This window comes from Lissotriton helveticus, chromosome 4_1 (genome assembly GCF_964261635.1).
Source record: "Lissotriton helveticus chromosome 4_1, aLisHel1.1, whole genome shotgun sequence".
Classification (NCBI taxonomy): Eukaryota; Metazoa; Chordata; class Amphibia; order Caudata; family Salamandridae; genus Lissotriton; species Lissotriton helveticus.
In genome coordinates, this window is record NC_136063.1 from 2452070 (window position 1) to 2596248 (window position 144179).

The 144179-nt window shown below is 51.0% G+C and overlaps 1 protein-coding gene across 4 annotated transcripts; it reads left to right on the plus strand.

Annotated features, from left to right (window-relative positions):
• Positions 1 to 41740: 41740 nt before the first annotated feature.
• Positions 41741 to 104478, plus strand: LOC144828267 (uncharacterized). 4 transcript variants are annotated; one of them, XR_013610408.1, is made up of 7 exons: positions 41741 to 41879; positions 42328 to 42543; positions 80550 to 80612; positions 86442 to 86513; positions 87295 to 87319; positions 100767 to 102882; positions 103155 to 104478. XR_013610408.1 is itself a non-coding variant. In XM_078686344.1 (6 exons), the coding sequence occupies exons 4-6, from the start codon at positions 86456 to 86458 to the stop codon at positions 101743 to 101745; spliced, it is 1062 nt and encodes a 353-aa protein (XP_078542470.1). In that variant the 5' UTR covers positions 41741 to 41879; positions 42328 to 42543; positions 80550 to 80612; positions 86442 to 86455; the 3' UTR covers positions 101746 to 104478. The 4 variants fall into 4 exon arrangements, 3 of the variants coding, with proteins under 3 accessions (XP_078542470.1, XP_078542469.1, XP_078542471.1); XM_078686344.1 differs by having other exon boundaries at positions 100767 to 104478; XM_078686343.1 differs by lacking the exon at positions 80550 to 80612 and having other exon boundaries at positions 100767 to 104478.
• The last annotated feature ends 39701 nt before the right edge of the window (positions 104479 to 144179 follow it).

Sequence of the window (144179 nt, forward strand, 5' to 3'; positions counted from 1 at the left end):
CTGGCCCCAAGAAGAGAAATACAGAGCCCTTGTATACACATTGAGGAGGCCTGGCCTCAAGAAGAGAGATACAGAGCGCTCGTATACACATCGAGGAGGCCTGGCCCCAACAGGAGAGAGATACAGAGCCCTCGTATACACACTGAGGAGGCCTGGCCCCACGGAGAGAGATACAGAGCCCTCGTATACACATTGAGGAGGTCTGGCCCCAAGAAGAGAGATACAGAGCTCATGTATACACATTGAAGAGGACTGGCCTCAAGAAGAGAGATACAGAGCCCTCGTATACACATTGAGGAGGACTGGCCTCAAGAAGAGAGATACAGAGCTCATGTATACACATTGAGGAGGACTGGCCTCAAGAAGAGAGATACAGAGCCCTTGTATACACATTGAGGAGGCCTGGCCTCAAGAAGAGAGATACAGAGCCCTCGTATACACATTGAGGAGGACTGGTCCCAAGAAGAGAGATACAGAGCTCATGTATACACATTGAGGAGGCCTGGCCTTGTTAAAAATAGGAATATGTATGTACATAAGCGGCGTTCATTTATGTTCACAGTACCCCTTGGTGTAAACAGAATGGATATCGTTAAAACTCTGACTGTGTTGTCCCACTAGCATAGACCCATGCACACACGTACACGACAGCCACTTTGAGCACGATGGTCTCTCAGTTTGCGGTCGATCGCCAGCGCCCCTTCCCTGACCCTGCAAGCTTCCCCCATGCACCCTGGCTGCCCCTCTCCCACATGCGCGAGTCATGAGCCCACCCCTCCCGCATGACTCTGTCCCTAAGAATCGCACCCCGCGCCTGACCAACACCTCCTGTCCCTCCATGAATACCCCTCCTTTTGATGACCTCTTCCTCTGAGCCTGAAGGATTGCACGAACCACTGGTCATCCCTTAGCCTGAGGATACAGTTTATTGCCCATTTCTGTATGCACTCGCCTCTCCTGAAAGAGGCCACTATTGATCATGGCCACCCCACCCCCTGAGACTCGATCAGGCACACACATTCCAATGGAATCAGCAGAACACTCAGCTGCATGACAGCCCCCTCCTATTGCATGGAGGATAAGGGCCCTACTGTAGCCACGTGTTGGAATACCTCCATACTATACAAAGTGTTGATTGTAATAAAAGATGCCTGTGTGCCACAAACCTGTGTATAAAAGACGAAGCCTCAGAGAAACTTGTTAGAGCACCTCCCTGAGGTAACGGGTTTTTAGGAACCCGCTGGTGTCAGGGGATAACACCTGAAGACCTCTGAGTTCCCTTGTTCCGGACCACAGAAACACGTAGTCTTCTAGTCGCAGTCAAAGATCAAGTTTTATTGGTAGCTACCAAGTAACACGTGTCCCAGAAGTACACCACACAGAGAGTAGGTTCTTGGGAGACTGTTCGTTTTTACAGAACCAGCCGTCTCCTTATATATCAAATATATGGCTTCAAGCAAGAATTCTTGAGTTTATGGTATGGCAACACACATATTTCTACAACAATACAAAGAGCGAAGTCATGTAAGCAAGCCCATATTTTAGATGTCCAGTTTGCTGATAGATTACCCAGTTGGATCGGGAACTCCCATCAGATATAGATGAACCACCAATAAAGGAAGGTACAACCCAGCCATAAAAAGGGCCATAAACAAGATACGGGGACAGGTGCGTGTTTGAAGGAAACATGGGCTGTATGTAGTGAATGGTTCGTGGAATGTTATGCGTAGATGCTATTGTATTCGGCCACTGGGCGAGGAACTGCCTAAACAGGTTTGGCCGAAGACAGTGGAGTCAGTTGGGACAGGTCAGGGGAAAGTCACGAAAGGTGGACGTGTCTATTTGGATCAAGCTCGACCTTTAATTGACTTATCATGAGGGCAAGATGCAAGATGGATGCCGTTCACAAAATGGAGTTTAAGGGATGGGACGGAAACTGTGATTTAGGGGTGTTGGCAACCCTCGATTGTAACGCAAATACATAGGAATGATGTCCTAATCATTATCGGTCCGTAGACACCAAAATCGTCTCGGTACGTTGAGGTTTCGTGACACGGGTATTGGACCTCGATATCGGGAAAACCACAGGGTCTGGATTTTGGGAACCACAGACCCTCCTTTTGCCCTCATATAAGGCAATAACTCATGCTAATCTGAGTCCAAATCGGTATGAAGAAATTCGTGGAGATGTTGCTGGAGCATCATTCTGCTACTCAGCTCGTCCTGTGACACGGGCTTCCGCACACACGAGGTAGCACAGAGGCCACATAGTGCAGGAGCACACTGTATACACAAGCAAAACATGAACAGAAGTGCCAAGATCATCCCGATGAAAATCAAAGTTTTCCATCCCCAGTCAGTGATCAGTTCCCAGAACCACCCCAGCAGGGACCAATCCCCTTTCTCAATGTGAAGGGAACCAGATATTTCGTGTAGTTTGGAGATGGCCTGGTATACTGTTGGTGCGTTATCAGGGATGAAAATGCAGCAACTGGATTGGATGACTCTACACACACCACCACGATCGGCGAGTATAATGTCTAAGGCAATTCGGTTCTGAAGGGTCATAAGTCGATCCGACTGAAGCTCTGTTGTCAAATTGCCAAGTGCTCCGGCCGTTGTGGTCACGGCGGATTCAACTATCCTCGCTAACTGGCGAATATTCCTGCTGTTCACCATAGGCCCCCAAAATGGCAGAAAACCCTTTGCAAAGTCAGCGAATTCCTGACCCGCGGTGTCGTCTTTACTCACGACACCTCTAGCTGTCCTTGTCCGGTGGTAATCTGCTCGGGCCGTGTAGGTAGGAGGCAGCAGAAATGAAATGAAACATATACCTGAGAAATCAGGGGGCAACCACGTGTAGGCTTGGTCGTGGCAAACGAAATACGTGCCTTTAGCTGCCAAGAGTATCGGGGAAGTTCGGGAAGCAAATACATATGTTTCCGTGCAAATGCTCTTTCCTAACTGTGCTGTGGGGTTCCTACCAATACCCTGTAAGCATAAGTGACCTCGGTGGGGAACTATCCAAACTGGGCGAGATTTCTGTGCTGCCTGGCTCTTGACCAGGTAAACCCCATGTTTGGTCACGTTCCAACGGGTGTAGGGACTCAGTTCATCTTTGGGGATTGTCAGCTAGGTGTCGATATCCCTACTCATGTTCCTTATCCCTGCAATTAGTGCCTTGTTACTGGAGTCGCTCGCAGCGGAACGGGTCGGGTATGGTTCTAGGGCGAATAGGATCATGGTCTGGAAAGCCCACAGAGAACCATAGTAGCTAAATGGCAAAACGAAGTATGGGATACCCTTATCGGTTGTGTGTGGCATAAGTCCGCATATCCAACAGTTTGACGTGTTCATTATGGACTGGTGTTGGTGTAGAAGCTGGATGAAAGAGTTGTTTACAAATTCGAGTCTTCGGGTAGACTCGTGTTCAGGTAAAGGGTGAAAGTAGTGTGGAGAAATAGTGGGAGGAGGTGGTGTCTGGGTGTCATTCGAAAAGGTAACTTTAAATACGAACAAGGTATAACCAATAAAAAACACAAGTATGCTACATAACATTAAAACACATAATATCAGGAATCTTCTTCTGGACAGTATCGTGCATAACTGTTTTTCGAAGTTCGTGAGTCTGACAGGTCTCTCTACCCTTGGAAACTCCATCCTCTAGTTGCTGCCCGCGGTGGTTGATTGATTCTCCCAGGGAGCGCGCTCTGCTCAGTCCGGGGTAACTCCCATGGACCAATCAGAACCGTGGACCTAGAACTTCCCAGTTGCACTCCCCAGACTTCAACCGCGACCCTAGCAGCAGAACCGGATGGCGGTTCGAAAAATCAAAAATGAGCTAGATCCCTTGGGACGAGAGAGCTGAAAATTCAAAAATAGTTCTTAGGGGAGAAGAGGAAATTACATTAGATCAAGCTTTTATTAGTTCTTTTGTCTAGACCGCAGGTTGTATCGTCGTTTCCCAGGTACGGTGTGATCTTCAAACAGCGTTTCAGGGTCAGTAGTGTCCAATTGCATAGATGGCGACACAAGTCCTTGCAAAATATGATCACTCTTCTTTTCGGTGTTAGTTTCTTTCAAACGGGCATCGCTGAAAGGGATGAAGCGAGGTACGGATTCTGTCTCAGAGTCAGCAAGTCCTTTGTTGACCCACTGGTCGTATGGAAGGGGTAGAGGGACCCGTTTGCAGTGGGTCCCATGTACCCAGTTCTTCTTGCCTTCAACCCGAACAGCAGATCTTGCTGAAAGTAGTACCAGGTGCGGTCCGGTCCACCTCGGTTGTCCGTTGTTGGTGCGCTGAAAATTCCGCAACAAAACCCACAAACCGGGTTCGATGAGGTGACCTGGATCGTCAGAGGCTGGTGGAGAAGAACTGTGAACCTGTTGGTGTAAAACACGCAATTTAGTTGTCAATTCGCACAAATAGTCAAGCAGTACGGGGTGCTCTATCTCGCTCAGTTTCTTGGGTCTTGGCACGCCCCAGACGTTGGCTGGGCGGCCAAACACGATTTCATGGGGGCTAAGTCCTAACCTGGAGTGGACAGTCGTCCTGGTTGACAAAAGTGCTAGAGGCAAGGCATCAGGCCATTTAAGACCTGTACTGGCTTGGATTTTGGCTAGTTTGAGTTTCAGAGTGCCATTGTAGCATTCTACTAATCCAGCCGATTGGGGATGATTCGCAGAGTCGAATTTTTGGTGTATGCCTAGACACTCACACACTCTCTTCATCACGCATCCTACGAATTCACTTCCGTTATCACTCCAGACAATTCTAGGCATACCGAATCTAGGGAAGAACTCTTTGACAAGGGCTTTGGCAGTCGATAAGGCGGTGTTGTCCTTAAGGGGGTACGCTTCCACCCACCTTGAAAAGGCGCAAACAACAACGAGAATGTATTTCAGGTTGTTGCACCTCTCCATGTGGATGAAATCTAACTGCAAAACCTCGAACGGGTACGTTGGAGGCGCAAAATGACCAGCTGGAGTTGGCGTTCCCCTACCGGGATTGTACTTCAAACATACCATACACTTTCTGACCACGTTTTCTGCGTACTCTGGGATATTGCTATTCTGCCATACTGGGGCCAATAGTTTACATATTCCTCTCGAATTGATGTGTGCCATTCCGTGAGCCATCGTTACCACTGCAAGTACGTATGCATTAGGTAGTAACCATCGCTGGTGTTCCGATAGTTCGACCCAACAACCATTCGCATCCAATCTACCTGTGTTTTCTCTCCATTCATTCATCTCGTTCTCAGTGGCCTCGGCTTGTATTGATTTTACGCTTTCAATGGTGTCCTCACACATTCCTACATCAGCAGTCCATCTAGCGGGACCCATGACATACATCCGATTTATTGTGTTCCTTGCAGTTCCTTTCGCAACCTCATCTGCAAATGCATTTCCGCGGCCAACATCATCCTGAATCTTTCTGTGTGCACTACATTTTATAATGGCGACTTGTAGGGGCAAGGTGAGTGACTCAAGGAGCTCATTAACTAGCTGGCCATGTTGTATCTTTGCACCATGGGACGTAAGGAACCCACGTTCACGCCATAATCTCCCAAAACTGTGAGCCACACCAAAGGCATATTGGCTGTCAGTGTACACATTTACTCGCTTTCCTTTCGCCAGCACACATGCTCTAGTAAGCGCTATCAACTCTGCAGCTTGTGCAGAACTGTGGGGAATGCGTGCAGTCTCTACAATGGTGTGTAACGTTGTTACGGCATATGCTGTAGTCGTATCACCATTCGGCAACTTGAAACATGAACCATCAACCCATAGAGTATCATTGCATTCGGGAAGGGGAGTGTCCTGTAAGTCTACTCTCCCTTTTGTCTCTTCCTCTGTCCTGAAACAGCAGTCATGCTTGTCAATCTTGTCTGTCTCTGTCGGGATGGGTAATAACGTAGTGGGATTGAGTGTATCACACCTCTTTATATGGATGTGACTTGCTAGCAGGGTAAGTTCGTAACTGGATAGTCGAGCGCTAGTAAGGTGTTGTGTCTTTGTCCTATTTAGTAAAATGTCTACTGCATGCGGAACCATAACGATCAGAGTGTTATTCATGACTAATCCAGCAGACTGTCGAATGCAGACAGCTGCTGCGGCTGTTGCTCTTAGACAACTTGGCAGTGCCTTAGCCACTGGATCCAGAGTTGCCGAAAAATACGCGCATGGGCGCTGTTTGTCCCCAAAGAGTTGCATTAAGACTGATAATGCACAACCTTCTTTTTCGTGGACATACAATGTAAAAGGCTTACTGTAGTTGGGGTTTCCCAACACAGGAGCCGAACACAATGCATCGCGCAACTCGCGGAAACTCGTCTGACAATCTTCAGACCAAGGCATAGGTTTAGGCGTGTCTTTGCGGAGTAGTGACAGTAAGGGTTTGGCTAGTAGTGAGAAATTCGGTATCCATTGTCTACAGTACGATGTAATGCCCAAAAAAGCTCGGACACCTCTCAGTGTCCTTGGGGCACTTAGTTCTGTGATTGCCTGTATTCTTTCTGGTGTCAGTCTCCTTCCCTCCTTCGATAAGATGTGACCTAGGTAGGTTACTTCTTGTCGACAAAATTGCAGTTTTGAAAGGGAGACTTTGTGCTTCATGTCACATAGGTGACGTAATAGCGACAACGTAGCTTCCTTGCAAATCTCTTCAGTGTCTGCAGCGATCAGTAGACCCATCTGGCAGTACAATTGTGTCTAGTTGTGTTTTCAAAGCCTGACTGAATATTGATGGTCTTTCGCAGTAGCCTTGAGGAGCGCATTTGAAGCGGAAGCTTCGTCCTCCTAAATTGAAGCCGAAAAGGTCTCTACTTTCTTCGGCGATCGGGATGCTGAAGAAAGCGTTCTTCAGGTCAATCACCGAGAACCAAGCTGCTGAAGCTGGAACCATTGTCAATAAAGCAGTAATGTCGGGGACGACTGGAAACTGCGGTATAACTACCTTTGTTACTTCTCGGAGGTCAATCACAAACCTATACACAGGGGGCTGTGAAGGATCAGTACGTTTCAAGACCAGTAAAACTGGACTGTTACAAATGTTTCCTGTTGTTTCCTCGATAACATCTTTATCGACCAAATCATAAACGATCGTTAACAATGCCTGTTCGCAGTCGTTAGAAATTTTGTATTGGGGAATACGTGGCAATCTGACGTTTGCTTTCAAAGTTATGACATACGGTGCTATCTCTAAACGACCTACATCGTTGGAACCACTAGCCCATAGTATATCTGGAAGTGATGACAATTCGGTTGGGATATCTTCTTTTGACAAGTACATTGGAGAAATGACTTTTCTCCCTAAAGTAAGCTGTACTCCCGAGGGAGAACAGTACAAAGTCGCGTACAACCTCTTTAGCAAATCCAATCCTAACAAATTTTCACCGCAACCTGTTGTAAGAATGAGGGGTGCTTCTAATTCACAGGGGCCAACAGAAACGGAAATAGGACTAGAGATCGGGTTTCTAACAGGGGCGCCAGAGAAGCCTACTGAGACATTCATTTCGCCAGACAAAGGTGCGCCAGGAAGTTTTGAGTGCATAATAGAACTTTTTGTAGCACCAGTATCCAGCAGAAATGGCTCTGACACTCCTGAGGTAATTACCTCGACATAAGGTCCATCCTGATCTACTGGAACTGAAACAACTCCCTCTCTTTGTCCATGGCTGTCCTAGCGATCGTTACCCTCATTGTCGTGTTCGGTGTAATAGTCGTCAGCATAGTACTGAGCTGACTTGGACGATGAATTACCCTGTTGATCAAAGCTATTCATTGATTTCTGAGGTTGAAAAGAAGTTATATTCTGAGTGAAATTTCCACGGCCTCTACCTCTAGAGGCATGCTGAACACCTCTTTCCCTTACACCTTGTGCACCGTTTAAACGTCGTGCAAGAGCCGGACAATTATTCCTAAAATGGCCCTCTTCTTTGCAATACGCACATTGATTCGGGCCATACGTAGGACGCTGATGGGAAAGCTCGTTTCCTTGCGCGTCTCTAGAGTACTGCTGATTCTGTTGATAATTAGGCTGGCTAGCCATACGAGGCTGATAGGCCTGTTGGAGAAGAACTTTAGTTTTCAAATCTTTCGTCTTTTGTCTGCCTTGTCTAACTCGTCTTTACGCCTATTTTCATAGTACTGGGCTGTTGCTAGAATCTGCGCTGACGTAGAGACAGCCCAAGCACTTTCTGAGTCTTTTAGTTTAGCACACAATTCAGGAAGCAAATTGTGTACAAACTTGTCTACAAACAGTCTTTGGCCACCCTCGGTAGCCATATCCTGACCACTATGGTCAGTGAAGGTTTCTTCAAATCTCGTGAAGAAGTCAGACACATTCTCGTCTTTCTTCTGCTTGCACGAGGATAGCTTGTCCCAGTTTACACGTACTTCAGGCATAATTGTCTTCATGTATGCGATAATTCTACCAGGAAGTGCAGCTATTAACGGCTCAGGCTTGAAACCACCGATTTGTCTAGCATCTGTAGTCGCAATGTTTGCCCACGAGTCACCTAATTCTTGGTCATGATCCGTATGACGTATCTTACTCCATAAAGGATGTGGAACAATGTTCCCAAACAACATGTCTATATCCGCTAAATTCATTATACATGAGCTTGCAGTTTGGGACAACTCCTTATAATACCCAGTCGGGTTTTTACGGGGATCGGGTAGTGTCTGCTTGAGTGCTAGAACTTCGGATCTTTTCCAGGGGACGTGTACCCATACACGCTGGAAATGAGGCAGAACCGGTGGAACTGCAGTTGCGTCACCTTCCCTCCAGACCGGAGGAACCTCTCTCATGGGGTACTGTCTCGCTCTTTTCCTACTATACGTACCACTGTCAGAGGATGACCCAGAATTACCACCTGTACTTCGATGTGATAATAATATCTCTACTGCTCTTTCAACGTCGGGACCAACTATCATACCCTCCCCAAATTTAAATCGTAACCTACATAACTCCTGCAGGTTGCTCTTCTGACCATTATCTTCCAAATCCTCACACAGGAAAACACACATCTGCTCAAAGACGTATCTTTGCGTTGGTTCATCCCATTGACGGAAAACGTTCATGACAGACTCTACATCATATCTCGCTGTATCCATAGCCCAATTTCGTGCTAACTTATTCAATGTTTCCCTTTCCTGATAATCAGGCATTTGGCTTCGCAATTGTCTTCGTTCCGTGTTAGGGGTCGTTTTAGGCGACCGAAAAAGTGGTGAAGGAAAGTTAGTAACAATGCTGGCCGTTTTATGCCAGACGAAAGGTGAAAGTGGAGGAATAGCTGGTAGTAGAACAGAGTCACGCAAAGCAGAAACAGAAATGTTCGTAGAACGAGTATCAGAGAGACTAGAAGGTGCGCTAGGCGAAATTTTAGAAGGAACGGTAGGAGAAATAGATGTGATCGGTGAGCCTTGAGGAGGCTGTGCCAAAGAAACAGGAGCCAGCTGAAGAGTAGCTGGTGAGTGCGGTAAAGGAGCCTGTATTACAGCTACCAAAGGTGCAACGAAAGGTTGCGGAGGTGCTGTGGCATTTTGTGCATAGGGTGGCGGAGAATTTAATAGGTGGGACATCAATGGATCTTTCTCGGATCCTTCCTGTTGACCTTTTCCTCTATTTGGCAGCATTGGGTAACATTTATCTATCGCTAGTTTCTTGCTCCTAAGCATCTGTTCGCTCTCCTGCTCTTCCTCGTTATCTCTGTATGCAACGGCAGCTTGCACCATTGACATACCTCTTTTATTCTTTTTTGATAGTCTTATTTCTTTCTGTTTGGCTTCCTTGCGCCATAAGCGGAAAGAGTCAAACATTGCCGGCCGGGCTTTCTTCTTGAACAATTTAACCTCTAAGTTATCTAATATTTCTTGGTCGAAACTACCATATTGGGGCCATTTTAAAACACCATCCTTGCGGGTGTATTTTATCCATACCTCATTATATGTGATAGGACCTACGCCGTGCTTCACATAGAGTTCATACATTGGAGTTCCAATTGGAGGAACCGGACAAGAATCTTCCAACTGGGAGTCCTTACTACAACCAAGACAAAACAAGTTTCCAAGTTTGCTAAAACCAGGCATCTTCGCTCACTGGTCTAGCTTCAAACTTCAAAGGATTATCTGTTACGATATTTCTCGTGAATACACGAGTCCTTCGGCTTTGGGGCTTGCAAGTTCCAAATCAAGTCGTATCTCAAGGATACCAAAAACTAAGAACAAACTAAGGACTAGGAGACGCTCCACTTATACTTAACTGAAGTATTTGAAGATCGATGACGTCGCTAGAAGACTCGTCTATCGTTTCGCTCTACCAAGGATCACTGGGTCCAAAACAAGGCGATAGTCAGGGCAGCAGTCCTTCGTAGCCGTCGGGACGCGGGGAACCTCGCAGCAAAGACCTTCGGAACCACGTCGACATACAGGGGTCGCTGAAGTGGCTGGCCGTCCTCCGGAATTTTCACACGAAGCTCCTCACGAACATCTGGCTTGGACCGTCACCGCTTGATATCGCCCCGAGTTGGGCGCCAACTGAGGTAACGGGTTTTTAGGAACCCGCTGGTGTCAGGGGATAACACCCGAAGACCTCTGAGTTCCCTTGTTCCGGACCACAGAAACACGTAGTCTTCTAGTCGCAGTCAAAGATCAAGTTTTATTGGTAGCTACCAAGTAACACGTGTCCCAGAAGTACACCACACAGAGAGTAGGTTCTTGGGAGACTGTTCGTTTTTACAGAACCAGCCGTCTCCTTATATATCAAATATATGGCTTCAAGCAAGAATTCTTGAGTTTATGGTATGGCAATACACATATTTCTACAACAATACAAAGAGCGAAGTCATGTAAGCAAGCCCATATTTTAGATGTCCAGTTTGCTGATAGATTACCCAGTTGGATCGGGAACTCCCATCAGATATAGATGAACCACCAATAAAGGAAGGTACAACCCAGCCATAAAAAGGGCCATAAACAAGATACGGGGACAGGTGCGTGTTTGAAGGAAACATGGGCTGTATGTAGTGAATGGTTCGTGGAATGTTATGCGTAGATGCTATCGTATTCGGCCACTGGGCGAGGAGCTGCCTAAACAGGTTTGGCCGAAGACAGTGGAGTCAGTTGGGACAGGTCAGGGGAAAGTCACGAAAGGTGGACTTGTCTATTTGGATCAAGCTCGACCTTTAATTGACTTATCATGAGGGCAAGATGCAAGATGGATGCCGTTCACAAAATGGAGTTTAAGGGATGGGACGGAAACTGTGATTTAGGGGTGTTGGCAACCCTCGATTGTAACGCAAATACATAGGAATGATGTCCTAATCATTATCGGTTCGTAGACACCAAAATCGTCTCGGTACGTTGAGGTTTCGTGACACGGGTATTGGGCCTCGATATCGGGAAAACCACAGGGTCCGGATTTTGGGAACCACATCCCGAAGACACTATGCAAGTGTCCCAAAGGACAGGCTCTCCTCATGAGTAATAAACCCTGTTCTTGTTTTCCTACTTCCAGTGCCCGTCTCTTTATTTGGCAATTATTCAAGATGGAAACGAAGAGTCGCCTTGCGCCAGCAGCCTGGGCATCCGGGGCGTTATGGGCTGACTTTTCTACAATTGGCGTCCCAAACGCGGGGCCCATCAGCGACATAAGGTCCGGTAAGAGAGGTCCAGATGATGGGGTGAACATCTAAATGATTGGAGTATACCTGCCTTGAGAGGGCCCTCGTCCGGCTGCCGATTGAATGAACTTCACCGATTCCGAGCGGACCTCTCTCGAGTGACCTATTGTCCTGACTGGAATCCCACAGGAATGCTGCGGTAAAAACATGGAGAAAGAGAACGATCGGGCGCTGGAAAAAGGAAGGCGAAGAACTGCCCACATGGTCCGGTCTGGGTAAAGTCGTGACACACGACAAATTGCGAAAATTGATTGATTGATTGATTGATTGAAAATACTAGTATTACCTATTGATTGCTGCTGGGAGATTCTCTATTTGCAAACAAACACAGAAACGCCATACTCTGTTTAGTCTTTGCAGATAGTGAAGGGTAGGCAACGCAAAACTTTAACACGTCGTGCCTATTTTTCTCCCCATTGATTGATTGATTGAATCGAGCATTGAATTGTTCGAAGTTGGTTCTCTTAGGAATCTTCTCTGCCTGCAAACGGGGAAGAATAGGAATATTCTCTCTCCCTTTGCAGAAAGTGAAGGGTAGGTAACGCAAACCTTTAACACGTCGTACCTATTTCGTTCCTCATTGATTGATTGTTTGCCCGAACATTTACTGTTTGGGAATTGGTTCTTTTTGGAGGTACTCTCTATTTTGCAAACAAGCACAGAAGTCGCCATACTCTAGTCTTTGCAAATAGTGAAGGGTAGGTAATGCGGACCTTTGTCCCCCGTTGTAATCTGCCATGCCTATCTACTCCCCACTGACTGATACGCCAGTTTCACCCGGACCATTTACTAGAAGTAGGTCATCTGGCCCGACCAGAGAACACCCCTAGTGAAAAGGACACATACACTAATAACGAAGTGATCACTGTAACCTGTTAACAGAAAACTTTAGCACGAAACAACCTGGAAAGAAAAGAATAAGGAAAACAAAATCAGTAGGCCACTGATGAACATGAACTTTTATTAAATAACGAACAAAGAAACGATAGCAATACGTAATGATAAAACCTATTAAATACCTTAGAAACAAGAAACGTTAGAAATAAGAACGGTAAACTGGGGAAAATGCAAGTCAGCAGAACATCCGCCCCCATTCTGGAAACTTCCAAAGTGCAACAAGTTTACGGCTACGCCCAGCCGGAAACAACACATATAGGGCGGGTCCGGCTGCCAACAGTCGGCCAGGAGATCCTCACGCAGGGTGTAGCCGGAGGAGAGGCCGAGGCCAGCGGGACCCGGCCAGGGGATTACCTTGACAACACCGGAGAGTTGCAGGGGGGGGAATGTCTATGTCCTCGACCCTCCTCTCTCTCTCCCAGTCCGGCCGCGGTGGCCCTTGAGAGTTGCAGGTAGTCCCGCCACACTTTCTCCCGGCCCGGCCACCTACGGCCGGGGGCAGGGGCCGACGGGATCCGGCTGCAGCCGATGAGCCAAGGAACCCGTTTATGGGGCCAGAGCAAGGGGCGTCCGGCCGACTTCCACCGGAAGCCCGGCCCAAAGACGGACGGGACATTTTTTCCTTTTCTCCTTCGTAATGGCAGCGACAACACGCCAGGCGCCACTTCTTTCTTTTTTCTTCCGTAATGGCAGCAACAACACGCCAGGCGCCACTTCTTTCTTGAATAATGGCTGCGACAACCCTGGGGGGGGGGGGGATGCCTTGCACATGCCTCCGACCCCCCCCCTCGTCCTCATCGCCTGGTCCGGCCATAACAAATGTCAAGCGAGACGCCGTGGGGTGCACTGGGAGGGAGAGACGATGCGAACAGGCCTCTCCCGCCTCCCCAGGTGGAGGCTTCCCAGCTGCACCCTCAGCGCTCCAGGCGCCCGGAAAAGGGTTCTTCCACTGTGGCGATGCTGCAACACCTCGCCCGACAGGGTGGAGCCCGTCCGCTCCTTTGACCCCGCGATCACCGGTAGTTGCCGAACTTTCAAAATGGCGATCGACCTGGCAAGAGCGGGCCCAGCACGAAGGAATGGCCCGGTCACCAGTTGACTCCACCACCATAGTTCTCCACAACCTTGAAGATTCTAGAGGAGCCGCGGGAGTCCCCGACTCCCGCAAATACCCCCGATGGGGAATGACTGCCATGAGTGCCCTCGGAACGACGGTAATGTAGCCGCAGGACGTCGGCGCTCCCATGCTGTCGCCAGCCTCAGGTTGAATGACTAGAATCCTGCAGACTACAGTTCGGATCAGTTCCGGCGAAAGCACAGTATGACCCGGTAGAAAAAGATTGTTGCCTCCCTCCCCTTTTGACTGATGGTTCAAACCACCGATCCTTTCTTTTGCCCTTTAACGGAACTTTTGGACTACCAAGAGAAGCTCTGAGCCAACCACGAGTTAATAGACATTTAGACTATGCCTGGTTCTGCCTGACTGCACCCAAAATGGCGCCGATGCAAATGAAACTCTCACACTCCTTATTGTACCCCGATTGCTCAGCCTTGATGTCATAGGATATGTATTAAGCTTTTTAAACATATAGATTGATATAGAATGTGCACTGGTTATGAGTTCGGACAATGGATTGATATAGGATGTGTACTGTCAGTTCGGGAAATGAATTGATATGAGATGGGTACGGGTTATATGTTCGGACAGTGGATTGATATTGGATGGGTACTGATTATGTGTTCAGACAGTAAATTGACATCAGATAGGTATTGATTGAACATTCGGACAATGAATTGTTGTTTAAATTTTGCACATCATGATTATTGAAAGTTGGAAGCCCAACACTTATGACGCTCGCTCACACTGAAGCCTCGACATGATTTTATTGCGTTTTTCGCACCTTTATTGTGAAATAAACGACCACCGACTCCGCTCCAGCCTGCTCCGTGGCCGGTCCACGGGGTTGTAGGCCCGTATTTTTGCACGGACATTCTTATTAAAGATTTTTTGGAAAAAGCAAACGTAGTTGTCACGTGTGAATTAGTAAGTTTCGACTAAATGACCACTGTTTAAAGATTAAAAAGGTATAGTACGCAGAGATACTGCAAAAATGAATGGTACGGTTTTTGTTGTATGTACTTTGCACACTTTTGTACAGCTTAAAGCAACCGCTAAAAGATCCTGGAATTCAGTCTATACTTTATATGCTACCTGTATCAGAAAGATTGTACTAAAATGCCCCTAAGTCACTCCAAAGGAGTGCCATCTGGCCTCCCTACATACGATCTGTAATACCACACTTGGGTGACCTATGCTATCCACCGGCTTCCGGTAAACATCTCTCGCACACTAAAAGGTTCATTTGGGCTTAAATGCCGAATTGGCAAGAACTGCGTTCCGGGGAGATAGACCGCGTATGTAGTAAGTAAAAGCCTTTTCGGGTTTATGCGCGCTGTTGTATTCTTAAATGCTGCCCCCGCCCCTTCTTTTTCCCTCTTTCTGCAGGTCACCTTGGAACATCGATTAAGAATACAAAGAAGGAAAATGGTGATTTGGCGGACGAAGAAGACGGGAAAAAGGCGTTCGATTATGGTGCCCATGCACTCCGAATAATCCCACCAAAAATAACGTGCACACATGATTAATCACTCCACGCTTAACTAAATAGGGAAAAGTTTAGGGTATATTTCGAGGTAAGGTTTACACAAGTATCCTCCGCCGAGAGGACTAGGGATATTGCCAATATTTGAAAACCTCCTACCTCCTTTTCCGCATCCTCATAGGCACATAACTAAAAGCTGCCCCATTGCTCTCCAATTGACACCAACTGTTGTTTCAGCCTGGAAACGCACTTGCTAAGAATGACTCGAATAAACCTCCGTGAGCATTAGCCCGACCAGGTTAGTTCACGACCAGTTGCCAAAGGCGTAAGTGTGTACAATCAAAGCCACCAGTAAGAGGCAGCCAACGAATAAAAGATAAGAAAAAGGTAAAAAGAGCTTAGGATGATAAAAATGCACAGCATACAGAAAAGGGATAATTTTGGCCAATAACTGTTTTATGTTTTGTCTTGGATTTTTTTGTGCATAATACATGTACTGTCTTCCCCGTCTGAGTTTGTGTGTACGTGATGCATGAATTTACGTCATCCTTCTGCCTGTGTTTCCGTGCTACTTAACCCCTGTTGTTCTGTGTTGCACGCGCACTGAACGGTCCATTATTGCACACGTCTCTCTTTCTCTCCCCGTGTCATACGTGTACCGAATGGACCATGTAGGGTGCGGTCTCTCTCTCTCTCTCTCTCTCTCTCTTTCTCTCTCTCTCTCTTTTTTCTCTTTCCAAAAAACCCCGTTTTCTCCTTTCAAATATAAAGACGTTGTGCCCCTCCGGCACAAAACATTATTGGGTTTTCTCGAACGCAAAGATGTTCAGCAAAATTGACCAAAACCAAAGCGATTGTGACTTGCCATATTACTACCTCTCCTTTCTGCAAATGATAGAACCCGAGTTGGTAATGAAGGAAAGGACAGGTAAGACGACGAATATCCCCTAATCTGGCCTTTTATAAGGGAACTATAACGTCAATGGCCTTCTGTTTCTCAGTTCGTTAGAAATGCGATCCCCAAATGCCCCGATTGCCCCACCCCCTTGCACCTAAGTGCGGATGTCCAGAGTACCCCACTTCTCCCGATCGACCCCAGCTCCCTGTCCAAAAGCACCCACGCGCCCCCGATCAACCCTATGATAACGCCCCTGCTTGCAAGAATTAGCCAACCCCGAAGGGAGATGTGATATTGTCGATACCTGGGTTAAAGGGAAGAACGAGTCTCTCCATAAGGACTCGATTTTTTTTTTTGTTACGTAATACATTGTGTACAAAAGTTCAATTTCTCTTATCATATGTCGCGAATGAACGCCAAACAAGTCTATGAATTCAATATGCAAATAGTACAGACTCCCTAAATAACGACCTCTGACTGTGACCGATGAACCTATCCCCCACCTACTCAGGAATAGGGAAGGAATTGCGATGTATATCTGTTCTCCCGATCGACTTTTCTAAAAACTTGTTTTTCACCCATTTAAAGATACAATCACCAAAGGCGAGGAGCTGGACGTGACGCACAGCCTGGCCACAGATCATGGAGCACGTGTGACGACCAAAGGTGGAGCCGCAGAGCAACGAGACGCGGGACGAGGCACAACTTTCAAGTTCAGCTGATGAAGAAATAAGGGGCTGCCTTGAAGCCCTCGACTTGCTGACCCACTCGTGCCTGAAGTTCCCGTCCCTTTTTGAGTCCGACTGATGGGCCTGCCTGCTCATTGTCCTTTGCTCCCTTGGTCCCTTGGTGTGTTCGAAGATCTGGCCCCACTCCGCCCTCTCCTCCCTCGATTGTTCAACAAACTCTTTCATATAAAATTTGACTATGGACTGGGATTTTGTCACGCAAAAAGAAAGACACGCAGGTGCCCAGCATAAGGCACCCCTAAGAAATTGAGTTAGGAAACAGGACTGTGATCTAACAGCAGAGGACTGATCGCACCCTGCAACGTGTAAGGACGAATCCGAGCTGGACCTATAGCTCCACCGCCGGTGCTCAGCAGCGCCAACAAAAGAAGACGGACTCTGTTAAAAGACATTGCGACAAAGACCCTCCCCCTTTCCAGAACTTTCTATTCGCCCCTTGACTAAATTACTTGTATCGAATTGAATCCCTCCCTCAACCATTTTTGTATTGCCTTTTAAGAAATGTTTCATCGGTCACTCATGTGGTTAGTTTTCAAAGATCCCCTACAGTACTGACAAGCCGGAAGGTATCAGAGCGTTCTTTCTGTATATGATGCCACTAGAAAGAAAATGTGAACTTGATTTTTATGTATGGGAACATTTTTCTTGATTCTACACCGACTAAATATTATGCCGATTTCTAGGCTTGTATAAAGAACCCAGCAGATGTAAATTAACATGTATTGTATTCTGCCTATCACATCGACTGTGTAGAAATTGAACGTGCTTATGTAAAAAGCGGCGACTGTTAAAAATAGGAATATGTATGTACATAAGCGGCGTTCATTTATGTTCACAGTACCCCTTGGTGTAAACAGAATGGATATCGTTAAAACTCTGACTGTGTTGTCCCACTAGCATAGACCCATGCACACACGTACACGACAGCCACTTTGAGCACGATGGTCTCTCAGTTTGCGGTCGATCGCCAGCGCCCCTTCCCTGACCCTGCAAGCCTCCCCCATGCACCCTGGCTGCCCCTCTCCCACATGCGCGAGTCATGAGCCCACCCCTCCCGCATGACTCTGTCCCTAAGAATCGCACCCCGCGCCTGACCAACACCTCCTGTCCCTCCATGAATACCCCTCCTTTTGATTACCTCTTCCTCTGAGCCTGAAGGATTGCACTAACCACTGGTCATCCCTTAGCCTGAGGATACAGTTTATTGCCCATTTCTGTATGCACTCGCCTCTCCTGAAAGAGGCCACTATTGATCATGGCCACCCCACCCCCTGAGACTCGATCAGGCACACACATTCCAATGGAATCAGCAGAACACTCAGCTGCATGACAGCCCCCTCCTATTGCATGGAGGATAAGGGCCCTACTGTAGCCACGTGTTGGAATATCTTCGTACTTTACAAAGTGTTGATTGTAATAAAAGATGCCTGTGTGCCACAAACCTGTGTATAAAAGACACATTGATGAGGCCTGGCCCCAAGAAGAGAGATACAGAGCCCTCGTATACACATTGAGGAGGCCTGGCCCCAAGAAGAGAGATACAGAGCTCTCGTATACACATTGAGGAGGCCTGGCCTCAAGAAGAGAGATACAGAGCCCTCGTATACACATTGAGGAGGCCTGGCCCCACGAAGAGAGATACAGAGCCCTTGTATACACATCGAGGAGGCCTGGCCCCACGGAGAGAGATACAGAGCCCTCGTATACACATTGAGGAGGCCTGGCCCCAAGAAGAGAGATACAGAGCCCTCGTATACACATTGAGGAGGCCTGGCCCCAAGAAGAGAGATACAGAGCCCTCGTATACACATTGAGGAGGCCTGGCCTCAAGAAGAGAGATACAGAGCCCTTCTATACACATTGAGGAGGCCTGGCCTCAAGGAGAGAGATACAGAGCCCTCGTATACACATCGAGGAGGCCTGGCCCCTAGGAGAGAGATACAGAGCCCTTGTATACACATCGAGGAGGCCTGGCCCCAAGAAGAGAGATACAGAGCCCTCGTATACACATTGAGGAGGCCTGGCCCCAAGAAGAGAGATACAGAGCCCTCGTATACACATTGAGGAGGCCTGGCCCCAAGAGGAGAGATACAGAGCCCTCGTATACACATTGAGGAGGCCTGGCCTCAAGAAGAGAGATACAGAGCTCATGTATACACATTGAGGAGGACTGGCCCCAAGGAGAGAGATACAGAGCCCTCGTATACACATCGAGGAGGCCTAGCCCCAAGAAGAGAGATACAGAGCTCATGTATACACATTGTGGAGGCCTGGCCTCAAGAAGAGAGATACAGAGCCCTTGTATACACATTTTGGAGGCCTGGCCTCAAGAAGAGAGATACAGAGCCCTTGTATACACATTGAGGAGGCCTGGCCCCAAGAAGAGAGATACAGAGCCCTCGTATACATATTGAGGAAGCCTGGCCCCAAGAAGAGAGATACAGAGCCCCCGTATACATATTGAGGAAGCCTGGTCCCAAGAAGAGAGATACAGAGCCCCCGTATACACATCGAGGAGGCCTGGCCTCAAGAAGAGAGATACAGAGCCCTCGTATACACATTGAGGAGGCCTGGCCTCAAGAAGAGAGATACAGAGCCCTCGTATACACATTGAGGAGGCCTGGCCTCAAGAAGAGAGATACAGAGCCCTCGTATACACATTGAGGAGGCCTGGCCCCAAGGAGAGAGATACAGAGCCCTTGTATACACATTGAGGAGGCCTGGCCCCAAGGAGAGAGATACAGAGCCCTTGTATACACATTGAGGAGGCCTGGCCCCAAGAAGAGAGATACAGAGCCCTCGTATACACATTGAGGAGGCCTGGACCCAAGGAGAGAGATACAGAGCCCTCGTATACACATTGAGGAGGCCTGGCCCCAAGGAGAGAGATACAGAGCCCTCGTATACACATTGAGGAGGCCTGGCCCCAAGGAGAGAGATACAGAGCCCTCGTATACACATTGAGGAGGCCTGGCCCCAAGAAGAGAGATACAGAGCCCTCGTATACACATTGAGGAGGCATGGCCCCAAGAAGAGAGATACAGAGCCCACGTATACACATTGAGGAGGCCTGGCCCCAAGAAGAGAGATACTGAGCCCTCGTATACACATTGAGGAGGCCTGGCCCCAAGGAGAGTGATACAGAGCCCTCGTATACACATCGAGGAGGCCTGGCCCCAAGGAGAGTGATATAGAGCCCTCGTATACACATTGAGGAGGCCTGGCCCCAAGAAGAGAGATACAGAACCCCGTATACACATTGAGGAGGCCTGGCCCCAAGAAGAGAGATACAGAGCCCTCGTATACACATTGAGGAGGCCTGGCCCCAAGAAGAGAGATACAGAGCCCTGGTATACACATTGAGGAGGCCTGGCCCCAAGAAGAGAGATACAGAGTCCTCGTATACACATTGAGGAGGCCTGGCCCCAAGAAGAGAGATACAGAGCCCTTGTATACTCATTGAGGAGGCCTGGCCCCAAGAAGAGAGATACAGAGCCCACGTATACACATTGAGGAGGCCTGGCCCCAAGGAGAGTGATACAGAGCCCACGTATACACATTGAGGAGGCCTGGCCCCAAGAAGAGAGATACAGAGCCCTCGTATACACATTGAGGAGGCCTGGCCCCAAGAAGAGAGATACAGAGCCCTCGTATACACATTGAGCAGGCCTGGCCCCACGGAGAGAGATACAGAGCCCTCGTATACACATTGAGGAGGCCTGGCACCAAGGAGAGAGATACAGAGCTCTTGTATACACATTGAGGAGGCCTGGCCCCAAGGAGAGAGATACAGAGCCCTCGTATTCACATTGAGGAGGCCTGGACCCAAGGAGAGAGATACAGAGCCCTCGTATACACATTGAGGAGGCCTGGCCTCAAGAAGAGAGATACAGAGCCCTCGTATACACATTGAGTAGGCCTGGCCCCAAGGAGAGAGAGATACAGAGCCCTCGTATACACATTGAGGAGGCCTGGCCCCAAGAAGAGAGATACAGAGCCCTCGTATAAACATTGAGGAGACCTGGCCCCACGGAGAGAGATACAGAGCCCTTGTATACACATTGAGGAGGCCTGGCCCCAAGAAGAGAGATACAGAGCTCTTGTATACACATTGAGAAGGCCTGGCCGCAGGAGAGAGATACAGAGCCCTTGCATACACATTGAGGAGGCCTGGCCCCAAGGAGAGAGATACAGAGCCCTCGTATACACATTGTGGAGGCCTGGCCCCAAGAAGAGAGATACAGAGCCCTCGTATACACATTGAGGAGGCCTGGCCGCAGGAGAGAGATACAGAGCCCTTGTATGCACATTGAGGAGGCCTGGCCGCAGGAGAGAGATACAGAGCCCTCGTATACACATTGAGGAGGCCTGGCCCCAAGGATTGAGATACAGAGCCCTTGTATGCACATTGAGGAGGCCTGGCCGCAGGAGAGAGATACAGAACCCTCGTATACACATTGAGGAGGCCTGGCCCCAAGGAGAGAGATACAGAGCCCTCGTATACACATTGAGGAGGCCTGGCCCCAAGGATTGAGATACAGAGCCCTCGTATACACATTGTGGAGGCCTGGCCCCCACGAGAGAGATACAGAGCCCTCGTATACACATTGAGGAGGCCTGGCCCCAAGAAGAGAGATACAGAGCCCTGGTATACACATTGAGGAGGCCTGGCCCCAAGAAGATAGATACAGAGCCCTCGTATACACATTGAGGAGGCCTGGCCCCAGGGAGAGAGATACAGAGCCCTTGTATACACATTGAGGAAACCTGGGCCCAACAAGAAAGATACAGAGTTCTCGTATACACATTGTGGAGGCCTGGCCCCTAGGAGAGAGATACAGAGCCCTCGTATACACATTGAGGAGGCCTGGCCCCAAGGAGAGAGATACAGAGCCCTCGTATACACATTGAGGAGGCCTGGCCCCAAGGAGAGAGATACAGAGCCCTCGTATACACATTGAGGAGGCCTGGCCCCAAGGAGAGAGATACAGAGCCCTCGTATACACATTGAGGAGGCCTGGCCTCAAGAAGAGAGATACAGAGCCCTCGTATACACATTGAGGAGGCCTGGCCCCAAGAAGAGCCCCCTTGTGGTCCACAAGCTTTTATCATTCCCTTAACGTCACCTCCTCCTCCTCCATCCCTCATGGCAAACAACTAAAAATTTCCCCCTCTGCGCGTTTCGATGGCCACCTCACTATCTCACTCTATAACAACGGTACTATCTTGATACAAGGCAAAGACTCCTGTCTCTCGCTCTTTGACCACCTCTTCCCCTCCCTACTCCCCTCCTCTGTGACTGGGTTTTTTCCTAACTCCTCACCTAGCTACACCCACTACTCACTCTCTCCTCCCCTGACTCCCCTACACACCATTAGGATGCACCCTCGAGAATCTCAGACATGCCCCCTTCCCTCTACCCCCCTCCAATTCCTCCCCATTCACAGTTTTCCCCCTCATTCTTCACTTCAGCCTTACCTTTAACTAATACGCTCCTTGCCCAAGCTACACCTTCACGATTCCCCAATCTCCTCACCTCGCCCATATTCCTACCCGTCACCCCCCTTGTGAGTACACCTCTGCTCCAACCCTCTACCCAGGCTAACCCTCCCTACGCTCAGCTTATTCCTACATCCCCCCCTCTCCGCTTCCCCCTCCTCCCCACGGTTTTCGCCCCGATTTCCCCTCTTACCCATTGCATCTCTCTCCTCCCACCCTCTCCTCCAGCTATGCTGTGCTACCCCCTTTCCCCCTTTGGTATTCCTCTCCACTTCTCTCCCTTGGGCACAGCAGAACCACTCCCCTTCCTCAATTTCCCTTTCTCCCAACCCCCCCTCTAGGCCAGATGCCCGTTCCCCTACAGCCACCTCCTATCGATGACAGGACCCCTTTGACCACCTCCCCTCTTTTCCTCCCTAACCTCCCACATTCCCATAACTCCACTCAATCCCCCCGTCTCCTTCTACCATACCGCCCGGATCCGTACCGATCTTCTCCGAAATCGGTCCTTAATTCCTTTCCTTCCTGCAACTCCAACATAGACAACTCCCCCTCCGCCTCTGACACACCTACTCCGACTCTAAACCCCCACCTTCCCCCACTTTAGTACCCCACTCCAACTCTCAAGCTCCACCTTTCCCCACTTCTGAACCCTACACCCCTCCTCCCCTCCTCCACCGCAACCCCTCTGTGGAAAAGTAAATTTTGCCATGTTCTGTGTCCCTACGCGTCCTCCATCATATGTTATCTGTGCATGATTAATATGCATATGTATTCCCCATGTTCGATTAAAGACGCAATTATATTTGTGTCCATCTCTAGTATGCCAGTTTCCAGTTCTCGTGACTACTACGAATATCCGGCCTATGCAAAGCTACGTTGCCACGTTTCTCAGTGTGCACGTTATTTCATTGTAAAGTCCCCGTTTCTAGGCCTCAAAAGGGCCCGGACACTAGATTCAGCTCCTGTCTCCTGAGCCTCGCTGAGGAGCGATACAGCCCCCACCTGTATCCTCGACCCTTCACTTACTTCCTGCCTCACAGTGCCCGGTCCAGCCTGGCTCTGCCTCTGAGTCTGCCAAGAGTATGTTATGATTCCAGTCATCAGTCCAGCCCTCCTTCTCTGCATTCCTAAGCTACTGAATCGCATCAATAGTTTCCGTCATTGTCTAGCCTTTACGTCTCCATGTAAGAGAAATACTGCATTTAATGGTCATTTAATATTCTTCATCACGCACTACATGTAGAATAATGCATGCACCATTCTTAGAGTCTGTTAGCCTTTACCCCGATAACTTTTAGTTTATATCAACATGTTCTCTAAACATCAGATACTAGATACTGCTTAGGTACATGTCGCCCTGACTCTCCAGACTTCAGTCTCTGCTCCTAACACAGAGTTCGTAGCCCCCAGCTTCTCCTAGTAACACATCATTGCCAGTTTGCGCGCACCATTAGGTCAGAGGTCCCGGCTCCTTAGGTAGCCCCCTCCATGTTTCCGCCCCATTCATGACATATTCTGTTACGTTTGCATCACATGTCTATGTATACGCCTCTGTTACACCTACTTTCACCCTTATCTTTCGCGACTGCTATTGACCACACCCACTGCTCCGCCTATCGTATGTATTGTAATGCAACTGTTTTACTATATATGCTTATGTATTGTTATTAAATGTTACGCCAGTCCTTCCCCAGAGAGCGCGCTCATCCCAGATCCAGCCCCGGCAGCTGCCGGGCTCTGCTATCCTATTCCTGTGCAGGTTGTCCTGTTCCTGTCCTTTATGCTGTAATAAACCTGCAAACTCCTACTACCTCGAATCTTGACTCTTATTTATTGAGCTATCTGTTATTGCTATGCCTAGACAAAAATAGATCCGGTATTATTTATTTATATACCACATAATGGCGCCCGAATAGGGACTTGCCCTTTCCCCACGCGTCGGTGAAGCCACGCCGACCCCCTGACCCTCTGCAGTCGTGACGGAACTCTTCTGCGCACCGGCAGATATTTCTGCTTTAAGTATCCCTCAGGCCCACGGAGGAGACGGAGGAGGCGGTCCAGCATCCAGACGAGACGGTGGAGGAACGCGGCGAGTCCCGACCAGAGCCCAAGCCGAGAGTCCAAGGTCCGAGGTATCCGGAGGCCCACCCGTAACAGAAGTCCGAAGTTCGTCCGTCCGGCGTCGAAGCAGTCCAGTCCAGTCCGAGGCCTTCCATTCTTGCTGCCCGGTGAGTACCGTTGCTGGGGTAGTATCTAGACAGGGTCAATCTAAATTGTCTCTGGTCCGATGGGTCTGGGTACGCAGATCTGAAACGAAGTGTTCACCTAGGTGGATACGGGTCTTGATGCGTCCCTATATGGGACCGGTATGTTCCGTGCTGTTTCAGCAGCGCATCCAGTAATTCTAGTCTGTTCCGTTCTCGAGAAATTCATGTGTTTCTGTTCTCAGTGTTCCAGGTAGTATTCTGTCCGAACTGTTGCTTCATAATGTTATTCAATGTATTTTCAATGTCGTGGTATGCCTGAATTGTTTTCTCAATTGTTATTGTTCCTCGTGTATTGTATTGTGTTCAGATTCAAGTTTGCAATGTCCCTCTTTTCGAGATTACGTCAGTTAAAAACTAGAAAGGGTCTGCTAGAAGAAGCAGTTCCTGTCCCGCCTAGGGACAGTCCAGGTCATTTTATGTATCAAAAGCATGGCATAAGTGCCATACTATATCTAGATTTATGGGTAGAGTATACCAAACAGTTAGAAGAAAAGTATAGATGGCCCGTATCGGGTACATGGGATGCCGAGTGCATCATGAGGGTAGAAGAAGCATTATGGAAAAAGAAAGCCAGACAGTCACAGAAAGATGCCATCGAGTTATGGCGCAAAGAATCTCATAAAAGAACCGAAAAAGAAATCAGAAAGTCAGAACTAAGTAGAGAATCCTTAGAACGAGCCCAAGAAAGGGAATTAATCGAGATAGGTGAACGAGTTAAAACAGAACAGTCAGACAGACAGAGGCATGCCCTCATCAAGGGTATGTATCCTCTTCTTGCCGAGGGCTTGCCAAAAGCAACCCCGGAGGCATCCAGTAATTTTCCGCCACCATTAGTTCCGACCAAGCTACGTCACAAACCGACCGCAGCTGATATTTTCATTTCGTCCTATTTGGACGACACAGTCCCAGAATATGCAAATCCTGTTCCTGCTCCGCCAGTCCCTGTAAATCAGGCACTTCCCGCTCCTCCAGACACCGGAGTACCTGTTACGGTACCCCCGGTCCAGCCCGCCATACAAGTCCAGCCTGCATTTCCATTTCCCACTCTGCCAGGACGAAGAGCATCAGTAGACGACTCTAGTTTAGGGGCCGCAGGGGGAGGTCCTCCAGGAACCCCGCCGCCACACAAGCGTTTAACGTTAGCCGAATTACATGCACAAGCGTCACAGCGTACGCCCAGATATCAGTCTGTTGCAGAAATAAGAAAAGCCCTTACCGAATGTGGCTATGATCCAGTCCCAGGCGAGGATAATATGGTTTTATATTCATTACGCGTGAGAAAGGTGACCGAGTATCTAGTCACCCTACCAGATATGAAAGAAGATCTAGACAGAATATATCGTTTCATCCGTACAGGGGATGATCCAGAAAGTATTAGTGAAGTCATGTCTCAAAGGAAAGCTGAGATCCAGCTCATGTTATTAAAGTTTCTGATTAATTGTTTAATACGAGAACAAGATTATCCGACCAAAGATCGAGCCGAAATGAAAATCCTGACAAGGTGGAGTGATAATATAGCCGAGGGTAAGCATAAGACTATCAGTAGTATAGAGAGTATGTATAAGAAGATTCGTAAAGAAATAATAAGGATACATGAACAACGCAAAGAAGCACGAGTAAGCGAGAAAGAAAGTAACTCTGATACTGAAGAGGTAGAGGACGAGAATCCCGACAGAATAGCATATGTAGGAAAATCTAGATTTCCAGATCGCCATTTGCGCCTAGAACACAAGCCAGTTTTTCACCATCCAGCATCAGAACAAGGTTCTCTAGAACAAGTATTTCAAGCTACCGATCACATTCTGAAATCACGAATCGGTTATAGCGAGTTAAGTACTATGCATGAACAAGAACTAGTCCGATCAGCAGTCCGATGGATTACTGATTCTACCACTTTTCCAGACGAAATAGTGGCACAAATGTTTCTGAAATTGCCCCCAGCCGAGCAACGACTGGTGGGTATGTATATGATCCAGCACCTCATTACATTGTATGAGGGTCAACATTCTGATCCAGGTCCGTTACACGATGTCCTGAATGAGTTACTCCAGTATAAGAGGAAAGGTTTAGGTACTGATTTAATTAGTGTCATTCTAGAACAGCGCCACAAATACAGAACGTTTTTGAACCCACATTTTGTTCATGTCTCACCTCCAGAAAGTAAACCCTTTTACATAGACAGACAGAATCCGTTACGAGAAGTGCATCCAGTTAAGACAGAGGGTGGTGAAATGCAACGAGTGTTTGTTTACACTCCGATTACAAAGATGGAACTCTTAGAGATGAAAAAGTTAATTCCCTGTCATGATAAAGATCCAGCAGGGTTCCACCGAGAATTAAAAGACATGCTCCGTATGGGAGAATACACGTATCCAGATATTATTAAAATGTTAAAGGTCCTGTTGCCCGCAGGGGTATATGAGAAACTCAAGGAAAAAGAATGGGAGGTGGGAGAGAAAAAGATCGATTGGGCAGTTCTAGAAGCCGAAGATAAGGCACGAGTACCAGGTACCGGTCTTGGAGATAAATGTAAAGAATTACCAGAATTATTAATACAAGTTTTGCCTAGGTTATTGACAACTAGAAAAGAAGACTGGGATGCAATCTCAGCCTGTAAACAGAAACAAGATGAAGATATTAGTGATTATTATTCCAGATTTGAGAAATGTTTTACCATAAACAGTGGCCTCAAGACAAGTAGCGAATCATACCCTCATCTTTTTGTTACTAAATTAGTCGAGAATTCAAGTCCACAAATTAAAAACCGAGTTTTGAAAGTCGAAAGTACCTGGCAAGCTAATACCCCATCCCAGATGTTACAGATGCTTCAATATCACCAGAATAGAATCAGAGAAGAGCAAGATCACGAGAGAAAACGTATGAAAGACACGAAAATGAAAGTACTAGTTGCACAATCTGTTCCTCAAGACAGTCAGAAGAGGGGTCCGAATCAAGCCAGTCATCCTGCAGCTCCCGTTAAAGGGAACTGCAATTATTGTAAACAGCCAGGTCATTTTATAAACGAGTGTGCAGTTCTGAAACACAACATAGCTACCGGTAAGACTAAAGAAAGACCACGTCCGCCTAGACAAGAACAAGTTACACAGACTTCTCAGCCACAGAATGCACCACAGACAGTTACAGCACCGCAGCCTATCGCTGCAACACAGCATGTTACACAGCAGATGTACCAGTATGCACAGTCAGAATATCCAGAGTATCAACCGTATTCATGAAACAGCCTGGAGAGGGAGGTAGGCTTGCCTCTCATCGAGATACCTGTAGATCAAGAAGGTCCCTATGTTCATAGTCAAGTATTAGGGAAAGATAGAAAGTTTCTGATTGATACAGGGGCAAGTAGGACCACTATAAGTCACGCCGAAGTTCCAGGGGCTCCGCTCTCAGGCTCTAGAAATGTTTCCCTTGGATTTTCAGGAAAACCTATTGTAAATGAAATATCAAAGCCAGTTACTCTAGAAGTAGGTCCACTGTCCCGCACTACTGATCTGTTACTTACTAAGTCATGTCCAGAAAATCTATTAGGCATTAAGACACTGAAAGAGTTAGGTGCAGTTATATGCTGTTCCCCAGAGGGAATACGATTGTTCCTACGCGACTTCAAGGGTCACTATGTATTACGAGATTTTGATCCCAGATTGTCCAATGTTCCGCAGCATCTATGGGCGCAAGGTCCAACTGATGTTGGTTATATGCAAATCACACCCCATCGTTTGACTCTCAAGCCAGGTGTAGTGTTACCACGAATCAGGCAGTACAGATTGCCACCTGAGGCTGTAGCAGCCTTATCCAAAATTATTGACGAGCTCATCGCTCAAGGAGTAGTTGTAGAAACTGACTCCAATGTATGTAATTCTCCGATCATTCCTGTCATGAAACGTACTGATCCAAATGCACCCCCAGTATATCGATTAGTGATTGACCTTCGAGAACTTAATAAATGTATTATTCCCCAGTATCCAGTTGTCCCAGATATCTCTTCCCTATTGACAGCCATTGATTCCGAAGCCACATTTTTTACAGTCATAGACCTCAAGAATGCGTTTTTCAGTGTCCCCATTCATCCAGACAGCCAGTTTCTTTTCGGATTTTGTTTAAATGGAAGGAGCTATATGTTCACACGCGCTCCTCAAGGTTTCACAGAAAGTCCTAGTATTTACAGTCAAGCACTCAAGAGACAACTAGACAACATTCACATGCCAACTGACACTGCCCTGCTCCAGTATGTCGATGATCTACTGATCACAGCCCGTTCTGAATGTGCTTGCGAGCGAGCCTCACTTACAGTCCTGTATTTCCTAGCCGAGATGGGGCACAAGGTGTCCCCTTCGAAGCTTCAATTCTGTGTCCAGCAAGTGGTCTACTTAGGACACTTACTGTCCAAGAGGGGTAGGCAGTTGACACCCGACCGTATCCAGTTAATAGCGAGTCATCCTCAGCCAAGGACCCAGAAGGAGGTACGTGCTTTTATCGGCCTTACTTCTTATTGCAGACAATGGATTCCTCAGTATGCATTTCTAGCCAAGCCACTGATACAGTTAACAACACAGGAGGCAGCCGTATCGACTGTTCTCCCTTGGACATCTGAACATACACTTAGTTTCAATGAGTTAAAGAAAGCCCTATGCCAAGCTCCAGTTCTAACAACACCGAACTACAGTAAGTCTTTTACACTTTTCGTCACTGAACGTGAAGGTACAGCATTATCTGTCCTCACACAAGATCAAGCAGGACAATACAAGCCCTGTGCTTATTTTTTGAGCACATTAGATCCTGTAGCCCAGGCTCTGCCTGCGTGCCTTAAGTCAGTTGCAGCCACAGCACTTGCTATCAGACAAAGTGATTCCATAGTATTAGGACACTCCCTGACAGTACAAGTTCCACACTCCGTGGAAGTTCTTTTAAACCGAACACAAACTCAGCACTTGACAATTGCACGTTTAACAGGTTATGAACTGACACTGTTCCAGCCACACATAGAAATCAGACGCTGCAACGTTTTAAATCCTGCAACACTGTTACCGTCAGTTACTTCGAATTCTGCCACACACGACTGTGTGGAAGTAGTTAACATCATGACAAAGCCAAGACAAGATCTGACAGATATTCCATTACCAGATCCCGACCTGACACTTTATGTGGATGGTTCATGTATGAGAACAAGTACAGGAGAACTAGTAGCCGCGTATGCAGTGACTACTGACACTGAAGTTATTAAAACACACCGTATTGACACCCTGTCTGCTCAAGCAGCAGAGCTAGTTGCTCTGACTCAAGCCTGCATACACGCCAAGAACCTGAAAGTTAATGTTTACACCGATTCACGTTACGCATTTGGAGTCGTACACGACTTCGGAGTGCTCTGGCAGGAGAGAGGTTTCATGACTTCTCATGGAACCAAGATTCAGCATGGTCTCCTTATTCAGGCTCTGTTAGATGCCATACATTTACCGACATCCATTGCTATCATGAAGTGCAAAGCACATACGAAAGTTACTGACACTATTTCTCAAGGTAATGATCTAGCAGATCGCACAGCCAAGCTTACAGCTCAGACACCAGACATGCCAGTTAATAAGACACCGACACACACTCCAGATCCGACTACATGTATGACAGTTAAGGACCCTACTCAAGATGTCATAGATATCCAGTTACATGCTACTCCCGATGAAATCAAGAAATGGTCCGAACAAGGAGGGGTCCAGACAGATCAAGGATGGTTAACGAAGGGTAAAGCCACATGGTTTCTCCCCGACTCCATGGTTCAAGTCATTATCAATACCGCACATAGTCCAGCACATTTAGGAGAAAAAGCTATGTTAGACAGTATCCAGAATATTTGGTTCAACAAACATTTACGAGCTGCAGCCAAGCAGAAAGTCCGTACCTGTATGATATGTTGCCAGTTTAATCCAGGTAAAAGTGTCCCGGTGGAACAAGGTGGATTCCAACCTCCTGACCACCCTTTTGAAGTCCTCCAGATGGATTATATTCAGATGGAGCGATGTCGAGGTTTCAAGTATGTCCTTGTAGTTGTATGCGCTTTGTCCAGATGGACGGAGGCATATCCAGTTCCAGACTACACGGCCGCGACCACTGCCAAGCAGTTGGTTCGTGAGTTCTTCCCCCGTTATGGACTCCCTAGAGTCGTATATTCTGACAACGGCCAGCCATTCTCATCTGAACTCATGAAACACGTTTCCCTTTTGTTAGGGTACCAGTGGAAGTTCCATTGTGTACGCCATCCTGAAGCAGCCGGTCTCGTAGAGAGACATAATCAGACCCTGAAAATTCGAATTGCAAAGGTTTGTCAAGAGAAAGGTGTGGACTGGCTAATAGCTCTGCCAGTTGCCCTGTTCTATATGCGCATGGTCGCACATTCCAGATCAGGTCTGTCCCCGTATGAGGTCGTTTTCGGCCGCCCCCCTAACATGTGGGGTACTCCTAGACCCCGAAGTATTACCGATGTTTCAAGTAATATGCTGACAGATTACCTAGCTTCCTTGATGTCTGCCCTCAACTCTTGTCGTTCACAGGTTGCTGCCGCATTTCCAGACAATACCGAGGTGGCACCGCATGAAATCGTTCCCGGATCCATGGTCCTAGTGCGAAATTTCGATCGCTCAAGTCCACTGGAGCCTCGCTGGAAGGAGCCCCGACAGGTCCTCCTGGCCACCCGCACAGCCGTGAAGTTGGAGGGACGCAAAGGCTGGGTGCATCTTTCGCATATCAAAAGGTTTTATGGATTGAAACCAGTTTCAAAGAACATTTCCGAGGATTTAAAGGACTGCCAAAGTACTATTCTTAAGGACTGTCCCGCAAAAGACACTGATACTGCACCCTCCCTGTTAGAGACAACTCCGCAACAGGAGTATAAGAAGAAATTAAGGTCTAGTAAAATAAGTCAGCCAGTTTGATTGTCTAAGTCCTCCCCTAGGTGAAACGGTTAGACCGGTTTCTGACATGTATAAAATAGACCCCCATAGTGAGAGAGTTAGTCAAAACTCAATCCGATGTATCGTTTTTCTATGTTTCATATTATTTCTCAGTATTATGATTTCCTGCACCAGTTATGCATTTTATCTGTATTTTCCAGTTTCTCATGTAAATAAGTCCTCTAATGTTACAGTAGAGCACACGTTTAGTGATCTGCCTCCTCATGAACTCTCTTACCGCCTCGCTATGCGTAACAATTCTTTTATCCGCATGTTACATTATTCACACCAGACCAGCAATGCCACTAATTGTTGGGTGTGTGGTCGACTCCCCCCTTTCCAGACACCGAAGGGAGTTCTGCCACTCTTTCCTTATCCATTTTCACATAATGGTTCGTGTGGAGCATGGTCCACGTTAACGTCATCTTCAACAGATATGTCTTTTCTTAACAGTACATGTTTCCCAGACAAGCAAGGTCTTCCCCACAGAACAGGGTTAGATCTAGAAAACGAAGTTTACAATTTAGGTAATTATTCTTCGAATTTCATGGTCCTGAATGTTCAGTCTGATTCCACTCCAGACTTACCTGCTATTTCAGTACTACCAGTTCAAGGCGAATTATGTGTCCGAAATAATGGTTCCGTACATGTAGGACATAGTGATTGCACTACTATTGTCAAGTATAGTGACAGTGGGAAATCCATTTTCAAAGCTTCACGTCATTCTTATTTTATTTGTGGTCAGACCGCATATGTTCGTCTGCCCCTCGATTGGGAGGGAACCTGTTACATTGCCTTCCTACTGCCACCTGTTTTCCTAGCCCCATCTGATTATCACAGAAACACACATCTAGTACACATTAGACATAGAAGGGAGTCCCCCATTGTCGATTATACTGAAACTGCTCTAGAACAGTATACAGATTTCAATAGAGGTTTCTTCTTCTTTATAGGACCTATCCAGAATAGTAAGCTAATTCGTAGGTTAACCAGAACCCTTGAAGCAGTAGTCAATGAGACTGCCTCTGCTCTAGGTAACTTAACTGAAGAGCAATCTGCTATGAGATTTGTCGTTTTACAGAATCGTCTCGTCCTTGACGTCATATTGGCCGATAGGGGCGGGGCCTGTAGAGTCATCGGATCTAGTTGCTGCATTTTCATTCCAAATAACGCACCGTCTGTTTATTCAGCTATAAACAGACTCCATAAAATTGCCCATCTGTTACACCAAGACCCAGGCACCTGGACATGGTCCGGTTGGTTCTGGAACATAATTTCCGCTTGGGGATGGAAAGTCTTGTCCTTTCTAGGTATTGCAGTAGCGATCATATTCAGCTGCTGCCTCTGTATACAATGTGGCCCTGCGATTTGCGGCATTTGTGCTACCTCTTGTATTCCTAGTCCCAAGTCCCGTTCTAAATCCCGTTCCAAGAAAATTCGAGACGAGCAAATGATACTGTATGAAATGATAGATGGTATCATGAATATTGATGTTTCCTGATGGAAACGTAGTGACAAGGAGGGAATGTGGAAAAGTAAATTTTGCCATGTTCTGTGTCCCTACGCGTCCTCCATCATATGTTATGTGTGCATGATTAATATGCATATGTATTCCCCATGTTCGATTAAAGACGCAATTATATTTGTGTCCATCTCTAGTATGCCAGTTTCCAGTTCTCGTGACTACTACGAATATCCGGCCTATGTAAAGCTACGTTGCCACGTTTCTCAGTGTGCACGTTATTTCATTGTAAAGTCCCCGTTTCTAGGCCTCAAAAGGGCCCGGACACTAGATTCAGCTCCTGTCTCCTGAGCCTCGCTGAGGAGCGATACAGCCCCCACCTGTATCCTCGACCCTTCACTTACTTCCTGCCTCACAGTGCCCGGTCCAGCCTGGCTCTGCCTCTGAGTCTGCCAAGAGTATGTTATGATTCCAGTCATCAGTCCAGCCCTCCTTCTCTGCATTCCTAAGCTACTGAATCGCATCAATAGTTTCCGTCATTGTCTAGCCTTCACGTCTCCATGTAAGAGAAATACTGCATTTAATGGTCATTTAATATTCTTCATCACGCACTACATGTAGAATAATGCATGCAACATTCTTAGAGTCTGTTAGCCTTTACCCCGATAACTTTTAGTTTATATCAACATGTTCTCTAAACATCAGATACTAGATACTGCTTAGGTACATGTCGCCCTGACTCTCCAGACTTCAGTCTCTGCTCCTAACACAGAGTTCGTAGCCCCCAGCTTCTCCTAGTAACACGTCATTGCCAGTTTGCGCGCACCATTAGGTCAGAGGTCCCGGCTCCTTAGGTAGCCCCCTCCATGTTTCCGCCCCATTCATGACATATTCTGTTACGTTTGCATCACATGTCTATGTATACGCCTCTGTTACACCTACTTTCACCCTTATCTTTCGCGACTGCTATTGACCACACCCACTGCTCCGCCTATCGTATGTATTGTAATGCAACTGTTTTACTATATATGCTTATGTATTGTTATTAAATGTTACGCCAGTCCTTCCCCAGAGAGCGCGCTCATCCCAGATCCAGCCCCGGCAGCTGCCGGGCTCTGCTATCCTATTCCTATGCAGGTTGTCCTGTTCCTGTCCTTTATGCTGTAATAAACCTGCAAACTCCTACTACCTCGAATCTTGACTCTTATTTATTGAGCTATCTGTTATTGCTATGCCTAGACAAAAATAGATCCGGTATTATTTATTTATATACCACACCTCCCTGCCCTCCCCCTCCAATGCCACCCCCTCCTGTCTCCCTAAAACCACCCAACAACCCGTGCTTCACCCTACTCTCCCTAGAAAATAAGCTAGACTCTCTGATCACCTTGATTTCCCAGCTTGTAAGTGCCATCTCACTTTTAAGCTCTAAGTTTCCCTCCTTTCCATGCACCCCCATTCCTGTGGTTAACCCGCACCATCCCACGAGCTGCACCTCGCCCCCTCACCCCACTATAACTAAGCCCAACCCCTCATCGGCAAACTTGGTTATCCCACACAAGCCTTCGAATGCCACCCTTATTCAACCTGCACCTCCCGATTACCCTATTGTCTACTCTATTCCGACCATCTCCTCTGTCAGAACCAAGCACCCACCTAAACCCTCCCGAGCACCCCTGTATAAGTACAACATCCCAATCACCCTGCAGAGCCCAAGTACCCCCATCACCAAAACAGTCTTGACAGAGCTGCGCTGTCTGCTCCACAATTGCAGATCAGCAGTAAGGCATAAACTTCAAATCTCCGATACCATCACCCTTCGCAAGGTTGACATGCTCTTCCTCACAGAGACCTGGTTCAATGATACCTCACACGCTATATTTGATCTCCTATTACCCACAGGCTATTCTATACTCAAGAAAGACAGAACCGACAACGTTGGGGGAGGTGTTGCAGTCATCTTTAGAAACTCCCTTCAACTGAAGGCTCTTCCTTTCAGCTCTTTCCGCACTTTCGAAGGCCTTTCTCTTGAGCTCCAATTGCACCATCGCTCACCCCTCAGATTCCATGTCATTTACCGTCCACCGGGTAGCGACCCTTCGTTTTTGGAAGAACTCACTGACTTCATCAGCGACCAATACTCGGAAAGTGACAATCAGACCTTTGTGGGGGACTTCAATCTCCATTGGGGCTCACCGCAAGACTCCTCTGCGAGCTCGCTGGCCACCTTCCTCTCTACAAACGATCTTATACAACACTGCACACAGTCAACACACTCTAAGGGCTCAATCCTGGACCTTGTTATTTCCAAAGCAGGCAGGCTTTCTATCACTACCCCTATTCATGTTGACTGGTCTGACCACCTCCTCATCCCATTCTCTCTTCACCTTTCACACTCTATAACTATTGGCCAACCTAAGAGGGCTACCTCTTGGTTCCGTGATGTTAAAAATATTGACATTGGTTCCTTCTGTGAATCATCCTTGTTATCACTTCCAAAGCTAGACCCGAACCTAGATGTTGACGTACTCACCTCCCAATGCCTCACAGTCCTTGCAGTCGAAATCAATAACGTCGCTCCACTCAAAAGCAAAAAGGTTAGGCCCACTCCTTCAGCACCGTGGTTCAACAAATCCCTCTATGAAGAAAGGAAGCAGCTAAGATACCTGGAGAAACAATGGAGGCAAGAGCCCTCCACCGATAACTTAATCACGCTTCGTTCTGCAAGATCCAAATACCATAAGAACATCTTCCTTGGGAAAGCGTCGCACTTCAGAACCCTCCTTGACTCTGCCAAAAATAGACCCAAAAAACTATTCGATCTCATCAAGATTCCTAACCACTCTCCCCCAACCTCCAAGAAAGCAACGGATTTTTCTCTATTCTTTGACGAAAAAGTGAAATCCCTCGTGGCTCAGGTAGCTCACCCTACCCCTCCTGAGGAGCGCAAATCCTTAGCCGTTTGGCAGAATTTTGACCCCATCTCCGAAGATGCCCTCCTCAAATGCATCCTCGAAACAAAGCCCTCCAACCACTCTCTTGACCCCATCCCTAGTGCCATTGCTATCGACTTCTATTCCCATTCACTGTCCTATTGGACCACTCTGGTCAACCTCTCCCTCTGCCAAGGCTCCCTTCCTGTCTCCTTCAAAACCGGGCAGGTCACCCCTCTGCTTAAAAAACCCTCTGCTGATGCGAATGACCTCAATAACTACCGCCCCATCACTAACCTTCCCTTTCTTGCGAAGATAACAGAAAGATGTGTAGCGAAACAACTCTCTCGTTATATCAGGGACAATGATCTTCTTGACAAATGTCAGTTCGGCTTCATCCAAAACTGCAGCACTGAAACAGCCCTACTGCAAGTGATTGATGACGCGCTGAGGATACTCGACTCGGGGGGGTCCTGTCTCCTTATCCTCCTTGACCTTTCCACAGCCTTTGACAATGTCAACCACGACACTCTCCTCAACACTCTGCAACAGAGAATGGGCATGGAGGGCACTGTGCTTAAATGGTTTGCTTCCTTCCTCTCTGATAGATCACAAATGATCAAAATAGCGAACTGCCTCTCATCTCCTCTGGCGGTAGGTCAAGGTGTTCCTCAAGGCTCTATACTTGCACCGACCCTGTTCAACCTCTACCTAGAACCCCTGGGAAATCTCCTAAGTAAATCTGGGATCAACTATCACCTCTATGCAGATGACACTCAAATCTACCTCAAAGTTGCCTCCACCCACGATCTCACTATCCTTAGCTCAACTCTCGACTCCATTCAAAACTGGATGTCAACTCATCAACTGATTCGGAATCCCTCCGAAACAGAATTCCTCCTCCTCTCCTCCTCACTCTCTCCTCCCCCGGTTCAATCTTGGATGGATCAGACGAATCTACTCAACAATAAGCCCATCATTGTTGAAAGCGCAAAATCCCTTGGTGTCTTACTCGACAAGAATCTCAATCTAATCCCTCACATCAATTCCATTGCAAAGTCTGCCCGATACCAACTGCGACTTCTTTGGGGAATTTGTCGCTTTTTTCCTGAGCATGACCTTAAAACACTGGTGCAATCGCTGGTCCTCTCCAGACTAGACTACTGCAATTCTCTTCTTACTGGCCTCCCCAAATCCCACCTGCCCCCCTGAAATCGGTCCTACACTCAGCAGCTTGTTTCATCTATGGGGCCAAAAGAAGCGACCACATCACACCGCTGCTATCGGCCCTGCGCTGGCTTCCCATCGAGGCTAGAGCTATCTACAAGACCGCTTGTATCACCCACAAAGCCTTGCACTCCTCCTCTCCTCGCTACCTGGCGAAGAAACTGAAACTCTCTGGAGGCTCTAGACCTTCACGTAATGTGGAAAATCTACTGCTTGAACCTCCCACTTTCAAGAAGGAAAGATCGATGGCCCAATCCTTTTCAGGCAACGCAGTGAGAATCTGGAACTCACTCCCGCCGCAGCTCCGGACCACCGCCTCCTCCCAGGCCTTCAAACGGAACCTTAAAGTTCTCCTCCTTCAAAGACACTTCCAAGTCTAACTCACACCCTTGCCTTCGTCTGAAGGAAGACCTCCCATTACTGGAAAGGCTATTGGCCAGGGTTATGGTACTTCCTCCCCAGGGTGTCCTGGTAGTTTAAATGTTTAGTAATATCCCAATACCTGTGTATGGTACCCTTTTGGAACTTGCACACGTCACTTTTGTTTTGTAACACACTGTTTGCTACCTCACACATTTGTTTGTTTTAGATACTTGCACAAGTGCCACCTTTTCCTACGTAACGTTTGTTCTTGTGATGGAGTGTCTGCCTTCTATTGCAGTATTATACTTCTACTTGTATTTTGTTCATCTTTGTAACCTGCACCCTCTTCACTTTTTTCTCCTGTAATGCACTGATTGCTACCTCGTGTATTTTGGTTGCTCACTAGTGTCACTTTTGATCCATGTAACTTATTGTTTGCATTTGTATTTTGTTCCTGTATATCTTATTGATCCTTCTGTGAAGCGCTCTGAGAAGTTGGCCTGATGTGCAGTGTTCACTATTCTAGTGATCACTATATATCAGTCCCAAACAACCCTTATTGATGATTGGTTGTAAGTCAACCTTATAGACCAGCTATCCTAGTAGCATGGATACGAGCAGTCTAAGGCTAAGACTCTAGAGGGCGTGTTAAGCCAGCTGTTTTACCATCACATTACCCCTTGAACACCCAGTGAAAGGACACCACACAAGTGTTTGGAAAATAAACAGTGTATTTATTTCTAACAAGTCTACCCTGAACTCTTTATGAGTCAGGGAGCTAAGCACAATACAAAACTCTTACGAAAATACTTAAAGTCGCACAATTTACACAAATGCCCGAGGGGCACGAAAAACCATATACTCTAAAAGTGGAATGCGAATTACTAGCAGGTAAGTAACGATTCTCAGAGGCTTTGGGATCGCTAGGGCTGGACTACTGAACCTTTAGATTACTAGCAGGAGGCCTAGGGAACTCGGGTGCAGAGTGTGCACTCTCACGCGGGATGCGGGACAAAGCCTATGGAAACTAGAATTCACAAAGTTAGTGTTCTCGGGCGAACCCGACTAGGTAGGTCAAAAACGAAAGTGGATCTGGACCCTTGGATAGTGAGGCTATGCTGAGGCACCGAAATGCCGAAGTTACCTAGCCCAGGGGCTGCAGCTGCATAGGTCTGAAAAGACGTCGGGATTCTCCGTTGACGAACCAGGAGCCTGAAGGAAAGGAGTTGCTGGCAGGCGACCAGTGAAGAGAGTTCGAGGGGATCCAAGCCTGGATCGAAGATGGATGACACCTGAAAGCAGAGGGGACCAAGTTCGTGACTACTAGCCAGTAGTCAGGTGGCACCAGAAGGGCACCGGATGGTAGTCACCTCGACTAGGTGAGTGGGCGACGCTGGGCTCTGTAGTCTCACGGACCAGGAGGCGTTGTCGGCGACCAGGATGGAGGTACGAGCTGTCCCACGATGGATGATGCTCTCGACGTCGCTGGACCCAGGATTGGGGCAACAAGTCTTGGCAAATTCAAGCCCACGCGGTGGACCTAAAATGGCGTCTGGAGTGGACCAGGAGGGTCCGGGGTGCTCCTCTCTTAGAAGGGAGCAAGGGCCAGTCCGGAGCAACCAGACCAGCAACAGTGATGTCGTCGGGCGTCGTTAAGAAGGCCACAAGCCAGCGGGCTAGTAGCCAAACAACGCGGTGAGCAGCAAAAAGCAGAAGGGCCCCACGCCGATCGTGGAGATGCTGGGGGGCTGAACTTCGGTGCTGGGGCTGCTCAGGGTCGGGGCTTCTCGGACCCCAAAGCACTCACCAGAGGATCCCTCGGCGGTCGTGCTGGAAAGAAGTCGTGCAGTCTTGAAGATGGCCGGTCCCTCGAGGTCTCGTCGCACCCACGGTTCTCAGCTTGGCTGTAGAGGTGAGTAGAGGTCAGAGGTGCCAGGGAAGCCGGTTCTCGTCGAGCTGGGCAGTCGGATTCCGGAGGAAGGACTTGCAGCAGACCGCAGTGTTCTTGCGATGGTGCCTGCGGATGCAGGGTGACTACTCCTTAGTCACAAGGGAGAAATCTTAGGAAGAAGAAATCTTGATGTCCTTTCGTAGAAAGTCGTGTCTTGATTCCAAAGATGATCTGATTTGGAAGGGGGCCAGTTCCTACCTTTATCCTGTAAAAAGGGGCTGGCACGCGACTAAGTCCTGCCCTATGGGTGGGACCAGGAGGGGGGTGGTTACACCCACTTCCTTGGCGGGCTTTTCCCCAGCACAGGGTCTGGAGTGCCCCTGGAACTGGTTTCAGCCAGCCTATGCACAGTGAGCACCGGGGTGCCACTTGCAGTCACCTTCCTCTGTAGCCCTGCCTACCTAGGATACACAAAATCCTGTCTGGGACGGTGCTGGCACCGCCCCTGGCAGGAAACCCTTTGTCCTTGCCTCCTGCTCTGGGAGGACTCCCAGCAGCAGGAGGGCAGACTTGTGTCTCGGTGGCAGCATCCATTTTGTGGAGCTAAGGCTATGTCTGACTTTAACCGGGTTTAGGGGTTACATACATGTCGTGTCCCTCTAGAAGGGTGGAATGCTAACCCCGTCGCCAGAATTGGCGAGGGGTTAGTATTCCAATTCGTATGACACCTTACTCGACATGTTTTGATAAAGCGATACCAGAGTTGGCATATAACCGCGAGGATTATAATGCACTTAAGAGTATATGGTATGCGATATCATGGAAACGGCTAAGGGATGGATCCCGAAAGCTGCAGACAGGCTCAGCTCATGCCAGAGCACCATCTCACACGATTCCAAGCACTCTGCCTTCAGGATTGTCAAGGCCTGCCATAGGAGTGACTGATAGGAGATCTGTGTGTGCATTTTTAGGGTTAGATACAGGTATACTATATCTAAAGCAAAGGGTGATTACACCACCTTGCCCCAGCTGTCATGCAGCCAGTTGTGTCAGATTTGGATGGCCAGCCAGGGGTGGCATAATACATGCTGCAGCCCCTGGTAGGCCCTGGGTACACCTATGCCCTGGGTACCCAAGGTACACTGTACAGGGACTGATAGGGTGACCCAGTATCCAATTAGATATGTACCTAGGGTACATGGAATCCATTTTACAGAGAGAGCAGTAGGCCTGGGGTCCTGAATAGCAGGGCCCCAGGTCAACTAAGTCAGAAAACCAGCAAAACACCAGGCAAAAAGTTGGGGGCAACCATAGTCAGGGATCTACCTTCCTACAAGCGCTCTGACACCTTCGGGTAAGGTCCGCGCTATATAAAAGTGCATAAATAAATAAATAAATAAATAAATAAAGAGAGATACAGAGCCCTCGTATACACATTAGGGGTAGGGGTCAGAGAGGGCAGTGTGTGGACAGATAGAGGCTTGTAGTGTCGGGGCCCTAGGCCCACATGGTGGAGTAAAGCATGACACAGGACACCAGTTAGGGGATCGTAGATCTGGCCACGAGCACGTGCGCTCTGGCTCTTTTATTGGCAGCGTCACCTGACCCAGTGACGTCTGTGGTGGGTGGGTGTACAGTGTATGGTTACACTGCAAACAACTAGACTGTGTCCTGGCAGGACACTACAAGGCTCTGTGTTGATTGGTTGTTGCTCTTGAACTCTGTTCTGGGGTGTAGTTGGTTCTTGATAAGAAGCAAACTTAGACTTGGGGGAGGGTTACCACGTAGACCCGCTCCTGGTTTTATTTAGCGCAACTTTGAATTGCATTCTGGGATTTGTAGTTATGTTCTTCCCTCATCAAGTCTGTTCATTCTCCCGGCCGTGCACAGACCTTGCAAGGCCGGGGGGGGGGGGGGCAGGGGTCAGGTGGCCGGCCATGTATGCCCCCCCCTTCTTCCTTTCAGCCCCTGTTAAACACATGAGTCTACTGCGGCCCTTGAGCCGGAGGCGATGGTTTTGTCCTCACTTCTTGTGCGGGGTGGGGGGCGGAATTATGGCTCAAAGTCTAGAAGTCTGTTTGTTTTTGAGCGCAGATTTCTGCATTAAATATCGATCTATTTTCAGTACCGACGGTGCTGAGTGTAATGAACTCAGAAAGACGCCCCCTGTGGGTCCGGCGGCGCCGAAGCACAGAGCAGCAGCAAGAAGAAAGTAATAAAGTCACTCAGGATCCGTCTGGACTGACCCCGCGCCGCCCCGGGCTCAGTCTAGGCGCCGCCCAGGGCGCTCCCTGCTCCCTCCGGCAGACACAGGGCACGGGGCAGAGAGGGCAGAGAGGGCAGAGAGGGCAGGGGGCACCTTTGAACCCACTCTGCTCCCTCGCAGACACAGGGTTTCCCACTCCGCTCTGCCCCCCTCCTGACCCCGCGCCGCCCCGGGCTGAGTCTCGGCGCCGCCCAGGGCGCACCCTGCTCCCTCCGGCAGACACAGGGCAGGGAGCAGAGAGGGCAGGGGGCACCTTTGAACCCATCCTGCTCCCTCCGGCAGACACAGGGCAGGGAGCAGAGAGGGCAGGGGGCACCTTTGAACCCATCCTGCTCCCTCCGGCAGACACAGGGCACGGGGCAGAGAGGGCAGGGGGCACCTTTGAACCCATCCTGCTCCCTCTGGCAGACACAGGGTTTCCCACTCCTCTGCCCCCCTCCTGACCCCGCGCCGCCCCGGGCTCAGTCTCGGCGCCGCCCAGGGCGCACCCTGCTCCCTCCGGCAGACACAGGGCACGGGGCAGAGAGGGCAGGGGGCACCTTTGAACCCATCCTGCTCCCTCTGGCAGACACAGGGTTTCCCACTCCTCTGCCCCCCTCCTGAACCCGCGGCCACCCCGGGCGCAGTCTCGGCGCCGCCCAGGGCGCACCCTGCTCCCTCCGGCAGACCTCTCCCCCCCCCCCCCTCCCCTGAGGCCTCCAGGAAAGAGAAACTCTGCAGCTCCGGAGGAAACGAAACCGAAACAGGAAAAGAACCGGAGGGGACAAAGGGCAGAGCTGAGGCCCAGAGAAGAGGAGGAGAGGAGAGAGAGAGGGAGAGACGCCCGAGGACCCCCAGGAGAGGTGAGGGTGGGGTGGGGGTCACTCCAGCGGTCTCTCTGCGTCACTCTGTCTCTCAGTGTGTCCGTCCGTCTCTGTGTGGCGGGGGAGAGGGGTGTGGGGTGTCAGGGAGTGTGGCGTAGGGGATTATGAACCTTACCAAGCCCTCTCCTGGGAGGGTGCTGGTATCTAGAGAAGGGGATGCCTTGACAGGGCTTTAGTTGAGCCGGTGTCTGCCGCAGCTCAGCCTCGTGCTTCATGTTAGAGCAGTGGCTGCGGTGCTGCGCTCTGATCCCTGCTTTGCAGCGGCCAATGCTTGTATGTTTGATATGAAATACCAGCTTTACTGACTGTGAGAGACGCGCACCCAGCTTTATTTCAAGGACCAACCTGCGGGGGGGGTCGCTGCTGTGCCCCCCTGCTGACTTGAGCCAGGGTGGGCGGGGCAGCAATTAGACTGACCGACTCATTCCAGATACTTATGGACCGCAAATCATTAACAAGCATTGAAAATGCAAGAGGTCTCGCCGTTCATTCAGTTAAAGCCGTTCGCTTTGCTTTACAATAACAAAAGCAAAGCGAACGGCTTAACGTAATCAGAGGCGAGACCTCTTGCATTTTCAATGCTTGTTGGCCGTTAGTGTTTGGGTTGAAACTACACGCTAACCCGCTGCTGGTACCCTTATAAGTGACATAATATGTTCTGTATTTGAGCAGTAGATGACCCTTCACTCCCCCCCCCTCTGCATGGCTGGTGTGTGGCTGAGCCTTGAGGGGCGTCCTGCTGGATGCTTCGGGGTCTGTGCTCCCCTACAGACCCCCCTCTGCATGGCTGGTGTGTGGCTGAGCCTTGAGGGGCGTCCTGCTGGATGCTTCGGGGTCTGTGCTCCCCTACAGACCCCCCTCTGCATGGCTGGTGTGTGGCTGAGCCTTGAGGGGCGTCCAGCTGGATGCTTCGGGTGTGTGCTCCCCTACAGACCCCCCTCTGCATGGCTGGTGTGTGGCTGAGCTCTTGAGGGATGTCCTGCTGGATGCTTCGGGGTGTGTGCTCCCCTACAGACCCCCCTCTGCATGGCTGGTGTGTGGCTGAGCCTTGAGGGGCGTCCTGCTGGATGCTTCGGGGTGTGTGCTCCCCTACAGACCCCCCTCTGCATGGCTGGTGTGTGGCTGAGCTCTGAGGGGCGTCCTGCTGGATGCTTCGGGGTGTGTGCTCCCCTACAGACCCCCCTCTGCATGGCTGGTGTGTGGCTGAGTCTTGAGGGGCGTCCAGCTGGATGCTTCGGGGTGTGTGCTCCCCTACAGACCCCCCTCTGCATGGCTGGTGTGTGGCTGAGCTCTGAGGGGCGTCCTGCTGGATGCTTCGGGGTGTGTGCTCCCCTACAGACCCCCCTCTGCATGGCTGGTGTGTGGCTGAGCCTTGAGGGGCGCCCTGCTGGATGCTTCGGGGTGTGTGCTCCCCTACAGACCCCCCTCTGCATGGCTGGTGTGTGGCTGAGCCTTGAGGGGCCTCCTGCTGGATGCTTCGGGGTGTGTGCTCCCCTACAGACCCCCCTCTGCATGGCTGGTGTGTGGCTGAGTCTTGAGGGGCGTCCAGCTGGATGCTTCGGGGTGTGTGCTCCCCTACAGACCCCCCTCTGCATGGCTGGTGTGTGGCTGAGCTCTGAGGGGCGTCCTGCTGGATGCTTCGGGGGTCTGCTCCCCTACAGACCCCCCTCTGCATGGCTGGTGTGTGGCTGAGCCTTGAGGGGTGTCCTGCTGGATGCTTCGGGGTGTCTGCTCCCCTACAGACCCCTCTCTGCATGGCTGGTGTGTGGCTGAGCCTTGAGGGGCGTCCTCCTGGATGCTTCGGGGTGTGTGCTCCCCTACAGACCCCCCCTCTGCATGGCTGGAGTGTGGCTGAGCCTTGAGGGGCGTCCTGCTGGATGCTTCGGGGTGTGTGCTCCCCTACAGACCCCCCTCTGCATGGCTGGTGTGTGGCTGAGCCTTGATTGGCGTCCTGCTGGATGCTTCGGGGTGTGTGCTCCCCTACAGACCCCCCTCTGCATGGCTGGTGTGTGGCTGAGCCTTGAGGGGCGTCCTGCTGGATGCTTTGGGGTGTGTGCTCCCCTACAGACCCCCCCTCTGCATGGCTGGTTTGTGGCTGAGCTCTGAGGGGCGTCCTGCTGGATGCTTCGGGGTGTGTGCTCCCCTACAGACCCCCCTCTGCATGGCTGGTTTGTGGCTGAGCTCTGAGGGGCGTCCTGCTGGATGCTTCGGGGTGTGTGCTCCCCTACAGACCCCCCTCTGCATGGCTGGTGTGTGGCTGAGCCTTGAGGGGCGTCCTGCTGGATGCTTCGGGGTGTGTGCTCCCCTACAGACCCCCCTCTGCATGGCTGGTGTGTGGCTGAGCTCTGAGGGGCGTCCTGCTGGATGCTTTGGGGTGTGTGCTCCCCTACAGACCCCCCTCTGCATGGCTGGTGTGTGTCTGAGTCTTGAGGGGTGTCCTGCTGGATGCTTCGGGGGTCTGCTCCCCTACAGACCCCTCTCTGCATGGCTGGAGTGTGGCTGAGCCTTGAGGGGCGTCCTGCTGGATGCTTCGGGGGTCTGCTCCCCTACAGACCCCCCTCTGCATGGCTGGTGTGTGGCTGAGCCTTGAGGGGCGTCCTGCTGGATGCTTTGGGGTGTGTGCTCCCCTACAGACCCCCCTCTGCATGGCTGGTTTGTGGCTGAGCTCTGAGGGGCGTCCTGCTGGATGCTTCGGGGTGTGTGCTCCCCTACAGACCCCCCTCTGCATGGCTGGTGTGTGGCTGAGCTCTGAGGGGCGTCCAGCTGGATGCTTCGGGGTGTCTGCTCCCCTACAGACCCCCCTCTGCATGGCTGGTGTGTGGCTGAGCCTTGAGGGGCGTCCTGCTGGATGCTTCGGGGTGTGTGCTCCCCTACAGACCCCCCTCTGCATGGCTGGTGTGTGGCTGAGCCTTGAGGGGCGTCCTGCTGGATGCTTCGGGGTGTGTGCTCCCCTACAGACCCCCCTCTGCATGGCTGGTGTGTGGCTGAGCCTTGAGGGGCGTCCTGCTGGATGCTTCGGGGTGTGTGCTCCCCTACAGACCTCCCTCTGCATGGCTGGTGTGTGGCTGAGCTCTGAGGGGCGTCCTGCTGGATGCTTCGGGGTGTGTGCTCCCCTACAGACCCCCCTCTGCATGGCTGGTGTGTGGCTGAGCCTTGAGGGGCGTCCTGCTGGATGCTTCGGGGTGTGTGCTCCCCTACAGACCCCCCTCTGCATGGCTGGTGTGTGGCTGAGCCTTGAGGGGCGTCCTGCTGGATGCTTTGGGGTGTGTGCTCCCCTACAGACCCCCCTCTGCATGGCTGGTGTGTGGCTGAGCCTTGAGGGGCGTCCTGCTGGATGCTTCGGGGTCTCTGCTCCCCTACAGACCCCCCTCTGCATGGCTGGTGTGTGGCTGAGCCTTGAGGGGCGTCCTGCTGGATGCTTCGGGGTGTCTGCTCCCCTACAGACCCCCCCTCTGCATGGCTGGTGTGTGGCTGAGCCTTGAGGGGCGTCCTGCTGGATGCTTCGGGGTGTGTGCTCCCCTACAGACCCCCCTCTGCATGGCTGGTGTGTGGCTGAGCTCTGAGGGGCGTCCTGCTGGATGCTTCGGGGTCTGTGCTCCCCTACAGACCCCCCTCTGCATGGCTGGTGTGTGGCTGAGCCTCGAGGGGCGTCCTGCTGGATGCTTCGGGGTCTGTGCTCCCCTACAGACCCCCCTCTGCATGGCTGGTGTGTGGCTGAGCCTTGAGGGGCGTCCTGCTGGATGCTTCGGGGTGACTGCTCCCCTACAGACCCCCCTCTGCATGGCTGGTGTGTGGCTGAGCTCTTGAGGGGCGTCCTGCTGGATGCTTCGGGGTGTGTGCTCCCCTACAGACCCCCCTCTGCATGGCTGGTGTGTGGCTGAGCTCTTGAGGGGCGTCCTGCTGGATGCTTCGGGGTGTGTGCTCCCCTACAGACCCCCCTCTGCATGGCTGGTGTGTGGCTGAGCTCTTGAGGGGCGTCCTGCTGGATGCTTCGGGGTGTGTGCTCCCCTACAGACCCCCCTCTGCATGGCTGGTGTGTGGCTGAGCTCTTGAGGGGCGTCCTGCTGGATGCTTCGGGGTGTGTGCTCCCCTACAGACCCCCCTCTGCATGGCTGGAGTGTGGCTGAGCCTTGAGGGGCGTCTTGCTGGATGCTTCGGGGTGTGTGCTCCCCTACAGACCCCCCTCTGCATGGCTGGAGTGTGGCTGAGCCTTGAGGGGCGTCCTGCTGGATGCTTCGGTGTGTGTGCTCCCCTACAGACCCCCCTCTGCATGGCTGGTGTGTGGCTGAGCTCTTGAGGGATGTCCTGCTGGATGCTTCGGGGTGTGTGCTCCCCTACAGACCCCCCTCTGCATGGCTGGTGTGTGGCTGAGCCTTGAGGGGCGTCCTGCTGGATGCTTCGGGGTGTGTGCTCCCCTACAGACCCCCCTCTGCATGGCTGGTGTGTGGCTGAGCTCTGAGGGGCGTCCTGCTGGATGCTTCGGGGTGTGTGCTCCCCTACAGACCCCCCTCTGCATGGCTGGTGTGTGGCTGAGCCTTGAGGGGCGTCCTGCTGGATGCTTCGGGGTGTGTGCTCCCCTACAGACCCCCCTCTGCATGGCTGGTGTGTGGCTGAGCCTTGAGGGGCGTCCTGCTGGATGCTTCGGGGTGTGTGCTCCCCTACAGACCTCCCTCTGCATGGCTGGTGTGTGGCTGAGCTCTGAGGGGCGTCCTGCTGGATGCTTCGGGGTGTGTGCTCCCCTACAGACCCCCCTCTGCATGGCTGGTGTGTGGCTGAGCCTTGAGGGGCGTCCTGCTGGATGCTTCGGGGTGTGTGCTCCCCTACAGACCCCCCTCTGCATGGCTGGTGTGTGGCTGAGCCTTGAGGGGCGTCCTGCTGGATGCTTCGGGGTGTGTGCTCCCCTACAGACCTCCCTCTGCATGGCTGGTGTGTGGCTGAGCCTTGAGGGGCGTCCTGCTGGATGCTTCGGGGTGTGTGCTCCCCTACAGACCCCCTCTGCATGGCTGGTGTTTATCTGAGCCTTGAGGGGCGTCCTGCTGGATGCTTCGGGTGTCTGCTCCCCTACAGACCCCCCTCTGCATGGCTGGTGTGTCGCTGAGCTCTGAGGGGCGTCCTGCTGGATGCTTCGGGTGTGTGCTCCCCCACAGACCCCCTCTGCATGGCTGGTGTGTGGCTGAGCCTTGAGGGGTGTCCTGCTGGATGCTTCGGGGTGTGTGCTCCCCTACAGACCCCCCTCTGCATGGCTGGTTTGTGGCTGAGCTCTGAGGGGCGTCCTGCTAGATGCTTCGGGGTGTGTGCTCCTCTACAGACCCCCCTCTGCATGGCTGGTGTGTGGCTGAGCTCTGAGGGGCGTCCTGCTGGATGCTTCGGGGTGTGTGCTCCCCTACAGACCCCCCTCTGCATGGCTGGTTTGTGGCTGAGCCTTGAGGGTCGTCCTGCTGGATGCTTCGGGGTGTGTGCTCCCCTACAGACCCCCCTCTGCATGGCTGGTTTGTGGCTGAGCCTTGAGGGGCGTCCTGCTTGATGCTTCGTGTGTGTTTTCCCCTACAGACCCCCCCTCTGCATGGCTGGTGTGTGGCTGAGCCTTGAGGGGCGCCCTGCTGGATGCTTCGGGGTGTGTGCTCCCCTACAGACCCCCCTCTGCATGGCTGGTTTGTGGCTGAGCCTTGAGGGGCGTCCTGCTGGATGCTTCGGGTGTCTGCTCCCCTACAGACCCCCCTCTGCATGGCTGGTGTGTGGCTGAGCCTTGAGGGGCGTCCTGCTGGATGCTTCGGGGTGTGTGCTCCCCTACAGACCCCCCTCTGCATGGCTGGTGTGTGGCTGAGCCTTGAGGGGCGTCCTGCTGGATGCTTCGGGTGTGTGCTCCCCTACAGACCCCCCTCTGCATGGCTGGTTTGTGGCTGAGCCTTGAGGGGCGTCCTGCTGGATGCTTCCGGTGTGTGCTCCCCTACAGACCCCCCTCTGCATGGCTGGTGTGTGTCTGAGCCTTGAGGGGCGTCCTGCTGGATGCTTCGGGGTGTGTGCTCCCCTACAGACCCCCCTCTGCATGGCTGGTTTGTGGCTGAGCCTTGAGGGGCGTCCTGCTGGATGCTTCGGGTGTGTGCTCCCCTACAGACCCCCCTCTGCATGGCTGGTGTGTGGCTGAGCCTTGAGGGGCGTCCTGCTGGATGCTTCGGGGTGTGTGCTCCCCTACAGACCCCCCTATGCATGGCTGGTGTGTGTCTGAGTCTTGTGGGGCTCCCTGCTGGATGCTTCGGGGTGTCTCCTCCCCTACAGACCCCCTCTGCATGGCTGGTGTGTATCTGAGCCTTGAGAGGCGTCCTGCTGGATGCTTCGGGTTTCTGCTCCCCTACAGACCCCCCCTCTGCATGGCTGGTGTGTATCTGAGCCTTGAGGGGCGTCCTGCTGGATGCTTCGGATTGTGTGCTCCCCTACAGACCCCCCTCTGCATGGCTGGTTTGTGGCTGACCCTTGAGGGGCGTCCTGCTGGATGCTTCGGGTGTCTGCTCCCCTACAGACCCCCCTATGCATGGCTGGTGTGTGGCTGAGCTCTGAGGGGCGTCCTGCTGGATGCTTTGGGGTGTGTGCTCCCCTACAGACCCCCCTATGCATGGCTGGTGTGTGTCTGAGTCTTGAGGGGCGTCCAGCTGGATGTTTCGGGGTGTGTGCTCCCCTACAGACCCCCCTCTGCATGGCTGGTGTGTGGCTGAGCTCTGAGGGGCATCCTGCTGGATGCTTCGGGGGTCTGCTCCCCTACAGACCCCCCTCTGCATGGCTGGTGTGTGGCTGAGCCTTGAGGGGTGTCCTGCTGGATGCTTCGGGGTGTCTGCTCCCCTACAGACCCCTCTCTGCATGGCTGGAGTGTGGCTGAGCCTTGAGGGGCGTCCTGCTGGATGCTTCGGGGTGTGTGCTCCCCTACAGACCCCCCTCTGCATGGCTGGTGTGTGGCTGAGCCTTGATTGGCGTCCTGCTGGATGCTTCGGGGTGTGTGCTCCCCTACAGACCCCCCTCTGCATGGCTGGTGTGTGGCTGAGCCTTGAGGGGCGTCCTGCTGGATGCTTTGGGGTGTGTGCTCCCCTACAGACCCCCCTCTGCATGGCTGGTTTGTGGCTGAGCTCTGAGGGGCGTCCTGCTGGATGCTTCGGGGTGTGTGCTCCCCTACAGACCCCCCTCTGCATGGCTGGTGTGTGGCTGAGCCTTGAGGGGCGTCCTGCTGGATGCTTCGGGGTGTGTGCTCCCCTACAGACCCCCCTCTGCATGGCTGGTGTGTGGCTGAGCTCTGAGGGGCGTCCTGCTGGATGCTTTGGGGTGTGTGCTCCCCTACAGACCCCCCTATGCATGGCTGGTGTGTGTCTGAGTCTTGAGGGGTGTCCTGCTGGATGCTTCGGGGGTCTGCTCCCCTACAGACCCCCCTCTGCATGGCTGGTGTGTGGCTGAGCCTTGAGGGGCGTCCTGCTGGATGCTTTGGGGTGTGTGCTCCCCTACAGACCCCCCTCTGCATGGCTGGTTTGTGGCTGAGCTCTGAGGGGCGTCCTGCTGGATGCTTCGGGGTGTGTGCTCCCCTACAGACCCCCCTCTGCATGGCTGGTGTGTGGCTGAGCTCTGAGGGGCGTCCAGCTGGATGCTTCGGGGTGTCTGCTCCCCTACAGACCCCCCTCTGCATGGCTGGTGTGTGGCTGAGCCTTGAGGGGCGTCCTGCTGGATGCTTCGGGGTGTGTGCTCCCCTACAGACCCCCCTCTGCATGGCTGGTGTGTGGCTGAGCCTTGAGGGGCGTCCTGCTGGATGCTTCGGGGTGTGTGCTCCCCTACAGACCCCCCTCTGCATGGCTGGTTTGTGGCTGAGCCTTGAGGGGCGTCCTGCTGGATGCTTCGGGGTGTGTGCTCCCCTACAGACCTCCCTCTGCATGGCTGGTGTGTGGCTGAGCTCTGAGGGGCGTCCTGCTGGATGCTTCGGGGTGTGTGCTCCCCTACAGACCCCCCTCTGCATGGCTGGTGTGTGGCTGAGCCTTGAGGGGCGTCCTGCTGGATGCTTCGGGGTGTGTGCTCCCCTACAGACCCCCCTCTGCATGGCTGGTGTGTGGCTGAGCCTTGAGGGGCGTCCTGCTGGATGCTTTGGGGTGTGTGCTCCCCTACAGACCCCCCTCTGCATGGCTGGTGTGTGGCTGAGCCTTGAGGGGCGTCCTGCTGGATGCTTCGGGGTCTCTGCTCCCCTACAGACCCCCCTCTGCATGGCTGGTGTGTGGCTGAGCCTTGAGGGGCGTCCTGCTGGATGCTTCGGGGTGTCTGCTCCCCTACAGACCCCCCCTCTACATGGCTGGTGTGTGGCTGAGCCTTGAGGGGCGTCCTGCTGGATGCTTCGGGGTGTGTGCTCCCCTACAGACCCCCCTCTGCATGGCTGGTGTGTGGCTGAGCTCTGAGGGGCGTCCTGCTGGATGCTTCGGGGTCTGTGCTCCCCTACAGACCCCCCTCTGCATGGCTGGTGTGTGGCTGAGCCTCGAGGGGCGTCCTGCTGGATGCTTCGGGGTCTGTGCTCCCCTACAGACCCCCCTCTGCATGGCTGGTGTGTGGCTGAGCCTTGAGGGGCGTCCTGCTGGATGCTTCGGGGTGACTGCTCCCCTACAGACCCCCCTCTGCATGGCTGGTGTGTGGCTGAGCTCTTGAGGGGCGTCCTGCTGGATGCTTCGGGGTGTGTGCTCCCCTACAGACCCCCCTCTGCATGGCTGGTGTGTGGCTGAGCTCTTGAGGGGCGTCCTGCTGGATGCTTCGGGGTGTGTGCTCCCCTACAGACCCCCCTCTGCATGGCTGGTGTGTGGCTGAGCTCTTGAGGGGCGTCCTGCTGGATGCTTCGGGGTGTGTGCTCCCCTACAGACCCCCCTCTGCATGGCTGGTGTGTGGCTGAGCTCTTGAGGGGCGTCCTGCTGGATGCTTCGGGGTGTGTGCTCCCCTACAGACCCCCCTCTGCATGGCTGGAGTGTGGCTGAGCCTTGAGGGGCGTCTTGCTGGATGCTTCGGGGTGTGTGCTCCCCTACAGACCCCCCTCTGCATGGCTGGAGTGTGGCTGAGCCTTGAGGGGCGTCCTGCTGGATGCTTCGGTGTGTGTGCTCCCCTACAGACCCCCCTCTGCATGGCTGGTGTGTGGCTGAGCTCTTGAGGGATGTCCTGCTGGATGCTTCGGGGTGTGTGCTCCCCTACAGACCCCCCTCTGCATGGCTGGTGTGTGGCTGAGCCTTGAGGGGCGTCCTGCTGGATGCTTCGGGGTGTGTGCTCCCCTACAGACCCCCCTCTGCATGGCTGGTGTGTGGCTGAGCTCTGAGGGGCGTCCTGCTGGATGCTTCGGGGTGTGTGCTCCCCTACAGACCCCCCTCTGCATGGCTGGTGTGTGGCTGAGCCTTGAGGGGCGTCCTGCTGGATGCTTCGGGGTGTGTGCTCCCCTACAGACCCCCCTCTGCATGGCTGGTGTGTGGCTGAGCCTTGAGGGGCGTCCTGCTGGATGCTTCGGGGTGTGTGCTCCCCTACAGACCTCCCTCTGCATGGCTGGTGTGTGGCTGAGCTCTGAGGGGCGTCCTGCTGGATGCTTCGGGGTGTGTGCTCCCCTACAGACCCCCCTCTGCATGGCTGGTGTGTGGCTGAGCCTTGAGGGGCGTCCTGCTGGATGCTTCGGGGTGTGTGCTCCCCTACAGACCCCCCTCTGCATGGCTGGTGTGTGGCTGAGCCTTGAGGGGCGTCCTGCTGGATGCTTCGGGGTGTGTGCTCCCCTACAGACCTCCCTCTGCATGGCTGGTGTGTGGCTGAGCCTTGAGGGGCGTCCTGCTGGATGCTTCGGGGTGTGTGCTCCCCTACAGACCCCCTCTGCATGGCTGGTGTTTATCTGAGCCTTGAGGGGCGTCCTGCTGGATGCTTCGGGTGTCTGCTCCCCTACAGACCCCCCTCTGCATGGCTGGTGTGTCGCTGAGCTCTGAGGGGCGTCCTGCTGGATGCTTCGGGTGTGTGCTCCCCCACAGACCCCCTCTGCATGGCTGGTGTGTGGCTGAGCCTTGAGGGGTGTCCTGCTGGATGCTTCGGGGTGTGTGCTCCCCTACAGACCCCCCTCTGCATGGCTGGTTTGTGGCTGAGCTCTGAGGGGCGTCCTGCTAGATGCTTCGGGGTGTGTGCTCCTCTACAGACCCCCCTCTGCATGGCTGGTGTGTGGCTGAGCTCTGAGGGGCGTCCTGCTGGATGCTTCGGGGTGTGTGCTCCCCTACAGACCCCCCTCTGCATGGCTGGTTTGTGGCTGAGCCTTGAGGGTCGTCCTGCTGGATGCTTCGGGGTGTGTGCTCCCCTACAGACCCCCCTCTGCATGGCTGGTTTGTGGCTGAGCCTTGAGGGGCGTCCTGCTTGATGCTTCGTGTGTGTTTTCCCCTACAGACCCCCCCTCTGCATGGCTGGTGTGTGGCTGAGCCTTGAGGGGCGCCCTGCTGGATGCTTCGGGGTGTGTGCTCCCCTACAGACCCCCCTCTGCATGGCTGGTTTGTGGCTGAGCCTTGAGGGGCTTCCTGCTGGATGCTTCGGGTGTCTGCTCCCCTACAGACCCCCCTCTGCATGGCTGGTGTGTGGCTGAGCCTTGAGGGGCGTCCTGCTGGATGCTTCGGGGTGTGTGCTCCCCTACAGACCCCCCTCTGCATGGCTGGTGTGTGGCTGAGCCTTGAGGGGCGTCCTGCTGGATGCTTCGGGTGTGTGCTCCCCTACAGACCCCCCTCTGCATGGCTGGTTTGTGGCTGAGCCTTGAGGGGCGTCCTGCTGGATGCTTCCGGTGTGTGCTCCCCTACAGACCCCCCTCTGCATGGCTGGTGTGTGGCTGAGCCTTGAGGGGCGTCCTGCTGGATGCTTCGGGGTGTGTGCTCCCCTACAGACCCCCCTATGCATGGCTGGTGTGTGTCTGAGTCTTGTGGGGCTCCCTGCTGGATGCTTCGGGGTGTCTGCTCCCCTACAGACCCCCTCTGCATGGCTGGTGTGTATCTGAGCCTTGAGAGGCGTCCTGCTGGATGCTTCGGGTTTCTGCTCCCCTACAGACCCCCCCTCTGCATGGCTGGTGTGTATCTGAGCCTTGAGGGGCGTCCTGCTGGATGCTTCGGGGTGTGTGCTCCCGTACAGACCCCCCTCTGCATGGCTGGTTTGTGGCTGACCCTTGAGGGGCATCCTGCTGGATGCTTCGGGTGTGTGCTCCCCTACAGACCCCCCTCTGCATGGCTGGTGTGTGGCTGAGCCTTGAGGGGCGTCCTGCTGGATGCTTCGGGGTGTGTGCTCCCCTACAGACCCCCCTCTGCATGGCTGGTGTGTGGCTGAGCCTTGAGGGGCGTCCTGCTGGATGCTTCGGGTGTGTGCTCCCCTACAGACCCCCCTCTGCATGGCTGGTTTGTGGCTGAGCCTTGAGGGGCGTCCTGCTGGATGCTTCGGGTGTGTGCTCCCCTACAGACCCCCCTCTGCATGGCTGGTGTGTGTCTTAGCCTTGAGTGGCGTCCTGCTGGATGCTTCGGGGTGTGTGCTCCCCTACAGACCCCCCTCTGCATGGCTGGTTTGGTGCTGAGCCTTGACGGGGCGTCGTGCTGGATGCTTCGGGTGTGTGCTCCCCTACAGACCCCCCTCTGCATGGCTGGTGTGTGGCTGAGCCTTGATTGGCGTCCTGCTGGATGCTTCGGGGTGTGTGCTCCCCTACAGACCCCCCTCTGCATGGCTGGTGTGTGTCTGAGTCTTGAGGGGCTCCCTGCTGGATGCTTCGGGGTGTCTGCTCCCCTACAGACCCCCTCTGCATGGCTGGTGTGTGGCTGAGCCTTGAGAGGCGTCCAGCTGGATGCTTCGGGGGTGTGTGCTCCCCTACAGACCCCCCTCTGCATGGCTGGAGTGTGGCTGAGCTCTGAGGGGCGTCCTGCTGGATGCTTCGGGTGTGTGCTCCCCTACAGACCCCCCTCTGCATGGCTGGTGTGTGGCTGAGCCTTGAGGGGCTCCCTGCTAGATGCTTCGGGGTGTCTGCTCCCCTACAGACCCCCTTTGCATGGCTGGTGTGTGGCTGAGCCTTGAGGGGCGTCCAGCTGGATGCTTCGGGTGTCTGCTCCCCTACAGACCCCCCTCTGCATGGCTGGTGTGTGTCTGAGCCTTGAGGGGCATCCTGCTGGATGCTTTGGGGTGTGTGCTCCCCTACAGACCCCCCTCTGCATGGCTGGTGTGTGGCTGAGCCTTGAGGGGCGTCCTGCTGGATGCTTCGGGGTGTGTGCTCCCCTACAGACCCCCCCTCTGCATGGCTGGTGTGTGGCTGAGCCTTGAGGGGCGTCCAGCTGGATGCTTCGGGTGTGTGCTCCCCTACAGACCCCCCTCTGCATGGCTGGTGTGTGGCTGAGCCTTGAGGGGCGTCCTGCTGGATGCTTCGGGTGTGTGCTCCCCTACAGACCCCCCCCCCTCTGCATGGCTGGTGTGTGGCTGAGCCTTGAGGGGCCTCCAGCTGGATGCTTCGGGTGTCTGCTCCCCTACAGACCCCCTCTGCATGGCTGGTGTGTGGCTGAGCCTTGAGGGGCGTCCTGCTGGATGCTTCGGGTGTGTGCTCCCCTACAGACCCCCCCCCTCTGCATGGCTGGTGTGTGTCTGAGCCTTGAGGGGCGTCCTGCTGGATGCTTCTGGGTGTGTGCTCCCCTACAGACCCCCCTCTGCATGGCTGGTGTGTGGCTGAGCTCTGAGGGGCGTCCTGCTGGATGCTTCGGGGTGTGTGCTCCCCTACAGACCCCCCTCTGCATGGCTGGTGTGTGGCTGAGCCTTGAGGGGCGTCCTGCTGGATGCTTCGGGGTGTTTACTCCCCTACAGACCCCCCTCTGCATGGCTGGTGTGTGGCTGAGCCTTGAGGGGCGTCCAGCTGGATGCTTCGGGTGTGTGCTCCCCTACAGACCCCCCTCTGCATGGCTGGTGTGTGGCTGAGCCTTGAGGGGCGTCCTGCTCGATGCTTCGGGGTGTGTACTCCCCTACAGACCCCCCTCTGCATGGCTGGTGTGTGGCTGAGCCTTGAGGGGCGTCCTGCTGGATGCTTCGGGTGTGTGCTCCCCTACAGACCCCCCTCTGCATGGCTGGTGTGTGGCTGAGCCTTGAGGGGCGTCCTGCTGGATGCTTCGGGGTGTGTGCTCCCCTACAGACCCCCCCTCTGCATGGCTGGTGTGTGGCTGAGCCTTGAGGGGCGTCCAGCTGGATGCTTCGGGTGTGTGCTCCCCTACAGACCCCCCTCTGCATGGCTGGTGTGTGGCTGAGCCTTGAGGGGCGTCCAGCTGGATGCTTTGGGTGTGTGCTCCCCTACAGACCCCCCTCTGCATGGCTGGTGTGTGGCTGAGCCTTGAGGGGCGTCCAGCTGAATGCTTCGGGGTGTGTGCTCCCCTACAGACCCCCCTCTGCATGGCTGGTGTGTGGCTGAGCTCTGAGGGGCGTCCAGCTGGATGCTTCGGGGTGTGTGCTCCCCTACAGACCCCCCTCTGCATGGCTGGTGTGTGGCTGAGCTCTGAGGGGCGTCCTGCTGGATGCTTCGGGGTGTGTGCTCCCCTACAGACCCCCCTCTGCATGGCTGGTGTGTGGCTGAGCTCTGAGGGGCGTCCTGCTGGATGCTTCGGGGTGTGTGCTCCCCTACAGACCCCCCTCTGCATGGCTGGTTTGCTTCGGGGTGTGTGCTCCCCTACAGACCCCCCTCTGCATGGCTGGTGTGTGGCTGAGCTCTGAGGGGCGTCCTGCTGGATGCTTCGGGGTGTGTGCTCCCCTACAGACCCCCCTCTGCATGGCTGGTGTCTGACTGAGCTCTGAGGGGCGTCCAGCTGGATGCTTCAGGGTGTGTGCTCCCCTACAGACCCCCCTCTGCATGGCTGGAGTGTGGCTGAACCTTGAGTGGCGTCCTGCTGGATGCTTCGGGGTGTCTGCTCCCCTACAGACCCCCCTCTGCATGGCTGGTGTGTGACTGAGCTCTGAGGGGCGTCCAGCTGGATGCTTCGGGGTGTGTGCTCCCCTACAGACCCCCCTCTGCATGGCTGGTGTGTGGCTGAGCTCTGAGGGGCGTCCTGCTGGATGCTTCGGGGTGTCTGCTCCCCTACAGACCCCCCTCTGCATGGCTGGTGTGTGGCTGAGCCTTGAGGGGCGTCCTGCTGGATGCTTCGGGGTGTCTGCTCCCCTACAGACCCCCCTCTGCATGGCTGGTGTGTGGCTGAGCTCTGAAGGGCGTCCTGCTGGATGCTTCGGGGTGTCTGCTCCCCTACAGACCCCCTCTGCATGGCTGGTGTGTGGCTGAGCCTTGAGGGGCGTCCTGCTGGATGCTTCGGAGTGTCTGCTCCCCTACAGACCCCCCCCTCTGCATGGCTGGTGTGTGGCTGAGCTCTGAGGGGCGTCCTGCTGGATGCTTCGGGGTGTGTGCTCCCCTACAGACACCCCTCTGCATGGCTGGTGTGTGGCTGAGCCTTGAGGGGCGTCCTGCTGGATGCTTCGGGGTGTCTGCTCCCCTACAGACCCCCCTCTGCATGGCTGGAGTGTGGCTGAGCTCTGAGGGGCGTCCTGCTGGATGCTTCGGGGTGTGTGCTCCCCTACAGACCCCCCTCTGCATGGCTGGTGTGTGGCTGAGCCTTGAGGGGCGTCCTGCTGGATGCTTCGGGGTGTCTGCTCCCCTACAGACCCCCCTCTGCATGGCTGGTGTGTGGCTGAGCCTTGAAGGGCGTCCTGCTGGATGCTTCGGGGTGTGTGCTCCCCTACAGACCCCCCTCTGCATGGCTGGTGTGTGGCTGAGCTCTGAGGGGCCTCCTGCTGGATGCTTCGGGGTGTGTGCTCCCCTACAGACTCCCCTCTGCATGGCTGGTGTGTGGCTGAGCCTTGAGGGGTGTCCTGCTGGATGCTTCGGGGTGTGTGCTCCCCTACAGACCCCCCCTCTGCATGGCTGGTGTGTGGCTGAGCCTTGAGGGGCGTCTTGCTGGATGCTTCGGGGTGTGTGCTCCCCTACAGACCCCCCTCTGCATGGCTGGTGTGTGGCTGAGCCTTGAGGGGCGTCCTGCTGGATGCTTCGGGGTGTGTGCTCCCCTACAGACCCCCCTCTGCATGGCTGGTGTGTGTCTGAGCCTTGAGAGGCGTCCTGCTGGATGCTTCGGGGTGTCTGCTCCCCTACAGACCCCCCTCTGCATGGCTGGTGTGTGGCTGAGCCTTGAGGGGCGTCCTGCTGGATGCTTCGGGGTGTGTGCTCCCCTACAGACCCCCCTCTGCATGGCTGGTGTGTGGCTGAGCTCTGAGGGGCGTCCTGCTGGATGCTTCGGGGTGTGTGCTCCCCTACAGACCCCCCTCTGCATGGCTGGTTTGTGGCTGAGCTCTGAGGGGCGTCCTGCTGGATGCTTCGGGGTGTGTGCTCCTCTACAGACCCTCCTCTGCATGGCTGGTGTGTGGCTGAGCCTTGAGGGGTGTCCTGCTGGATGCTTCGGGGTGTCTGCTCCCCTACAGACCCCCTCTGCATGGCTGGTTTGTGGCTGAGCCTTGAGGGGCGTCCTGCTGGATGCTTCGGGGTGTCTGCTCCCCTACAGACCCCCTCTGCATGGCTGGTGTGTGGCTGAGCTCTGAGGGGCGTCCTGCTGTATGCTTCGGGGTGTGTGCTCCCCTACAGACCCCCCTCTGCATGGCTGGAGTGTGGCTGAGCTCTGAGGGGCGTCCTGCTGGATGCTTCGGGTGTGTGCTCCCCTACAGACCCCCCTCTGCATGGCTGGTGTGTGGCTGAGCCTTGAGGGGCTCCCTGCTAGATGCTTCGGGGTGTCTGCTCCCCTACAGACCCCCTTTGCATGGCTGGTGTGTGGCTGAGCCTTGAGGGGCGTCCAGCTGGATGCTTCGGGTGTCTGCTCCCCTACAGACCCCCCTCTGCATGGCTGGTGTGTGTCTGAGCCTTGAGGGGCATCCTGCTGGATGCTTCGGGGTGTGTGCTCCCCTACAGACCCCCCTCTGCATGGCTGGTGTGTGGCTGAGCCTTGAGGGGCGTCCTGCTGGATGCTTCGGGTGTGTGCTCCCCTACAGACCCCCCTCTGCATGGCTGGTGTGTGGCTGAGCCTTCAGGGGCGTCCTGCTGGATGCTTCGGGGTCTGTGCTCCCCTACAGACCCCCCTCTGCATGGCTGGTGTGTGGCTGAGCCTTGAGGGGCGTCCTGCTGGATGCTTCGGGTGTGTGCTCCCCTACAGACCCCCCCCCCCTCTGCATGGCTGGTGTGTGGCTGAGCCTTGAGGGGCCTCCAGCTGGATGCTTCGGGTGTCTGCTCCCCTACAGACCCCCTCTGCATGGCTGGTGTGTGGCTGAGCCTTGAGGGGCGTCCTGCTGGATGCTTCGGGTGTGTGCTCCCCTACAGACCCCCCCCCTCTGCATAGCTGGTGTGTGTCTGAGCCTTGAGGGGCGTCCTGCTGGATGCTTCTGGGTGTGTGCTCCCCTACAGACCCCCCTCTGCATGGCTGGTGTGTGGCTGAGCTCTGAGGGGCGTCCTGCTGGATGCTTCGGGGTGTGTGCTCCCCTACAGACCCCCCTCTGCATGGCTGGTGTGTGGCTGAGCCTTGAGGGGCGTCCTGCTGGATGCTTCGGGGTGTGTACTCCCCTACAGACCCCCCTCTGCATGGCTGGTGTGTGGCTGAGCCTTGAGGGGCGTCCAGCTGGATGCTTCGGGTGTGTGCTCCCCTACAGACCCCCCTCTGCATGGCTGGTGTGTGGCTGAGCCTTGAGGGGCGTCCTGCTGGATGCTTCGGGTTGTATACTCCCCTACAGACCCCCCTCTGCATGGCTGGTGTGTGGCTGAGCCTTGAGGGGCGTCCTGCTGGATGCTTCGGGTGTGTGCTCCCCTACAGACCCCCCTCTGCATGGCTGGTGTGTGGCTGAGCCTTGAGGGGCGTCCTGCTGGATGCTTCGGGGTGTGTGCTCCCCTACAGACCCCCCCTCTGCATGGCTGGTGTGTGGCTGAGCCTTGAGGGGCGTCCAGCTGGATGCTTCGGGTGTGTGCTCCCCTACAGACCCCCCTCTGCATGGCTGGTGTGTGGCTGAGCCTTGAGGGGCGTCCAGCTGGATGCTTCGGGTGTGTGCTCCCCTACAGACCCCCCTCTGCATGGCTGGTGTGTGGCTGAGCCTTGAGAGGCGTCCAGCTGAATGCTTCGGGGTGTGTGCTCCCCTACAGACCCCCCTCTGCATGGCTGGTGTGTGGCTGAGCTCTGAGGGGCGTCCAGCTGGATGCTTCGGGGTGTGTGCTCCCCTACAGACCCCCCTCTGCATGGCTGGTGTGTGGCTGAGCTCTGAGGGGCGTCCTGCTGGATGCTTCGGGGTGTGTGCTCCCCTACAGACCCCCCTCTGCATGGCTGGTGTGTGGCTGAGCTCTGAGGGGCGTCCTGCTGGATGCTTCGGGGTGTGTGCTCCCCTACAGACCCCCCTCTGCATGGCTGGTTTGCTTCGGGGTGTCTGCTCCCCTACAGACCCCCCTCTGCATGGCTGGAGTGTGGCTGAGCTCTGAGGGGCGTCCTGCTGGATGCTTCGGGGTGTCTGCTCCCCTACAGACCCCCCTCTGCATGGCTGGTGTGTGGCTGAGCTCTGAGGGGCGTCCTGCTGGATGCTTCGGGGTGTGTGCTCCCCTACAGACCCCCCTCTGCATGGCTGGAGTGTGGCTGAACCTTGAGTGGCGTCCTGCTGGATGCTTCGGGGTGTCTGCTCCCCTACAGACCCCCCTCTGCATGGCTGGTGTGTGACTGAGCTCTGAGGGGCGTCCAGCTGGATGCTTCGGGGTGTGTGCTCCCCTACAGACCCCCCTCTGCATGGCTGGTGTGTGGCTGAGCTCTGAGGGGCGTCCTGCTGGATGCTTCGGGGTGTCTGCTCCCCTACAGACCCCCCTCTGCATGGCTGGTTTGCTTCGGGGTGTCTGCTCCCCTACAGACCCCCTCTGCATGGCTGGTGTGTGGCTGAGCCTTGAGGGGCGTCCTGCTGGATGCTTCGGAGTGTCTGCTCCCCTACAGACCCCCCCCTCTGCATGGCTGGTGTGTGGCTGAGCTCTGAGGGGCGTCCTGCTGGATGCTTCGGGGTGTGTGCTCCCCTACAGACACCCCTCTGCATGGCTGGTGTGTGGCTGAGCCTTGAGGGGCGTCCTGCTGGATGCTTCGGGGTGTCTGCTCCCCTACAGACCCCCCTCTGCATGGCTGGAGTGTGGCTGAGCTCTGAGGGGCGTCCTGCTGGATGCTTCGGGGTGTGTGCTCCCCTACAGACCCCCCTCTGCATGGCTGGTGTGTGGCTGAGCCTTGAGGGGCGTCCTGCTGGATGCTTCGGGGTGTCTGCTCCCCTACAGACCCCCCTCTGCATGGCTGGTGTGTGGCTGAGCCTTGAAGGGCGTCCTGCTGGATGCTTCGGGGTGTGTGCTCCCCTACAGACCCCCCTCTGCATGGCTGGTGTGTGGCTGAGCTCTGAGGGGCCTCCTGCTGGATGCTTCGGGGTGTGTGCTCCCCTACAGACCCCCCTCTGCATGGCTGGTGTGTGGCTGAGCTCTGAGGGGCCTCCTGCTGGATGCTTCGGGGTGTGTGCTCCCCTACAGACTCCCCTCTGCATGGCTGGTGTGTGTCTGAGCCTTGAGGGGCGTCCTGCTGGATGCTTCGGGGTGTGTGCTCCCCTACAGACCCCCCTCTGCATGGCTGGTGTGTGGCTGAGCTCTGAGGGGCCTCCTGCTGGATGCTTCGGGGTGTGTGCTCCCCTACAGACCCCCCTCTGCATGGCTGGTGTGTGGCTGAGCCTTGAGGGGCGTCCTGCTGGATGCTTCGGGGTGTCTGCTCCCCTACAGACCCCCCTCTGCATGGCTGGTGTGTGTCTGAGCCTTGAGGGGCATCCTGCTGGATGCTTCGGGGTGTGTGCTCCCCTACAGACCCCCCTCTGCATGGCTGGTGTGTGGCTGAGCCTTGAGGGGCGTCCTGCTGGATGCTTCGGGGTGTGTGCTCCCCTACAGACCCCCCTCTGCATGGCTGGTGTGTGGCTGAGCCTTGAGGGGTGTCCTGCTGGATGCTTCGGGGTGTGTGCTCCCCTACAGACCCCCCCTCTGCATGGCTGGTGTGTGGCTGAGCCTTGAGGGGCGTCTTGCTGGATGCTTCGGGGTGTGTGCTCCCCTACAGACCCCCCTCTGCATGGCTGGTGTGTGGCTGAGCCTTGAGGGGCGTCCTGCTGGATGCTTCGGGGTGTGTGCTCCCCTACAGACCCCCCTCTGCATGGCTGGTGTGTGTCTGAGCCTTGAGAGGCGTCCTGCTGGATGCTTCGGGGTGTCTGCTCCCCTACAGACCCCCCTCTGCATGGCTGGTGTGTGGCTGAGCCTTGATTGGCGTCCTGCTGGATGCTTCGGGGTGTGTGCTCCCCTACAGACCCCCCTCTGCATGGCTGGTGTGTGGCTGAGCCTTGAGGGGCGTCCTGCTGGATGCTTCGGGGTGTGTGCTCCTCTACAGACCCCCCTCTGCATGGCTGGTGTGTGTCTGAGCCTTGAGAGGCGTCCTGCTGGATGCTTCGGGGTGTCTGCTCCCCTACAGACCCCCCTCTGCATGGCTGGTGTGTGGCTGAGCCTTGAGGGGCGTCCTGCTGGATGCTTCGGGGTGTGTGCTCCCCTACAGACCCCCCTCTGCATGGCTGGTGTGTGTCTGAGCCTTGAGGGGCGTCCTGCTGGATGCTTCGGGGTGTGTGCTCCCCTACAGACCCCCCTCTGCATGGCTGGTTTGCTTCGGGGTGTCTGCTCCCCTACAGACCCCCCTCTGCATGGCTGGTTTGTGGCTGAGCTCTGAGGGGCGTCCAGCTGGATGCTTCGGGGTGTCTGCTCCCCTACAGACCCCCCTCTGCATGGCTGGTGTGTGGCTGAGCTCTGAGGGGCGTCCAGCTGGATGCTTCGGGTGTCTGCTCCCCTACAGACCCCCCTCTGCATGGCTGGAGTGTGGCTGAGCTCTGAGGGGCGTCCAGCTGGATGCTTCGGGTGTCTGCTCCCCTACAGACCCCCCTCTGCATGGCTGGAGTGTGGCTGAGCTCTGAGGGGCGTCCAGCTGGATGCTTCGGGGTGTCTGCTCCCCTACAGACCCCCCTCTGCATGGCTGGTTTGCTTCGGGGTGTCTGCTCCCCTACAGACCCCCTCTGCATGGCTGGTGTGTGGCTGAGCTCTGAGGGGCGTCCTGCTGGATGCTTCGGGTGTCTGCTCCCCTACAGACCCCCCTCTGCATGGCTGGAGTGTGGCTGAGCTCTGAGGGGCGTCCTGCTGGATGCTTCGGGGTGTGTGCTCCCCTACAGACCCCCCTCTGCATGGCTGGTGTGTGGCTGAGCCTTGAGGGGCGTCCTGCTGGATGCTTCGGGGTGTCTGCTCCCCTACAGACCCCCCTCTGCATGGCTGGTGTGTGGCTGAGCCTTGAAGGGCGTCCTGCTGGATGCTTCGGGGTGTGTGCTCCCCTACAGACCCCCTCTGCATGGCTGGTGTGTGGCTGAGCCTTGAGGGGCGTCCTGCTGGATGCTTCGGGGTGTGTGCTCCCCTACAGACCCCCCTCTGCATGGCTGGTGTGTGGCTGAGCTCTGAGGGGCGTCCTGCTGGATGCTTCGGGTGTCTGCTCCCCTACAGACCCCCCTCTGCATGGCTGGTGTGTGGCTGAGCTCTGAGGGGCCTCCTGCTGGATGCTTCGGGGTGTGTGCTCCCCTACAGACCCCCCTCTGCATGGCTGGTGTGTGGCTGAGCTCTGAGGGGCCTCCTGCTGGATGCTTCGGGGTGTGTGCTCCCCTACAGACTCCCCTCTGCATGGCTGGTGTGTGGCTGAGCCTTGAGGGGTGTCCTGCTGGATGCTTCGGGGTGTGTGCTCCCCTACAGACCCCCCCTCTGCATGGCTGGTGTGTGGCTGAGCCTTGAGGGGCGTCTTGCTGGATGCTTCGGGGTGTGTGCTCCCCTACAGACCCCCCTCTGCATGGCTGGTGTGTGGCTGAGCCTTGAGGGGCGTCCTGCTGGATGCTTCGGGGTGTGTGCTCCTCTACAGACCCCCCTCTGCATGGCTGGTGTGTGTCTGAGCCTTGAGAGGCGTCCTGCTGGATGCTTCGGGGTGTCTGCTCCCCTACAGACCCCCCTCTGCATGGCTGGTGTGTGGCTGAGCCTTGAGGGGCGTCCTGCTGGATGCTTCGGGGTGTGTGCTCCCCTACAGACCCCCCTCTGCATGGCTGGTGTGTGTCTGAGCCTTGAGGGGCGTCCTGCTGGAAGCTTCGGGGTGTGTGCTCCCCTACAGACCCCCCTCTGCATGGCTGGTTTGCTTCGGGGTGTCTGCTCCCCTACAGACCCCCCTCTGCATGGCTGGAGTGTGGCTGAGCTCTGAGGGGCGTCCTGCTGGATGCTTCGGGTGTCTGCTCCCCTACAGACCCCCTCTGCATGGCTGGTGTGTGTCTGAGCCTTGAGAGGCGTCCTGCTGGATGCTTCGGGGTGTCTGCTCCCCTACAGACCCCCCTCTGCATGGCTGGTGTGTGGCTGAGCCTTGAGGGGCGTCCTGCTGGATGCTTCGGGGTGTGTGCTCCCCTACAGACCCCCCTCTGCATGGCTGGTGTGTGTCTGAGCCTTGAGGGGCGTCCTGCTGGAAGCTTCGGGGTGTGTGCTCCCCTACAGACCCCCCTCTGCATGGCTGGTTTGCTTCGGGGTGTCTGCTCCCCTACAGACCCCCCTCTGCATGGCTGGAGTGTGGCTGAGCTCTGAGGGGCGTCCTGCTGGATGCTTCGGGTGTCTGCTCCCCTACAGACCCCCCTCTGCATGGCTGGTGTGTGGCTGAGCTCTGAGGGGCGTCCAGCTGGATGCTTCGGGGTGTCTGCTCCCCTACAGACCCCCCTCTGCATGGCTGGTGTGTGGCTGAGCTCTGAGGGGCGTCCAGCTGGATGCTTCGGGGTGTCTGCTCCCCTACAGACCCCCCTCTGCATGGCTGGAGTGTGGCTGAGCTCTGAGGGGCGTCCTGCTGGATGCTTCGGGGTGTGTGCTCCCCTACAGACCCCCCTCTGCATGGCTGGTGTGTGGCTGAGCCTTGAGGGGCGTCCTGCTGGATGCTTCGGGGTGTCTGCTCCCTACAGACCCCCCTCTGCATGGCTGGTGTGTGGCTGAGCCTTGAGGGGCGTCCTGCTGGATGCTTCGGGGTGTCTGCTCCCCTACAGACCCCCCTCTGCATGGCTGGTGTGTGGCTGAGCTCTTGAGGGGCGTCCTGCTGGATGCTTTGGGTTTCTGCTCCCCTACAGACCCCCCTCTGCATGGCTGGAGTGTGGCTGAGCTCTGAGGGGCGTCCTGCTGGATGCTTCGGGGTGTGTGCTCCCCTACAGACCCCCCTCTGCATGGCTGGTGTGTGGCTGAGCCTTGAGGGGCGTCCTGCTGGATGCTTCGGGGTGTCTGCTCCCTACAGACCCCCCTCTGCATGGCTGGTGTGTGGCTGAGCTCTCAGGGGCGTCCTGCTGGATGCTTCGGGGTGTCTGCTCCCTACAGACCCCCCTCTGCATGGCTGGTGTGTGGCTGAGCTCTCAGGGGCGTCCTGCTGGATGCTTCGGGGTGTCTGCTCCCTACAGACCCCCCTCTGCATGGCTGGTGTGTGGCTGAGCTCTCAGGGGCGTCCTGCTGGATGCTTCGGGGTGTCTGCTCCCTACAGACCCCCCTCTGCATGGCTGGTGTGTGGCTGAGCTCTCAGGGGCGTCCTGCTGGATGCTTCGGGGTGTCTGCTCCCTACAGACCCCCCTCTGCATGGCTGGTGTGTGGCTGAGCTCTCAGGGGCGTCCTGCTGGATGCTTCGGGGTGTCTGCTCCCTACAGACCCCCCTCTGCATGGCTGGTGTGTGGCTGAGCCTTGAGGGGCGTCCAGCTGGATGCTTCGGGGTGTCTGCTCCCCTACAGACCCCCCTCTGCATGGCTGGTGTGTGGCTGAGCTCTCAGGGGCGTCCTGCTGTGCTCCCCTACATCATCTGTTACACTTTCTTCCCAAAGCATCTCTGTTCAGAGGAGACAGTGGAGAGGTGTGGCGCAGCGACCAGGGCAGCTGACTTCGGAGCACAGGGTTCACGGTTCGATCCCGGCTCCGGCGGCAGCTCAGCTCAGTTAACACCATGTGACCCTGGGCAATAGCTCACTTAAGTTCCACGACGGCCCCCAGCGCCTTGAGACCCCTACGGGTGAGTAGTTCGCGCTTTACAAATACGGATTTATTTCCAGTGTGAGCTGGAAGTCATACAAAACCCTTATGTATTGGGGGTGTGCTTCCAAAAAGCACAGAAAACAAAGTGTTTGAAGAAATGTACGACCCCTAAACGGACTCTAATGTGAGACCCCCTCACACTCACTCTACCACCCCCACCTGTGGGACCGCGTTGTATAACTCCCTCTTAAGCTCCCCGCTGTGACTATCTTGAATTAAGGCTTCCGCCCTAAGCTCCTGTTGAAGTTAAACCCCAATGACCGTCCCATGACCGTCCCATGACCGTCCCATGACCGTCCCATGACCGTCCCATGACCGTCCCATGACCAGACTGAAGCAAAATAAACACGCGGCGCCCCCTGCGGTCCACCCGCCTATAAGGTGTGATCGCTCTTTTACCTTTAATTTATGGCGCACATAGAATCCCAAAGAAACTGAAAAGGAAGTTTGTTTTTGCCCTGAGCGGAGCTATCATTTAATTGTGAATTACAGCGGTCAAGGGGGGGCGACCTTGACCCTCGGGTAGGTGTAGGTCACTCCCCCACCGCTGCAGCTCCGCCTGACCTGACGCTGCTCCTGCCTGCTTCTCCCTCCAGATCGGCGCCCAGACGCTTGGAGACTTGCCTGTGCCCCTTGTTCCTGTGCCCACGTGTGCCTGCCCGCCCCCCTTCTTTTTGTACCCCGAGTGAGAGTGAGTGCCTGCCATCTCCTTTCGGGCTCCTCAGCCCCGTTTTTCCCGCCGCTGCCTCCCGTGCGGCCCCACCCCCCTGCACCCAGTGCACCCATTGGCTCCCTACCCTCCCGCCTCCCAGCTGACCCCTCCTCCCCTGCTGCCCTCTTATGGCGACCACTGCGCGTCCGCGCAGCGGGCGCGCCGATTGTACGCCAAAGGCGCGCCAAAGGCAGGCTCCGTCTGCGCCCGTCCGCACCTGGAGCGCGCCCAGCGCCAGGACCCCTGGCCCACGATGCCAGCCCACCCGATAGACTTACGACGCCGCCACCCTCCAAGCACTCAACGCCGGCCGGAACCCCGCCTGCTATCGATCCACCACGAAATGCGCCCACGGACCCTTCACCTGCCAAGCCTGCAAATTCAACTGCCTCCGGACCTGCACCGCACCCACCAAGCCAGGCACCAGCAACAACCACCTGAACTGCTCAACACCCGCTCCGTCCACAGACACACCGTCGAACTCTGGAACCTCCTCGACACATCATCACCAGACGTCGCCTTCCTCACAGAAACTTGGATGAACGCCTCCTCAGCCCCCGACATCGCCATAGCCATCCCGGAAGGCTACAAGATCACCCAGAAGGACCGCGTCAACCAAACCGGAGGAGGCATCGCCATCGTACACAAGAACACCATCCGCATCACGACCAACTCCGATGACACCCTCACCGCCGCCGAGCACCTTCACTTCCAGATGCACACCAACCCCAAGACCACCCTCAGAGGCACACTCATCTACAGACCCCAGGGGCCCCGCACACAATTCTGCAAAGCCATCGCAGACTTCATCAGCCCGCACGCCCTCACCTCCTCAGAATACATCCTCCTAGGGGACCTCAACTTCCACCTGGAAAACAACAATGACAACAACACCACCTCCCTGCTGGACAACCTCACCGACCTCAAACTCAAGCAACTGGTGAACACCCCCACCCACTACACCATCACACGCTTGACCCCATCTTCTCCTCCAGCAAGCACATCTCCTTCAGCCACTCCACCAGACTACACTGGACAGATCACAGCTGCGTTCACTTCAACTTCAGGAGAACCGCGACCCACCTCATCCCACAACAGGTTCCCCGCAGAAGCTGGAGCAAGATCACCGCCGACCAGCTCATCACCTCCCCCAGCCAGAACCCTCCCACCAACACGACGGACCCCAACGAAGCAGCCCGCAACCTCACACAGTGGCTCACCAACTGCGCCGATGACCTGGCACCACTGAAGAACCCTCCCAGCAAACCCGGCAGCAAGAAAGCCTCCTGGTTCACCAACGACCTCAAGAACTCCAAGAAAACCTGCCGCACCCTCGAGAAAGCCTGGCACCATGACCAGAAAACAGAAAACATGACAGCCCTCAAGAACGCCACCCGCAAACACCACCAGCTGATCCGCACCACCAAAAGGACAACATTCAAAGAACAACTGGACAACAACTCCCACAACAGCAAGGAACTCTTCAGCATCGTTAAAGAGCTCTCCAACCCCAGCGCCGGCACCAACGACATCATACCCTCGCAAGACCTCTGCGACTCACTCGCCTTGTTCTTTCACGGCAAGATCGCCGACATACACAACAGCTTTGGCGCACAGACCACACACCCAACCACAGAACCAGCGCCCCCCACCACCACTGTTAAAAATGGGATCCCCGGCTGGCCAGGGCTTTCGCCAAAGTCAGTCAGAGACCACCACACCCAAGTCAGGGCAAGGGAGTTACACGCCAAGATAACCCCTGCTCACCCTCTAGGTAACGTGGCGCGAGCAGCAAGGCTAAACTTGGAGGCGATGTGAGTTAAGTATGTGCGCACGCACCCCAGCAACAACACCCAGGCCCACCACAAAGGAAACTCCACACAAGGTTATGTGTAAAAATAGCCTTTGTATTACACCAAAACACATTAGATAAAACACACACTTTACAATGTGCCAACAGGCACGGGCAGAATTTACAGGGGATATGTACAAGACAGGGCCACATGGACCACTGTCAGGAATCAGCACTTTTAGAAGTAACACTTTGAATATCACTTTAGAACATAGCACATAGAATGTAAAATCACTGTAGCACACAACCAGTAACTACTGGTAACCAGGACCTCACTAGCACCACCTGCACTAGGAGAAAAACAACCACCTAAGTATCACAATACCTGTAGGGGTGTAAGAACATGACACATGATGCATAAACATACATTCAACGGTGTAAGGAAGGAAAACACATGATGCATCAACAATACATTCAGAGGTGTAAAAACAAGGCACATGACGCATAAAAACACATTCAGAGGTGCAGCAAAGAACACTTTGCAGAAATCACATTAACACAGAACTTACATCAAAAGTCCAGGGTCCAGGTTGCGCCAACACCTAAACGTAGCAGCTGCCCACTATTTGCTGGGCAGCTGAGGACAGAACTGGGAGGCCTAAACGCTGCAGCTGGCACTAAGTGCTGCGCAGCTGGAAGGCCAGGGTAGGGGTGAAGGAGTGCGCCCACTCCTGATCCAAAGTACATGTCCCTAGGGAAAGAAAGACCTACACGGTGCAGCTGCCCACTACTTGCTGGGCAGCTGGAAACAAATCTGCGCCAGGGGCCCTCACTGGCCCCTCAGCAACAAAACTGCATCCACTGTGGGAGCCCTCTGGGCTCTAGAACATCACTTGCCCATCGTTGGAGCCCTCTAGGCTCTGCACACACCGGTGCATTTTTGGGAGCCCTCTAGGCTTTTGAAAATACTGGGGCCTCTGGGCCATGGGGCTCTCAATACCCAAATTGCTCACCAGCCAGCTCCAGCCAATCACACGCCAGCACCTTCACAGCACACACATAGCCATGTCTAGAAGTGGTACTTCCCCACTAGACACATACAAGCTGCACATACCGTTGCGCAGCATTCACTCTCACGAGTTCACACATACCAGACTCAAGCCTGCACTCCCCACACATCAGGAACTACCAGGGACACACACATTCCCCATGCATTCCTATGGGAGGGCAAGCCTATCTCACACACGCACTCAGGGAGCGTACGCACTTTACATTGCGCCACAGTGTCAAAGTGCGCGAAGACCAGAAATCCCTATACTTCAAGGCAAAAAGTTCAGGGGTGAACCTGCCACAAGGCCCAAGTCCAACAACCACCCTCTGCACCTGGACCTCGGTCAGCGCCGAAGACACCACTGGCACGATGAACACCATCCACTCCGGCTCCCCAACCGACCCGTGCCCACACCACATCTTCAACAAAGCCGACTCCATCATTGCACCCCAACTCCAGGACATCATTAACAGCTCCTTCACATCTTCCACCTTCCCGGAGAGCTGGAAACACGCCGACCTCAGCACCCTCCTGAAGAAACCCACCCCGGACCCCATGGACCTCAAGAACTTCCGCCCCATCTCGCTCCTCCCTTTTCCAGCCAAAGTCATCGAGAAGACCGTCAACAAACAACTCGCCACCTTCCTCGAGACAAACGGATCCCTCGACCCTTCGCAGTCCGGCTTCCGAGCAAGCCACAGCACCGAGACCGCCCTCATCGCAGCCACCGACGGCATCAGGTCCCTGCTCGACAACGGGGAAACAGCTGCCCTCATCCTCTGGACCTCTCAGCAGCCTTCGACACCGTATGCCACCGCACCCTGATACAGTGCCTCAGCAACACCAGAATCTAAGGAAAGGCCTTGGAGTGGATCACCTCGTTCCTCTCAGGTAGAATCCAGAGAGTCTGCCTCCCCCCGTTCCGGTCCACGGCCACCGAAGTCATCTGCGGTGTCCTGCAAGGATCCTCTCTCAGCCCCACCCTCTTCAACGTCTACATGAGCCCCCTCACAGCCATCGCACGCCAACACAACCTAAACATCATCTCCTACGCAGACGACACTGAGCTGATCCCTTCCCTCACCAACAACCCCGCCACTGCCAGAGCCAGCCTCCAGGAAGGAATGAAAGACATCGCGGAATGGATGAAGCTCAGCCGTCTGAAACTGAACTCAGACAAGACGGAAGTCTTCCTCCTTGGAACATCCCCCTCTGCCTGGGACGACTCCTGCTGGCCCCCTGCCCTGGGCACCGCCCCCAAACCAACGGATCATGCACGCAACCTGGGCTTCATCCTGGACTCCTTCCTCACGATGACCAAGCAAGTCAACGCCGTCTCGTCATCCTGTTTCAACACCCTGCGCATGCTCCGTAAGATCTTCCGGTGGATCCCCACCGACACCAGGAAGACTGTCACCCCGGCCCTCGTCAACAGCCGGCTGGACTACGGGAACACCCTCTAGGGTGGAACCACAGCCAAACTCCAGAAAAGACTCCAGCGCATACAGAACGCTTCGGCACGACTCATCCTGGACATCCCCCGTCACAGCCACATCTCTGCCCATCTGAAAGACCTGCACTGGCTCCCCGTCAGCAAGAGGATCATGTTCAGGCTGCTTACCCACGCACACAAAGCGCTCCACCACTCGGGCCCCAAATACCTCAACAACCGCCTCACATTCTACACGCCCACCCGCCAGCTCCGCTCCGCCAGCCTCGCCCTCGCCTCCGTCCCACGAATTCGCAGAACCACCACCGGAGGAAGACCCTTCTCCTACCTGGCGGCCAAGACATGGAACTCCCTCCCCACCCACCTACGACTGACCCAGGACCATCTTTCCTTCAGGAAACTGCTCAAGACAGTAGCAGCACCCCCCCCGTCCCGTCCCAGCGCCTTGAGACCCTAACGGGTGAGTAGCGCGCTATACAAATCTGTCTGATTGATTGGTACAATTCCACCAATGACATTGTACTGTGGGCTTTGAGACATGGGCGCCATTTTGCAACCTTTCTCCTTTCAACCCGTCAGACTGTTTTTCAGCACCCCGTTAACCAGTCTGAATAACACTCCATAACACATATGTAAAGGACATTGCCACTACATTGCCAATAGCCCTAATGGAAGCAATTGCGAGACCTGCTGCATGTCCAATGCTTGTTCTTCTTAGGTTTCAAGAATCTGCTTTCTTGGTTCAGGGCAGCCCCCTAAATGCTGTATTTATGGGCGTTTAGGGGCCTAGGGGTCAGTAGCCAATGGGCTACTGACCTTAGGGTGACCCCACCCTTGGTGGGCTCACCTGCAAGATGGCGGGCACTGCAAAGGGGGCTTCACCTCGCCCCTCCCACCTGAGAGGTGGGGTTGGCAGAGGTGGGCTGGCACAGAAGAGGGGGCTTCACCTCGCCTCTCCCACCTGAGGGGTGGGGTTGGCAGAGGTGGGCACACCTTCTGGGCTGGCTGGTTTTTCCCGCCTGTCTTCCCGCTGAAAAGGAGGGGGGACAGGAAGGGGCCGGCTCCTGATAGCAGGAGAGGCCGGGGAAGTGGTTTCCAAACTTTTGACTCCTGGGGACCCCCATTGAGTCACCACTGGAAGCCGGGGACCCCCAAGCAGTTTGTAGGAATTACATTTCAAACATTAAACAGTTATTCGAAAATAATTAACACCCGTGTGCACACAAAACAAATACTCGAATTACTAATGATTTTAGGGTCATATTAACAAGCCCCTATCACCATGGGAACATCACTTTTTGCGACGTTCCCCTGGCGATAGGGAATTCACCTTATTTATAAGGCAGGGTTAAGCCACTTCACAAGTCTTAACGCTTCCTTGTAAATAAGACCCCCTTTCACCTAATGCTTAGCGTGAAAGGGGTGGGCAGTGGGTGTTGCGGTGGGCGTTTCCCCAGCAACACCCATTGATTTTGACTCTGCCCTCTATTTACAAGGGCAGCGGAAATAGGAGGCAGCTCCAAATTTAAGACCAGGGAAAACCTGGTCTTAACTTGGCAAAATAAGGAGAATTTTGTTTTTCTGCTCAATTTTACAAAACGCCTTGGATTGTTTATGTTCAGGAAGGCGACCCTTCCTGCACATCAACAAACTTTTAAAAAAATGACATTTTGTAACTTCCTTGTGTGCTGCATTAAGCAGCGCACATAGAAGTAACAAAACAACATTTCGAGATGTTTTATGTGCAGGAAGGGGGACCTTCATGTACATAAACAATCTTTCCCCGTTAAGTGTAGCGCCTGCACAGGGGAAATGCAGGGCTGCACCATATTCTTGTAAATATGGTGCAGCCCTGCGTTTCTGAAGTGGTGGAGTGTGTTGTTAAGCCAAGGAGGCTAACAACACCCTCCACCACTTCTGTTGTATTTAGATATTGAAAGAATTTGCAAGAAAACGAAAAAAGTTAATGAAAAGGTTGGCGCTGCATTTCCGTGATTAACTTTTCAATGGTTGGTTTTATTTCGCTGAACGAGACTCCTGCTCCTGCCAGGGCCAGACTGGAAACCCAAAGCAGCCCTGGCAAATGACTTCAGGCCAGTCCACGTACGGTGCACACCAAGTGCAGTGACTGAGCCTGGCCACTACAAAGGGGGCTTTGGGAGGCTCTCCCCCCAAAGAATTTAGGAAACAATGGTGCAGTCTACAACACCTTTATCATTCTATATTGAATTGTATTAGCTTTTAAAGAATAGTAAATGAAGACCTGACTATGCACCAGAGTACGACAATTTTAATGGGGGTTCTTCAATGATTCCCCCACTATCACCCTCCAACAGTGCCTCTCATCTCTCCTTAGCCCCTCTGTCACATGTATTTCATTCTTTATAGAATCTCTCCTACCATTGTAGGATGTCAGAGCACTTTACACCACACACATATAGAGACCGTGAATCATACATGTAAAACAGTGTATAGAAAACGTGACATAAGGCAAAGGTGTAGGATTCACACGTCATTCATACTGGTAGGCCTTTTTAAAGAGTGCTTGGTCTGGAGACGCTAATACTCAGGATTCAGAACATAACACAGCGGTTAGCATCGACTTTAACTACAAAAATGTATTTCCACCCAAATAAACCTTTTTAGCAGCCTCTGGATAATTAAAGACTGAGAAAAAACATAAGTCACTAACTTTTACCTTGCAGTTTGCAAGCAGCTGTTTGATGACAGTTTATAGGTCACTGTGCTAGATTGAGGATTGTCATTTATGAACTGCAGAGTAACAAAAGAATCTCTCTGACAAAAGCAGTAACCCACTCACCTATGCATATAAAAGAAAATGCTACTTACCAGTATGCATCTGTTCTTGGCATGTAGAGCTGCAGAGTTACACACTTTGCATAGATCGCCACCTAGTGTTGGGCCCGGATGTTTGCAGTTTGTTTTGTTGTAGAAAAGTCTTTCGGAGTCACGGGATAGGTGACTCCTCCTTTGGGTGATACTGCGCATGGATATCGGCTCCAGACCCAGATTGTTTTTCGCCATTAGAGATGTGATGGAGCTGTACAAGAAGTGGTAATTGTGAGAAGTTGGCCTGATATGTGATGTCCACTATTCTAGTGGGCACCCTGTATCAGTCCAAACAGCCCTTATGGTGATGGTTGTGAAGTCAACCTTATAGACCAGCTATCCTAGGGGTAGCATGGACAAAGCAGTCTTAGGCTAAACTCAAGAGGGCATGTGAAGCCAGCTGTTTTACCATATGCAATCCCTTGAATACCAAGTGAAAGGACACCACACAGGGTATATATAACATATATATGTATTTATTTCTAACACAACCTCTCTGAACTCTTTATGAGGTCAGAGGCACAAGCACATAAGAAGATACTTAATTATCATACAGTAAGTTGCACAATATACAGTACAGCCCTAGGGCCACCTAAACCATATACTAAAATAGTGGTACAAGAACCATGTCACGGACAAGGAATAGGCCTAGGGCCTAGGGAATCGCTTGGGCTACGCTGTACTACCAAAGGATAGGAAGCAGGAGGCCCGCAGGAGGCCCACGGGAGGCGTGTGCAGTGTCTTAACACACACGCGACTTACCATAGAGTTATAATGGGAATGAAAGAAATGGAAACTAGTTCTTTTAGGACACTTCCGGATGGACTAGGAGAAAGCTACTTGAAACTAGGATACTAGGATAGTCAATACCCACAGGAGCACCGGAGTACTCTTGTTACCTCACCCACAGGAAGCGGGTGCATAGGTGTCAAAGTGTGTCGGGTTTCGTCGCTGATTCCTATGGAGCCTTGGAGAAAGATGCTGCAAGCGACCAGGAGAGAAGTGTCTGTGTGGATCCAAGGGCGGATCGAGGATGAAGAGTACCTGAAAGCAGAGGGGGCAGAGTCTGGGTCACTAGCCAGTGACCAGGAAGGAACCAGGAAGGAACCAGGCGATGTCGTGAAGCAATCAGGTGATGTCATGAAGCTTGTCTCTGTGGCCACGTAGACCAGGAGGTGTCAACGATGACCAGGAGTTGGATACGGACAGTCCCATGAAGGATCTCGCTGTCGGCGGTGTCGGCTTCCGGATTGGAGTCGACAAGCCTTGGCAAAGGCAACCCACGCAGTAATCTAAGATGGCTTCTTGATCAGACCAGCAAGGTCTGATGGGCTTCTCCTTTTCAGGGAAGCAGGGGCCAGCCTGCAGCAACCAGACCAGTGGTGTAAATTCGTAGATTCGTTGCCACAGAGGCCACTAGCCAACAGGCAAGTGACCGGACAGACGCATTGAGCACAAAAACACTAGCATGCCCCACGCGGCACTCGTGGAGGGCTGTGCGTCGGTGCAGAAGGTGCTCGGGGATAGGGCTTTTCAATCCCCAATGCACAGCTTCGAGGGTGCCTCCGGAGCTGCACAGGTAGCAAAGTGCAGGTTTTCCAAGATGGCCGGTCCCACGTCTCTCGTCACGTCCACGGGTCTCAGCTTTGCTGTGGCTGTGAATCGGACTCAGGGAAGTCTGGAAGTCTGGTTCTTGTCAGGCTCTGTGATTGGGCTCCGGCGGGAGCGTCGACAAAGCAAACCGCAGATCGCTGGATGGTGCCTGTTTGCACAGAGTGGTCTCTCCTTGACCACAAGGGAGATTCTTCAGTCTTCTATCTTCAGTAGAATGTCGAAGGTCCAGAGGTTTCGTTTCAAGTTTCAGTTCAGGATAAAACTAAAGTCTCTTGACTCAGCTCCTACCTATATACCAATCTGAGGGGCTGGATTACCTGCTAGGTCCCTCCTATGGGTGGGACCAGGGAAGGGGGTGGTTACACCCCTTTGCATTTGTCCAGTTTCGCGCCAGAGCAGGAGCTGGAGTGCCCCAGCAACTGGTTTCAACCGTACTATGCATGGGACACCTTGTGTGCCCCAGGCACTGTCTCATTTCATATACAACACATGTAAGTGGTGCCAAGACCACCCTACCGAAACCAGATCGTGTGTTCGTGTAGGTATGCACTCTTCTTTCCTAATGTAAAACAAAGAGGTGAAAGTATAGTGTAGTAATGAAGTCAGGGCACACTGGTAGTCTAGTTGTAGAAGTATTTATTCAGCTTAGAGGAAGCACAGCGACAGGGAGCAGTGACAGAAAACCAACTGTCAAAGCACCACGTTCTGAGACAAAGCCTGGAACCATGAGGCTAACAAGGTTCCAACTACATGTGCCTAAGGGGCACAACACAGAGAATACTACATTATCCTCTTTTCTATGGAATGAGAAACGAATAGAATTAGATAGTTGGAAAAAAGAAGAAGGAAAACAAAAGCAAGAAGAAAAGAAGGAAAAGAAAGATGGAGAATAAAGTGAAAAGACATATCTGAGAGCAGAAAAAGAACAATAAGGTTACATAGCAATAATCTGGTACGACAAGGTCAAAAATGCAGTTATCGCTAATCTGGTACAACAAGGTTAAAATGCAATTATCTGAACCTGGCAGGAATCCTACAAGTTCTGAGACTCCTGCGAGGCTCTGACCCACAAGCTGCATCAACAATACCATTTCCCTTCTCATCAACAGAACTTGGTAACACATCGCTACTATTAATCTTTACAATTTTACAGATGTTCCACCAATCCTTGTTGTTCACACGCACAGCATTCCCACAGACCCTGTCAACCACTAATGGTTCAGAGAACTTGCTCCTTCCCTTGGTGACATGAACAGAATCCTTTATGCGAATGACATCCCCAACAGAAATATTATGAGGCACAGATCTTTTCCTCTCATCAAAATAAGTCTCCTGTTTCCTCTGGGCTGCCAAAACATTGTGCTTCACCACACCATCAATGCCATCCATCACATTCATCTTCACCCACTTGGACATCCAACCTGGACAAATTTTCGTAGAAGGTTTCCTTCCCCTTAAAAGTTCGAAAGGAGAAACTCCAGTAGAAGAATGCGCAGTGGTACGGTAAAACCATAGCATGGAACGTACAGCATTCTCAACAACACACTTGCTGGCGATGGCCCACTGCACACAATTATTGAGTACTCGATTCATCCTTTCCACAAGGCCATTGGCCTGAGGATGATATAAAGAACTTTTCTTGTGACCAACACCACCCTGTTTCAGAAAACACTCAAATTCAGAACTGACAAACTGCACCCCATTGTTTGTCATGACCACAGAAGGAAAACCCTCCCTTAAGAAAATATCCTTTAAGAAAAGAATGACATTGGCAGAGGTGGGCTCCTTGACAAACCGAATCTCTGGCCACTTGGAGTAATAATCAATGGCCACAATGACAAAACGAGAAGAGGAAGGTAGAAGATAGAAAGGGCCAACTAAATCAACTCCAATCTTTTCCCACGCTCTATCAGGAAGTTGAATGGGCTCCAAAGGGGGTGTCCTTACCTTGTGACTTTTGTCAGAAGATTTGCAAATAACGCAATTATCGATCAAAATATCAACACACACATCCATCTGTGGCCACCAGAACACATCCCTCAACCTTCGCTTTGTAAACGTTTTCCCCAAATGACCTTCATGAGCGCCCTCAACAAGACGTTTCCTTAAGCTCTCAGGAGGAATAAGTCTGCCACACCGCAGAAGAATGCCATCTTCGACCGTAAGTTCATCGGCAACCTTAACATATGTCTGGAACTCTCCAGAAACATACTTCTCCTTGGGCCAACCAGACTTCAGGTAATTAGCAACCTGAGCAAGGACCTCATCCTTCAACAATTCCTCCTTCCACTCAACTTCATTGACGGCACACATCCCTTCAAGATCAGTCGCAGCAACAAAACAATCCTCTAGATCATCCTCCTTTTGTATTTCACAGTCACTCTCAGTTATGGGAAAGCGTGAAAAATAATCCGCCCTGATGTTCTTTGAACCAGGGAGATACACAATGTTGAAGTCATACTGTAGTAGTTTGGTGGACAACCTCGCAATTCTGGGAGTGTGTTCTTTGATTTTCTCACCGGACAGGATAGAAACCAAAGGGCTATGATCCGTTTGAATCGTGAAATGGCTGCCCCAAAGAAAAGGATTGAACTTCCTGACTGCCCACCAGCAAGCTAAAAGCTCTTTCTCGATGACAGAGAAATTAACCTCAGACCCACTCAACACTCTTGAAGCATAAGCGATTGTATTGTCAGTCTGCCCATTTTTCTGAGTGAGTACAGCCCCAAGACCAAAACCACTAGCATCCACCGTGACAACACACTCCTTATTGGGATCAAAGGGTTTAAGTACATTCTCACTCACCAGCTGCGACTTGATCCACTCGAAAATTTCTTGACAGTTCTTGTCCCAGACAAAAGGCACATTTTTCTTTAACATATTTGTGAGAGGCTGAACCCTAGATGCATAGTCCTTGATAAACCTGGAGTAAAACTCACTAAGTCCTATAAAGGACTTCAAACCAGATTTATCAACAGGTGGAGTGGCATCTACAATGGCTTTAACCAGACCAGGACTTGGTTCAACCCCCTTGTGTGAAACTACATGCCCTAGAAATTCCATTTTTTCCTTTAGGAAAACACACTTCTCAGATTTCAGCACAACACCTTTGTCTTGCATAATTTGTAGAACTTGACTCAAAGAAAAATCATGACCCCCTTTGTCTTCCCCAAAGATCAAAACATCATCTTGGAACACAATTACCCCAGGGATATCTTTAAACATCTGATTCATTAGTCTCTGGAAAACTGCTGCCGCCGAAGCAAGGCCGAACGGCATTCTGCAATATTGAAAACTCCTAAAAGGATAGACGAAGGCAGTCAGATGTTTAGATGATTGACTCAACACCACCTGGTGGTAGGCGGAGGCCAGATCCAGCTTGGTGAACCACCTTGCACCCCTGGTAAGAGACAACAAGTCCGTGATCTTTGGCAAAGGGTGTGAGTCAATCAAAATGTTCTTATTGATACTACGCAAGTCCACACAGACGCGCAAATCGCCATTCCTCTTCCTGGCGACCACTAGAGGAGACAACCACAAGGATGACTCTATGGGCTCTATAACCCCTCTCTTGCATAAGTCATTTAACTCCTTCTCAAGGGCATCTCTCACACTGAAAGGAACACTCCTGACCTTGTGCTTAACTGGAACAGCCCCATCCTTGACCTTTATCTCGTGGTTGAAACCCTTAATCATGCCAAGACTGTTCCCGAAAACAGCAGGAAACTCTAGAATCAATTTCTCAATGTATTCATTAGAATCCACCACTGCAAGATTTTCAAAATAGTCAGATGATTCATCTATACTGATCTGTTCTTTAGTGCCTGGTCTTAGGATCATCTTAAATAACCCTTGGTGAAACCACCCCAATATGTTCAAGCCTTTAATGGAAACATAAACTTTCCCAAAAATGTTCCTACCCCTGAATTGAATAATATCTTCAAAAAACCCATAAAGAGATATTCTGTGTCCCTCATAGGAAACAGGGGCTCTATCTGGAGGTAATAGTTCCCTTTCAGGCCAAGTTTCATTAAACAATTCTTGAGTGATCATCGTAACTTTTGCGCCTGAATCCACTAATAGAGAAATGACCTTATCACCAACTCTAAAATCCTCATAAGGGTCAACACACTCCGAGGGATCCCCAATGATGACACGTCGCCAATAAATTTGTAGTAATGAAGTCAGGGCACACTGGTAGTGTAGTTGTAGAAGTATTTATTCATATAGCTCTTATATGTTGCCAGCAAATATATCCCAGGTATGATATACAACAATAAATGCTCTCTCAGAGCTATTGTCCAAATGTTACGTCACAGCGTTATGTCCCAAAATCATATCAGACGCTACGAATACATGCCTTTGGGCCATTGATTGACAGAGTTATCAAGTTGCCTCATGAGATCGCTAAGAGCGGACTTGTGTTCTGACTTTTGCCATGTGTCAAGGGCCCTGTGCTGACTCTGCCACGATACAGCACTATTCTTTTTAAACGCGCATGCGCAGCACGTTCTATAGTGCGGCGGGTGCATGCGCGCGATTTGTACACACAAGCGTGTTTCTCCGACACATGCTCAGTTGCGCATAGAATAGTGTTTTAGTCATCACGCGCGATTTCAACATTCTCTCCTAAAACACACATGCGCAGCACCATGTTTAGTGCGGAGGGCGCATGCGCGCGATTTGTACATACGAGCGTGTTTCCCTGACACATGCTCAGTCGCGCTTAGAATAGCGTTTTAGTAATTGCGCACGAATTTAATATGGGCGTATTCTAACATTGGAAATGATCATTGGATGATTGTTTAATGAGTGCACACTCCACTAATTAATGACACTACAAAAAGAGCCTATTTCCTGCCGTCGGTTTACCTTCCCTTCGGCTCGGAGCCAGACAAGGGGTACCGACTGACAGGTAAGGAGGCGCTCTTCTTTCTGTATCTGCTCCTGTACTTTACCATCTTCTTGTGAGGCTTCTTTCCAGGATTAGGTACCATTTGTAGGTTATACCTACTAGAAAGAAGCTATAACAGTATTTCCATCTTGAAATCTAGCTTTTTACACTTGAATAGATTTCTTTAACTATATATATTTTTTGAAGAATGGCCACATACATCAACAGACACTGACCATCTCTTCTTATTAAGTGAAATAAGAATCTCCCCCTTTTATATAGTTACACACAGCATCTTAGGGGGCCTAACTGCACTTCAGCATAGTGTTAGAGCGTACAGATCTTATATTTTATTTAGGTTTTATAGAAATAATTTTTGATATAACAGTTGAAGCAAGGGACCATGTTGTATGATTACATCATTTTTGTTCCCCTGTTTTTCTTACAAATAGAGCGGGGCCTCAACCACCGAGCACTTGCCGGGTGAGGTGAGGCATACCCCCACAGCAAGTTGGGTGAGTAACCTTTTTAAGCTTTCCTTTAATACTGTTTAAAGCACAATATTTGTGCATGAAGCCACGTACAGGGCAGGTATCGTCAGTGATGTTTAGAACTGACCTCTAGACAATCTCTCTTTGCTCAGATTGTTCTGCTCCCCATTCTCTCAGTTTAATTTATCTTCTCTTTGTGTTACATTAGGAAAGAAGAGTGCATACCTACACGAACACACAATCTGGTTTCGGTAGGGCGGCCTTGGCACCACTTACATGCTCATTTCTCTTTCAAACATTGATTGGAATACTGATATGTTTTCTCACATTTAGAATTGTAATTTTTGCAGTAGCATTTTTTCATCAACTAGGTCCTGAAGAAAGCCGGGCAACTGTGCCATAGCGGCTGAAACATGTCGACCTCACCTATTGCCATGAGATAGTATATTTGTTTCATACTATCAGGTTGTTTTTATCTATGACATTCGGACAATCTCCAATAAACATATTTTTCGCCCTTATAGTCATTTTTAACTTTTCACGTTTTCTTTAGCACTACACTTCATCAGCACCCACATATTCTGCAAAGCACCTTGGCTGAGTTCAATCCGGAGTTGTTAGTCCAGTATCCAATTCTGTTAGCCTACGAGCAACATGGGCTGCATGGACTTTACTCCTGTGTTTTCCAGATGACGAGGCTCCGCCAAAGGGGTGGGCTGATGGAACTCACTTTTATGCCTAATGCTGGGCAGGATATCTGAGTTTGGTGAGCACTCCTTCAGAGCGAAAAGAGTTGTTGTCTGGCTGAATAGACTGACTAGCTCCCTTGTGTTGTATATGTATTGAAGTAGGGGTATGGAGCTATAGTTGGTCAATAAACATTATCCCTTAGACCCTTGTTTATATCCTTAGATTTTTAGTGTCTCATTTCATTCAGCCCTCCCTGTCCCAATACACTCAGCCCTGTCTGGGGTGGTGCTAGCACCTCCCAAGACAGGAAACCATTTGTCCAGGCCTCCCTCGCTGGAAGGACTCCCAGCAGCAGGAGGTCAGACTTGTGTTTGTGGCAGCAGCATCCATTTTGTGATGCTGAGGCTCTGGTTAACTTTAACCGGGATTACTAGGAACAACATGTCTTCTCCCTCTAGAAGGGTGGAATGCTACCCCGGTCGCCAGAACTGGCGAGGGGGTAGTATTCCAAAGCGTATGACACCTTACACGACATGTTTTGATAAAGCCAAACCAAAGTTAGGATTCAACCGCGATGATGATAATGCACTTAAGAGTATATGGTATGGCTATATCATAGAACAGCTATAAGGACATGGTTCCGAAAGCTGCAGACAGGCTCAGCTCATGCCAGAGCACCATCTCACATAAAACCAAGCACTCTGCCTCCAGGATTATTAAGGCCTGCCATAGAAGTAACTTATAGGTATATATGTTTCTATATGTAAAGGTAGGTATAGGGATACTACACCTAAGCAAGGGGTGATTACACGACCTTGCCCCAGCTGAGTGATCAGCCAGTTGTGTCAATGTGAATGGCCAGCCAGGGGTGGCACAATACATGCTGCAGCCCCTGGTAGGCCTTGATGTACCTATGCCCAGGGTACCTAGGGTACACTATACAGGGGCTCATAAGGTGACCCAATATTCAATTGGAGATGTACCTAAAGTACATGGAGTCCATTTTATAGAGAGAACAGATAGCCTGGGGCCCTGATTAGCAGGGAACCAGGTCAACTAAGTCGAAAACCAGTTTAACACTAGGCAAAAAATCTGGGGTAACCATAGTGAGGTATCCACCTTCCTATATTGGTGCCTATGTGGTTTGTATCTAATTAAGATAATACTAGAACAGATAAAGGTAGCCGGGGAGGCGGGTGGGCGTGTGTAACTCTGCAGCTCTACATGCCAAGAACAGATGCAGACTGATAAGTAGCATTTTCTGTTCGAGGCATAGGAGCTGCAGATTACACACTGTGCATTGATTGTATAGCAGTACCCACACCTAGCGGCGACCACCCGTGTCTGTTGCAGTTGTTTGAAGCAGAGTTTTTAGTACAGCCTGGCCCACAGTGGCTTGTTGCTTAGTTTGCACATCCACACAGTAGTGCTTCGTGAATGTGTGCGATGTAAGCCATGTAGCTGCCTTGCATATGTCATCTAAGGGAATGTTCCCCAAGAATGACATAGAAGCCCCAAATTTTCTTATAGAATGGGCTTTTGGAGGAATTGTTAATGTACGTTTGGCTTTATGGTAACATATTTGTATGCATTTGACAATCCACCTAGCAATTCCAGATTTTGATATGGCGTTGCCTTTTTGTGGTGGTGAAAAAGACACAAAAAGTTGTTTTGTTTTGCGAAAACTTTGTGTTCTTTCAATGTAATACAGTAGCGCTCTTTTGACATCTAAAGTGTGTAGAGCTCTTTCGGCGACTGTGGCTGCGAGAAGAATACGGGCAGCTCAACCGATTGATTTAGATGGAACGGTGAAATGACTTTTGGAAGGAATTTAGGATTAGTACGAAGAACCACCTTGTTATGCTGCATTTGCAGGAAAGGTTCCTGAATGGTTAGTACTTGCAGCTCACTAACTCTTCTAAGAGAAGTAATGGCTACTAGGAAAGCTACTTTTAAAGTTAGGAATTGCAATTCACATTTGTGTAAAGGTTCAAAGGGCGGTCCCATGAGACGTGTGAGAACGATGTTTAAGTTCCACACTGGTGAAGGTGGCGTTCTGGGAGGCATTATTCTTTTCAGCCCTTCCATGAAAGCTTTTATAGCTGGTACTCTAAAAAGAGACAGATGTTGTCTATTTTGTAAGTATGCTGCAATGGCAGCGAGGTGTAATCTGATAGACGTGTAGGCTAGATTACACTTTTGAAGGTGTAAGAGGTATCCTATGATGTGTTGAATAGACACATCAAGGGGATTTGTGTGATTATTTTGCCAGTATATCACAAAATGTTTCCACTTGGCTGCATAACATGCTCTGGTAGTGGGACAGCTAGCCTCTTTGATAACGTTCATACATTCGTGAGGGAGGTTAAGGTAACCAAACTCTATGACTTCAGGAGCCAGATCGCTAGGTTGAGCTGAGCTGGGTCCGGGTGTCTTTTTCGGTGCCGGTAGGTGTGTGCCGGCACCGTGTGTAGGTAGACTTGATCCCGAGTTGCCTGAAAGCTTTGTTAGCTTCTTAGCCAGGCCCAAAGGTATGGCAGTGAAAGCGGTATCTCGGTGTGCACCCGAGCCCGAGGGCGAGGGTGTGACCGGAGCCTTTTTTTGGGTGTGTCGAGGAAGGGTCAGGGTCGACGGTCTTACTTACAACTAGAGTGACTTCCTCGACATCGGAATCTTCTGCCTCGGAGTTGCTGTCGACGCCATGCTGTTCTGGGACGTCGACACCTTCCTGGAAGATGTCGTCTGGAATCAGAGCTGAAGATCGAGCCATTGTTCTCCGAGCTCTTCAGTCCCGGATCGTCTTCTTGGAGCGAAAGGAGGCACAAGCGAACCAGTCTCTGCCCTCGTGCTCCGGGGATAGGGAAATGTTACACACCTCATGAAGGTCGGTGTGGGGAAACTTCGACCCACATTGAGGACACTTTTTAAATGGCGTCCTTTCCATGAGCTGGAGTCAAGGCCTAGTTGGGCCCGAAGGCCGTCGTCGATGACCGGAATCGAAGTTCTCGATGTTGAAGAGTAGCGCCGACTGGAAACGCGTTCAAAACTGGATTCTCGAAGCTGGTGAGGATTGCGCGCCGACGGAAAATTAGTTTCAACACGGAGCGCTGGAAACACATCTGAGCCCGGTAGCGGAAAAAAACTATCTGGGGATGGAGCCGAAGCCCATGCGTAGTATCATCCAAAGGAGCAGTCACCTATCCCGTGACTTCCAAAGACTTTTCTACAACAAAAACAAACTGCAAACATCCGGGGCTCACCACAAGGTGGCCATCTATGCACAGTGTGTAATCTGCAGCTCATATGCCTCGAACATACTGTTTTTTAGAATGCATGGTACACATTCTTGGCAGTAGGCATATTAACCCTCTGTGCTACATTAGATAAGTCAAAGCTGCCACTGGACAAAACTCTCATCTCTCTCCAGCAGGGACATTAATCACTGGCGTTAACTTGACACTTTTATTGTTCTTTGAAAACTGCTAATTAAACAAGATACTTTGCAGTGCTTTTAAATCTTCTGACTGTGGACCCCCTGGGAATGTGTCCGGGACCCCTGGGGGTCCGCGGACCACAGTTTGGGAAACACTGGGCTAGGGGGGCACATTACAAAGGCTGCCAGGCCTTTGAAGCTCCCCTGCCACATATGGCTAGTCCTGGCCTTGGGGATGTGTGAAGACCTCTGCCCAGGAAAGGCTTTGTTTCTGGGCTCAGGGAGCGAAGGCTTCGACCCTAGGGGTCTAAAAACATGTCTTGTGGTGGCAGGCTGGTGCTTTCCAGTCAGGGAACCTACCAGAGGCTGATAATTTTTCAGGGGGCATCTCTAAGATGCCCTCTGTGTGCATTTTTTATTAAACCCCACACTGGCATCAGTGTGGGTTTAATGTGCTGAGAAGTTTGATACCAAACTTCTCAGTTTCAATGTAGTCATTATGGTGCTGTGGAGTTCGTAACGACGAACTCCCAGACCATATACTCTTAATGGCAGCATTGCACTTACAGTGCCCATGAATGGCCCTGGGTACTGTAGGGGTACAGGGCTCATGCACCTGTACCCTCACCACTGGCATAGGGCACCCAGCTAGAGGGGTGACTGATGGATGCCCGGGCAGTGGTTTGTGGGCATGGCACAAGGGGATGTGTGCCATGTCGACTCTTCACTTTGTTCTGCACCAAGACATGCAGCCTGCAAAGGCAGTGTGTGAGTGTCAGGGTACAGGGTCTCTAAGGGTGGCACAATAAGTGCTGCAGCCCTTAGGGGCCTTCGCTGGTCACAGTGCCCTGGGTACCTGTGGTACCATTTACCAGGGGCTGACATGTGGCCAGAGATGCCAACTGGGTTAGTTTGGGGGAAAGAGCACAGGCCCTGGGAGCCTGAATGGCAGGGACCCATGGCACACCAAGAAAAACTGCATCAGTAGTCTGGCAAAACTTGTGGGGGTGTTTATTGCAACAGAACCCAGCTTCTCACACTCCATACTTATGCTATTTCCATACTCTGGATCTGCACACTCACTAACTCTGTGCACTGTATGATGTTAGTGTTATCAGTGATGTCATATGTGAGGTCATAAGCAGTGCATGATGGGGGTGCAAGGTATAGTTAGCGCAGTAAACTATAGCTGGTGAATCTCAGTGTTTTGTTTTGAGACGTAGATTTATATGTTTACAAGGCCTAACCAGAACGTCCCTTCAACCTTTGCTTTTTTTCAGTGACAATATACGTACCCACATACCTATGCCAGGTCAGGTGGCTCAGTGGACTAAAGCAGCCACTGCAGGGGCCTGTGTTTGACCTCCTGGTCACAGGTTCAAATCCCGGTGGGCCTACTCAGCGTTTCATCCATCTGAGGTCGATAACATGAGTACCATTGAGTTGGGTAACAATAAACATATGTTATTTAGCGCCAGGACACCTTCGGGTAATCGTGCACTTTACAAATGCACCTGTTATGCTTATGTATGTACCCACTCTCTACAACTGTCCTTTGCAAGTGGACCCAGCAGTTGTATCTGTGGCCCTGTGTGCGCCCCCTGGATGTCTCTTCTAGAGATGGCACGTCTCCCATGCTTGGCCTGGTTTGGTTTTGACAATGACTACTGATGAAATATAACCTTTCCTCACTGAGTTCCACTTTCAGCGTGGTTTCTTTCTTCCCACAGATTGCGTCGCTGCCATGGAGGTCTTCTTCTGTTTGCTTTTGCTGGGGTCGTCCGCGGCTGGATTTGTTCAAGGTCAGAGTTACTCCTCGATTGCTTCATGTTTACGCCGCGATGTCACCACGCTAGGGCTATCAGAGGCAGGAGTGACACAGACGCAAAGGACTCTGCCCACACCTTCCACAGGTCAATCCTGTGACTGTGGTTTCAGTTTCATGGGGTAGATTTACAAGCCACTAACAACACTTATGCGCTGCCGTTGTGCCACTTTTGTGCTGCAAATGCGGTGTAAAAAATGCGTCAAATTTACATTGTGGCTCATCTAGGGAGATGCGTCATGTTGTAAAGCTCTGCGTGACATTATACCTGCATCAGGTATAATGTATGCAGGGGGGGCGTTCCCACGCAGGAAAGCCTCGTAAAAGTGACGCAGTAAAATCTACGAGATTTTGCGACATAACTTTTAGGACGCCACTGCGTCAAAATCATACGCCTGCTTGAAGCAGGCATAAGAAGTGATGCAGTGTATTATGTATAGGCCTCCCTGTGCATTGCTGGAGTTGCGTCGTGCTTGCGACACGACTCCAGCAATGCGTGACTTTTCTACCTGCTCACTGCCCCCCCACCCCCAGCTTTGAAGACCCTTGAATAGCTGGCTGTGGAAGGATGCGGCACCCTCTTCCGATTGGTGCCCGTTGATGATTCTCCCTATCACGGTGGAGGAGGGGCTGGTGGTGAGGGTTCCAGGAAAGGAGGGCGGAGGAGAATGAGAGTCGCGAAGGGAGCCGCCCCACGTGCCTGTTACTTGCTGGTGTGTAGCTGCCTCCTGCTAAACTCTTGATGTTTCTTTCCTCAGGTGATGGCGGGGAGCAGGACAACAGGTAAACCACTGAGCGCTCTGCAGCAGCAGCCGCTGTTGTGTTACACTGATCCCTAAAGTACTTCTCACCGCAAAACAGATCTCACTCTAAAGCAAGACTGTGGACATGCTATTTCAATATTTTAATTAGAAGACACTAAGATGTTAACTTAAGGCTCAGGTTGTATGTTTACTTTATGTATTTAATTACAAACTTCTTAAATGCACTTGAAAAATACTTATTATGGCTTTTTAAATGCACTTAAGGAAGACGTATTATGGCTCTGGGAACCTATTAGGAACAAAGCAGGAACACAGTTAGGTAAAGTATATACAAAAAAGTCTAAAAGCGATAAAAGGGGTAAAATATCAGCTAGAAAAGGTAAACCCTGTTCAGGTTCCATGGGGTGGGGTTTGACCTCCCCTCCCGTGCTCTCCCTGCAGAGCTGCCTCCTTGCAATCCAGGATAGAAAGAAGACATGTCCTTAGATTAATCAGAGATAAAACTCAAACTCCTCTCAATGAGAACAATTCTTCTGCCTCAACCCAACCCCTCTGGCCCAGCTCCCTTGCTGCCCTTTCTGTCCCTGCCAAGAACTCTGGACTGAGCAGGTTCAGGAATCCTGCTAAAGCTCCTTCATGTTCCTAAGGACATCGGAGGATTCTCACCCCACACATTCACTGGGATCCTCTTCTCAACGCTACCTCATTCACGCTCCTTGAGTATGGCTACGCCTTACACCTCAGCCTTCATGAGGGACCAATCCTTAGACTACGAAGAGTACAAACCAGGGCTTCTGGTCTCAGGACGTTTGGCAGGTTTTAGTGACAAGACACAACCCCCACCAGAGGCCGGTCCAGAGTAGACCCCAACGTCAGGCTCTCCGCAGGGTCCGTGGAGCTCCCATGAGGTGTTCCTCAGCTGCTCTCCTCCAGACCGCGTGTGGATACCAGTGGCCTCCGTCCCAGAGTGCAGAAAGGGTGACGGCTGATCTCAAAGGCATGATGCCAATGCTTGTCTCAGACACTTTACCTGAGGGGGAACGCTGTCAGGAGAGGACGGAAATGGTGATTGATAGAGAAGTTTGAATATATAAATACGATGCAAATTATGACAAATAGATGTCACCTCTGAAGCCACCATCATAATACACGACATTTCTCCATTGCATCCTTTCCCTCAAGGGTACTATTGAAAATCATTGATAAATTCGACACCTTAACGGTCAAAAACTATCCTATCTAGAGTTTGGAAAGGACATAGCAATAACAAACTGGCCCTGAAGAAGTCCGTAAGGACGAAACGCGTTGGCTACTTTGTGTGATTTTTCAAAAAAAAGAAGAATCTTCTGACAATTTGTCTCTTTATAAGTTGCTTTGTAATATTGAGTGGAGTGCCGGATCATTGCTTGTTAAGTGTTGAACCCTACACGGAGCTGGTCCTAGCTGGGTTGACTACAGCTCCCTCACCTAACGGAGATTTACTCCAATGACGATCAAGATTTGTGCCTTGTCCTTAAAAGATGAGTAGACATTCGGCCGTGAATGGCCCAAGGCCCTTTCCCAGTTGCCAATAGCCGCATCATGTTAGCATAGGGCAGTGCCTTGACACCAAATTAGCAGACAAGGTTACGAAATTGCTTCACACACATATCAATGATAAGATATGAAAACATGGCTGAACCCTGCGGTATACTACGTGTCACTATGTGGTTGGATAGACTGGCCTTCACCAGGACTTCTAAGCAATGCTACAGTCATCTCTAAGATCTATAAATGTTGTAGCTAGAAGCTAAATAACCAGATATATACTGTGGCTCGTGATGTGACAGGTTTCATTCGCAAGTGACCAACATTAAAAATGTCTAGAGAGTCCCCACATAACGATAAAGATACTTAATCAGAGACCTCAAACAGTAATGTGTGTATGGCAACAACATTTTTGAAAACATACGAGTTTCAGCCACTTTCTTAGTATTATTGCTCTTGAAATGTTGACATGTTTCGTCACCATGACAGAACTTCTTCAGGACAGCCATTCTTCAGACCTGATCATGTTACAGCATCATTTTACAGCTATGAGTACAGTTGACGTAATTAGATTTTTATTTTCATATTAAATGTACCTCTTCAAGTGCCAAAACGTGTCAGCTTGCTTCCACCTCACAGTGTTTTTCTAGAGGTCATACCTTGCAGTCCGTAAGATGGGGTCTATTCTTAAGTAATGTTAGGAGATGCGACACGCAGGAGCGCACCAACATCTCTAGCCAGTGGTTTAAGGCTGCATCACCATAACACTCGCCCATACATTCAGCTCACTTGAGGTATTGAAAGTGGCCTAGAACAAGGAGGTGATTTCATTTTATAAAGTCATCCACCAAGAAATCATATTGCCTTGTTTGATGAATTCACAAAATATGTAAAACTTTGTGACAAAACACAAAAGGAAACAATTTCAACCCAAACTGGGGGAATCTGAGAGGCGCCGGAGTCTACTTATGACTACCAAATCTGCTAAAACAAACAACCTGAAACAGCTCTCCAACAGTGCGTGCACAAACACAAGATATTAGATGACACAATTACCAACCATGCCAAAGTTACCTGACACATGTCGCATATGTAGACTGTCCTGACCATGTTATCAGCCGGTTGAACGCAGATATCTTCAGAAGCCTCAAACTTGCAGATGCCAAGACAGGAGCCTTCCAAAACACCCTTTCACACAGATCCTGGGGGACACTTTGGCACTTTAAATGTCTGCAGTCACCTCAAATGTCCAAAGTGGCAACAACAAGAACTCTGCCTCCTTCCTTTACAAGCATTGGGAACAGAGAAACCCACCATCTTCTGTCCAGACATTTATAAGAAAGGTTCAATGGAAGAAAGACAGGAGATGGAGACCAAATACAAAAAAATCAAAATATAGTCCATTTCAATGAGTACAACAAACAAAACAGTAACAGAATAATGTCTCCCCAGCTGTGTGAAGCCGGTGAACCGAACTCACTATCAGCTCATAAAAACCAATGTGCAAAATCAGGAAAAACCTAAAACCAACCACCTACCATTACAACACCACTGTAACAGCAATGACCCAAAGTAATTTCATCATAAATGGGCCCCCAAAGATATCATTAAGAGGGACCTCGTCGCCCCTAACAATCCGCCCTGCAGCCCAGCACAGAAGCTCATGGTGGGTGTCGCCCGCACCACACTGGCCAGTGCGGCGCCTGCGTCCGTAGGCTTCTTGGCTTCACACCCGTCATCATCCTCCACTCCGTGGTCCATATTCTAGAGTCGCGCGTGTGCCTCACTGTGAAAGTGCTGTGCTGGTTCATCTCATTCGGTAACAGCCGCAGCACCTCTAACCCCACCACCCTCACCGCGGCATCTCTCAGGGGTTCGATCTGTACCTGAAGCCGCTGTCAATTCCAACTGAGGAGGTGTTAAGCTCCACCACTATGCTGGCTCCACTCCCCATTGATCATAAAGTAAAGTCCCTCGGCTTCTGGCTTGATCACTTTTCATCAATATCCGCACAGATCAACCACACTGTAAAATCAGCCAGGGCCACAAAACTCCCCACAAAAGATGTAAACCTGGTCCTGCCACCACCTGTGGTTTCCTTGCGGTCCACGCCCTGGTGGTGTCGTGCTTCGATTACGGAAATGTCACCATCAGGGGAGCCCCCAGGGGCTCATTTGTGGACTCCGCTGGCACTTATGTTAGGGGTATAAGACACTTTAGTTCCCTTCTTCGCGTATGCAATTCGACATCCTCACATACCCATATCTCACTCAGCCACGGGTCACAGCGCTTACACCTCGGATCTAGAGATACAGGAAAAGGTGTTGAGGGACAGCTTTTACATGTACATAAACTTAAAATACCAAGGCCCTGATGCAAAAAGCTATTTTGCAGTCGCATAGCCTATTGGTAACATCAGAGGGTTTGTTACCTCAAAATTACTATTTGTTATGTACTAAATCCATTCTACGATTCAGTAACAGATTAAATATAAGAAACAACAAAGGCAGTAAGGGAAAACAATTACAGCCGCACTTGCTCTTCTATCACTAAATGTAAATTCACCTGACAGTCTAGCTTGTGCCCTCCTTTGTAAGTCCACTGCCCTAGGACCTATATTTAAGCCATACAATATACTCTCTCAAAGAGGCGCATATTAAATAGCATACAGTATGCGCACAAATCACACAAATTGTTAAGGAGACTTGTCTTCATAGAAAAATCTTCCTTATTCTTGATCCACACAGCCAACTTGTTTCACCTCAGCGGGCTTCATCAGGGCTAACGCGGAAAAAATTCTATTCCACGTCCTTGCGAGTAGATGAGTGATCCTGCAACCTCAGACAGTGGATCGACGACTGAGCCAACACCCTCGCCCCACTCAAGAAACCCTCCAACAGCCACGCCAGCAAGAGAGTCACCTGGTTTACCGACGAGCTCCAGACCTCCAAACGCTCATGCCGGAAACTGGAGAAGAAATGGCTCCACGAACGCAAACCAGACAACCACGCAGCCCACAAGACCGCCACCCGCAGACATCACCACCTCATCAGATTAGCCAAGAGATCCTCCTTCAAAGACTGTCTGGATAACAACGCACACGACAGCAAAGAGCTCTTCAGTACCGTAAAAGAACTCTCCAACCCCAGCGCCAACGACATCCCGCCCTCACAAGAACTGTGCGACTCACTGGCAATCTTCTTCCACCGCAAGATCGCTGACATCCACGACAGCTTCAACACCACGACCGCCCGACCAGGCCAGACTCCACCTCCCCTGCGAACACCACCAGCTCCAACTGCCTGACCTCCTGGTTCAACGTCAACGACGACGAGACACGCAAGGTCATAAACTTCATCCACTGAGGAACTCCGTCAGACCCATGCCCACACCACGTATTCAACAAAGCAGACGCAGCCATCGCACCCCAACTATGGATGGTCATCAACATCTCTTTTGAAACAGCGTAATTCCCGGAAAGCTGGAAGCACGCCAAAATCAACGCCCTCGTCCAGAAGCCCAAGGCGGACTCCAAGGACCTCAAGAACTTCCGGCCCATCTCGCTGCTCCCGTTCCCGGCGAAGGTCATCGAGAAAATCATCAACATGCAATTGGCCCGCCACCTCGAAGACAACAACATCTTGGACCCGTCCCAGTCCGGATTCAGACGAAACCACAGCACCGAGACAGCCCTCATCGCCGCCACAGACGACATCAGGCGCCAGCTAGACAACGGCGAAACATCAGCCCTTATCCTCCTGGACCTGTCAGCCGCCTTTGACACCGTCTGCCATCGCACACTAAAGACACGCCTCCAAGAAGCTTGAATCCAAGAGAAGGCCCTTGACTGGACCACGTCCTTCCTCTCCGGCAGAACCCAGAGCGTCCGCCTCCCACCCTTCCCATCTGAAGCCACCGACATCATCTGCGGCATCCCCCAGGGCTCATCCCTCAGCCCAACGCTGTTCAACGTCTACATGGCCCCCCTCGCACAAGTGGCCCGCCATCATGACCTCAACATCATCTCCTACTCCGACGACACCCAGCTCATCCTCTCCCTCATCCAGGACCCACACACCGCCAAAACAAACCTCCACAAGGGAATGAAGGCCGTCGCCGACTGGATGAGGAGCAGCCGTCTGAAACTGAACTCGGACAAGACGCAGGTCCTCATCCTCGGACCCACCCCCTCAGCCTGGGACGACTCCTGGTGGCCGACCACACTGGGAACAGCACCAACACCCAACGACCATGCACGCAACCTAGGTTTCATAGTCGACTCTTCCCTCTCCATGTCTAAGCAGGTCAACGCCGTCTCCTCCTCCTGCTACAACACCCACTGCACGCTCCGCAGGATCTACAAGTGGATCCTGACTGAGACAAGAAGATCGGTGACACAGGCCCTCGTCAGCAGCAGACTGGACTACGGCAACGCACTCTAAGCAGGAATCCCAGCCAAACACCTACGACGACTACAACACATCCAAAACGCCTCCACCCGACCGATCGTTAACGTCCCCCGCCACAGCCACATCACCCCCTACCTGAGAGACCTCACTGGCTCCCCGTCAACAAGAGGATCACCTTCAAGCTCCTCACCCACACACGCAAAGCACTCCACAACACCGGACCAGCCTACCTGAACAGCAGACTCCGCTTCTACACCCCCACCCGCCAGCTCCGCTCCGCCAGCCTCGCCCTCGCTGCTGTCCCCTGCATCCAACAAACAACCTCTGGCGGCAGATCCTTCTCCTACCTCGCCGCCAAGACCTGGAACACCCTCCCTACCCACCTACGGCAGACCCAAGACCTACTCGCCTTCAGAAGACTCCTCAAGACCTGGCTCTTCGAGCAGCAGCGGCACCTCCTTCCCCTCAGTGCCATGAGACACTCACGAGTGAGTAGCGCACTTTACAAGTACTCTGATTGATTGAGTGATCCTCCAAAATTTGCTTCATACACAGATATCCTTATCAGATTGGAATTTTCTGCGAGGTATCCAAGATTTGTAACCTTGCTCAAATTTGGCAGTTTTCAGGCTCCAGGCAAGTTCAGTGCAATGCACTAGATCCTCAATTATTTCCAGATTCAGTATTCTGTTTTGCACACGACACCAACGGTGATGTGATAATCCACCCCGGTCAAAGAACACGAACGAGATCTATTTTGCGGCTTGTAAGTTTTAACGATGAGCTATTTTAAAGATTTTAGTAAAAATAGTGCCTAAAAGCAGACCGAGACAAAGTCACAAGTTCAGGCTGACCGTGATGGACCGTGGGCCAAATACAGGGACCAAGTTAGTCCTGCTGAATAAATCCAGGTTGCAGCCCGTTGCGGGATCCTGCGTGGAGGATGCTTTGCACAGAGGCGGTTCTTCTGCGATGCAAAATTCCAGCGTCGGGGATGCGTCGTGCAGCGGGATTCTAGGGAGGTGCATGACTGCAATTCAAGCTCCTGTGTCGAGGATGCGTCACACACACTGGAAAAGCCCCACAGCAATTTAGAAAAATCGAGTACATTTTAATTAATAAAATACTACCAGAACAACAAAAGTCAATCACTTAAACCAGAGATATGCAATTTTAATGTTTTAGGCAAGCATAGCGCCTAAAAGCACAAAGCTCCATTTGCCGTCATCTAGTTGTGCTAGACGAGGGCAAAGTCACAAGTTCAGGCTGACCACAAGGGAGAGCGTGCCACATACAGGGGCGAGTTAGCCCCACCCTGAAAAAGTTATCAAAGTCCAGAGTTCAGTTTGTGGTGGTGGAGGCCATGAGGAGTTAGGCTCCTGATGATCGAGCAAAGAGCAGGCCGGGCGTTACAGCCCGACGTCACTTTAGCACGAATGTCCAGTCGGATGTCACAGATGGTCTTTGTCGGAGCTCTGCATTGGCGGTCACTGTGCTACCATTGCTGGAGGACAAAGTGTAGGTCTTGTCCTGCTGGTCATGTCTGGCGGCAGAGTCTCGTGCGAACGGGCCAGTTCGAGGTCATGAAGAGCCTAAAACTTCATGGTTTACCTTTCTTAGGAGAGGTACGAACATTGATGCCACCCTAGCGTCCAGGACCTGGGGCGGCACCGCCTCTGGTATCAGGGACTCACTCTACAGCACGCAGGTCAGCTGAGCGGTTGAAAGGAAGTCCTTTGAACCTTGTTGTGTCCCTGTAGGTCAGAACAGGAGGCCAGCCAACTGACCATTAGTCACCCGCGTAACCTGGGGTCACAGAGATGGTACATTTCTCCTTCAGGAAGGCAGGCTTCTGGCAGCAGGGCAGTACTCTGGTAACTGGGAACAAGACGTCCTCCTGGAGTCTTCCACGAGTCTTGGAGTGAACTCAAGGGTGGTTCAGGAGGTCCAATATTTATACCAGGTGGCATCCTTTTAAGTGGGTGTAACATCCTGGCTGCCCCCACATCAGTTTCTGGAAAGTTCTTGCCTTCCTCTGTCAAGGCTCCAAGTAGTCCAGGGTGACAAAGGCTGATGTCAAGTCCCTTTGTGTGTGTGTGTGTTGGAGGCAGCCCTCTGAAATGTAAGTGGGGCAGGGGAAAGCTGCCCACCAGTCCTGGCAGGATGGCCCACCCTTCCAGCATCTAGTGCCCCTTTGTCTCAGTGTGTGGCAGGAATACACAGAGGCCAACTGCCAAGTTATCCACAGTTATGTGACCCAGGACACAGGTAGTAGGCCCCAAATGGTAAGGACAAGAAAATGTGAACTTCCTAAAAGTGGCATTTTCAGAATTCGGACTTAAAATCTGACTTTATCTTTAAAGAGTATTTTAGATTATTATTTAATTAAGTCCAAACTTCACATTCCTATCTGGTCCCAATCAAAAGTTAGCACTTATTAAATATATTAGGATAATGCAACGTTATTTAATGGGAGAGATAGGCCTTGTAGTATTGAAACCTTCAGGACATGTAAAACTTTAAGGTAGAACAAGAGCAAAACCTCTCCTAGGTATCAAATCAATATCTTGGTAGTATATCTGTTAGAAATGGTGATTTCTGGTTGGCTAAGGCTTGCGCCAAAGCCAGGCAGAAACCACCATTCCACGTCAGGGCAAGGAAGTCACCCGCCAAGATAACCCCTGCTCTCCCCCTTGGTAGCTTGACACGAGCAGTCAGGCTTACCTCGGAGGCAAGGTGTAAAGCATTTGCGCGCGCACCCAGCAACAACAACCTCCCAGGCCCCCCACAAAAGGAACTCCACACAAGGTTATATTAAAAATAGCCTTTGTATTATCAAAACACATCAGAATAAGAATCACAGGATGTACATTGTGCCAACTGGCACAGGCAATATTTACAAGGGATTATGTACACAGGACAGGGCCACGTGAACCACTGTCAAGAATAAGCACTTTTAGAACATATAATACTTGTAGCACCAAATAGCAAAGGTAGCACACCACCAGTAACCACTGGTAAAAGGAAAGTACACCCTATGCAATCCTAAACACCTTAGGCATATATCAAGCAGGGAACCAGGAACTCACTAGCATAACTATACTAGGTAAAACAACCTCCTAAGCATAAACCAAATCTAGAGGCATCAAGACAGGGTGCGCAAAACATACTACACACAGTACATTTCCGAACACCCAAAAGCTTCAGCACATAAATCACATTAGGGTTCAGGTTGCGCCACTGCGCCCAAACCTAAACGTAGCAGCTGCCCACTACTTGCTGGGCAGAACAGGGCCTAAACGCTGCAGCTGACACTAAGTGCTGCGCAGCTGTGGAAGGCCAAGGTAGGGATGAAGGAGTGCGACTCACTCCTTAGTCCAGAGACAGGTCCCTAGAAAGGACACCTAAACGGTGCAGCTGCCCACTACTTGCTGGGCAGCTGGAAAGCAAACTGCAACAGGGGCCCTCGCTGGCCCTTAGGAGCAAAACTGTGCAAAGGGTTGGAACCCTCTGGGTCTAGAAATAACTGTGCGCATGGGAGCACTCTGGCTCTAGAAATAAACACTTGTGCATTTTGGAGCTCTCTAGGCTCTGGAGGAAACAGTGCACCGCGTTGGAGCCTCGCATGGGCTCAGCAAATCACGAATAATACACATGGCCCCCTGGAGCACTCAGGCTCCCTAAATAACAAGTATTGGCCCCTCTGGGACCAAGTAGACAGGTATGGCCCGACGTTGGAGCCACGCATGGGCTCGGGAAACTACGGGGTGTCGTGGGGGCCCGCAGGCTCCTTAAACAAATATGGCCCCCCCTCTCCCCGAAGGAATGCAACGGGCCCCACACACCGGCTATGTGGGACTCCTCTGGTCGGTGGTGTGGGCGGGGCTCTCTCTTTCCGGGGCTCCCTCCATCGCATGGAAGCCCCGAAACACTAGTGCTGCGTTGCTGGCGGCCCCGGGCCGCGGGAGGCCATAACTCGGCCGGCTTGGCTTCTCTTCTTGGCAGTGGCAGGTGGGACTTCCTGGAAGCAAGCGGAAGTCCCGCCACGCTCCAGGTGCCCGGCCGCCTGACTTCCGGTTTTGGCGGCATTTTCCTTCCCGGTGCTGCGGCGTGAACTTAGGGCACAAATGAGAGGTAGGCTCCCTCGGTGAACAAAATAAACGTAGAAGAGGGGTGGGCACCCGCTAAGGTGCACATAAACGGGGTGGGCACCCGTAAATAGGAATAAAATAAAAAATGAAGACGCAGGGTGGGCACCTGCACACTCGGGGGTAATTGATTATAAACCAAACGGACATAAAGCAGTTTGGGCACCTGCAATGGAATAGTACAATAAGCAGGCATAATGGAGATAAAGCGCCCCAGGCACTAAAGGTACAGACACCCAGCCAAAGGGAAAGAAATAGCGCAGAAATAGTCCTAGGGCAAGAAAAAGTCTTCCAGTCCCCCAGGCAAGGCAGAGGGGTCCCCAAGAAGTCCATAAGGCATCCAGGGGCTGGGCTGGGCCCAGGGAGGCAAGCCTTCCCCTGGGCCCCAGCATCAGAACTCCCCTGGTAGATTCAAGTCAGGAAACAAGAACATTTTACATGAGGTCACAGCCTCTTTTTATACACAAAATCCCTTTGTCTCTAGGGTGCAGGGTGGGGGAAAAACCAGACGCAGCTGGTTCTGGAGCACTCTGTTATTCAGCCCCTCTCCCCATTCACTGGCCAAGCTAGGGTCATCATTCGCACCACAGGGGGCGGAGCCAGCATTGTGTAGGGAAAGCCCACCCTATTCAGGTCCCAGGTGCACCCCTCCCTCACATCAACATGCAGATCTCTCCAATCCCCACCGGGGCAGACCCATCCTGACTCCTGGAGCCAGGCACACCAGCCAGCTCCAGCCAATCACAAGCCAGACAGCCAATTCACATTTACTACACAGACATGCCAGCTTCTAGAAGTGGCACTTCCACACTAGACACATGAACGCCGCACACTTCATCGTGCAGCATTTACTCTCCCGAGTCCGCACATACCAAACTCAACCTTGCACTCCCCACACATCAGGAACTACCATGGACACACATATTCCCCATGCATTCCTATGGGAGGGCAGGCCAACCTCACACACGCACTCAGAGAGCGCACGCACTTTACAATACGCCACAGTGCTAAAGTGCGCAAAGACCAGAAATCACTATAATGATGTAACATTAAACGGCAAAAAGTTCAGGGGTGAACCTGCCAGGAGGGCCAAGTCCAACAATATCCTTCTTAAAATATCTATAGCAACATTGTCCCACAACAAGGATTATTTAGAAAACGTTATTCTTTTTTATTATTTTCTGACATGAAACAATGACATCATCAATATCTTCATTCTAAATGTACAAAATGTTCAAATATACACAATTACTATATACAGTAGCCCCACAAAAAAAGGACAATGTTGATATAGATATTTTAAGAAGGATATACTACCAAGATACAGGCAGATGCATCAAAGAAAATACCGGGAGCAAACGGGCAGATTCTCAGAATCTGGCCGTTTGCTCCCGGTATTTTTGCATTTGGGATGCATCATCCCAAATGCAGAAATCGCAATTTAAGGAATCTCTAAATAGCGATTCCTTAAATTGCTCTTGCATTTAAGGAATCCCAAAATGAGATTCCTTAAATGCAATACATGAAACCCAAAAAAATAGCGAATTCGCTAATAGGGGGAGCAAATTACCATGAAGTTGAACTTCGTGGTAATTTGCTAAAACTTTGAAAAATGCACTGTTGTGCATTTTTCAAAGTTACATGTTGCGCAGCATGTGTGTGTGTAACATTTGTGCACAGGGCCATTTCAGGGGTGCAACAGGGTGTCCTTTGGACACCCTGGCACCCTTGAAATAGCGGAACATAGGAATCGCTAATAACATTGCGATTCCTACATGCATCCCGTTTTGCGAGTCTTTAATAGCGATTCCTTAAAATTCGCTATTAAGGACTCGCAAAACATAACTTTGATGCATCTGCCAGATATTGATTTGATACCTAGGAGGGGTTTTGTTCTTGTTCTACCTTGATTCCCTGCTGTCCTCTCCTGGTATTCAGTGCTCTCAGGGACCCTCTTGTTTCTTGCATGTAAAACTTCAACACACATGTCTTACCTTTCAAATGCAATGCACCTGCTCTGTGGGTGGTTTAGGGAGTAGGTTAGGGGTGACTTACAGGTCTTAAAAATTAAGGGTTAGGGTTGAATTGGCAGCCCTACAACTGTACTACAGGCTGACATTTTTTGACAGGCTACTTTAGTGGGTGGCACAATGAGTGTTGCAGGCCAACTAACAGCATTTAATGTATACGCTCGGGTACATGTAGTGCCATATACGAGGGACTTATAATCAAATATGTCAGTCGGATGTGAGGCAATTGTACTATGTTTATGGGAGAGAGCACACGCACTTTAGCACGGGTTAGCAGTGGTAAAATGCACAGAGCCATAAACCAACAAAAAGAAATAAAGAAAACAAGAGGGGTGAAGGCAAAAAGACCACAACAAGGATGACCGGTTTAACACCGACTCACTACGATTCAGAATTGTATTAACTTGTCTAATTGTACATTGGACTGTGCCCAAAAGTCTGTGAGCAATTTGCAACTACTTTTTACGAATGGAGATTTTGTACATCCGCCCCTAAGTTTGCAGAGTGTGTGTTTCATAAACTGACACGGAAGGTTCTGGGGTCATTATCTGTTCATCGACTTATTGCTAATGTATAGATATAAAATAAAATTGAAGCTGCATTTATCTCAAGACAACCATTTACAGACAATCCCATTTCCTAGGCTTCTGTGCCAGGGGCGTGCAGACAACTGATTTAGTACTCGAGGATGGACATGCTATGGGGTTACTTATTTTGTCTGCTATCACAGAGTTCCTGGTCCATTCAAAAGATTGCAAGCGTGGGAATAAAACAGAACTTGACACAAATGTTCCAAGATTAATATTTTTTTAACACAAATTACTCCTTTTAAGAAAATCACTTTGCAAGCTTAAATTGATTTGTGATCAGTATGGATATAGAAAGGAAAACGACCTGTCTTCCTAGTCAATATATTAAGGAGAATTAACCCCCACCCTCAAATACTGCCCATTCATCACTTTCTAAGATACAAATAATGCATTTCTGTATTTCAATGATGGTTTGCAAGTTGTAAAACACTTATCACCCCTATTTCATTTTATTGTAGTTTATATCAAAACATAGATCCACTCTAGGCTCACCTGGAAGATTTATGTTTTATTTCCTGGTGAGGCAGCGTTACTGTCGCCGCCATGGGCTTGCAAGGTTAACTTTATTTGTGATTATTGTAAATATATGTAGGAAAGGAATGTAGCCTATATGATTGCTCAACGATTGCAGGAGAGGTACCCCGCTCTCTATAATTGCGCTTCCCTCACAATGTAAGATTCTAGGGTGCAAATTACGCCTTTATATTTTTAGTGGTGGTTTGCAGGTTGCACACTTTTTATTAACCCTTTCATTTTTTCCAGGTTGTATAAAAAACTAGAAAAGTTTTCTGATCAGCTGGAGGATTTCAACCATCTTGTGTCTATAAAGAAAGTTTCTTTGGCAAAGCATGCCGCCAGCCTCCGAGTTGTTGCAGCTGAAATGGACAAAGTTCATCAAGAGGTCACTAAGGGTCAAGTCGTTGGAGCCGGGGTAGCGGTTGGCGGCGGCCTCGTATCCGCCACTGGGTTAGCCTTGGAAGTCTTCAAGGAGGCCTCGCCACTGACCAGCTTAGCTGGAGAAGCCATTTCCTTGATAGGCAGTTACTGCCAATCCACTGCCTCGTCAAAGGAACAGGAAAAAGAAACGAAGACCGTGATTCGCGCAAACAACATCTTGGACTCTTGTGAACGAGATTTGAAGGAAATATCAGACACGTATCTCATAACTCAGGCAATATTCAAGTTTCTGGAGGAGGAAGAGGAACATCATGGCACAATCTTCCAGAAGAAACTCCTGGAAATTAAAACCAGATTTCCCCACTTTCTACCACCTAAGATTAAGAGCAACCACATGAACTTCAATGCTAAACTTGTCAGCTTTGCTGTCACTCTGGCAAAGAAATATGAACTCATAAAATCAACCAAAGACAAGCTCTTTGGATCAACCAAAGAAATGCCGAATCCTGCCTCCCGACCCATCAAAGGTGAAGATTTCAAAGAAGGAAAGGCACAATCAACAAAAGGTGGAGATTTCAAAGAAAAAACTGCAGAATCAACAAAAGGTGAAGATTTCAAAGAAGGAACTGTACAATCAACAAAAGTGAGCCGGACGACGAGGGTGTTACAGGCCGCCCAGGCCGCACATACGGCAGCCTTCGTCTACCAGAACTCAAAAGAGCTATACAACGGAATCACTCATCTCAACGAAGGGGCCAGATCAGAACTGGCAGAAAACATGCGCGACGTGGCCTCCAACATCGAGGAGGTCATCCGAAGTTTAAACCAGGTTCTTTCAAATTAAACTATTTGCACCGCTCACAAAGTCCAGGAAGCCAGAGATATATACAAAGTCACTTCTTTATTTAAAGATTATTTCATATCTCAGATCATTCCAAACAAATTGTCAAATTAGTCCAGATGGTTCGAATACTGACAGAACAGTGAAGATTGCATTGTATCCAAAGTGAACTTTGGTTAGATCTGATTTTGCAAGATACTTTTGCTGCTTGTTTTTTTTTCTGTAACAAACCTTAATGAAGACTGATCTCATGATATATATTGATAATTCCTGGAAATAAATCTGTATAATTCTATTCTATGTTGTTTTTTAGCTCATCCCGTTGGTTCTTTTTCATATTTTACTTTTAGGTTGACGATCTTCAGGTATGGGGAATTATTCCATTGATCAAATCTGCCTTTTCTGTTTGGTCACATTAGATCCTTTGCCTTTTCCTTGACCATATTCCTGCTGATTTTAAAACTCTTACCAAGAGTCAAGGTCCTTTGCTCCCCCTTAAAACTTGTTTACATTAGCTTATTGCTAATTGACATAATACCTTGCTTACAAGTCCCTAACACATCATGATGAAAGGCACTCGGGCCTGAGAGTTAAAAGCTGCTTGAGAACTGCAGCACCAATTATGCCACCCACAGAGGGGGCCCACAAAACATGGCTTCCGGCCTACCGTTGTAGCCTGACTGCTGCCGTGTAACACCTGCATTACAACCTGTCAAAATAACCCTTTTAGACAGGGAAAGACCTCCCACTTAAATATTAGTAAGTTACCCCTATGTAGGCCTTGAAGCCCACAAGGTAGGGTGCGTGGTACTTGAAAGTAGGACAAGTAGAAAGTTACTGACACTCTTTCCTGACAAGTAACAAGGACCCAAAAGCTTTTTTGCTGTGGCAGGCCTGGCTGCCGTATACAGAAACTGTACAAAAGGGGGTGGTGATGGATGGAGCATCTGAATCAATCAAACACTCACACCCAGTCAAAAGATCTGGGTTTGACCCATCACCGTTCTTTAGCCCACTCTGCCACCCCAGTTCAGACATGGCTATATGCAAATCAGTCTGACCCTGTGCCTCATGGGAACAGTCCAGCCCGAACTGCCAAGCCATGTCTTCCCTGGACCGGAATCAAGCTTCCGAGGACCCGTTTCTAGCATTCCAGCCGTCTTCAGCCCGGCTTGCTTGAATCCAGTGGCAAAGTGAGCAAGGGACTCGCGTCGGAGCATACCCTGCCACACTTATGGCGGCCAAAAGCGGTACAAAATGGGGTGGTGATGGAGTGTTCTGCTTAATTCAGATACTCTGTCCATCACCACCCCCTTTTGAATCGTTTTGGCTACCACAAGTGTGGAAGGGTATGCTCAGATGTGAGTCCCTTGCTCACTGCACCATCAGGATTCAAGCAAGCCGGGCCGAAGACGGCTGAAATGCCAGAAACCGGTCCCCGGAAGCTTGTTTCCTTCCCAGTGTAAGAATTGGCTTTTGTAGTCTGGTCTGCCCTGTTCCCATGATGCACTGGGCCAGGGACAGACTAATTTGCATACAGCCAGGTTCTGAAACTGGGATGGTGCAATGAGCTAAAAAACGGTGTTGGATCTAGCCCTGATCTCTTGACTGGGTGAGAGTATTCTGCTTAATTCAGAGACTCTGTCCATCACCACCCCTTGTTGTAAATATTTTTGTCCACCCTAAGCGTGGAAGGGTATACTCAGATGTGAGTCCCTTGCTCATTGCACCATCAGGATTCAAGCAAGCCGGGCCGAAGACAGCTGAAATGCCAGAAACCGGTCCCCGGAAGCTTGTTTCCTTTCCAGTAAAGAATTGGCTTGGTAGTTTGGTCTGCCCTGTTCCCATGATGCACTGGGCCAGGGTCAGACTAATTTGCATGTAGCCAGGTTCTGAACTGGGATGGTGCAGTGAGCTAAAAAACGGTGATGGATCAAGCCCTGATCTTTTGACTGGGTAAGAGTGTTCTGCTTAATTCAGATACTCTGTCCATCACCACCCCCCTTTTGAATCGCCATATAAAGAAAAGCAGATCACAGATTATAATATTCATTTTGCTATCTCAAGTTTAGGTTCAGCTAAAAACATAATTAAACCATTATTTTAATAATTACTAAAAACACAATTCAATTGAAGTTGGATTTTTAATAAATATTAAGGAAATTAACATTTTAGAATGTTAACTTTATCTCGTCTGAGGCTCCATTAGGCTAATTTGCATCAGCTGTTCAGCAGCTGCACAGCTTTAAAAGTAAGGGGCTTATTTACAAGAGAATGGCGCAGCGCGGCGTTGAGCTCAAATTGCTAATGCTAATGGTACTACCCTATTACGAAAGGCATGTAAGTGATATCATATTCTTTTTACTCTACTTACCTTGTGAACACCCCGTTAAAACATCAGTCTTCCCACACATTGTCTCACATTTCTTGAGTTAACGCTATGTTTCTCAGGTTGTTTACGTCTTTTCAGCCAACTGATAATGCGAATATGAGATTATTATTTTTGTCATGTACGTTTGTGTACTAGATAGTAATGTTTATTTATCATATTCTTTACAGTGTCGTCTCCCTGATGAAGGGCATGAGTTGTAATGCCCGAAATGCATTGGTAATACCATTATGACATTGCCTGAAGATAATAATATGTTTGAGAAGCACTTAAGAGGTCAATACAATCTTGTTTGAACGTTTGATACTTAAAACGCTATGAAATAAAGACTAACATTGAGAAATTAACAAGAGTGGAAGTCTTTCTCATATGGAAGACAATGAACTGTGTGCCCGCAAAGGGATGATTCTAGGTTTTACCTAGTCTCACTTCTTATCTCCTTAATGCAGCGCTCTGCCATTCTGAAAGTGCAGGGTTGCACCGTATTCACAAGAATGCGGTGCACCCCTGCGTTTCCCCTAGCGCTGCACTAAATTTTGCTGCCTAGCGCCAACGTAGGCACCCTTGCATCATCGTGCAAGGGTACCTTCATTGAGGGGAAGGATTGTTTATGTGCAGGAAGGTCCCACTTCCTGCACATAAACAATCAGTAATCGCGATGTGTAACTCCTATCTGTACTACTTTATGAAGCACACATTGAAGTTGCAAATTGTCATTTTGTAATGATTGCTCATGTGCAGGAAGGGACACCTCACTGGACATAAACAGTCGTGCTGGCAATTTGCTGTTTCTCTGTGTTCTGCAGAATGCAGCACACAGAGAAACAGCAAAACTAGGAGAAATTAATAATTTCTCTTGGTTTCGCCAAGTTAAGACCAGGTTTTCCCTGGTCTTATTTTTGGCGCTGCCTTCTATTTATACCACCCTTGTAAATAGGGCGTTATGTCAAAAAGCAATAGGTGTTGTGGCGGAACGACCACCACGACACCCTTTGCGCTCCCCTTTCGCACTGCGTGTAAGGGGGCCTTATTCGCAAGGCCAACTTGTAAATAAGGTGAAGAGCTTATTGCAACAGGAACATTATAACAAGCATTGGCATAGCCAATAGGTCTCGCCTTTGGGACCTTATAAGTGTTTAGTTATGCGGCACAATATCCTTGTTGCAACAACATCAGCTGTTGCATGGCTAAAACACTTACAATGTCCCAAATGCAACACCTATTGGCTATGCCAATGCTTGTTTTTGTTGTTGTAAACACAGGTGCTTGCTGGGCCTGATGCTGGTCTCCAGCTGTTTAGAGGTGGTTGGTAATGAAACACAGCGCCTGTCACCACTTCCTGGGTGGGGAGGTGGGAGTATATGAGCCCATTATGGTAGTGAGAGGGAGTGCCATAAAGCTTGGGTAAATATTTTCACTATCAAAGGACATCGCAATTGATTGTGCCAATGTTTGTTTTAGCTTGCCTGTATGCTTACAAAAGGTACCCAAACGTATGTAAATGCGTCTAGCCCTCTACACCGAGGCATGGTTCCTGTGTATAATACACAACAAAAAGCCCAGGCCCATTCAGGATTCCTTCCGCTGCTTATATTTGATTTTTTCAATCTTGTATGGCGCAAACTCGATCCAAAGGTATTGGAGCGCTTTACGTGAGCACCAGTTCCGTTACACAAGGACACATTCCTTTTTTTGTAGGCACGGGGAGATTAAGTGATTTTGCCCAGAATCACAGGATGTTGAGCGGACGCCAGGCTCAAACCCGGTTCCCCAACTCCAAAGTCGGCAGGTCTGCCCGTTATGCCACATCGTCGAGAGAGGTCGAGAGTGACCCCTATCGAAGGAGATATGGGGCTGCACGTATGAAGTGTCACTACGTAGGCACACACTTGAACTTCCATCCCACCAGCATCCCTTCCACTAACCCTCACCCTGCAACTGACCTAGCAGATACGGAGGTCGCTCCTTCTCCTTTCCAGTAGCTCCTTATCCTACCCAGCAGCTCCTTCTCCTTTCCAGCAGCTCCTTCTCCTTTCCAGTAGCTCCTTATCCTACCCAGCAGCTCCTTCTCCTTTCCAGCAGCTCCTTCTCCTTTCCAGTAGCTCCTTATCCTACCCAGCAGCTCCTTCTCCTTTCCAGTAGCTCCTTATCCTACCCAGCAGCTTCTTCTCCTTTCCAGCAGCTCTTTCTCCTACCCAGCAGCTCTTTCTCCTACCCAGCAGCTCTTTCTCCTTTCCAGTAGCTCCTTCTCCTACCTAGCAGTTCTTTTTCCTATCTAGGAGTTCATTCTCCTACCTAGCAGCTCCTTGTCCTATCTAGCAGCTTGTTCCTACCTAGCAGCTCCTTCTCCTACCCAGCAGCTCCTTCATCTACCTAGCAGTTCCTTCTCTTACCCTGCAGCTCCTTCTCCTACCCAGCAGTTTCTTCTCCTACCTTGCAGTTCCTTCTCCTACCTAGCAGTTTATTCTCCTACGAAGCAGCTCCTTCTCCTACACGGCAGTTCCTTCTCCTACACGGCAGTTCCTTCTCCTTCACGGCAGCTCCTTATCCTACCCAGCAGCTCCTTATCCTACCCAGCAGCTCCTTCTCCTTTCCAGCAGCTCCTTCTCCTTTCCAGTAGCTCTTTCTCCTACCTAGCAGCTCCTTCTCTTTTCCAGTAGCTCCTTCTCCTTTCCAGTAGCTCCTTCTCCTACCTAGCAGCTCCTTATCCTACCCAGCAGCTCCTTATCCTACCCAGCAGCTCCTTCTCCTACCCAGCAGCTCCTTCTCCTTTCCAGTAGCTCTTTCTCCTACCCAGCAGCTCCTTCTCTTTTCCAGTAGCTCCTTCTCCTTTCCAGTAGCTCCTTCTCCTACCTAGCAGCTCCTTGTCCTATCTAACAGCTTGTTCCTACCTAGCAGCTCCTTCTCCTACCCAGCAGCTCCTTCATCTACCTAGCAGTTCCTTCTCTTACCCTGCAGCTCCTTCTCCTACCCAGCAGTTTCTTCTCCTACCTTGCAGTTCCTTCTCCTACCTAGCAGTTTATTCTCCTACGAAGCAGCTCCTTCTCCTACACGGCAGTTCCTTCTCCTACACGGCAGTTCCTTCTCCTTCACGGCAGCTCCTTATCCTACCCAGCAGCTCCTTATCCTACCCAGCAGCTCCTTCTCCTTTCCAGCAGCTCCTTCTCCTTTCCAGTAGCTCTTTCTCCTACCTAGCAGCTCCTTCTCTTTTCCAGTAGCTCATTCTCCTTTCCAGTAGCTCCTTCTCCTACCTAGCAGCTCCTTATCCTACCCAGCAGCTCCTTATCCTACCCAGCAGCTCCTTCTCCTACCCAGCAGCTCCTTCTCCTTTCCAGTAGCTCTTTCTCCTACCCAGCAGCTCCTTCTCTTTTCCAGTAGCTCCTTCTCCTTTCCAGTAGCTCCTTCTCCTACCTAGCAGCTCCTTGTCCTATCTAGCAGCTTGTTCCTACCTAGCAGCTCCTTCTCCTACCCAGCAGCTCCTTCATCTACCTAGCAGTTCCTTCTCTTACCCTGCAGCTCCTTCTCCTACCCAGCAGTTTCTTCTCCTACCTTGCAGTTCCTTCTCCTACCTAGCAGTTTATTCTCCTACGAAGCAGCTCCTTCTCCTACACGGCAGTTCCTTCTCCTACACGGCAGTTCCTTCTCCTTCACGGCAGCTCCTTATCCTACCCAGCAGCTCCTTCTCCTTTCCAGCAGCTCCTTCTCCTTTCCAGTAGCTCTTTCTCCTACCCAGCAGCTCCTTCTCTTTTCCAGTAGCTCCTTCTCCTTTCCAGTAGCTCCTTCTCCTACCTAGCAGCTCCTTGTCCTATCTAGCAGCTTGTTCTCCCACCCAGCAGCTCCTTTTGTTACCTAGCAGCTCGTTCATCTACCTAGCAGTTCCTTCTCTTACCCGGCAGCTCCTTCTCCTGCCCAGCAGCTCCTTCTCTTACCCAGCAGCTCCTTCTCCTACTCAGCAGCTCCTTCTCTTACCTAACAGCTCCTTCTCCTACCTAGCGGCTCCTTCTCCTACCTAGCAGCTCCTTCTCCTACACAGCAGCTCCTTCTCCTACCTAGTGGCTCCTTCTCCTACCTAGCAGCTCCTTCTCCTACCTAGCAGCTCCTTCTTCTACCTAGCAGGAAGGACATGGAATGAGATACCCTTTCATCTACGGACCTCCCCATCTCTTGCAGAGTTCCAAAAGTCCTTAAAGACTTAGCTATTCAATTTATCAACTGGTCCCTGCCAGCGCCTGGACACCCTCACAGGTGACAAGCAGCGCTGTACAAATCTACTGATTGATTGACACATTTATCTAAGTTAAGCCTGTCCACTCTGTTGCTTAGCTACCACGGGGTAGAGCTCAGGTGAACCCCGTGACTTTGAGGGTTCACCATGAGAGGAAGTATGTTGGACAGGCCACATGAAGGGCCGCTCTCCCCCGGCCCAACCAGGCCCGAGCCAGCCACGCAAGTACCACACACCACCATTGCACGTCCACCGTCCCCGCAGGGACCCCTACACTCGAACCTGTTGACCGCGTAGGCCGACCCACTACCGGCCTGCGCGCCCATCCTGGGCGCCATCTTGGACACTCCACCACGAGGCCGCCTGGCCCCCGATCGACCTCAACCCTGGGCCTGGCCAGGCCTCAGACATTCCGGCACCAACATCCACCCAGGAGGTGAGCGGGCTACTTGGTCAGTCAATGGGAGCAAGAGGTGTCGATGGCTCTCCCCCGCCAAGTACCGCTCGCCCATCGCCTCCCCGGGCGCTGGCTCCACTCCCCTGCTGGGTGTCTGAACTCCCTCATCCCGGACCTCCCGACCTCCAAGTGCGAGGGTCCGGACATCAAAGCACACCAGCCCTATAACTGGGGCAGCTCCAGAGCAGGACGGGAGTTGTATCTTGGAGTCGAGAGACGCAAAGAAGAACTCATCCTTGACGGACTACTGGCGCTGCCGTAGCTCTGTCTTGTGCACCCTCGTCTTGCCTGCTGGCGCTGCCGCGGCTTTGGGAACCACCCTATCCTTCATCGTCGTCGGGACCTGCTGGCGTGGCCGCGGACCGTTTGTAACCACCACCTTCATCGGGACCTGCTGGCTCTGCCGCGGACCGTCGTCTTCCTTCATCCATCTCGGGACCTGCTGGCTCCGCCGCGGCCCGTTCATCTACACCACCGAGCTCGAGGATTGAGAGCTATTTCCATCTTTTTGGTAACAAGACTGTCCCGCTACCCTTTTCCCAAACAGAGACCAGAATAGAGGGGACCCCTGAGTCCAGACCTCCTTGTACCATTCTACCGTACTTGAAGAATTGCCTATAAAGTATCGTTGAACTTTATCATTGTGTGGGTGTCCGTCTGTGGGGGGGGAGTTACTTGTCTGTACGATTCACTGGAGACGGCTCTCCCCGGAGACCTCTCCCCTTATCCTCGGCCGACCCTCCCGGTCCGTCTAACATTGGTGGCCAGCGACGGGATCCGAATCACCGCATAAACCGTACAGAGAGTAGCTCACCCCACGGCGAATCACGATGTCAACTAAAGACAGCGGATCAACGGAGAAATTCCAGATGGAGAAATTGGACGAGTACAGCCATCGTGAACTTAAACAGTTCTGTATCGAATTAGGTATCGCTACCACCGGACTAAATACCAAAGATGACTTTAAGCAGGCCCTAGAATCTTGGGCAGAAACCGGGGCTGCCGGAACCCCCGATCAAGACATCGCAGCACAAACCCCCATGGCCCCTGAAGAACGAAGAACGGGTCTCTCGCCAGACGAGATCCAGGAACGAGAAAGAACCCGACTACACGAGCTGGAAATGGCCCGGCTCAAAATGGACGTTGAACTGAAGTTGGCCGAACAGAAAATCAACTTAGAGCACCTGCGTCTCCGAGAAGAAAGAGAGGAGAAACAGAGACAAAGGGAGCTCGAGGAAAAGAAACTGGCATATGAACATGAGCGGAAATTAGCTGAAATCGACCTACGCAAACAGAATAAAGAAGCAGGGGTGCCCGAGCAACCCCACACTCCAGGGGCAACAGAGAAGAAGGTACACATCCCCAAGGATGTCGTTCGAGAATACTTCCGAGAGGACGACATCCAGCAATGGTTTAAGGCCTATGAAATCGCTATGACTGCACACCGGATCGATAGAAGCGATTGGGGGGCCGGTCTGTGGGGGAGATTCCTCAATGAGGGCCGCGACGCCCTGCTGCAACTCCCGGACCACCAGATGACCTCCTATGACCATATGAAAGCTGCACTCCTCACCCGCTATGGCCTCACACCCGAGATGTACCGTCAGAGGTTCCGAGACTGCACCCGCATCCCAGGTACAACTTGGGTGGACTATGTCAATTACTTTAGCCGAGCCTTCGAGGGCTGGATCAAAGGAAGCAAGGTCACAACCTACGAACAACTGTTCAATCTTATGGTATGGGAGCATCTGTCGAACAATTGCTTCATTGAACTTCGCCAGCACCTCCTCGACAGCAAGTTAACGGATCCCCGGCAGCTCGCAGCCGAAGCAGACCGGTGGGAGATCACCAGAGTGAGTCGAAATGGGTCCTCCGAACAGAACCGGAACAACAGTGGTCAGCACCGTCCCCGAGGAGGTGGAGGCCAAGGACGCGGAAGAAGCAACGCTCCGGTCACCCCCACTACCAGCCCCACCCCCCCGGCCAACCGGGGCAGCACCCCAGCGCGACCGGGACATCGAGCCAATGTTACCTGCCATCGATGCCAACGAGTCGGACACTATGCAAACGACCCAAACTGCCCCCAGTACCAGAGCCCAAGACCCCGCCAAGTAGCCGCTGCTGCTCTGGGGGAGGAACAGATCTCAGAGGAACAAGAAGAATATGAACAGGAACACCAAGAATGGGAGCCAGCCGCCATGGCTCTCGCCTGCCTAGGGGGGAGAGACATGGTCCCGCGGGTCCCCCTACCCGCTAATACCCAGAAGTACAGCCAATGGGTGGGCATCAATGGACGCCGGGCTGAAGCCCTTCGTGACACTGGGGCCAGTGTAACAGCCGTCCGCTGTCACCTGGTGACCCCCGAACAATACTTACCAAACATTCTCTGCCCTGTACGTTCAGCCGATAACTCAGAAAGTCTGTGTCGGATGGCCTGCGTCCCCTTCGAATGGGGAGGGGTCTCCGGCATGTTGAAGGTGACGGTCCGAGATGATGCCCCCGTAGACTGCCTCCTGGGTAATGACCTGGAAAGCTCTCCATGGGCAGCAGTCGAACGAAAAGAGCACCTGGGGATGCTGGGCGTCCCGGACTGGGCGTGCGTCACCACCCGGTCCATGACCGCCCGTGCCAACACCCGCCCAGAGGAACTCGAATGGCCGGCGCCACCGCCTCCGGTCGCCCCCGCCGAAACCACCGACCGTGACGTCCCCCCCGAACCAGCTCAACCTCCAGACCTCGCTAACCTCGACCAGTGGCCTCAAGAGGGGGGGCCCACGCAAGAACAATTTCGCCAAGAACAAAAGACCTGTCCCTCCCTCGAGGGACTCCGCCAGCAAGCGCTAGCCCAAAGCGCAGGGGATACCTCCGGAACTCACTGGGTCTACTGGGACAATGATCTGCTGTACAGTGAGCAAAGAATCGCGGAGCTGGGGGCCAGCCGAGTCCTAGTGGTACCCCCTCCGTTTTAGAGACTTTCTGCTAAACCTGGCCCACGATGTCCCCCTGGCAGGACACTTGGGTCAAGACAAAACCTATAGCCGCCTGGTGACCCACTTCTTCTGGCCCAAAATGAGGGACAATGTACACCAGCATTGCCGATCTTGCCCCACGTGCCAAGCCAGTGGGAAGAGCGGCCGCAAACTGAAAGCCCCCCTGCAACCTTTTCCCGTGGTCACCACCCCGTTCGAGAGGGTCGGAATCGATATCGTAGGGCCCCTGGACCCGCGCACAAAACAAGGCCATCGATTCATCCTGGTGCTAGTGGACCACGCCACCCGCTACCCGGAGGCTGTTCCCCTGCGGACTGTGACAGCCCCGGTAGTCGGCCGGGCTCTGATGGGGATCTTCTCCCGGGTGGGCTTCCCCCGGGAGGTCGTCAGTGACAGAGGCACGAACTTTATTTCGAAATATATGAAATCTCTCTGGCAACAGTGCGGGGTTACCTACCGGTTCACGACCCCCTATCACCCTCAAGGAAACGGACTCGTTGAGCGGTTCAACCGCACGCTCAAAGGGATGATCGGGGGGTTGGAAGAGCCCCTCCGTCGCCAGTGGGATGTGCTGCTGCCGTGCCTCCTCTTCGCATATCGAGAGGTTCCCCAGAAGTCCCTGGGCTTCAGCCCATTTGAACTGCTATATGGACACCCCGTGCGCGGGCCGCTCAGCCTAGTTAAGGAAGGCTGGGAGATGCCCCCTCTAAAGAACCCACCAGATGTTTTCCGCTACCTCCTAACACTCCGCAACCAGACCCGGCGATTCCGAGAACTAGCAAAAGCCAACCTAGAGGCCAGTCAAGAGGACATGAAAAGGTGGTATGACCGGAATGCCTCCTCCATCGAATTTGAACCTGGGCAACAGGTATGGGTGATGTCCCCCACCGAACCCTGCGCCCTACAAGACAAGTGGACAGGGCCCTTCAAAGTGGTCGAGCGCAAGGGTCCGGCTACCTATCTCATCGACTTGGAATCTTCCCGGAACCCCCTCCGGGTCCTCCACGCTAACAGACTGAAACCGCACTTTGTACGGACAGAACTCAGCCTCCTGATGGCCACAGACAATGGGGCTGAAGAGGACTCCGAGCCCCTCCCGGACCTCCTACGAACGCGGGAGAAAGACGGTTCCGTAGATGGGGTCCGACTCTCAGAGGCCCTCACCCGAGAGCAACACCAGGAGTGCCAAGTTCTCCTGTCACAATTCGCCAGCCTGTTCTCCCTCACCCCAGGTGTCACTTCCTGGTGTACGCACGATGTGGACACGGGGGACAGCCCCCCTATCCGCCACCGGGCCTACCGCGTGCCAGATCGGGTACGGGCCTGCATCCAGGAGGAAGTAGCCAAAATGCTCACGCTCGGGGTCATCGAGCCCTCAGACAGCCCCTGGGCCAGCCCTGTAGTACTGGTCCCCAAAGCAGCTGCCCCCGGCACCACACCAGAACTCCGGTTCTGCGTCGACTACCGGGGCTTGAATGCGGTCACCAGGACAGACGCACATCCCATCCCCCGGGCAGATGAACTAATCGACCGCATGGGAGCTGCCCGCTACCTCAGTATCTTCGACCTGACGGCGGGCTACTGGCAAATCGGCCTCACACCCCGGGCACAAGAACGTTCTGCCTTTTCCACTCCCGATGGCCATTACCATTTCACAGTCATGCCCTTCGGCATGAAGAATGCCCCAGCAACATTCCAACGGCTCGTCAATCAGGTCCTGGCGGGGCTCGAAGGATTCAGCGCCGCCTACCTAGACGACATCGCTGTATACAGCAACCAGTGGTCCGAGCACCTCCACCACCTCCGAGCAGTGCTGCACGCCCTTCAGCAAGCTGGCCTCACGATCAAGGCCAGCAAATGTCAAATTGGGCAAGGGTCTGTAACCTACCTCGGGCACCAGGTGGGAAGCGGCCTGGTGGCCCCTCTGCAGCTAAAAATTGCCGCCATCCAGTCCTGGCAGCCCCCCATTACCCAGACCGAGGTACGAGCCTTCCTGGGCCTCACGGGCTATTACCGAAGGTTCGTGAAAGACTATGGTACTATCGTGAGGCCCCTCACAGAACTCACGTCAAAAAATCAGCCCCAGAAAGTCAACTGGACCCCAGAGTGTCAAGCTGCATTTGAACAATTGAAAGCCGCCATGTGCTCCGCCCCTGTGCTCCAGGCCCCCGACTACAGCCGGGAGTTCATCGTCCAGACGGATGCCTCCGACCATGGCATTGGGGCAGTCCTGTCTCAAGTGAACACCGAAGGCCGTGATCAACCGGTGGCCTTCATCAGCCGGCGACTCCTACCACGGGAACAACGCTGGAGCACCATAGAGAGGGAGGCCTTCGCGGTGGTATGGGCCCTCAAGAAGCTCCGGCCCTACCTTTTTGGCACACCCTTTCGGGTACAGACCGACCACCGACCCCTGCAGTGGCTGATGCAGATGCGGGGGGAAAACCCGAAGTTACTACGCTGGTCCATCTCCCTACAAGGGATGGACTTCACAGTTGAACATCGGCCTGGGCCAGATCACGCCAACGCAGATGGCCTGTCCCGGTTCTTCCGCCTCGACGAGAAGAGTCCCCAAGAGAATGGGTAACTCTCCCCGCCTTCAGCTGGGGGGGACGCATGTTGGACAGGCCACATGAAGGGCCGCTCTCCCCCGGCCCAACCAGGCCCGAGCCAGCCACGCAAGTACCACACACCACCATTGCACGTCCACCGTCCCCGCAGGGACCCCTACACTCGAACCTGTTGACCGCGTAGGCCGACCCACTACCGGCCTGCGCGCCCATCCTGGGCGCCATCTTGGACACTCCACCACGAGGCCGCCTGGCCCCCGATCGACCTCAACCCTGGGCCTGGCCAGGCCTCAGACATTCCGGCACCAACATCCACCCAGGAGGTGAGCGGGCTACTTGGTCAGTCAATGGGAGCAAGAGGTGTCGATGGCTCTCCCCCGCCAAGTACCGCTCGCCCATCGCCTCCCCGGGCGCTGGCTCCACTCCCCTGCTGGGTGTCTGAACTCCCTCATCCCGGACCTCCCGACCTCCAAGTGCGAGGGTCCGGACATCAAAGCACACCAGCCCTATAACTGGGGCAGCTCCAGAGCAGGACGGCAGTTGTATCTTGGAGTCGAGAGACGCAAAGAAGAACTCATCCTTGACGGACTACTGGCGCTGCCGTAGCTCTGTCTTGTGCACCCTCGTCTTGCCTGCTGGCGCTGCCGCGGCTTTGGGAACCACCCTATCCTTCATCGTCGTCGGGACCTGCTGGCGTGGCCGCGGACCGTTTGTAACCACCACCTTCATCGGGACCTGCTGGCTCTGCCGCGGACCGTCGTCTTCCTTCATCCATCTCGGGACCTGCTGGCTCCGCCGCGGCCCGTTCATCTACACCACCGAGCTCGAGGATTGAGAGCTATTTCCATCTTTTTGGTAACAAGACTGTCCCGCTACCCTTTTCCCAAACAGAGACCAGAATAGAGGGGACCCCTGAGTCCAGACCTCCTTGTACCATTCTACCGTACTTGAAGAATTGCCTATAAAGTATCGTTGAACTTTATCATTGTGTGGGTGTCCGTCTGTGGGGGGGGAGTTACTTGTCTGTACGATTCACTGGAGACGGCTCTCCCCGGAGACCTCTCCCCTTATCCTCGGCCGACCCTCCCGGTCCGTCTAACAAAGTAGTATTCTTCCTAGAGGTGGAGAGTTCCCCACTCCAGATAATACCCACCTTCTTACACACCAGCTTCTAATGTCCTCGGTTGTTGTTTTCGGTCATCTGTCTGATTCACACCCTCTCCTTGTAAATATCCTCCTTCGAGGCCATCACGGGCCGTCCCACTGCGATCCGTTGATGCACCTGAGACCGGTTGCACGATGGAAACTTGAAAACAGGAATCCAGTTATAAGCACAAAATAAATTGTATTTTCCGAATACGATCTCCCACTTGGCTCACGGTGTGGACCGTCCGCCCCTCGTGCTGCCCGTGGGTATCTGGTATCGGCCGTCACCGCGTCAAGTCTGGGTTCCACTGCTGCTCTTGCAATTTCAGCTCTACAAGTAGACAAATGTAATATCCAAAGAAAGGACCCTATAAAAAACAGTGTCTTGGGCCTTATGTTTATTTGAAAGATCCACCTTGGGACGACCCAACGTCCAGGACGTGGACCTCTCGCTCAGTCTTCACGCGGATGCTCGCGACCTGCGCTCACGCGTCAAACCAGGGACCGCAGTCTCCAGAATTGAGTCACCTCAAAGCACCCATTCTGTATCAACATCAACTGAGAGTCTACAGAAATCCCATTGGTCCTCAATGCAAAGCGCGTATTGTTTTGATATAAACATTAATGACAACTGGGTATGGAGCAGCCGCGTCCTCCTGTCGGTGCTGTGACTCTGTCCTGTGACTCTGTCCTTAAAGTCCTGCAATGATTTATTTCTGGGGGGGCGGAGATCCCAACGATTTACAGCAGTCGGCTCAGAAGGGTCTTAAGATCCATCATCTCAAAAATGTCAAGAAGCTGAGGAGATCCAGAAGGACTGAGGAACCCTGTCTGCAGCGCCTTGAAGCCTCCGCTGAACATCCATCAGAGCTGACTCAGGCCCCCAATGGACATGAATCCTGAGTCCAGGTCACCAGGAGTCCACAGCCTTCAGGATGTGACGTCAGCTGCTTGTTGACTTCCTTTGCTACAATATTAATTGGAAATTGATTCCCAGTAAGATGCAGCAAACCTTCTGGTCTGATATAATCTAAGAAATGTTCATTTTTCAAGGTGTGCACAAGATTGTACTTTCTAGAATAAACTTCTCAAATATTTCTAATTATTTTTATCTTATGAAATTCTCAACTTTGCTCCTCCAGAGTGCAAAGAAAGGTATTTTACATGTATCACCATCTGTTAAAAATGATGAAATGCTTTTAAGAAGTAATCACAAAAAAATATGAAGTTGAAAAAAGTTCATTTCAAGCTCCAGTGTAAACATATATTTATAATCACCAACTCCTCACACTATTCAATGCACAAAAATAAACCATTTAGATACAAAATCACATCTGCCTCTTCTCACTCTTAGTCTATCCTCTTATGCAACGTACACTCGCTCTGTTCTCCGCTCTTCTTCAAATCTGATCTTAAAACTCTAATTTTGATTTATTCACTAAACATGAACAAGGAGAAACAGATGATACCCAACAGTTGCAAGGTGTCTGTCTTTGGAATGTTTCTGTTGACAATATGGTTTCGATCTAGGCTGCTTCTATCTGGGGCCTTCCTCAGGACAGTCGCCTTCTTCACTGGATAAACGCAGGTTACTTCTTCTGCACCAACTATTGCTGAAACATACATATATTCCTCTTATTCAATCCACAGAGTACCCAGGTCAAGGGACTTAGTATGAGAAATATATTTTTGCTATCACTGATGGATAAACGATAACTTAATGCAAACTGCCATTTTCCATTTAGGATTTGTAGGAGAGTAGGGTCTGCTTCCTATGGTTACCCCCACTTTTTGCTGTGATTCTCTGGTTTTTCGACTTTTGTCTGGCTGTGGCCCTGCTAATCAGGCCCACAGCCTAGCTGTTCTCTCTCTAAATTGATACCATGTACTTTAGGTGCATAACATATGGTTACTGGGTCACCCTTGTGAACCCCATCTATAGTGTACCCTAGGTACCCAGGGCATAGGTGTACCCTAGGCCTACCAGGGGCTGCGGCATTTATTGTGCTACCCCTGGGTTGCCTTCCAAACTGACACCACAGGTCTGTTCACACAGCCTGGGTAAGGTGGTGTAAGCACCCCTGACTCAGATATAGTATACCTATATCTATATACCTATATAGACACATATACACCTATAAGTCACTCCTAAGGCAGACCTCGACAATCCTGTAGGTAGAGTGCTTGGTTTTGTGTGAGAGGGTGCCCTAGCATGAGCTGAGCCCCTCTGCAGCTTTCCAAACCATCTCCTTATAGCTGTTCTATGATATAGCCATACCATATACTCTTAAGTGCATTATAATCCTCGCGGTTAATGCTAACTTTAGTTTGGCTTTATCAAAAATTATCGTGTAAGGTGTCAAACACTTCGGAATACTACCCCCCCCCCCCGCCAGTTCTGGCGGCGGGGGTAGCATTCCACCCTTCTAGAGGGAGAAGACATGTAGTTACTGGTAAACCCGGTTAAAGTTAAACAGAGCCTCAGCATCACAAAATGGATGCTGCTGCCACAGACACGAGTCTGCCCTCCTGCTGCTGGACGAAACTCCGGCAAGGGAGGCCTGGACTATAGGTTTCCTGTCCAGGGAGGTGCCAGCACTCTGATACATATATCCTGGACCTTCGACGTTCCATTTCGACCGGAAGACATCTCCCTTGTGGTCAAGGAGTGACCACCCTGTTCAAACAGGCACCAACAGTAACTTTACCGGTCTGAATTTTCGAGGCTCCTGGTGGACCCCGAAGAATCTGCGATACAGGACACGGACTTCCAGACATCTCTGACCCCGACCTTCGATCCCAGCAAAGCCCAGACCTGTGGCGGACACGAGAGACGTGGGACAGGAACTCCTGGACATCCTGCTTTTTGCTAACTGCATCGACTCCCGAGGTATCTCGCAGTTGTGCATTGGGGTACTTGAAGCCCCACCCCGAGCACCATTTGCACTGAAGCTCCTGCGCCCACACTCCACGAGTGTCCCGTGGGACCCGCTTTTGCATTTCAGCTCGACGCGGCTTCCCGGTTCCTAGTCCGTTGGCTAGTGAGCACCCAGAAGACTTACTTTTGAATCTAACTTGCTTTCCTGGTTGCTTTAGGCTTGCTCCAACTTCCCAGCAAAGGAGAAGTTCCTCAGACCTTGCTGCTTTGCAACAAAGCCAATCTCGATATCCTGCATGGATTGCGTTTGCCAAGGCTTGTTGGGTCCAGTCCGGATACCGACACCGCAGTCAACTAGATCCTTTGTGGCACAGCTCGAATCCAGCGCCTGGATGTCGTCAACGCCTCCTGGACCACGTGGCTGAAGAGACAAGCTTCACCTTTTCACCTGAAATCACCCGACATTGGCTGGCAGCTTTCCACAGCCATCCTGGTCACTGGCAAGTGACCCAGACTCTGTCCCTTCTGCTTCCTAGTTATTCAGATCTTCGATCCACCCTTGGATCCACCAGGACACTTTTCCTCTGGTCGCCTGAAGCCCTTCTTTGCAGCTCTCCATTGAAAACGACGACGAAACCAGACACCAAAAGGTACCTATGCACCCGGCTTCCTTGGGTGAGGTAACATGAGTTGTCCAGTGCACCCGTGGGTATTGACTCTGGAAGTGTCCTAGTCTAAAGGGGTTTCATCCTAGTCCATCCGGAAGTGTCCTTAAATTGTAAATTTGTAACTTGTTCGTTATCCATAAAAAGTCAATGGTAACCCGCGGCTGTGTTTAGACACTGCACGCGTCTCCCGTGGGCCTCCTATTTCCTAACCCTTCGTTGTTCCTAGAAGCCCCACTGATTCCCTAGGCCCTAGGCCTGCTTTATATCTCAGACGTGGTTCTTATACCACTATTTTAGTATATGGTTTGTGAGGCCCCTAGGGCAAAACGTATACTGTGCAACTTATCGTATGCTAATTGAGATTCTTGTATTGTTTTTTTTACCTCTGACCTCATAAAGAGTGCAGAGGGGTTGTGTTGGAAATAAATACATATATATTTGATATATACCTTGTTTGGTGTGCTTTCATTTGGTACTCAAGGGATTCTAATTGGTAAAACAACTTGCTTAATACACTCTCTGAAGTCTTAGCCTGATGACTGCTGGTCCATGCTACCACTAGGATAGCTTGTCTATAAGGTTGACTTTACAACCACCATCAATAAGGGTCGTTTAGACTGGTGCAAGGTGCCCACTAGAACTAGTGGACATCATATGCCAGGCTAACTTCTCACAGGATTCATAAAATGTTTTAAAATCAGTACACTCTTACAACTTACTTTGCCACAAAGAAGACTGCTACTGGTGACTAGAAGACTAAAAATCCCTGCAGTGCAACAGTGCAGAGGGTGAGTTCAGAGAATACATTTAGGGTTGGATAGTAATGCAAAGTTTGCAGAACCCCAGAAGATGCAGTGAGTCTGCCACCCATGAGAATGCCCCCAGCAGACTCACCACTGAACTTCCTGCCACCATTCCACACATGGGGGCAGCAATTTAACCAACAGTAACTCTGCAGGAAGACAATAAACTGCTAAGAATCGATTCAGAAGTTCGACTCAATGGACTGTGAAGCTTTACATCAGGCGCGGTGTTACAGATTGTACATCGCATCCTCTGCACGAGAGATTGTATGCCATCACAAAGCAATCATGCATACGGTCCACGGCAGGGCGGTATGTGGGAATGCTGACAGCAGAAACATCACGCTTCCAAAATATGGTGTCCAAAAAAACACACATAACATAACACACCTATACTTATGAGGACTGGAGATCAACCGTAATGAAGCGTGTGTTTACTATTCTGACTCCACGCGCGCTTTGATAGTAGGGTAGTTTATAAAGTGGAGCGAGGCAAATCTAACTGCACTTTTAGTTTTTTATACACTCGCTCCAAAGTACCTAAACGCACTATTGGGACCGGTCCTCGTGATGCAGGAGTTGTGAGAAGTAGGCCTGGTATATGATGCTCACTAGTTCTAGTGATCACCTTGTACCATGCCAAGCAACCCTTATGATGATTGATTGTAAATCAACCTTATAGACCAGTTATGCTAGGGGTAACGTGGACAAAGCAGTCTTAAGCTAAACTCTGTAAAGGCATGTGAAGCAAGCTGTTTTACCATATACACTCCCCTTGAATACCAAATGAAAGGACACCACACAGATATATATTGAAAATATATAGATATTTATTTACTACAAGTACCCCCTATACTCTTTATGAGCACAGAAGCAAAAGCGTTAAAACAAAACAGTGTTTAAATACACAAAAGTTGCACAATATGGATAGGCCCTGGTGGCCCCTCAAACCATATAGAAAAATAGTGGTATAAGAACCACGTATCTAAACGGAGGAAGGCCTAGGGCCTTGGGAATCGCTGGGACTACGAGGAGCTAACAATAGTCGGTGACCAGGAGGCCCACGGGATGCGTGTGCAGTGCTTGAAGTTACACGCGGGCGCCCGTAGACTTTCAATGGGTGCGTAAAAAGTACAAAGTTACTGCAAAGGGAACCTTAAGGATGGACCAGAACCTAACAACTTAAAACCTAGACACTAGAGATGTTTCTCTCAACAGGAGCACCGGAGTGCCAGCGTTACCTCACCCACAGGAAGCGGGTGCATAGGGTTCAAAGTGCGTCGGGTTTCGTCGTGTAGTTCAATGGAGCCTGAAGATGGAGATGCTGCAGGCGGCCAGTCGAGAAGAGTTCCGGTGGATCCAAGGGTGGATCTGAAGATGTGAAGACCTGAAAGCAGAGGGGACAATGTTCAAAGTCACTAGCCAGTGACTACCGTGGAACCAGGAGGGAACCAGGCGATGTCGGGTGCCAACAGGTGAAGAAAGGACGCTTGTCTCTGCAGCCACATGGACACGAAGAGGTCAGCGATGTCCAGGAGTCGATCACAACCTGTCCCACGTAGGCTCTCGCTGATGGCGGTGTCGGCAACTTGATTATAGCAAACAGGCCTTGGCAAAAGCAAGCCACGCAGGAGTTGAAGAAAGCTTGTTACTCTGACCAGCAAGGTCAGAGGGGCTGCTCCTTTTTACAGGAGCAAGGGCCAGTCTGGAGCAACCAGACCAGCAGTGTTGTTTGTAGATTTCATCGCCAAGATGGCCACTAGCCAATGGGCCAGTAGCCGAGATGACGCGTCAAGTGGCAAACTGCAAAAGGGCCCCACGCAGATCGTGGAGATGCTGGGGGCTGATCTTCAGTACAGATGCTGCTCGGTGGCGGGGCTTCTCAAACCCCACAGCACAGCGTTGAGGATGCCTCGCGTGCTGCGCAGTCAGCTTCTCGGGGGTCTTTCAAGATGGCCGGTCCCACGTCTCTTGATGCCTCCACGGATTTCTTCTTTTCAGGGACTGTGAATCGGGCTTGGAGATGTCTGGGAATCCAGGTCTTGTCAGGCTCTGGGCTCGGACTCCGGCCGGAGGCGGCGGCAAAGCAGACGTCGAGTTGCTGGTTGGTGCCTGTATTCACAGGGTGGTCACTCCTTGGCCACAAGGGAAATACTCGTCAGTCTTCTGTGCAGCAGAATGTCGAAGTCCAGTTTTCTGCTTAGTTGCAAGTCGAGTTCAGGATGATCTGAAGTCTTAGGACACAGCTCCTACTCTTAAACCAAATCTATTGGCCGGATCATCTACTAGGTCCCTCCTCTGGGTGGGACCAGGAAGTGGGGTGGTTACACCCCCTTTCCTTTGTCCAGCTTCGTACCAGGGCTGGGGCTGGAGAGCCCCAGCACCGGTTTGAACTGGCATATGCACAGTGACACCTTGTGTGCCCCAGACATGTCTCATTCTATTCAGCCCTCCCTAACCCACCACACAAAATCCTGTCTGGGGTGGTGCAAGCACCTCCCCTGACAGGAAACCCTCTGTCCAAGCCTCCCAAGCTTGAAGGACTCCCAGCAGCAGGAGGTCAGACTTGTGTCTGTGGTGGCAGCATCCATTTTGTGATGCTGAGGCTCGTGTTTAACTTTACCCAGGTTTCAGGTTAGGTACATGTCGTGTCCGTCTAGAAGGGTGGAATGCTACCCCCATCACCAGAATTGGCGAGGGGGTAGTATTCCAATTCGTATGACACCTTACTTGACATGTTTTGATAAAGCCAAACCAAAGATAGTATTCAACCGCGGGGTTCATAATGCACTTAAGAGTATATGGTATGGCAATATCATGAAACAGCTGAAGGACGTTGTTCCGAAAGCTGCAGACAGGCTCAGCTCATGCCAGAGCACCATCTCACATGAAACCAAGCACTCTGCCTCCAGGATTGTCGAGGCCTTCCATAGGAGTGACTTATAGGTTAACATGTGTCCATATATGTTAGATATAGATATAGATATACTATATCTAAGTAAGAGGTGATTACACCAACCTACCCCAGCTGAGTGTTCAGCCAGTTGTGTCAAATAGTTAGGCCAGGCCAGGGGTGGCACAATACATGCTGCAGCCCCTGGTAGGTCTTGGATACACCTATGCCCTGGGTACCTAGGGTACTCTGTTACAGGGGCCTATAAGGTGGTCCAGCATCCAATTGTGTATGTACCTAAGGTACATGGAGTCCATTTTAAGGAGAGAGCAATTAGCCTGGGGCCCTGAATAGCAGGATCCCAGGCCAACTAAGTCAAAAACCAGCAAAACATTTGGGGGTAACCATAGTCAGATATCCACCATCCTACACAACCCCCCCAAACGAAAGGCAATAAGGCTATCCTTGACCAGGTAAGCCTATATTGCCTAAGCGGCCATATAAGGAAGTACCAGCACTGGCTTGGTTACCCCGTGTCTCATGGTCCACTAAGCAATCCCTCACCCTAAGGGTATCTGAGGGTCTCCACCATAGGGAATCTCTACCTGTGGTGTGTTTTGGCAAAGTCAAAGGCTGGTGTTGAGATGGAGTACTGAAGTGAGGTTCCTCTGTATGACTCAGCTTCCCCCAATCACTCTCCACCATGTAGGCCTTTCTTTCCTTGACTGAGTTGCACTGTGCTCTCAGGGTCAACCTCTGGCTACCTAAAGCTGGAGGCTGGGTCCCTTTTGTGGGCTTACTGGAGGGACAGGTCAGGTTTGGGGTTTTTAAGTCCCAGGTTTGGCTGTGCCCAACAGAGTTCCTCTGGGGGAGGTCCCTAACTAATTTTAAGGGGGATCCCTCAGGACTTTCAGGAATTTTCACCTGGCTAGGGCTGCTAGGATTGGTGCCCCTAATCTGCTGATGGGGAGGTTCCTGGGGTCAGTGGGCCCTGTGGGGTCCACTGGCCTCCTTGTCCTCCACAGCCCTGGGATGGGCGAGGCAGGGTAGAGAGGGGCAGGTTACCTGCTCCAGACTGGGTCCCACCTTGGAAGGGTCCACTGACATCAGAGGTTCGGCCAGGCTAGGCCTGGCTACCTGTGGGGCAGTTCCTTCACAAGGGGTAGGGTCAGTTCCCTGAGGAGGCTGACTCTCACCTAATGCCTGGTGGGAGGGAGACTTTTCTTCCTCCCCAAAGCTCTCTGTCTGAGTGGAGTGATCCATAGTTTCAGGCTTCACAACACTGAAATCTGTTTGAGTGTGGGCTGTGACCATTACAGCCCTTCCAACCTTTTTAGGGAGGCACTCAGTCTGTGTTTGGGCTGTGACTGTCACAGCCCTGCCAACCTTTTCAGGGAAGTCTGTCTGAGCCTGGGCTGTGGCTACCACAGCCCTTCCAATCTTCTCAGGGAGGAAATCTGCTTGGACTGGGGCTGCAACTGTTACAGCCCTACTAACCTTTTTAGGAAGGCCTATCATTCTAGAATGGGTTTCCTGTTCTACCTCAGCCCTGGCTGAGATCTCTAGGTCATTCCCCAGTAAGCAATCTACCGGTAGGTTGTTAGACACTGCCACTCTCTTGGGGCCAGTGACATCCCCCCAACTAGGATTGACTACTGCCATGGGATGACTTCTCTGCACTCCATCAATGTTGGTCACCTGGTAAGTGAATCCAGGTATAAGCTGAGCAGAGGGGACTAGGTGGTCAATCACCATGGTGACACTAGCCCCTGTGTCTCTGTAGGCCTCAACTTTCTTGCCATTGATGTGGGGCTCCTGTCTGTACCTGCCCAAAGTGTTGGGACAAGCAGTGAAGTTGGCAAACCCCATGCCATTTTCACAGACAAGAGTTGCTGTGGTAGGGGATCTGGTTAGGCCAGAGTTCCCCTGTGCTCCCAAAGTAAACCCAACCACATTCTTGGGGGCACTCCGACCACCTGGGGGATTACTACTAATAGTAACAGGAGGTTTGGGAGTATTACTGGGGGCTATGTTCTCCTTATTGTTGGCCTTTGGGCAACTGCTGTCAGTTTTCCAATGGCCTACCTGCTTGCAGGTATGGCAATAAGGTTTCTTCTGGTTAGAGGAAGTGTTTTGGGACCCACCCCCCTCATTGGAGTTTTGGGGCCCTGGGGAAGTCTTCTCTTTGGATTTATCCCCACCTTTCTCTTGAGGCTTGGTAGTCTCTTTCCTTTGGTCACCACCCTGGTTCTTTGGCCTGATCCTGGTTCTGACCCATTTGTCTGCCCTCTGACCCAATTCCTGTGGAGAGGTCAGATCAGAGTCCACCAGGTGCTGATGTAGAAGCTGGTTTTGACAATTATTTAAGATTTGCTCTCTCATCATAAAATTATACAATCCTGTATAGTCTGTAACCTTACTTCCCAGCAACCAGCCCTCCAAAGCCTTAGTGGCACATTCAACAAATTCAGACCAGTCCTAAGTCTGTGTCTTCTGGGTCTCCCTGAACATTAACCTGTACTGTTCAGTGGTTAAGCCTAACCCATCAATCAGAGCACTCTTCAGGACCAGGTAGTTTCTAGAATCCCCATCACTAACTGTGAGGAGTCTGTCTCGGCCTCTACCTTCAAAGGAGAGCCACAAGATTGCTGCCCACTGCTCCTGAGGGACCTGCTGTACTTTGCAAGCTCTCTCAAGTGCAGTCATCCACTTGTGGATATCATCCCCACTCTTGTAGGGGGGCACAATCTTACTCAGGTTTCTATTGTCATAGGACCTGTCTTTATCCTTAGGGATAGTGCTGCCACCAGTGGATCCTAATCCACTCTCTCTAGGCTGTCTTGCTTTAGCAAGCTTCTCTTGGATCAGGGCTACTTCTAGCTCTCGCTTCTGGATCCTAAGCTCAGCCTCTCTCATTTTGGCCTCATGTTCCCTCCTCTGAGGGGATGTCATTCTCCTTCTGGAGTGACCATGAGAACCTCTAGAAGCATGGGAAGTGTCAGATTCACCTGAGTGATTCCTTCTCCTCCTAGACTCCTGGTTAAGTCCACCTGGGGGTCTGAATGGGTTTAACCCTGACTCAGTCCCAAATTGGCTTAAGTTAGCCAGGCTAAGTCTCCTGACTGGCACCTGACCAAGTCTCTCATCATCAGAATCACTTTCTTCTTCCTCCTCTTCATCCTCCTCATCCTCAGGCTGAGTATCTCCAGTGTTTTCCTGGTTTTCCTCATCTATCTGGACAATAGGGACAGGGGCATCAGTGTTATCATCTTCAGAGGGAGAGCCTCCTTCTCCAGACCCTTTGGGGTCAGGATGGGAGTTCTTTAGAGCTTCAGACTGGTCTAAAAGCTCTCTGAGGTGTGCTGTGGTAGGGTTCTGACCCGGCTTGAGACCTCTTAATGTACACAGCTGCCTCATCTCTTTAAAGTTTAACATAGCAAATTTGGATGGTGCCCTTGGAGGGTCACTCTCAACAGGGACAGGTCCAGTGGACCCCTCTGCCCCAGACATTGCTCTAGTGTGGGTGGATGTGTTGCAATCTACCTACACTGGTGTTTACCTACTAAACCTATCTAGTAGTTGTAGTCAGGGTGTGCTAATCTCTTTGCTCTACAACAACTAAGTTCAGTAGAACTTAAGTATATCTAGTCTTGTTTTAGTGTACCTATCAGGTACCTGTATGATCTTTCAAATGATACTCTCAAAGATTGTAATGGTAAAACAACGGCAAGCTCAAATCCCAACCGCTGCTCACCAATGTGAGAAGTTGGCCTGGTATATGATGCTCACTAGTTCTAGTGATCACCTTGTACCATGCCAAGCAACCCTTATGGTGGTGGTTGTAAGTCAACACAGATAGACCAGCTATCCTAGTGGTAACGTGGACTGTGCAGTCTTAGGCTAAACTCTGTAAAGGCATGTGAAGCAAGCTGTGTATACACTCTCCTTGAATATCAAATGAAAGGACACCACACAGATATATATTGAAAATATATAGATATTTATTTACTACAAGTACCCCCTATACTCTTTATGAGCACAGAAGCAAATGCTTTAAAACAAAACAGTGATTAAATACACAAAATTTGCACAATATGGATAGGCCCTGGTGGCCCCTCAAACCATATAGAAAAATAGTGGTATAAGAACCACGTATCTAAACGGAGGAAGGCCTAGGGCCTTGGGAATCGCTGGGACTACAAGGAGCTAACAGAAGTCGGTGACCAGGAGGCCCACGGGATGCGTGTGCAGTGCTTGAAGTTACACGCGAGCGCCCGTAGACTTTCAATGGGTGCGTAAAAAGTACAAAGTTACTGCAAAGGGAACCTTCCGGATGGACCAGAACCTAACAACTTAAAACCTAGACACTAGAGATGTTTCTCTCAACAGGAGCACCGGAGTGCCAGCGTTACCTCACCCACAGGAAGCGGGTGCATAGGATTCAAAGTGCGTCGGGTTTCGTCGTGTAGTTCAATGGAGCCTGAAGATGGAGATGCTGCAGGCGGGTCGTCGAGAAGAGTTCCGGTGGATCCAAGGGTGGATCTGAAGATGTGAAGACCTGAAAGCAGAGGGGACAATGTTCAAAGTCACTAGCCAGTGACTACCGTGGAACCAGGAGGGAACCAGGCGATGTCGGGTGCCAACAGGTGGAGAAGGGAAGCTTGTGTCTGCAGCCACGTGGACACGAAGAGGTCAGCGATGTCCAGGAGTCAATCACGAGCTGTCCCACGCAGGCTCTCGCTGATGGCGGTGTCGGCAACTTGATTGAAGCAAACAGGCCTTGGCAAAAGCAAGCCACGCAGGAGTTGAAGAAAGCTTGTTACTCTGTCCAGCAAGGTCAGAGGGGATGCTCCTTTTTACAGGAGCAAGGGCCAGTCTGGAGCAACTAGACCAGTGGTGTTGTTTGTAGATTTTGTTGTCAAGATGGCCACTAGCCAACGGGCCAGTAACCGGGATGATGCGTCAAGTGGCAAACTGCAAAAGGGCCCCACGCAGATCGTGGAGATGCTGGGGGGCTGATCTTCGGTGCAGATGCTGCTCGGTGGCGGGGCTTCTCAAACCCCAAAGCACAGCATTGAGGATGCCTCGGGTGCTGCGCAGTCAGCTTCTCGGGGGTCTTTCAAGATGGCCGGTCCCACGTCTCTTGATGCCTCCACGGATCTCTTCTTTTCAGGGACTGTGGATCGGGCTTGGAGATGTCTGGGAATCTAGGTCTTGTTGGGCTCTGGGCTCGGGCTCCGGCGGGAGGCGGCGGCAAAGCAGACGTTGAGTTGCTGGTTGGTGCCTGTATTCACAGGGTGGTCACTCCTTGGCCACAAGGGAGATTCTCTTCAGTCTTCTGTGCAGCAGAATGTCGAAGTCCAGTTTTCTGCTTAGTTGCAAGTCGAGTTCAGGATGATCTGAAGTCTTAGGACACAGCTCCTACTATTAAACCAAATCTAGGGTCCGGATCATCTACTAGGTCCCTCCTCTGGGTGGGACCAGGAAGGGGGTGGTTACACCCCCTTTCCTTTGTCCAGTTTCGTGCCAGGACTGGGGCTGGAGAGCCCCAGCACCGGTTTGAACTGGCCTATGCACACGGACACCTTGTGTGCCCCAGGCATGTCTGATTCTATTCAGCCCTCCCTAACCCACTACACAAAATCCTGTCTGGGGTGGTGCAAGCACCTCCCCTGACAGGAAACCCTTTGTCCAAGCTGCCCTCGCTGAAAGGACTCCCAGCAGCAGGAGGTCAGACTTGTGTCTGTGGTGGCAGCATCCATTTTGAGATGCTGAGGCTCGTGTTTAACTTTACCCGGGTTTCAGGTTAGGTACATGTCGTGTCCCTCTAGAAGGGTGGAATGCTACCCCCGTCGCCAGAATTGGCGAGGGGGTAGTATTCCAATTCGTATGACACCTTTCTCGACATGTTTTGATAAAGCCAAACACAAGATAGCATTTAACCGCGAGGTTCATAATGCACTTAAGAGTATATGGTATGGCAATATCATGAAACAGCTGAAGGACGTTGGTCCGAAAGCTGCAGACAGGCTCAGCTCATGCCAGAGCACCATCTCACATGAAACCAAGCACTTTGCCTCCAGGATTGTTGAGGCCTTCCATAGGAGTGACTTATAGGTTAACATGTGTCCATATATGTTAGATATAGATATACTATATCTAAGTAAGAGGTGATTACACCAACTTACCCCAGCTGAGTGTTCAGCCAGTTGTGTCAAATAGTTAGGCCAGGCCAGGGGTGGCACAATACATGCTGCAGCCGCTGGTAGGTCTTGGATACACCTATGCCCTGGGTAGCTAGTGTACTCTGTTACAGGGGCCTATAAGGTGGTCCAGTATCCAATTGTGTATGTACCTAAGGTACATGGAGTCTATTTTAAGGAGAGAGCAATTAGCCTGGGGCCCTGAATAGCAGGATCCCAGGCCAACTAAGTCAAAAACCAGCAAAACACTAGGCAAAAAGTTTGAGGGTAACCATAGTCAGATATCCACCTTCCTACAGCAGTCCTCACAAATATAGCCTTTTACTGATTTTGTCAAGGTTAACCCACGCTATGAGGAGCGAGCAGGTTCTCACAGTGTGGGTTACACACACGCACACACACACACACACACACACACACACACACACACACACACACACACAGATATACATATATACACTATGGATTTTTCTTCAGGCTGGAAAGGCATTCGCAAAACTACAGTACATCATGTTTTTACTAGTTGTAACTCTCAAGTCAGATGTAAAACCCTGAAACTTGTTTTACAAAGGTATCTCGCCTCCAGTGGTTTCTAGAGGCCGGATTTAGAGTTGGGGGGGGGGCTCCTCCACGCATGTGACAGGTATCCCACTCGCCTTTTTACAGGCGCTTCATATCCTGATGCACTTGTGATATGACGGATTTGATATCTCTCACATTTGTGACTGAGTACTCATAACTGGATCAGGCCCCAAGGAGTCAGACACTACTAAAGTCTACACAAAGCCGCAGTACCTCAAGCTGTTACTAGAAGACCCTCTTGAGATGATGCAACCACTTCAGACGCCCCTTACGAAGGGGTCCAGCCTCAAAATATAAATGTGGATCTGCACGTTTGCTGCTATAATGACTTGTGCTTGTTTTCTATTGAACAAATACAAACTCCACAGCCGGCTTTTCACGCCGACTCAATATTGCAACTTTAATAACTGTCTTAATACCTAGGGAAGACTGGAGATGACAAACTAGTATACATAGGTACTGGCAGCCACTGGTAAATTCAAGTGCCTTCAAACATGATGGCAAGGTCTCTTAGACGCAGAATATCTCTCTTCGTCCTGCTTTGATTGAGTACAGAATTGTCCGGTTAAGGCGGTCAAGGCATCGTTATAGTTGCTATCATAGCCAGTGTTTGGCAATGTGAGGTACATCTTATGCCAGAAGCTGTAGCAGGGACCATTTCATGCTCAGTTGTTTTTGGTTTCAAATAGTTATTGAACCCGGTCATCAATGTGCTTTACATGGACACCAACGATGAAGGGCTAGAGGGCAAATCCAATCGCTGTGTGTGTTTGACGTTAGGCAATGTGCAGGTCACTCACTGACCTTGGGTTCCACAGGAACAAACAGCACGTCCCTCATAGGTTTACAGAGGTTGTTTTGCCTCAGCTGGGCCCTGTGGGTGATATGGTTTGCCTGTAGCCAGCCACAGTGAGCAGCAGCACCCTCGTGGCCTTTATCTTCTTGTTGTTGTTGTAAGTTGTGTCCCTCCTGGTAGGTGATTCTTGGGGATTGCCAGAAACTGGAATGATAAACTGAGTTTCATCAGCATAGCTGTCGATAGAGAAACTCTGTTTTTTAATCAGGATCGCTAGGGGAGTGACATATAGATTAAACAAGGTAAGGGTTTAGGAAAGAGCCCTGCGGAACGCCACCAGGGAGTGGGAAAGCGCAAGAAAGAAAGCCGTCCATGGAGACAGATTGTGGTCTTCCAGTGAGGAAGGAGGATAGTAAGGCAAGAGCTAAGCTCCGATACCCAAGGATTTGACACGGTCAATCAAACATTACGACTGACTGCATCGAAGGCGGCCAGCGCCGGACTGGTAACTGAAAGCAGCCCTGGCAAATTTTGGCAGACCAGCCCCCAACCGGCGTTCTTATAGGGAGGGTTTGGGGGGTTATCCCCCCATGAAAATTTTAGAAAAAGACAGACCAAAATGGTGTATTTTACAGCACATTTTTCATTACATATTCAATTGTATCAACTTTCAAATCACAGTAAATAGTAGATGATGATCTTAAAGGGCAGCAGGTTACCCACCCAGGCATATGTACCCATAGACATTCTTTCAGAGAGCACCAAAAATAGACACAAATAGTGAATCAGAGAGAACAAAGTAAAAGTGAGACCAACCCCCACTACTAGGGGGAGTTTTTTTTTTCTTTTCATTTATTGTTTACTACAGGAGAGAGTTTACGGATGCATATTCTTTAAAGTTCTTTTAAACTGTTCTGAGTGTTATGTGAAGCAGATTAGCAGATACACATGTCCATTTACTTTGTGGAGTTAATAATTGGCACAGCACTCCATCAGTAGCAGCATTGAAAGTCCCTGACGTGCGCTGCATGCACCAAAGAAAGTACAAACTGCTCCCACATAAATGGGAGGCCGCAGTCAGGACACAAATGATTTACCATGGATCGGGGATATCTCCGCAAGGATTTCAGACGCCTGCATGGGATGTGACTGGACTCACGACTGATTTAATTTTCTATGGATCGATGTGTACACTAGCATCCATTCCGGGTCACCCAGATGCCATGCTAGTGTACACATCACCGCTGCTGCCACGGTTCTCATATGATAGCCTGGAGCCCGGCCAGCTAATAGTCAAGTATCCTTATAAAGAGGTGACAGGGGACTCCTCAATTGTAAACTGGTACTACAGTCAATTCATAGAGGGTATATCATAACCTGTTCAAACTAGATTACACCGCTTGCACTTTTATCATAAACAGCTCAATGTATGACTGGATTTGCCCCGCCATACTGGCAAAATGACCAGTAAAGACATTAGATAATTTCAGACACAGCATTACTTGTTAAAGCCGTGTCGGTCTGAATTATAGGCAAGACAAAAGATTTCATAGGGTAATCTAATATTTGACCGAGCCTGTACTGGACCTTTTAAGCTCTCAGAGGTCTTAAAAGCTTTGATATTCCAAAACGCCATACTTTGTGGTCATCAAAATTGTGCAAAAACTTCGTTTTCAAGCTGCTCGTTGGGATCAGCGAATTATGGGGCAAACCTACGAGGCGTGGGACAGATGAGTGCAGGTTTCAATCTACTTTCCACGGGTTTCAGTCTATACTGTGTAGTAACATACTAAGGACCTGGCACTTGGGTCAGTCGCAGGTGGGCGTCACTTGCAGCTCCACGTCTGTGTATCCTCAGATTCCCATTTGAGGGGGGTGAAGATAGAAGAGGGTGAAGAGGAGATAGGATTTAGAGAGTGTGTGGCAGCATGTTAGGAAATGTTCTTACATTGAAATGAGACTTTACATACCAGGGTTTCTGGTGTGGCTCTAAGGTTGTATATACCTAGGTGATGTGTATTGTGGCCTGACAGTGGTGCTGGACATACCTGGGCAATATGTTTAGCATTAGATCATGACAGCATGCACTACCATTTTGTATGAAAGGAACCTCCACAAATAATGGCTGCTTTCATAACATTTTATCTTAAAGCCGAACGAGTATTGACCGCAAACAGTCAAACAAATGTAACCTAAGGATGCTAAAGGAAAGGGGAACATCCTTTTCAACGCAACTTTTAGCACGCAGTGCCTTTACGACGCAACTATTACAACGCATGTCATTACAACGCATAGCGCTGGGGGGCGCTCTAGGATAGGGAATAGATTTAATTTACTATCCAACACCTTACCTACTATCCACGGGGACTGGAGTTGGAATAGTAAATTAAACTATTCACTATCCAGCACCCCTTAACACTATGCGTTGTAACAGCATGCGTTGTAAAAACTGCGATTTAAAGGCATGCGTGGTAAAAGCATGCGTTGTAATGTCATACATCCTAAAGGAAACTGTTAAAATCTGATTTTAATTTCAGTAGAATTAAGATCTTTTGACGTTTTTATCTGTGTAATATTTCATGTTTTTTTATTAACTGATATAAATGTATCTATCTAAAAAAAAAAGTACCTGGGCAAGAGGGAGTCAGGAAGGATTGTCCAATGGCTGAGAATGATCAATTATGGTTCAACAATGCTGCACACACCATAGGAATCTGGCTTCTGGTATGATATGGCCATGTCTGAACTGGGGTGGCTGAGTGGGCTAAAGAATGGTGATGGATTAAACCCAGATCAGTTGACTGGGGGGGAGTGTTTGATTGGTTCAAACGCTCCGTCCATCATCCCCTTTTGTATCGCTTTGTTCGCCCTAAGTGTGGCAGGGTATACTCAGACGTGAGTCCCTTGTTCACTTGGCCACTGGATTCAAGATAGCCTGGCTGATGAGGATTATGAATCTGAAACCGGTCCTCGGAAGCTTGTTTCCGGTCCAGGGAAAGGCATGGCTTGGCAGTTCGGGCTATACTGTTCCCATGAGGCACAGGGTCAGACTGATTTGCATATGGCCATGTCTGAACTGGGGTGGCTGAGTGGGCTAAAGAACGGTGATGGATTAAACCCAGATCAGTTGACTGGGGGTGAGTGTTTGTATTGTCAACGCTCCGTCCATCATCACCTTTGGTGTTTCGGAATAATAACCCTAACAGCCTAAAATAATGTTGGATGGTGTGTTTAGTGGCAGAGGAACAGTGATAGACAGTATATTCTGACATACACTTTAGCTCTTGCAGCTTGTGATTTTTATTCCCCTTTTATTTGGAGGGGTCATTGCCTGAGATCGGCACCGCATCGCCTGTCGCAACCACATTAATCTGATTTCCATCCACTTTTTCTGCAACAAAATTTCTTTACGGGCCTATCCGTGTTCGCTTAGAAGGGATTTTGCTACTCGGTGGTCTGCTAAACCTAGAACGTTTGGGGAATTTTATTATTGCTCTTTCAAAACAGTTTTTTAAAACATGTTGCTTTTCAACAGCTTATTAGACAAGCATTGGCATAGCCAGCAGGTCTCGCCTTTGGGAAGCTGTATGCATTTAGCCACGCAGCACATTATCCTGGGTGCTACAACACCTACTGATACTTCACGTGCCACTGGTGAACGGGAAGCCGGCGCTGCCAATAAAGGCAGGAGAGGCTTGTATGGGCCACAAGAGGTAAACCAGCTGTCAGGTACTACACCATAGAAGACATGTAAACAATATGAAAGCTCTGCAGCGATGCTCATGAAAACGGTGTAAATGTACGCTGAACTCACTCCCACGGTATCTGAGGGGATATTAACCTCAAAAGAGTATATAAATTATATTTTCTATCAACCCAAGGGTCACATAATACATATTGGGTCGCACACTCCCAAAGGTGGAAGCACTAACGGTGCCTGTGGAGAATGGGTCACTCACACTGTCCCCAAACATCCATAGCCAAGCAACACCAGCTCTCCGTGCATGAAGCATATCAAGGCATCCTGTGGCACCGTGATCTCCTGGGAAACTGAGGTGAAAAGCAGCTACAGCCTGGGAGCCATGTTTGGAGCAAAGATAGGTACGCATTACTGTGATGATAACAGCGCAATAGTGATAAAAGTGAAGCCCAAATGGATATCAGGTACCGTAGTATCAGCCCCAGTCAAAAGCAGATAAAAGTTAATGAACTCTCACCCTAAATGAATGTTTGAATGAGCTCTCCCTCTCTGTAGAAGTGAATTATCTTGCTATGCAGTATTGCACTGATCTGGCTTTTTATTTTTTACGTATTTCAAAATATTGCTAATAATACTCCGCCGTATGTATGACGTTACAACACATACTTTTACAACGACTACCATTACAACGAATTTTTTACAACGCAAAAACTTTTACAACGCATACCATTACAACGCAAGATTTTACAACGCAAGTACCTTTACAACGCATACCATTACAACGTAAATATTGGTAAGTATATAATATTTTTTTAATATAAATTATTTTAAATTATTAAAATATAATTAAATTTTATTTAATTTTATTTAATTAATTTAATTTAAATATAATTGTAATTTATTTTTACAAATTAACCCTGTACCCCAAAAACCCAAAACTGACCCTGAACCCTAAAAATATATTTTTTAATTTAAATTAATTTAAATTATTAAAATATAATTAATTTTTATTTAATTACATTTAATTAATTTAATTTTATTTTATTTTTACAAATTAACCCTGTACCCCAAAAACCCAAAACTGTCCCTGAACCCTAAAAATACCCCTTTACCCAAAAACTGAAAACTGACCCTGAACCCTAAAAATACCCCTTTACCCAAAAACTGAAAACTGACCCTGAACCCTAAAAATACCCTTTTACCCAAAAACTGAAAACTGACCCTGAACCCTAAAAATACCCCTTTACCCAAAAACTAAAAACTGACCCTGAACCCTAAAAATACCCCTTTACCCAAAAACTGAAAACTGACCCTGAACCCTAAAAATACCCCTTTACCCAAAAACTGAAAACTGACCATGAACTCTAAAAATACCCCTTTACCCAAAAACTGAAAACTGACCCTGAACCCTAAAAATACCCCTTTACCCAAAAACTGAAAACTGACCCTGAACCCTAAAAATACCCCTTTACCCAAAAACTGAAAACTTACCCTGAACCCTAAAAATACCCCTTTACCCAAAAACTGAAAACTGACCCTAAACCCTAAAAATACCCCTTTACCCAAAAACCCAATCATATAATATTTTAAAAATAATTATATACTTACCAATACTTACGTTGTAATGGTATGCGTTGTAAAGGTACTTGCGTTGTAAAATCCTGCGTTGTAATGGTATGCGTTGTAAAAGTTTTTGCGTTGTAAAAGTTTCGTTGTAATGGTAGTTTGTTGTAAAAGTTGCGTTGTAATGGTTGTTTCCCACTCCGCCTTATCTCAACCTCAGAATTTGTTATTGCAGACAGCAGTGGACAACGGAAGCCTGCTTTTAATTTGCATTTATTCAAGCAAGCGTTGCTGCAGCCAAAAAGTTGTCAATCTAAATTGGCGGTTTTGTAATTACTTGTTGCATTTTTATTTTCATGGAGCGTGTGTTTGCTGTTGGATGGAACTGCATCTTTTGAAACACATTGTTATTTCTGCTTTACCGAAAAGGAAAGAAATGCAACTTACAGCTTTATCTTCTGCGCTGTGCACATTGAATGTGATACGTCTGTGCTACTGACGGCATTCGGCAGTAATCTTTTACGCACAAAATGCACCAGAAATGCTATTACAAATGCCTGCTTTGCTTGGGTGACAATAGGTAAAATACAGTTGAAGTCATCAGGTAGCAGATAGAATTCTGCAAGAAGGGCACAGAGGATATTTATTCTTCTAATTTAATAATCGGATGTCCGAGTGCTAATATATCCTATTCAGACCTGTCAAGTGTACCGTACCACCTTCCTCATGTCCTCACGGTGCACTTTTTAGGTCTCACTAGTGAACGCAGCGCAGCCGATTCACTTGGCGAGACTCTATTGTTGTAGCTTTTGCTAGCGAAGGGAGACAAACCATGTGCGCGCATAGACAGGCGATGTGCACGCATGGTGTCTCCTCTCTGCAAGCAGATAAGAAAAGTGTTCTTGAAGCAGACAAGCCGCGGCGCACAGGCATTCCGAGGGCGCCTATTCCGAGCACTTCCCTTTTCTCCTATCTGATGGGCCATTACTCACGTCTTCTGTTTCCTCCCCTCGCTACTCTACTCCCCACCCCACTCTCTCTGCAGTTCCTCCCCTTCTCTTCAGTGCTGTGTGGGGTGCAACGGCGACAGCTTGTTTAAACAAAGTAGCAGAAAGCGTTTTTTAAACATTGAAAAGTGCACACCAGACTTAAGCATTACAGAAAAACCTTGTGACTACAAAAACTCCAATGTTGACTATGAATGGACAGACAACTCCACCAGCACGAATACATAGTTTTTTGGTAAAAAACACCTTGATAACCAGTGCGAACAGCCTGCAACATAGGGCATCGGCTCCATCCTTAGATTGTTTTTGCCACGTAGGGTGAGATGAAGTAGTGAGAAATAGAAAGATGTCCATGTTAAATTAAACAGGGCGTGACTTTTAAAAGACTCTACATGCCAAGAGCAGATGCAGACTGGTAAGTAGCATTTTCCTAACATAACATAACATAACATAACATAACATAACATAACATAACGTGAAGGAAAGGCACTCAGGGCCTGATAGTTAAATGCAGCACCTTTTATGCCATCCACATGAGTGGTCCTACAAAACATATCCTCCTCACACCCAGGATGCACCGAGCAGTAGGGCCAGGAGGTGTTTTATTGCTCTGGGCAAGGCCTCAGACACAGCTTTTACGAATCCTGGCACAAAAAAAACAATTTGAAGTCATGTTTCACCAAATACACTCGCACCCTTTGCAGCACGGAGGAAGCTTCCAGGTGCGGTTTACACAAGAGAGAGAGAGGTGCTACCTGCATCCCTCCGTGGCGGCGGCATCACTAGGCGCTATGTGTCAGCGACCATCAGCGTCTTCGGTAGCTGCAGAGACCGAGAGGTCAAGTAAGATAAGGGCTGCCGGACTTCCTTTATCGACTGAAGTTTCCTGCAATGTTTGTTCTTTCAGCCTAGCTGAACTTCACGGGTTCACAGATTCAAGGGTCGTCCTCATGGAAGGGTTTGCTTGTAGCTTTGTCAGATTGTAAGAGAGTCTCATAATGTCAGGTTCAAGGGTCTGATATATCTGAATACTATTGTGGATTGTGCAGCTGTGTTCATTGGTTGGGTCATCCAGGGGCTGAATGAATACTGTGGTCCACGAGCCGTAAGGAGGTAGGTAAATGGTGCTTAATCTGAAGTATGTAATATTAGACAGGTTTAAAAATGTGTATCTCAGATAACTGCTTGAGGTCTTTTATCCACTTTGAATGTGTCAGGGCGCTGGTGTCAGCCGTTGTTGTATGTGTATAGTCAGGAATGATCCCATACCTTGAGTGACATAAATTAATACCACTGGATTCATAGTACTTGTTCGAAGGATCCCTGTGTGTCCGGTGGCTCTGCGACGTGCCATGGGTGAGCCCAAGGTTCATGCAGAGGGACGGCAGATACCTGACAGTGCTTAAGCCCTCCAGTGAAGTAGGGCTAGCCGAGTGGCACATGTGCTGAGGGTGTAATATTATCCATGACTTACCTAGGCCAGGCCCACCTGTACATACAACAGGTGATGAGCGTTCTGCTGAGCCCCACGCAGCGTGTCTGAGGCTCCGCGGTGCACCAGCAAGAGCCGGGAAGCCAAAGGTGCCACAGTGCAGCAGGTGAGGGGAGTGTGGCACATGTAAAAGAGATGAAAGTATCACAGGTGGTCAGAGATCCCCACCAGGAGGTGGCACTGCAAGGAAAAGTAAGGACACAACAGAACGGGGGCCTGAGTAAGAGACACTGCTGACAGCCAAGTTTGCAAACAAGAGAAGAAGATAAAGGCCACGATGGTGCTGCTGCTCACTGTGGCTGGCTACAGGCAAACCATATCACCCACAGGGCACAGCTTAGGCAAAACAGCCTCTGTAAACCTATGAGGGCACATGCTGTTTGTTCCTGTGGAATCCAAGATTGTGAGTGTGCTGAACAACTCAGTCACGTTGGGAGTGACCTGCACATTGACCAGCGTCAAAGCCATACAGCAACTTCTTCGTTGGCGTCCAGGTAAATACACTGGCAACCAGGTTAAAAAATGATTTGATACCAAACAAAACACAGCTGAGCATGAAATGGTCCCTGCTACAGCTTCTGGCATGAGATGTATCGCACATTGCCAAACACTGGCTAAGATAACAACTATAACGATGCCTTGACCGCCTTAACTAGACTATTCAGTACTCATTCAAAGCCGGACAATGAGAAATGTATTCTGCGTCTAAGAGACCTTGCCAGCATGTTTGAAGGCACTTGGATTTACCAATGGCTGCCAGTACCTATGTATATTAGTTTGTCATCTCAAGTCTTCTATAGGTATTAAGACAGTTATTAAAGTTGCAATATTGAGTCGTCAGGAAAAGCCAGCTGTGGAATTTGTATTTGTCCAATAAAAAACAGGCACAAGTCATCAGAGCAGCAAAAGTGCAGATGCTCATTTATATTTTGAGATCGGACCCCATCGTGAGGGGCGTCTAAAGTGGTTGCATCTTCTCATAAGAGCTTCTAGTAACAGCTTGAGGTATTGCAGCTTTGTGCAGACTTCAGTGGTGTCTGACTCAACAGAGACCCTTGGGGCCTGGTTCAGTTATGAGGACTCAGTCACAAATGTGACCGATATCAAATCCCCCATATTACAAGTGCGTCAGGGTATGATGCGCCTGTAAGAAGGCGAGTGGGATATCTGTCACATGTGTAGCGGAGTACCCCTTCTCCACAAACTCTAAATCCAGCCCCTATTCATTTATTTATTTACAAAGTTTTATATAGCGCGGGCTAGACCTGGAGGTATCAGAGCGCTTTACATGAGGATAAGTGAGTTACAGGTTACATGATTACATCAATTACAGGAGCCAAGTAGTGTACTGTAGTAGTGTAGAAATGAGCCTTATTTAGGGGCCCACTGGTGCAGGGGTTTGCCTTCTTTTGTTCTCGGATCCTTAGACAACCAAAAATAGAGATTGACACGGAAGCTGTAAAATCAAATAACAAGTTTATTAACACTCATGAGTGGGAAAACATCAATACAGAACCCTCGGGCAATGTGTGAGGTAGTATGTGGAATACAGAAACCATGGGGCTTTTACGCCCAAATTACAGCTGAGTAAGCATGAAGACTCAAATAGATATACACAAGAATAGCTATTCACAAATATGGACAGATGGAAACCCTTTAGTCAACAGAGTGGGAGGCGAACCAGAACTGCTTACATCAGTTAAAATAGCCTGATAGTTACACTCGAAAGCAGGTGGATTCTAGCAGCTGCAGGCCTTTCTGAGCGTACATTGCTCTGGCTCAGTGTTGAAGGAGTTAACTATAGTTGATGACTCAAGCAGAATAGCAAACCAGGTGACAGCGAAGAAGTGGGGAGCACATGGCTTACAGAATGGAAGCCACAACCAAGATGGCTTCAGCTCCTGCTAACTGCGATTTCTGCCGATTTCCACAGATGACCCTTTTAGCAGCTAGCTGACGACATTTCTATGAATTAGAAGGAACAAGTAAAACATCTTGCACATCGATTTTCATCATATCGCTAACTTCTTAGTCTTATACATATTCGACGTTTACATTCTTGACATTACGTTTGGTGGGTATACATGAGGTACAAGTAGAAGCACAAAGGGAACAAAGCATTGGGCCACGTTGTATGCATAGACAACATAATAGTAGGATCGCAAAGAATACACATAGGATTGTCAATACTTTCCAGCCCCCAAGTAATAAATGATGTCCATAACCAGCCAGTTAAAGTCCATGTTCCTGAATCGGGATGAATTTCAGCAGCTATCTTATGTATTTTAGAGATTGCATCAAAAACTGAAGGGGTGTGGTAAGGGATATAGACACAATAGCTGCTCTTGATGATGCGACATGCACCACCACGGTCAGCTAGCACCACGTCGAGCACCAACCGGTTTTGGAGCGCCACAATTTCCGCAATTTGCAGTTCTGTGATGTTTTCAAGTGCCATAGCTGTTTGATTGGTTACAGCCTCTACAACTTGTGTCAAACATCAGATCTTTCTGCTGTTCAGGGCAGCACCAACAAAGAAGAACAGTCCCAAATTAAAGTCTACATACTGCTGCATCGCAGTATCAGTTTAAACATAGGAGGTAACAAAAAGGACACGTAGCAGGTCCCCAACCAACTAATGGGTAAAATATAATGGGCCAAATGTAGGTAATCCAAATTTATCAATTCTAAAATACCGAATTTTACCGATTTGGTATTTGAGAATAGGTAAATGGGATGTAGATCATTATTTGCAAAATTTTACCGAATCGGTAGGATTCGGTATTTGCCCATAGGAATGAATGGGAAGCCATTCAGTATTACCGATTCGGTAATAGGGGGAACATTTTCAAGGGTAGCAGGGTGTCACATTGACACCCTGTTGCACCCCTGAATAGTGCATGGGTGCACATGTGGCACACATACATGCCCTAAGGGCATGTATGTCTGCCACATCGCACTGTTGTAAAAGCAAAACAATTGCTTTTTCAAAGGTTTTCAATATTTACCACCAACTTGTACCTCAGGAATTCACTAACTTGAGTGCTCGCTACATTGTGGATTCGGTAATTTACCAAATTGTTATGTTAAGAATTTGGTAATTTACCGATTCCTTAAATTACCGTTTCGGTAAAATACCGAATCCAGGAATCATGCCACCTACATCTCAAAAGCCAAATACCGGTCGGTAACGGCCGAAATTCGGTAATTTCGGCCGTTACCGACCGGTATTGGGCGACCTACATCTGGCCCAATAACCCTTATTTCCACAAATAAAATAGGTATTACCTGATGACAAGAAACTGCTGTTGTTTACTCCAGTAATATTCAACACCAGGATACAATCACTTTTCCCGACTGGAATTCTGCCAACATTATTCACACATAAGTCTGCTCGTGCTCTAGTAACAGCTATAACAGAAGGTCCATTAACCCTGACAGACCGAGTGTTATGATAAACATACTGTGTGGAGGCATTTCCTCTGCGTTATTCCTCCATTTCCCATACAGTTCTTTTGGGTTTTGGATTCCCACCTTCATCAGGATAACAAACTTTATTCAGTCGGTAGTTCAGTCTACCTTCTTCAGCCTTAGTAATGTTCGCACCTCCAGAAGCCCACACCAAAGCGAATCAAGCTTGGCAGGAACCATTGTGAGAGACTGGCAGAGGAATAAAAGGCGTTCCTCCCTTTTTCTGATGAGCTGGAATCATTCCACACACCCAACAGTTGGTAATGTTCATAGCATTGTGGGTGTGATGTAACATCTGGATGAATGTGTTATTGAGATAAGACCGTCTGTGTTTTTTCTCATGATAAGGGAGTGTAAAATATCAGTGCTCAATGGGGGCAGGAGTGGTGACAGCTAGTATATTTCGAACAGGGGCCACTTCCTCTACAATCCATGGAATTGCTGCAACAATAACAATAGAAGTAAACCCAACAATGATCAGTCTTTCGATCACAAAGTCTCGCAGCAGTCGATGACTTCTCTGTGGCATGTTTATCTCAACGTTGAACAACAAAGCAGATGGAACCCTAAAGTCCTGGGCCACCACTGGTTTCTTCACTGAGTTTGAGACGAGTATCCCTACCGGAGTCCCCCCCCTTTGTAGCTTTGGCTTCACTAACCCAGGACGGTGGCTCAACCAGTCTCTTTCAGTAATAGAATATCTTTCTTCCGGGGGGCGCAGCTGATATCGAGATGTACCAGGGATCGTTTGGTCCAGGAAGACTTTCTCAGGTCCTTCAGGCTGTGTAGGTCGGCCTCTCTCTGTGTCCAGGATTTCGTGTGGTATACTACGTTATTCGCATTGCCTGATTTGCGGACCGTTGACTTCGAAAGTTCCTATGTAACTCAATAAAACAGACTACTAAAGAGGTTTGCCTAGGCCTGGCACTGCAGGCAGCAGTCCGCAGCACGCGAAGTGACAGACAAAGTCCATACAGCTGGGCTCACTAGGTCTGGTGACACTTTCCGACAGTGGACGCCATACACCCAGTTCCTCCGATTGGTCAATCGTACCACATTCCTGGTCGCCAGGAGCACCTGCTCAGGGCCGCCCCACCTCAGGTCTAGGGAATTGGCTCTCTAGAAGGACTTTGTCAAAATGAAGTTGCCCGACCACAGAGCTTTTTATGGTAAGGGGACACCTTTACTGCTTGGCGCCTTCCTTTTCAGCTGCAGTAGGCGCGCAGCGCTTTTAAACAGACAATTTTACTCGTTTTTGTGTGTTGTGTAAAATTTAAACTGTGCACCTGGTTTTTACCTGCTTGTTTTTAGCGAGGTAGCGCCCACATTCTTACATCATAATTGTGCCCCCCACCGCTTGCAGAAGCGGAGCGTTGTCACCTTGCATAATTTGGTTGGGCAGGAAGTAGGGCCGCCATCTTGGGGCTGCTGTCTGGCAGCGTGCCATCTCTCTCAGCGCTCTAGTCTCCGCGGGGAGAACGAGGAGGCTGTATTTAAAGCTCGCTTCCTCCGCGCAGCGGTGACGCGCAGCGGAGGCGCCTGACTCGCGCCTGAGTCAAGCCAGAGTCCTGCCCGTCTGCGCCCGTCAGCGTCCCGGAGGCGTTTCGGGCGGCAGGCGGGGCTCTGGTCTCCCAGCATGTGCAAACCCGGCGCACTTTGTGTGCGGTATACATCTGAGGAGCTGCGCTCTCTGAACCTTCGGGAGAGCCGGTGTTGCTCTGTCTTTCCGGCACGCCATAGGGGTAAGCTTCGCTGCCCGGGCTGTAGCTGGCGCCCCAATCGGGCTATGTCATCTGCCCCGATTAGTAACAACGTGGGCACAGAGTATGCCTGCATGCTGCTTAATACCAGATCGGCGTGCTGTCATGCGCAAGATATCTTTGAGCTCCTTGAGACAGAGAAGCCTCTTTGCTTATTGCTGACCGAGACATGGTGGGGAGAGTTCTCGAACCCCGACGTGGCGATGGCAATTCCGTCAGAGTATAACATCTTCAGGAAGGACAGGGTCAAGGGCAGGGGCGGAGGTGTCGCACTGGTGGTGAAGAAGGGCACGGTTTGCACCGTCTTGCAGACGGAGGATATCCGTGGCTCGGAGTCGCTTGCTTTTTCTATCATGCTAGCGCCGCACCAATCAGTGAAAGGACTCCTGGTCTATCGACCACCAGGTCCGCCCGGTACGTTCTTTGCTGACCTTGAGTCGGTGTTGCTGGGATTGGCCTTGAGAGCAGAGCATTGCATAGTTGCGGGGGACTTTAACATCCGAATGGACGATCCGTCTGACCCCGCTGCTATAAAGCTGTCCGACACCTTGACTCCGCTGAGCTTCATCCCCTACTTGAGGGGGCCGACTCATGCTAAGGGGCACACGCTTGATCAGGTCTTCTCCACTTCGCCTCTGGTGGTGGAAGAGATTCTCCCGGTTGTGTGGTCGGATCACTGCCTTGCCAAATTTTCTATCATTGGCAGTGTTAGATCGTCCGTCCCTGCCCCTCAGCAACGGGCTGGTGCTGCCAGAGCGTTCAATCGAGTGACCCCTGAGATGTTGGCTCAGGCCGCTGTGGATCACCCCTGCCCGCTTGTCGGAGACCTCGAGAGAGACCTGGA

Excerpts from the sequence above, each read along its gene's own strand:
- LOC144828267 (XM_078686344.1), top strand. The coding sequence starts at position 86,456 with ATGGAGGTCTTCTTCTGTTTGCTTTTGCTGGGGTCGTCCGCGGCTGGA. Across the intron at positions 86,514-87,294 it reads CGCGGCTGGATTTGTTCAAG|GTGATGGCGGGGAGCAGGAC; the intron begins GTCAGAGTTACT and ends TTCTTTCCTCAG. Across the intron at positions 87,320-100,766 it reads GGCGGGGAGCAGGACAACAG|GTTGTATAAAAAACTAGAAA; the intron begins GTAAACCACTGA and ends CATTTTTTCCAG.